At 37.3% G+C, this 144,179-nt stretch overlaps 1 protein-coding gene across 4 annotated transcripts; it reads left to right on the top strand.

Annotated features, from left to right (window-relative positions):
* The first annotated feature begins 48,315 nt into the window (after nt 1-48,315).
* Nucleotides 48,316-130,461, top strand: LOC131873650 (protein AE7). Of its 4 annotated transcripts, none has more exons than XM_059216686.1 (7): nt 48,316-48,531; nt 49,743-49,848; nt 56,288-56,422; nt 60,616-60,719; nt 60,853-60,952; nt 129,698-129,743; nt 130,064-130,461. In XM_059216686.1, exons 3-7 carry the CDS (start codon nt 56,297-56,299, stop codon nt 130,162-130,164), a joined length of 477 nt encoding a protein of 158 aa, XP_059072669.1. In that variant the 5' UTR covers nt 48,316-48,531; nt 49,743-49,848; nt 56,288-56,296; the 3' UTR covers nt 130,165-130,461. The 4 variants fall into 4 exon arrangements, with proteins under 4 accessions (XP_059072669.1, XP_059072670.1, XP_059072668.1 ...); XM_059216685.1 differs by having other exon boundaries at nt 48,318-48,531; nt 56,240-56,422; XM_059216687.1 differs by lacking the exon at nt 49,743-49,848.
* Nucleotides 130,462-144,179: the final 13,718 nt, after the last annotated feature.

Genomic DNA, 144,179 nt, shown 5'->3' with positions numbered 1-144,179 from the left:
TCTCCATATTGTTTGTCCCAGGAGGAATAGAAGAAGCTTTGAATGCCAATAGATATCCTAAATGGTCTCTAATGCAACTTCCTATCCCTGAAACCCCCAGGTTACCTCTAGATGAGCCATTAAAATTTAATTTCATGAATCCAACTAATGGGGGTTGCCACTTGACCAAAGCTCTATTAATTGGAAGTTTAGCATGTCCATTGAAGCAAGAAAGGACATGATAGATAGGCCCTTCCATTCCTTGATTATGTTACCATCCCAAGAAGAAAAATTAAAATTACTATTTGTGTTCTTTGTATAAGCATTAACCTGTTCAGATATATATTTCTCAATCCCTTCCATAATCCTTGGCAATGGAGAAGCAACCTGTCTAAAAATCCTCCTATTCCTTTCCCACTAGATTGACCATATGACTGTCATTGGAATACATTTCCATATACATGCAAAAAGAGAACTAGAAAAGAGGGTAGGTCACGATTGGAACAACTCCCATAAAGTATAAGGCAATGGCATTGACAAATTAAGTTTCCTCAAAACAAAAGACCAACATTTTTTAGCAAAAGGACACCTAAGGAGCAACTGATCAATAGTTTCAGTCTCCTCCTTGCATATTACATAATAAAATGAGTTGGCAATCTATAATTTTTCCAATTTGTCACTTGCTAAAATCCTCTTTCTTAATGCAAACCAGGCAAAACAATCATCTTTAGGTAAAATAGCACTATTCCAATAAAAAGAGAAGGCACTACTTTTAGTATGTTGAATTTCTATATACCGGACAACCGTATAACCAATTTTCATAGAATATTTTGATGAATAAATGATGAACAGTTAGTACCAAACTGGTACTGAGAGGGGGGGGGTGAATCAATACAGGCAAAAACACTTTCCCTAAATCAATTTGACTGCAAACACGACACTTGACTGGCAAGCAATAACATCGGTCTAAATCAGATTACTACCGGTAAAACACAGTGAGAATGTGAAAGACATAAACTGGTAACCCTTAGCTTTCCATACAATCTAATACATCATTTCCACTTCACCCTTATGCATAAAGAATTAATCTATCATAAAAAATATAATGACTACTAGTTCAACATATTTTACCAGTTTGACATAAAACACTAAACCATCACATGAAAGGCATCACACATGACACACTAATTTTTTTCACGTGGAAACCCAACTGGGAAAAACCACGATGGGGATGAAAACCCACAAGCTGCTCTTTGAACTCTTTTGAAGTCCACTCTGTTAGGATCCTAGCCCAGTTAAAGACTATTACAATAGGTTCTTCTAGGAATCGATCCTACTAGGGATCACCCGGTTAAGGGATGGCTAAATACCCAGTTAAAGGTTGGAACCCTGTTAAAGGTTACCTCGCAAGAGGATTTAAAGAACTCATTGAACTGAGTCACCCTGTTAAAGGATTTACACAAAAGCCTGTTAAGGCTACCCAGTTAAGGGATTTTCCAACTGCTGAAATGGTTAGAAGTCAACAGATAATACATTGATCTGATAACAGCACTCAATGCCAAGGCAGATCCACTTTAGCTCCTTTTCTTCTACAATCACACTCTGCAGGTATCAACACACTTCTTCGGTCTGGCAAGAATCAAGTATCACTCACTGGGATACACACATAACATTTGCCAACAACTTGAAAATGAAAGACATCATTGACCTTATAGGAAACAGATAGGTCGGTAGCATAAACCCTAAACATTTAGGTTTTACATTTCAATCGGTTCAATCCTGACTGTTAATCATACTACATTGAATACAACAGTCTTGAATAGATCTCAAGACGTTCTCCAACGTTCATTCGTTGCCGCTTCAGGAAGCTGATAACCCATCATGCGTTCTCCATCGTTTACAGAGACTTCGCTCATTCTCGAGGTAGATAAGATCAATCTCCATGCAAGATCCTCAAGGAAATCCTTCACGGGCACAAGGTTGACATGGCAACACTATCTGATCTTCATTATAATGCTAACTCATCACAAGATGTCATCAGTTGAGTCACACAGGCTTGGAATGTATCAACTGGAAACCCTGAAGTTGAGACTACCAACCGGTAGTCATGCCAAATGAAACCCCGATACAGAACTTCCATATACCGGTTCTCATACCAACATACTGGTTCACCTTGAACAAATATACCGCTTCACCTTTTCACATATACTGGTTAACATCACCATACCAGTTCTCTTGCTAGTTTGCTTTCTTCAATATATTGGTTCATACTTTAGCATATTGACATCAATGACAACATATAATATCATCATGTCATCATGCTCAACACATATGCCAACAATCTCCCCCTTTGGCATTGATGGCAATATACAAAGATATCTCTCTAGTTCACATCTTCTCCCCAATACTGCAGATATCTTCTCCGCTTCACATCTTCTCCCCCTTTGACAATAATGCCAAAGTGGAGGCATACACATCTATGTTCCACTACACTGCTCCCCCTAAGGAGTAGCATCCTTCAACACACCTTTAGTTCACCTCCTGAAGGGGCAACACCCCTAATTCACCTCTCAAATAGGTAAATGTGTCTGCTAACTGCTCCTTACTGGAAACATGTTCCAATACAACCTCTTTGTTTTGAACCTTCTCCCTCAAGAAATGATATTTGAGCTCGAAGTGCTTGGTTCTAGCATGTAAAGCTGCATTCTTGGAGATGTTAATTGCACTTGTGTTGTCACAAAATATGCTTACCGATTCAGATACAGGAACTTTGAAGCCATTTAATATATTCTTCATCCAAATTGTCTAGGTGCAATTCATAAATGCTTCAACATACTCCGCTTCTGCTGTAGACTGAGAGATACAACTCTGCTTCTTACTCATCCATGAGACTAGTCTACCACCAAGAAAGAATGCACCATTGGTTGTGCTCTTCCGGTCATCCATATTACCATCCCAATCAGCATCTGTAAAAACTTTCAAGTTGAAATCATTACTATATGGATACCATAATTCATAGTCAGTAGTTCCCTTTAGATATCTAAGAATCCGCTTAACTGCTACCAAGTGGGATTCTCTTGGGTTTTTCTGGAACCATGCACTAATGCCCACTACATGTGCAATGTCTGGTCTGCTATGTACTACATAGTGCAACTTACCAATCATTGATCGGTATTCCTTCTCATTTACCAACGCTGAGTCATCCTCTTCTAATAATTTACAACCGGTCACCATCGGTGTACCAACTAGTTTGCTTTCTTCCATGCCAAAGGTCTTCAACACCTCTTTGACATACTTGGATTGAGTGATAAAGATTCCATCTTTCATTTGTTGAATCTGTAGTCCAATGAAGAACTTAATCTCCCCTATAAGTGACATCTCAAATTCCTTCTTCATCTCATCTGCAAAGTCATGACTCATCTTGTCATCTCCACCAAAAATTATGGCATCAACAAATACTTCACAGATCAGAATCTGATCTCCTTCTGATTTCAAGTAGATATTGCTATCTTCACTTGTTCTTTCAAATCCAATCTTCACAAGATGGGAGTGCAAGCATTCATACCATGCTCTAGGTGTGTGCTTTAGTCCATACAAGGCTTTATGTAGCCTACACACCATGTCACTGTCTTCTGATAGGGAAAACCCATCTGGTTGCTCTATATACACCTCCTCTTCTAGTATTCCATTCGGGAATGTAGATTTTACATCCATTTGATATACTTTGAATCCCTTAAAAGCTGCATATGCAAGAAGCATACGAACTCCCTCTAATTTGGCTACTGGAGCAAAGGTTTCTCCATAGTCTTCTCCTTCTTCTTGAGCATATCCTTTACACACCAGTCTGGCTTTGTTTCTGACCACTGAGCCATCTTCATTCGGCTTATTTTTAAAAACCCATTTGGTACCAATGACACTTTTATGCTCAGGTCTGGGTACCAAAGACCATGTACCATTCTTTTCTATCTGGTCAAGTTCCTCTTCCATTTCCTTGATCTAGTCTTCATCTTTATGTGCCTCTTTGAATGTTTTAGGCTCAAATTCAAAGATCATGCAAGAGTTTTCTCTGACCTTTCTTCTTGTAAGAATTCCTGCATCCTTATCTCCTATGATCTGCTTTGGATCATGATTCAGCTTTACATACCTAGGAATGATCTTGGTTGTTTCTTCTTGCTTTTCTTCTTCATCCTCATCTTCATCAGCATCAATATCTATCAGTGTAGGAGCACAGTTACTGGTATAAGGCTATTTAGCAACCAGTTCCCAAAAGGTTACTACCGGTTCATCTACCACTTGCTCACTGTCAGTTTCCTCAGGTTTCTCAGCAGTTTCATCAACTCTAACATTGATGCTTTCAACAATTCTCTAAGTCCTATTGTTGAAACATTTGAGAGCTTTGCTCTTTGTGGAATACCCTAGGAATATTCCCTCATCACATTTTGCATCAAACTTGCTCTGATGTTCCCTCCTCTTGATATAACATTTGCTACCAAACACTCTAAAGTAGCTTACTACATGATTTTTACCGGTCCAATACTCATAAGGTGTTTTATCCTTACGCTTTTTGATTAGTACCCGGTTCATTATGTAGACTGCAGTGCTCACCGCTTCTCTCTAAAAGGTGTGAGCAACTTTTCCTTGGATCAACATTGTTTTGGCTGCTTCAACTACAGTCCGGTTGTTTCTCTCTGCTAGGCCATTCTGTTGTGGAGTTCGGGGGGTAGACAGTTGCCTCTTGATGTCATTCTCTTCACAGTACTTATTGAATTCATCGGAAGTGAATTCTCCTCCTTGATCAGTTCTTAGGCACTTAATCCTCTTACCGCTTTCTTTTTCAACCAGTGTTCTGAAGGCTTTGAACTTTCCAAAGGCTTCAGACTTGTCCTTCAAGAATGTGACCCACATCATTCTTGAGCAATCATCAGTAAGAATCATAAAATACCTATCTCCCTACACACTCCTAGTTTTCATAGGACCACACAAATCAGTATGCACAAGATCAAGAAAATTGTCTGTAGTGAAAGATTTACCTTTGAAGGTTGAGGAAGACATTTTCCCCAAATTGACACTCTCTGCACAAAGGATTTTCTGGTTTGCTCAGCACAGGCAATCCTCTAACTGCCTTGATCTTACTAGCCTTTACAATATTGTCAAAGTTTACATGGCAGAGTCTTATATGCCATATCCAGCTATCATCAAACTTAGCCACTAGACATGTACTGATATTTGCATTCAGCTGAAATAAGTTACCTTTGGTCTGCATTTCGGTGGCCATCAATTCACCATTTTTTCCTTTGAATTTGCACACTCAATCTTTGAATTCTAGAGTGAGTCCATTATCATTCAGTTGGGCAACACTCAAAAGGTTGTGTCTGAGACCTTCTACCCAAAACACATTATCAACATTGCTTTTTCCATTCAGAGAGATGGACCCTCTGCCTTTGACCATACATGGTGCATCATTACCAAAATGAACCACACCACCATCATACTTTTCCAAAGATAGAAACATACTCTGGTCACCAGTCATATGGTGAGAACAACCACTGTCAATAATCCACTCATTGGAATTATCAAAGCGGGAGACAAGAGCCTTCTTGTTTGACACATCTTCCTTGACTGCTACAAACACAATATCTTCCCTTTTTTCATTTTCTGATTCCTCATCAGTGACACCTTCATCAACTGCTACAAAATAGTTTCTCCTGTTTCCTCCTTTGAACTTCTTGAACTTCTCTGATTTGTCCTTATTATCACCATTAGGATAGTTTACAGCAATGTGTCCTATCCTATTGCAAGAAGCATTTCAAAGGGAGCTTACCTCTGTATGTACCAGTTTCCTTAGGAAGTCTCTTGGCAAGATGAGCTTCAAATTCCATCAGGATCTCCTCATCATCCATTTCTCTACTTTGTCTTGGTTCACAACTGGTACTTGCTTCTTTTCCCTTTCTAGATGGTGCAGCAGATGCTCTAAAGGTTGATTCAGTCTTCTGAATACTGCCATCATAATTATTTAGCTCATATGCGGTCAACTTTGTAATAATGGAGTCTAGGGATACCTTTGTCTTGTCTATAGACCTCAACTCTTGAATAGCAGCAACCCTTATTTCATAGACCGGTAATAAGGATCTCAAGACTTTGCTAACAATAGTGGAATCATCTATTTTACCTCTTGCACTCTTGATGTCTCCAACAATAGTTTTAATTCTTATTCCATATTGTTGAATGGTCTCTCCTTCAACCATCTACATGTCTTCAAACTTTCCCCTAAGGCTCTCTTCCTTAGCTTGTTTCACATGCTCATCACCACCATAGATATTCTCATGAGCATCTCATACTTCTTTTGGATTGTATTTATCCTGAACATCAATAAACTCAATGTCAGATAAATTGTCGATTAGGGCTTCCATGACTTGCCTATTCTCCTGAATCTCTCTCTTTTGATCATTGATGAGAGTACCGAGAGGGATAACGTAAGCATTCTCAACATAGCTCCAGTGTTGAGCACCCATGCTTCTGATGTATATTTTCATTTTGTCCTTCCATATTTTAAAGTTATCTCTGTTGAACTTTGGACCTTCCCTCTTCATCATTATAGTAGGATCTTTTCCTCAAGCGGTTAAGCTTACAACACAGAGGACCTGGAGGATGCTCTGATACCAATTGATGAATAAATGATGAACAGTTAGTACCAAACTGGTACTGAGAGGGGGGGGGGGGGGGGTGAATCAGTACAAGCAAAAACACTTTCCCTAAATCGGTTTGACTACAAACATTACACTTGACTGACAAGCAATAACACCGGTCTAAATCAAATTACTACCTTTAAAACACAGTGAGAATGTGAAAGACATAAACCGGTAACCATTAGCTTTCCATACAATCTAATACCTCATTTCCACTTCACCCTTATTCATAAACAAGTAATCTATCATAAAAAATATAATGACTGCTAGTTCAACATATTTTACCAGTTTGACATAAAACACTAAACCATCACATGAAAGGCATCACACATGACACACTGATTTTTTTCACGTGGAAACCCAATTGGGAAAAACCAGTGGGGATGAATACCCACAAGCTTCTCTTTGAACTCTTTTGAAGTTCGCTCAGTTAGGAGCCTAGTCCAGTTAAAGACTATTACAATAGTTTTTGCTAGGAACCAATCCTGCTAGGGATCACCCGGTTAAGGGATGGCTAAATACCCAGTTAAAGGTTAGAACCCTATTAAAGCTACCCAGTTAAGGGATTTTCCAACTGCTGAAATGGTTAGAAATCAACAGGTAATACACTGATTTGATAACAGCACTCAATGCCAAGGTAGATCCACTTTAGCTCATTTTCTTCTGCAATCACACTCTACAAGTATCAACGCACTTCTCTGGTCTGGCAAGAATCAAGTATCACTCACTGGGATACACACATAACATTTGCCAACAACTTGAAAATGAAAGACATCATTGACCTTATAGGAAATAGATAGGTCGTTAGCATAAACCCTAAACATTTAGGTTTTACATTTCAATCAGTTCAATCATGACCATTAATCATACTGCATTGAATACAATAGTCTTGAACAGATCTCAAGACGTTCTCCAACGTTCATTCTTTGTCGCTTCAAGAAGCTGATAACCCATCACGCATTCTCCACCGTTCACAGAGACTTTGCGTATTCCCAAGGTAGATAAGATTAATCTCCATGCAAGATCCTCAAGGAAATCCTTCACACGCACAAGGCTGACGTGCCAACACTATCTGATCTTCATTATAATGCTAACTCATCACAAGATGTCATCGGTTGAGTCACACGGGCTTGGAATGTATGAACCGAAAACCCTGAAGTTGAGACTACCAACTGGTAGTCATGCTAAATGAAACCCCGATACAAAACTTCCATATACCGGTTATCATACCAACATACCGGTTCACCTTGAACAAATATACCGCTTCACCTTTTCACATATACTGGTTAACATCATCATATTGGTTCTCTTGCCAGTTTGCTTTCTTCAATATACTGGTTCATACTTCAGCATATTGACATCAATGACAACATACAATATCATCATGTCATCATGCTCAACACATATGCCAACATATTTACCATCATGTGCAGGAGCCCAAATCAACTTATCTTTCTGATTTGTGATGTACACCCTTCTCAATAGATAATATCTCCTGAAAATAGAGTTTTTGGTCATCTCTGATGGGCAATTCTGAACGATCCTTCCAAATGACTTTACCTGAGAAGAATTCAACTCCACATACATACTCAATCAAAAAAGAACCCAACAAGCTTTAATGGTCAGAATAACTTCCAATAAAAGATATTTATGTTTCAATGGTGGGAATCCATTCCAAGAATCCTCCCAAAACTGAATTCTCTTGCCATTATGAACCTCCCAAGACACATATCTTGTAACAACCTCTCTAGAAGACATCATAAAATTCCAAACAGTTGATCCCTTCGGGTGTTCAAAGATAGTGATAACTCAAGATGAATTGAGAGAGTCCAAGTACTTTTTTTGCATAATTTTACACCACCTAGATTCTAGTTTAGAGACCATTTTCCATACAAGCTTACCCCCAAAAGCTATGTTTCTTTTTGAAAGTTCATGTAATCCTACTCCACCTTCTCCTTTGTCATGTGACATTTCCTTTAAGGATATAAGAGTCACCTTTTTCTCTTCCGACATGTTGTCCCTCCATAAGAAACCTCTGATCAACTTTTCAAGCTGATGTATGACTCTAGTAGGAGCTGTAAGGACCGACATGTAGTTGTTGGGAATGGTTGATAAGACTGATTTAATGAGGATTAATCTAACTAATAGAGACAACCATCGAGCTTTCCATGATGAGATAGAATTCTTGATTCTTTCAAAAATAACTTTCCAATAAGATACTTTGTTAGAGCCAACAAAACAGGGAATTCCTAAGTATGTAGAAGGTAAAACTTCCCGAGAGAAACCCAAAACATTAACAATTTTCCTTGTCACCATAACATTTGTATTGAAGACACAAATCTTATATTTTAGGGCATTTACCCTTTGACCCGAGACTACCATGTAAAGATCCAATGTTTTTTTTAATTTGCTTTGCCTCATGGACATTTGATTTTCCAAATAATAGTGTATCATCAACAAATAAGGAGTGTGTGACTAAAATGGAGGTTCCATCAATGTGAGCTCCCATCCAGAGCCCTTGTTCATTTCTAGCCTTAATGATTTTGTTAAAAGCTTCAGCCATGATTAAAAATAGTGAAGGGGACAAGGGTTCACCTTGTCTAACTCCTTGGAAGGCAGAAAAAAAACCAGCTGGAACACCATTAATTATGACCGAAAAGTATTCTCCTGATACACAAGCTCTAATCCACTTACACCATTTCTCAGCAAAGCCAAATTTTCTTAAGACTTTAAAGAGAAAGGACCAAATAAGTCTATCACATGCTTTCATCATGTCCAACTTTACTACAAATGTCGATGCATGAGTAGAGTTTATAGAATGCAAAACTTCATGAGCAACTAATGCACCTTCCATAGTATCTTTCCCTGACACAAAACCACCTTGTTCAGGAGATATAATTTTAGTGATCAATTTCTACAGTCTCAAATAAATGGCCTTGGTAAGAATCTTGTATATTGTGTTGCGGAGAGAAATGGGCCTAAAGTCTATAAATATTTTAGGTTCCTTAATCTTAGGAATAATAGAAATGTTTGTGGCATTACAATTTCTGAGGACAAAAGTACTTTTTCTTGACTCTTCCAAGATAGCCAGTAACTCAAGACACATAACATCCCAACATTTTTGGAAAAAAAGGGTTGTAAAGCCATTCAGCCCCAGAGCCTTATCTGGTGGGAGAGAGAACACTACTTTAAGAATATCCTCTAATGTGAAGGGGGCCAACAAATATTGATTATCTAGAGGACTTAATAAAGAGGGGATAGCATTCAACAATTCCTGCTCTTGATCTACTAGTGGAGGTGTTGAAGGTGGAGGATCCAATAAGTTCTTGAAATAACTTACTCCCTCATATTAAATCTCTTGTGCATCCGACAGAATATTACTTGATGTGGCTTCCTTAATAGAAGAAATTGTTTCGGTTGCTTGTTTTTGTTTTGCTGACATATAAAAGAACTTTGTGTTTTTATCCCCTTCTCTAAGCCATAATTCTTGAGATTTTTATCTCCAATATTCCTCCTCCCTTTTACAAAGCTCTTCCCATTCCTCTTGGAGTTGTTTTTGCTTAACATACAAGTCAGAATCTAGTCCTTTAGAGATGATCTGCTCATTTATTTGAGTTAAGTGATTTTGAACAAGTTTTTTTTGAGCAAAAATGTTCTTGAAAACTTGTTTATTCCATTCCTTGATTTGGGCTTTAACATGCTGCATTTTCTTGTGAAACTTAAACATCTTGGTACCATCATTCTAAGGAGCACTCACCCACCACTATCTAAGAAAAAACTCGAAGAGAGGATGTCGGAACCACATTTTCTCAAATGTAAAGGAGGAATTGTGCTTACCATTTGATAAAGCTGCCACTTTATTAATGCTCAATAAGATGGGAAAATGATATGAGCCTGAATAAGGTAGAATTTGAGATTGCAAGGAATAATCTTGAATCCTCCAGCGATGCGATATAATAAATCTATCTAATCTTTCCATAATTTGTAAAAAACTAGGTCACCTGTTGGTCCAAGTAAAACTACCATTCTAAGGAGCAATATCAATCAAGTTGTTATCATTTATGAATTCTTTAAAGTCTTACATGGTCCTGATAGGAGGACATATACCACCGTTCTTTTCATCTAAGGAATTTAATGCATTAAAGTCTCCTCCCAAGATCTTATTTTGGTCTACAAATTGTTGTATAATAGAGGTGAGAAAAGACCATACTTTTTTCTTGTCATGTGTAGGAGTTGGGCCATAGATATTTAGAAAGTTAAAAAATAAGTCAAAATGTTGTATACGTATTAACTAACAATCACTTTCTTATTTGACTAGTTATCCTACAACTGATTTTGGATTCCATAGTACAGTGAGACCACCTGAAGCTCCTATACCCTAACTATGAACTGATTTCCACTATGTCCATTTGGCTACTGAGTTCTGATAATTTTCATCTAACGGTTTAGTTTATTGAAGCATTAATACATCCGCTTGAGAGGAATCAAGTTGTAGCTTGATTCTCTTTCTCTTATCAGAGGCATTTATACCCCTGACATTCCATGATAAGACTTTCATTGTTGTTGTGGAGAACATTTAGTCCTCCTTGTGACTCTTTTTGATACTGTGAACTTATCCTCAATTGTGGATTGTACTCTTGCTTCTATTTCCTCTTTGGCTTTATATCACTTTTAGATTTATGCCCTCTTCTTTTGGGTGTTCTCTTTTCTTCCTTATTTGAAGAAGGAGTTTGTGAAATAGACAAGGTTTGAGAAAAATCAAAACCTCCCTTAATTTGCTCTTCTTCCAAGAGTGAGTTATAAGGAGAAGCTGCTACATTCTCTTCTTCAACCATTAACTCTTCTCAATCTGCCAATGACAGTTTTCTTGAACCCTTTAAAGATGTTGATTAAGGTTCAATGTTCTTGATATCATCCAAACTAAAACCAACTATGTTATCATAATGCAGATTATCAAAGTTGGCAAAATCCTCAAGAAATTCTTGCTCTATTGTATCATCCTGAAGATGTTGATTTCCAACTATCTAGTCTTCACATTGAGATTGTTGTAATGCTTTAGGAGCCTTCGAATGAATTATTTGAGGCTCCATAACCTCTCTATCTTGTACATTAATGTCAAATATGTTGACATAACCTAAGAGATTCACTTTGTGTGCATATTCCCCAAACATTTCTTCTTCTACTATTTCATCAAAACGTTGTGTTGTCGCAACCAAAGTTAGCTCCTCCGCCATTCTCTTTAGCTCCTCATTCAATTTATGCATACATTGGGGGAGTTGATGAGGAGGAGGGACTAAATAATTATGAATAATATCAACTGGACCACTCTAGAATATCAACTTTTGAACCATATTTTCCATTTTTTGATGAATACGAAGTCCATTGTTTGAAATAGTCAAGAAATTCTGACTGAGATTTGTTGATTGATTATGACAAAATGGAACAATCAAAGAAAGAAGAGATCGCTGAAATGATACATTGTTCCAAATCTTTTCATAACCTGAGAGTATATATTTCCTTTATGTTGTTGGGCAATAAGGTCTAATAAGAGCATGCAATAGAGAAGTGTGCACCCTCTTGAAATTGGGCACATCCATGCCTTTTTGAGTCATGGGGAAACTAGAGAGCTGCCAATCCTGTGGGGAATATTGATGTAATTCTAGGACATCATCCAAGTCATCATAGTCATACTGACCCCTGTTATCTTTCATATAAAAGGAACATTGGAGAGGATTTGTAGTGTGATCCTTTCACACAGAGATCACTGCCTGCTCAGAATCCTGAGATTGAGTATTGTAATGGCCCAAAAAACTTTGATGTTTATCAACAATACAGGCATCTTGAACTTCTATTTCCTGATCCCAAACTCTCCAATGAGAATGAATAGAAATTGAGGAAGGAAATGGCTTTGCAAGGTTAAGTAAAAGACACACTCTGACTGTCATATGAGTATGTTCAAATGGAATCAAATCATGTTTAATAAAAATGCCCAACTTATTTGCAAGAATCTCAATAATTTTAGGGTCCCTATATTCTAAAGGAAGAGATGGAAATGCAATCCAAAAAGGCATAAATTTGGATCAGGTTTAAAGTTTGGAATACAGAACAAAGTAAACAACCCTGAACCCTCACAAAAGCTTCCCTTATGTCTATGAATTGGCTCTCTATTAGCTTTAGAATTAAACAAAACAATGAAATACTTCGAAGATGAATCAATGAAAAAAACATTCTTAACTCCATTCCATGTACTTTTAGACCATTTAAAAATGTCAGAGATCTGAATCATAGGGTCCTAGAGTTTACCTATGAGAGTTGTTTCCCTTAAAAAATTGACCTAGACAGAGAGAAGTTCCTTCGGTAAAGTGATCTTGGATTTGTGGATCCCCACCCCCAAATCCTTGATGGAGGATATCTCAGAACCATGTTTACCTATCAGAAGCTCTGCAAGACTCTCCTTATCATTGTCTGAAGCCTTCTTTCTCCAAACTTTGACTGACCTATTTGGATCAAAGGGGTCTTTATCATTTCATGTGCCCTATAAATTTTCATCCGGCTAAGCCCCCTTTTGAAGAGGAATATTAATAGGATTCGAGAAGAGCTTAAAATTTTGAATAGAAATGTTGTTCGGCCATGTAGAAAAAGATGGGAAGTTCCTAGAACCTTCAACCTCTTTATGATATTCAAATCCTACCCTATTATGATCATAGGGCTCATGTATCTGCCACGACATGGCATTGGGCTGATCAACCTCAACCCTTGTGACAGATCGAGGAGATTGTGGTGGGGAACCATCACAGATGTCAAAAACAACCCATGGACCTTGTCTCTACAATCTTTGCTTGCCTTGCCAAACAAACCAGTCTTGAGGAACCTTTTTATTCCTTTGATGCTGCCAATGTCTACTTACAAAGCCTTGTTGCTTACCAACCCTATTTGCAACCTGATGACCTCTCTGCACATTTTCCCGCCTATTTCCCTGTTCAAAATTGGGGTTACATCTCCACCTCAAAAGGAACTTAGGATTAAGAATAGAAATATTGTTCGGCTAGGAAGGAATAAATGGGAAGCGCCTAAAGCCTTCGATATCCTTGTGATATTCAAATCCTGCCCTTACTTGATCACGGGACTCCTGTTTCTGCCAATGTCTACCTACGAAGTCCTGTTGCTTACCAACCCTGTTTGCAACCCAATGAACACTCTGCACATTTTCCCGCCTATTTATCGATGACCTGTACCCCTCTGTGTTCCAGTCATGGCGGACATGATTCAAATTTCTGCTAGCAATATTCTCCATTGTAATCCAACCCTTACACTAATTTTGTTTGAACTATAATAATAATTTAATCCTAACTCAATTTCTTTTAAAACTTTAATTAAACACTAATTGAATCATAGTCCTAACCTTAATTGAACCCTGCTCCTAATTAAACTCTAATACTAAACTAATTGAACATAAATCTTACACTAATTGAATTATAATCCTAGCCCTAACTATAATTATAATTAAACTATAAATATAATGAATGTATTTGATAATCTTTGTATTTTTTAAGGTAGTTCATTTAATCTTAACTATAGTATCTGTAAATATGTGCAATCTTATTGAATATTAGAGAATCCATTTTTTTAAATTAACATTCAATTAGTATTATAAATATATATAAAAGAAAGCCAAGAGATATGAGGCTTTCATTTTTTAATTTAATAAAATTATTTTATTTAAGTGGAACAATAAAAAATGAAAGCCTTGATATCTTTTGGCTTTCTTTATATATACAATTTAATATATATAAGCTAGTAGCATCCATAGACACAAGTCACGAAAATTTGAATAAAGAAACATTTATTAATTTATAAATATAATAATTTTTTTTTTTATAGATAATTAGTCATAGCTGTATAAAATATTTTATTAATTTAAAAAATGTATATTTTACATGTTCGGTTCAATGTGGGCACCAGTAGGAAAGAACCGAACTAAGAAAACCTCTGGTCTTGCCCAAGGATACTATCCTAGAAAAGTTACATCACTTCAGCCAATGGCTGGTTACAAAATAAATTGCATCTATACATTACAACCGATCCACCCAAATTGTGGATAATCCATGTGATAACCATGGTAGCAATCCAACTAAAACACGGTTCTGAAGTATGCTTACATTCTCCTACCTTGATGTGGATGGAGATTTGCGGAGGTGGCAAGAAAAGGAGCTCTGAATTAAGTGTGGTTCTATTTCTTCCATAGTAGCCTTACAACCTTGCAAAACCACTATAAAACCTTTCTCTTGCAAACTATTAATCTTGCAGCAATAGCGAATATAAGGAGTTCTTTACAAGAAATATTCATCTCCACAATTTTAAAAATTCAAAACAATATCTATGCAAAATTAATTCTAGAATAATGGCTATCCACAACCATTCTAGTTAACAATCAAACGAGGATGAACTACAAGTCTGATTATAATTGTTTCTTAAGTTTACTAATGGAAACACGATAAAGTTTACAATCATATACAAAACATTCCTAAAAAAGTCCCAAGTAGCTAAAAACTGATTAAAACGGATAAATAATCAAAAAGTAATCAAATAAATTATTTAAGTAATGCCAATTCCAGTCTAGGGCCACAACAACCGAAGATCAAGGAAAATAAGTCATGAATACAAGACACAGCATACCTCAGGGGAAGTCCATCACATAGAATGAAAATATCTATATCTATATATATCTATATATGAATATATGCAAATAAAAGAGCCACCACACTAAATATGTATGTATTTATATACATACACACACACATACATACATACATATCTATCTATCTATCTATCTATACACACACACATATATACATATGTATATACATATACATATATATATACATATGTACACACACACACACATATATATATATACGCGCGCGCACACACACACATATACGTGTGTATGTATATATACATATACATGTATATGTACATGTATGTACATACATACATACATACATACATACATACATACATACATACATGTATGTATGTACACACACACACACACACACATATATATATGTATATATATGTATATATACACATGTAAATATATGTATGTATGTATACACACACATATGTAAATATATATATGTATATATATGTATGTATATATACATATATACATATGTATATATGTGTATGTATATATACATATATACATATGTATATATACATATATACATATGTATATATATATATATACATACACATATATATATATGTGTATATGTATATATACATACACATATATGTATACACACACATGTAAATATACATATGTATATATGTATATATACATACACATATACATACACATATATATATATATATATGTGTATATATGTATATATACATATATATACATATGTATACATATGTATATATACATATGTATACATATGTATACATATGTATATACATATACATATATACATATATATATATATATATACATATGTATATATATATATACATACACACATATATACATATATCTATGTGTGTGTGTGTGTAGTGCAGAAGGCCAAGATCTGTCATCTCAAACTGCTCCATCAAGGCTCTCTGAATATCCTGAATCAAGGAGGACGAGCTACCGGTAATGATAAGATCATCAACATAGAGCACAAGGATAACTATATCATCCCCCTGATGCTGAATATATACTGTGAGATCAGAATGACAATGTGTAAAGAGTGTGGAGAGCAAGAAAGAGTCCATCTTCTCATACCAGGCCCAAGGAGCTTGTTTGAGACCATATAATGAACATCGAAGTCTACAAACCAAAGAGGAATCTTGCACAAATCCCTGAGGCTTCTCCATATAGATCTCCTCATGAAGGTCTCCATGCAAGAAAACACTCTTCACATCCATCTGAAAAACTATCCATCCTTGTGAGCTACCAGAGAAAGTACAAAGAGAATAGAATTCATCTTAGCGACAAAGCAAAGGTCTCAGAGGAATCAATACCCTCCACTTGAGAAAACCCCTTCGCAACAAGATGAGCCTTATACTTATTAATAGAATTATCTACAACATACTTGGTATGGTGCACCCACTTGCACTGAACCAACTTTCTTCCTTTTGGAAGAGTACAAAGATCCCAAGTATGATTCTTCATCAAAGAAGAATAATCTTCATCCATGGCCCTATCCCACTCTGGGTGACCTGTCGCCTCTGAAAATTTCTGAGGATCATCTGAAATGGCATGACTCAGAAGACTAGAACCAGATGTCTATGCACAAGTACGATGAGTGTCAAAAGGATCACCTGCCATAGAACCAACAACATCAACTGTAATTCGGCCCCACTTGGGCAAAGGCTGAGCTATGAGTGGTGGTGGTGGTGGGGATGGTGGACCATCATCTGCATCATCCTCAAAGAATAGGGAACCCTCAAAAGATGAAGAGGGATGAGGAGGAAGTGAGAGAGAAGCTGGTGATGGAGAATCCATCTGAGGAAGGCGCTCATCAAACTGGACATCCCACCTAAACAGGACCTCTCGGGAATCAGGATCAAATAACCTGTATGCCTTAACATCCTCATAGTAGCCAACAAAAATGAGTGGTCGACTCTTCCTCTCCATGGCTTTCCTGTAAGCATCTAGAATAAATGCCCAAGCCTCACTACCCAAAACTCAGAATGATGAAACATCAGGCTTGACATGGGACCAAGCCTCCTCAGGAGTCATCTGGCGCAATGCCTTATGAGGCATCCGATTCTAAATATAAGTGGCACAATTAACTGCCTCAACCCAAAACGTAGGTTGCATAGAATGTGACTGGAGCATACAATTGGCCATCTCCCGTAGTGTTATGTTCTTTCTCTCAGCAACACCATTCTATCGAGGAGTGTGAGGAACTGATAACTGATGTTGAAAACCATGCTCTGTGCATAAATCTGTAAAAGCCTGATTCACATATTCTCTCCCATTATTTGTGTGTATCCTCCTTATAGAAAGACCAAATTGCTTCTCTACAAATTTCTTAAAGACTCAAAATGAATCAAAGACATCACACATGTACTTAAGAAAGTACACCCATGTACGTTTGGAGAAGTCATCAATGAATGTGAGCACACACTTGGACCCTGAAAAAGATGGAGTAAAAAATGACATAAGATCACTGTGTATCAAATCCAAGGGTGCCTTAACACGCGTGGCTCTACCTGTAGGAAAAGGATCATGGTGATGCTTTCCAAGTGCACAACCTCAACATACACCATCAGTACATGATATATGAGGGAGCCCAATCACAAGTGCCTGTGTGCTCATCTATTGTAAGTATCGGTAATTGACATGGTCAAAACGCTCATGCCAAAGTCTACTCACTGAAACTGCATGTGCTACAAGAGAAACACTTGAACCATTTGGACTCTCAAAGCCATCAAACCGGTATAACCGAGAATCAGGATCAACACTTCCAGTAGCCACAACCAAATCAGGATCATGGAGCTCTCTAATAACCACATCATGTGGTGAGAACTCAACTGTTTTACCAGAGCCAAAATGACAAGCCTGATAAACAGAGAGGAGGTTCGTCGAAATGTCAGGAACCAAAAGAACATCTTGAAAACAACCACCTATCAATGGAACAAAACCTGAAACTGAAACTGATAGTTGTGTTGAGTCACCAACTGCAATCTGTAAAGTATTACTGTGAGCAAGTGAGGTAACAAATTGTTGTGAGTGTATCATGTGGTGAGAAGCCCCTAAATCAATAATCCAAGTGGATGCAGAAGGAATAGATCATGCAGAAAGAGCATGTCCTTTCCTTGTAGAAGAGGAAGATGGAGGCCAAGGAGAAGAAATATGATAATGTTGCATGGCTTCCTCCAAATCCTTTAATCATTTCCACCATTGGGAAACTGAATGACCTTCCTTGCCACAAAAACTGCAAAGCTCATCTGATTTCTTCTTAGTCTTGGAGGAAGACTCGCCAGACTTAGAAGATTGCTCTTATTTGGGACAAGACTTCGGGTTATAATCAAACTTAGGTGGTGGCTTGGAGGAACACTCACTGCCAGTTGAATCCTTCTTAGGCTTTGGTATCTACTTCTTGTTCTCTTTAGATGTCTGAGCAACCAATGCTTTGTACTTTGATCCTGTGAGAGTGTCCAACTAAGATAGGTGAGCCTACTCACGAGTCAAGCAACACAAAACATATCAAAAGTAGACATGGTGAAGTGTGTACCCAAGGCATCCATAGTAGAATAAAATTTGGAAGCAAATATCTGATAGGTACCTCAAATCTTAGAGAGAATCAGGTAGATACACTCCGTGTTTGTCTTATTTTACTACAACTATGTAGGATAGATCTGGTGGTTTTAAACTTGTTCAGAAAGTCCTCAATGTGAGAAAAGGACTCAAGTAACAAGGAAGATAGCTCTGCCTCAATCTGTAATGCTCTGAACTCATTGATAGTACCAAAGAGAGTATCAAATTTGGACCACATGGCCTAAGGAATGACAAAACCATCAAGGTGAAAGAGCAAGTTGTCTGAAACATGTCAGGAGATGACACCCATAGCCTCATCCATCTTATTCCTGTGTTGAAGAATCTCAAAAGGATGTTGCAACTGAGGCTGATCTGCATCCAAACAGTACCACAACCCTCGTGATCTAAGAAGCCTCGTCATACAATCTTTCCAGAGGTGATAATTCTAGGATGTAAGAAGCTCAATTGAAGAATCTACCATGTGTACTTGTACCTGTACCTGTACCTGGACATGCTCTTGATTTTTTTTTAATTAAGTGATCTTTCAGACTAGACAGAGGATGCAGAAAGGTTTTTTTGTTTTGTTTTAGGTGTTTTGATTTTCTGAAGTAAATTACAAAAAGTAGTAAAATAATACCCCCCACAAGATGTAAAACCAAAAAAATAGTACAATCTAAAAGCTAGAAAAGAAGACAAGAGCTAAAAAATGTGTCAGATAATATCTTGTGTACTTGGTGATTTTTCTAGAAAAATTAACCCCAAATCTGAATAGGGCTCTCCAAGACTTTTCTGACACCTATTTGTTTTCAAAAAATGGAGTCCGTTTGCCCAAGTTATGGCTCCCAGAGTGTAGAAAAGAGCTTTGACTTTGACGGCAAAAAAAGGTACTAAATGAAAAAATCAGCAAATCTCACCTCCAGATCTGAATAGAGCTCGAAAAGAGATTTTCGATGATATAATATTTTTCAAAAAACGACTCCATTTTCCCAAGTTATGGCAAAAAAACCAATACCTTGTCAAAAACTCTTCAAGGAAAAAAAAAAAAGCAAAAAAAAGCCCCCTTGCTGGTGACAGGGAGGTGGGGTTTGGGTGGCGGTCGGGCAGAGCAGGTCCGGGCGACGGGTTTCCGGGTGGTGGCAGTGGCGGGTCCCGACGGTGACGGTGACGGTTCCGGCCTGGGCAAGCCATTAAAAAAAATTTAAAAAAATCTTGAAAAACGTGCCTTGGAAGGACCAAAATAATAATAAAATCCTAGAGCCACAAATTTTATATGAAAATGGGGGGTTTTGGGTGTTCTGAGCTCAACAATGAGTTCTGTTTGAGCTCAAAGTGCTCGGAAACGAAGAGGTACCCAAATCCAAAATTAAAAAAACTTTGAAAAAAAAACTAAAACCCTTGCCTCCAAAGAAAATCTTCTGAAAAACAATCAGGAACAAGCAACATCAGATGTAGGCTCTGATACCATGAAGAAGTTGAGAAAATACAACTTTTGAGATCCCAAGAGCACTTGCAAGCAAAATACCTGTCACGAGAGAAGATTGGAGACAAAAACACAATAATGGCTCTGAAGAAAAAAGATTATCATTCAAAGAGGGGATAGAACAGAAAATTGCAACACATTCCTTATGAAAGGAGAATAAAAAACCCTAAATATGTGCAACCCGAAAGAAACCCTAAAGGGATGATGTGTATTTAATAATTAGAATTTAATGTCTAAGTTTAGCTTAAGTATAGAGTATAATAGACTAATAATTAAATAAATAATTATTAACTAATACAAGATAACTCTAACATATGTATATGTATATGTATATGTATATGTATATGTATATGTATATGTATATGTATATGTATATGTATATATGTATATGTATATATATATATGTATACATGTTGTAGACACCTAAAAATATCTCATTGATCATATACTAATTATTCCTCTAATTGATTAAATAATCTTTATTATTTAATTAATTTAATTAATCTATTTCTTCTAAATTCATATTTCCTCGTCATCTTATTAATTATTCTATTTTCCTATTCTGTCATCATTTAATCATTTTAATTATTTTTTAAATATTAATTAAATATTAATTATTTAATTAATTATGATTAATTCCCCAATTTAAATAATCTTTATTATTTAAATAAACTAATTATTCTATTTCTTATTCTTTCATCATTTAATCATTTTAATCATTTTCTAAATATTAATTAAATATTTATTATTTAATTAATTATGATTAATTCCCCTACTTAAATAATCTTTATTATTTAAATAAACTAATTATTCTATTTCTTATTCTTTCATCATTTAATCATTTTTATTATTTAATTAATTCTAATTAATTCCCCAATTTAAATAATCTTTATTATTTAAATAATCTTTATTATTTAAATAATCTTTATTATTTAAATAAATTACTAATTATTCAATTTCTATCTCTAATCATCTAATCATTCAACCCTTTTCTAAATATTAATTAAATATTTATTATTTAATTAATTGTGATTTAATCCCTTTAATTTAAATAATCTTTATTATTTAATTAAATTCCATTTCTAAAATAATTAAATAGTTTCTTTAAATTATTTAATTAACTAATTAATTTTTCTAGTTCCCCAAATTCTAATTTCATATTCTTCTAATTTCTTCCAAATTCAAATACATGTGCATGATTTCGAAAATCAAATTGAAAATCAAAGTCAAGTTTCTAAATATATTCAAATACTAAATTGAATTAAATAAATTCAATTATTTGAATAATATCTCATGCAAAGATTAAATTGAAAATCTAAATCTAAATGCAAGCACATGCTAAATTAATAAATGCAATCAATTAATTAATTAAATCATTTATCTCTTCAACTTCTATTTCCATCTTTCAGTTAGCTTTTTCTAAATTAAGCTCTCTGTGTCATCTTCTTTATTTCCACCAATCATTCTTTTTCTTCCTTTAGTCAGCTTTTTCTCAATCAGTTGACTCAATTAATCTATTCAATCTATTAAGTTTCACTCCTACAATCAGCAATTCAACTATCAACTTGCATTTGAGCTCACCTGAGCTCATACCTCTTGATCATTATGTTCCACCTTTCAATCAATCTTCTCCAATTTTCTATAAATTGAGCATCCAGTCTTCATTTTCAAAAAACTTGGAATCACAAACTTCAAATCTTTGTGTCACTTGCAGGTTATCAGCGCAATATCTGAGAGCCATCATACCACGAAGAGGAGAGGAGCAATGGAAGCGATATGCCATCTTGGGATAGGGAGTTTTATTGAATGATTTTAATTCCTATTTCTTAATTGCATCATTTCATTGGTTTTATGTTTGAATTGCTTAGATAGTTAAGGATTTCGTGATTGTCCTTATTTCCTATTTAGCAATGGTATCTTTGAGCATAGCACACACACACACACACACACACACACATATATAACATGTATATTTATGTATATACATATATACATGTACATGTATATATATATACACACACATATACATGTGTGTGTATACATGTATGTATATATAGATGTATACATGTATGTATATATAGATGTATACATATATGTATACATGTATATACATGTATGTATATGCATATACATATACATACACATATGTATACATATACATGTACATACATGTATGTTTATGTGTATGTATATGTATACATATACATATATATACATGTATATACATGTATATATACATATACATATATACATATACATAGATGTATATGTGTGTGTGTATATATATATATGTATGTATGTATTTACATGTATATGTATATGTATATGTATATGTATATACATATACATATACATACATGTGTATATATGTATATATATGTATATATATAGATAATCTACAAATATATTTTTCAGGGATGCATGCTTAATAGAAACTGAACAAATACAGAGAACTGTAACGAATATACAATACTTTGATAATGAAACAAAAAGAAACAAGGGCTTCAGACTTGAGAATGCCTGCAACTGTTTTGTGAGCAGAGGAGCAAAGATGGATAACAAAGATGTCACAGAATGCAAGATAAATCAAGAGGACAGAGTAAATATTCTAAGAGAGAGCCTAACCACCTCTTTACCCGACAAAACTTTGCTCTCGTAATAGTCTGCAATACCAAGCCAACTTAGTATAAAATAGATTTATGCATCCAACTGAAGTATAAACAACACATGTTTAACTATATACCAAAAAAACCCTATATCAAATTTTTGTCTTCAAAATTCCGTCAGTAGCAAAATTATCCTAAAAACCAAAGGAAGGGATTAAGTCTCATGATTATGAATCTAATTTGTTGGATACAACAACTTGCTCTTGCCAATTGGGACTGCATTCAAGCCCTAGGAGTCAGAGGAAGCGAGCTTCCCCTTTTTTCGAGACTTGCCTTCTTCAAATCTTGTATTAACAAAGGACTCTCTCAGGATAAATGCGGAGGCGTTAGGAATCTCCTCATCATCCGCCACAACTTCAATACCTTCCTCCTTCAAATAGTTAGCAAACCATTTCTTCCATGTCGATCATTTAATATGAAGGAGCCACACCAAAAAGTAGAAATTGCGTTGCATTATTGGTCTATTTACAGCAAAGGCGTCCTCATATTCTATCTCCAGGATTGGATATCTTGGCACCGATTTGTTTTTCCACATAAACCTATCATAGTGATTTGGCTTTGGAACAGTAAGGTCATCTATCACATTGACTACCACCCCATCCAACTCTCCCAGAAGGTCCTTCTTAAAGACAATTTGACATAATTTTTTCACCACTTCCCTATCTCATTTGAAATGCATAGCCATGACTAAAAACATGGTAGCTATGTTTGATTTTTCCCTGGTTCTATCATTATTCTTGAAATAATCTTCCCCTAATGTCTTCCTAACTGCTCTAATTACCAAGTCACGAGGAAAGGCAAGGATACCCTTCAACCTATCATCCTTGATTTCCTATGTGAAATCCATCTATCTATTCAAGGCCCTCAGCCTAAACGGTGTATCCATACTGCCAAATTAACAAGCTCGAAACCAAGACTCAATTAAGCTTAAAAATTACACTTCACTAATAGAAAAAATCCATCTACTTCTAAAATAATTCAGTATGCGAGGCAACCACCTTAACAAATGTGCGAACTAAATTCGCCATCAATAATACTACCATTTCACTGGAGAAGCTTGTGAGGATATCGTCCCAAAGTGTCAGATATATTAGAATGTAAGGTGAAAATGTTTTGGTTTATAATGATAAAATCATCCTTCAAGATCATTTCTATTAATTCTGACAGCTAAACTGCTTCCAACTAAGTTCTTAGTACAAATGATAATCATTACGACGCTACTTGTTAGATGCACACTTACCAAGGATTAAGAGTTGTAGTCACATAAATCTGTCCATCTTAATTAAATAAATATTTCGTATTTATTTGATTAAAAATCCACTAACCATCAATTAATTAAATTAATATTTAATTAATTCATCTCCAAACATTCTTCTATTAATTAAATAAATTATTCAATTTATTTTAATTAATTCATTAAATCAAATTCACAATCAATTAAATAAATAAAATCAATTTATTTAATTAAATCCCCCTATTCCTCTTTTAAATAAATTAAATAAAACATTTATTTAAATCATTATCCCCACCCCACTTGCATTTTCCTACAAATGCAACTTGCACACATTTTGAAATAAATGAATTTTTATTTTAATAAAATCCTATTTTTCCTCACCCACCAAATCCACTTGCAAAATCTAATCCCCTTCTAGATTCTTCTAAACCCTTCCTAATTAGCCTAATCCATCCCCTAATTATTGTCACATTCCTAAACAAAATGGAGTCACTTCTCAAAGCCTAAAAGTCTTTGATAACCATTAAAGGTTTTCAACCTTCAACCACTAAAACCCTTAAAGTCTTTGAAAACCATTAAAGGCTTCCAATCTTCAACCACTTAATCCCCAAAGTCTCTAATAACCATTAATGGTTAATTCAAACCCTCCTACATGGTTAAAACATTTGTTTTGACTCAACCTCTACCCAACCCAAGGGTCTCATCAGGCCTTTAATGCTTTGACCATGATTATCTCTTAATCATTTGCACAAAGGTTTTATCCTTGCATTAACTCCTAATCCAGTGGGTAATCCTAATTTAGACTTGACCCTTAGCCTTTAGATAACCATGAGGTCTCCTCAGGCATTTAATGCCTCCAACCTCTTCTCTCAACCCAATCCTGTGTTGACACTTGTCACTATTTTATTGGTGCCAATTGTGCACATGGATCCCCAACTTTCAAGCTTGACCCTTGATTAAACCTTTCAATCCTGGCCATCCATTGCTCCATTTTTCCTATAAATAGAGCCCATTTCTTCATAATCCACATCCTGAAAACTTGTATGCATCTAAGCTATAGACATTTTAGAGAGCATTTTAGCATAAACAATCTAATCTTTTGTCTTTTGGTTAAAATATATCGTTTTAGCATTAGAATTAGCTTTTTATTTCACATTTAGAGCTATATCAAATCTCAATCCTCCATAAGCATCCATAGTGCAAAAAGCTGCTGAGAGCTACACTATTTTGGAACTTGGAGAAGAGAGGAACAAGGGAGAAGAAGCTAAGGCCATGCTAAGAGGCAGTTGGAGATGTCTCATGATCTTTGTTTTACTTATTAGATATATTAGCATGTCTCTTTGTGTCTCTTTTGGTATGCCTTCATATGTTTAGTTTTAGATTGACTAACACTAATATTTTGTGTGCTTTTGTGTTATTTGATCATAGACTAACCTTGTGCCATTTAGGAGGGCATCATTTGGTGAACCCGACGTGAATCCAAGCACCAAAAACATATCATTTTTTTAACTAACATGTCTGAATGTTGAACTTGACACACAGGTCGCGCTTTAGCGCTTTTGTCACGTTTTAGCGCTATTGTTTTTTTGTCTTTTAGCGCTTTTGTTCTTACAATAGCGCTATTGTCAAAGAATTAGCGCTTTTGCCAGTATTTTAGCGCTTTTGTTCATTAAATAGCGCTTTTGTATCTATATTAGCGCTTTTGTATTGTTGTAAAAATCTTTTCTTTTAGCGCTTTTGTAATATTTTAGCGCTTTTGTGTTAAAGTAGCGCTTCTGTTTTCACACAGACTAGCGCTATTGCAACAGAATGTTATAAAAAAGGCCTTGTAACCAATAAAATTATTTCTCTTAGGCTTGTGGGAGGTAGAATATATATGGAATATAACATTTAAGTATAAGTGACATTTCCTCTTATCTTTAAGTTATATTCCATATATACTTTCAGGATGTTTGAGAGGGGTTTCAAACCTCTAGGAGTTGAAATGCAAAATCTAGTTTTTGGAAGATCCTCCAAATTTCAGACTTAGTCAAATTTCAGGGCATTTCAGGATCAGGATTTGTAAAATTTGTAACCAAAATCAGAACTTAGGCTTGTGTAAGCCCACACTAACATTTGACCATTCACCAGGTGCAGGTTCTAATCTTTTTGTGTGCAGGAGAAGGAGTTAGTAGATGCCATAAAATCTTTCTTTTTACTTTCTTTAAAAAGTTGGTTAAAAAGAATTCATTTTCCCTTCTTGCACAAGTTAAAATCAACCTCACATCTTACTTTGGAGTGCATAAAATGAACCTAAAACTTGTTTGTGGTGCTTAAAAAGAACATTCATCTTTCTTTTATTGCAAAGTAAAAAGAACAACAACTTCAAATTTTGCTTTCATTGCAAGTTAGGGATACATTTTGTTTTGGTGCTTAAAATCAACAAAACAAATTTTCTTTCTTACATCAAACTTAAAAATTTACAATCCACACTTCAAAATTTTGGTGCAAATAAAATTCACAATCAACTTGTCTCAATTTTGCAAGCAATTTTACTTCAAACAAAACGTGTTTTTTGTTAAGTTGACTAGGATTTTCGAATTCTAGATTACAAAACACATTGTCTTTGAAGTTAAAAAGAACACCATGGCTGTTGGAGCAACATCTCCAAATAGTTAGATCATCTTTGCAAATGTTGGATTAAAAAGAACAAGTGAATTTCGTGTTTGGCACGCTTGTGCACAAAATTCAGTCAAGTGGACCTACTTCTAACACACACTATCCTCTCCCTTGGCTCTCGTGGTCCTAGGTGCAAGAGAAAAGTGTTAGTAACACTCAAATTTTATCTTTTTAAGAGAGGCCTGCCAAGGGATCGATACTCTTGGGAACGACCTCGAGCAGTAAATCCTTCGAGCCGCTATAAAAATCAGGTGAGAGCGAAAGCTGTAGCCTTGGGTATAGCTGTTCCTACAGTGTAACTGGCCGAAAGGACAAATGGGCCCCACCACCAGTTACAAGGCTCTTAAGTGAGTCACTGCAGAATGAATTTATGTCCAAAGCCATCGAACATGACTAAACACCTTTAAGTAGTAGCCCACCTGTTCTATTGATTGAGGATATTTGAGGTATAATTTAGTGCAAGAGCATAGATGGTTTTGCTCCCAAGATACTCACCATACATATTTCCTTGAGTAGAAACATAGCTTTTTGAAAGGTCACTTGTGGCTTGATAAAAGTGGTGACTCCCCCATCATAGGGATCATCTATTTGTTATACTCGTGCAAGACTTAGTATATCACATCCTTACCTGCCACAGCGGGATTCATAAGGTATGTAGTACCAAAGTCGAAGAAATATCAAGATGTGGGCTAAATTTATCACAACTGGCCATTTGACCTTAGGGATAAAAAGTGTTTGAAGTGTGTTCGTTTTACAGACCTAGTGCGAATTGAGCCGACTTCAGGCTTTGGAAATACACCTTAAAATACATCTAAAGGAAGGGTCAAAAACAAGTCCAAGAATTGGGTTGATCTAGACCCATACTCATTTGTGCCTTTGAGGCAACATTCTTGTGTTTGTGTGCTTGCTTTGTTTTCTTGTCAAAGAAAAATCAGAAAATCACTTTCAAAAACAAAGTACTCATCCAACATCTGTCAACACAACCAAAAATACCAAAAACAAAGTGCAAACAACAAAGAGACAAAATTTATGACCATTCTTCACATCTTGCGAAAGAAGAAGTGTCATCAGAATATTACCTTGAAAAGAAGACCATTAAGCTCAAAGGCTTTGATCAAAAGAAGGAAATTCTTCTATCTCAATAGACAAATCTTTGTCTCACATAGAGTCTTTCTACATCGCATGCATCTCTATCTTCAAGGTAAAACAAACGAGTTTGATTCCGAATCATTGAACCGTAGAGCTTTTATGCAATATAGAGCTCTGAGTTATCACAAAAATCAAGGAGGAAAGATTAATCCCAAATTCTTCCCAAACATCTGTATCACCTACAACACAGCTCGAGAAGTGCCACCAACGCCTGAAAGGGAAGAAGAAGAGTTTGTCCCCTTTATGACACAAAGTTTTTATTGAAAGTTGAAAAACAAAAACATCCATCATCTCATTCATACATCATCAGTTCATCATCAATTCATCCCAAAAATCTCAAAACATTAAGAGGTTCTTGTCCCAAGTTCTCTTTTAGATATTGCTTGAAATCAAACACATCACATCACTTTTTAGATTGTTTCTACATCTAGGATAAGCTCATCCTAAGAGACACATCTACGCAGGTTAAAACTAGTTCATGAGTGAATCCTCTCATTGCTAGGTAGTTAAATCTGTAACACATCTCAGATTTCTCTGCACCTTATCACATCAAATCTTATCAAAACAAACAAGCAATTCAAAGGAGGAATTTTGGTTACATCTACCTTAGAGTGCTAGAGATCCCCATACAACACAAATCACCAACCATCAATCGTTCATTTCATTGACAATTCATCATCATCCTCAATCAACTTCAAACAAAACTTGTAAACAAAATGGCTCAAACCCAATCGCGATCAAGGCAACGAGAAATAGAAATTGAGGAAGAAGAGGACAACCTCAATGAATTTCAAGAAGCACTTGGAGGAAATGTGAATGACGAAAACCCAAGTACTCCTACTCCTTCAACAATCGAAAGGGTTCAACATAACCCTCATTTTAACAGACTATTTGATGAAATACTAAGGAGCAATGCGGATGCTCACTTCTTAAAACTCGCTCAAGAAGGAGCCAAACTCCCCTCAGACTTTGATCTTGCCCAATTAAGACAAGCATCAGAAAGACAAAGTCGCCATGAAGAGGAAAGGCGTAGAGATCCCATCAGATATAACATTCCTCGAGGTAACCCACCACCTCCTCCTCCCAATGAAATGGAGATGTTGCAGCAACAAGTCGAGACTCTCGCCCAACAGCTTCATAGTGGTGTCAAGATTAACCAATTCTCACTCAATGATATCTGTCCCTATCCGTTTGATAGGAATCTTTATATGCCACCCTTTCCACGCGGGTTCGAAACACCCAAATTTGAAAAATATAGAGGAAAGGGGGATCCCCGTGATCATGTCCGAGAATTTCATTCTACTTGTCTTGAAGTGGCTTATGAGGACACATACCTAATGCGCCTCTTTCCCCAAAGCTTGGGAGGAACAACTACATCATGGTTTTCCCGACTACCAGGTGGCATTAGAACATTTGAGGAACTCATCCAGAAGTTCCTATCTCATTACTCTTATAACATTGAACACGACATCACCATGGCTGATCTATGCAATACCAAACAAAAACCAGGTGAATTATTCTCAGTATTCCTGCAACGATGGCACCAAATGTCTAGCAGACGTTCTCTTCAGTTACCTGAACGAGAACTAGTGGAAATTTTCATTTCCAACTTAAACGAAGAAATGGAATTTCACTTGGATGTCAAAGACACAGATTCTTTTAACGATATGATCACCAAAGGTATAAAATGTGAAAGGGCACTCATCAAAAAAGGACTCATCAAAATCTTTAATGAACCCAAAGATGGTCCTCGCCCGCGCTTCAATAGTGATAAACCGAACTTCTGGAACAAGAATAAGAATATCGTCAACGATGGAGTTGTGGATGCTCGGACTGTCCAAAATGCACAACCTGTGGTTCGATTTGCAGGACAAAATCCTCCACCTCAGAATCACACAAATGTTCCTTCCAATCAAGGTCGCATCATGTCTCATGATGAACCAAGACCTCGTCAGCAAAAACAGAAACGCACATACACTCCCTTAGGGGAACCCATTGAAACAGTGTTGCGACAACTCCTCTCTCAAAATTTGGTCACTCTACCTAAGCTATCAAACTATGAGCCTCAGGTCAAACCGGCATGGTGGAGAGATACTGAACACTGTGAATTCCATCAAGGAAGAGGACACAAGACAAGTAATTGTCACCGATTGAAAGATCTCATTCAGGATCTTATTGATCGAGGAGAAATTGAAATTGAAGGACATGACCCAAAAACAACCAATAATGATCATCTGATGTTCAAAAATCCACTTCCATCACAAGATCAAAGGGATCCTTCCACTTCCAGATGAGGCACTGATACCACTGATTATACGCAGGCTGCGTATAAATACACTGTAAATCACCTGTATGATGCCAGTGAACAAGTTGCAACTATCACCTTCAAAAATCCCACCTCAAATTGCAATGTTGTTACACGTCGTGGCAAGGTCACCATCAAGGCAGCTCCACAAGGCACCACCTCTGTCCCAAAGCAGTACAATCTTGTGGAACAATTAGACAAAACCCCTGCGCTTATATCCATTTTGGAGCTTTTGCGTCTGTCACCCTCTCATAAAACTATCTTGGATCAAGCACTCCAAGAGGCGTCAGTCCCTGCAAACCTAAATATAGACCAATTTCAAGCCATGGTTGGAAATCTAAAGTCATCACCTTGTCTCACTTTTTCTGAAAGTGACAACTCTTCGTTCCAGCAACCTCATAACGCCTCACTCCACATTGAAGGCTTTGTCAACCAACACAGGATCAAGCGAGTCTTGATCGATAATGGAGCAGGCCTAAACATTTGCACACTTCAGTTGGTCACGGCATTGGGATATGCAATAGAATCAGTGGATCCTCGTAAGAAGATCACCATCAAGGCCTATGATGATGCAGAGCGTTCATCCAAAGGAGCTGTGGTACTACCAATCCGAGTGGGCCCTGTGGTAAAGCACATCATCTGTCAGGTTCTGGACCTTCCTCTGCCATACAATCTATTATTAGGGAGACCTTGGATACATGCCATGCAAGTCGTTCCATCTACCTACCATCAATGTATCAAGTTCCCACATAATGGTGCAGAGATCACAATCCTGGGTGATGCAAATCCTTTTGCGTATTGCCATAATATCAACCATCAACCAGAAATTACTGTTCCTAATAATAGGGAAGCCATTTCCTCCACATCATATGTAAGTCCCGCCTCTCTTGCCAGTTCGAACACCCCTATACCCAAGCAAGAAAAGCTTAAGATGAAAGTAGCAGAGGAAGGTCCTGGAGAATACAACTTGAGTCAGCTCTTTTGTGTGGGACAAATGCCCACTTCTCCTAGAACACATGGTAAGCCACAGCAGTTGCTCCAGCAACCACTAAACATACCAGCATGTGCTTTGACACCTTTCGTTCTTGGAAAGAGTCAAGAGGAAGAAACACAAGATGAGGACCTAGCGGAATGGATCTATAAGGATCCCATCACCACTGACATACCGCGAGTTACACTTCCTACGGAACAATATGGCAAAGGCCTCCTCATTATGCAAATAATGGGATATGATGGTCAGAGTGCTTTGGGATACTACAAACAAGGACGACACGAACCTCTGCTACCAGAATTCAAGCCCAAAGGTAATACAGGCCTAGGCTTTGAAAAAGAGATCCTTCCTAAACTCAGATTCAAAGGAAAACCCAGCAAACCATTTTGCCCACCTACTGCAAAGAGGACACCTTTCATAATCAAAGCACCATCAAGCACTATCCCCACTGCCCCATCGAGGCTCACAACTCCACCAGCACCAATGTCACTCATCCCACCAAACGAACCAGTAATCCCATCAATAACACCAACAGCAGCAGCAACTGTATCAGAACCCGCAGCAACATCTATGGCATCAGTAGTTCCAGCAGAAGTCACTGAGTCAACACTGCCGATACTTCCAGTAACAAATCCTTTCATCCCTATCAAACTTCCTGCCACATCGATTACTACAAAGATACATAAACCAATCACACCTGCCGTGTTTAACTCCAAAGACATCCCAGTATGGTATAGCAATCGGATGCTGGAAAGTGATTCAGAGACCGACTCACATGAGTGGGAATTTGATTCTGTACAACTTAACACTTCAGATGAGGAAGACACATCACCACCTCCGCCACGCAAAGACATCCCTGTTTACAGAGAAGCACAGATAAAGACCACTTGGGTACCTGAGCTGGAAACATCTTCCACAGACCCTATGTCTCATCCTACGCCTGATTCTGACAAGGAGAGTACCATTAACGACCTTCACCATAACGTCTTAACCCTCACTGATACATCTCCCGCACTTAACCTAATCGATGAAGTAATGCCCATTATCCACCCTGAACTCATCGAATGGAACCAATCAAATCCTCCATGTCTTGACCTCTTCCAAAACGATGAGGCTATCATTGACTTTTTGGAATTACGGGATAATCTACCAAGCGGGGATCACAAAGCTAGATTCGCCATTGAACTTAATAGCGCAACATACTTCGGGGCGGATGCCAAACCTTTCAGCTGCAAAAATATAACAATGAAACATGGATCTTCCAGTGAAAACCACACTGTGGCACTGTTTGATCCCACAAAAGTAAAAAGAAAGAGCGTATCCAACGGTGAAAACCTCTTTGAGGCACCTGAGGATGAAGGGTTTGACATTCTCCCTGCTAATGCACAACAGGAACGATCAACGATTCTCATCGAGGAAACCAAAGAATACAATGTAGGGACTCCTGAAAATCCTCATATCATACATCTGGCATCTCTTCTCACTCCAGAGGAACAGCCTAAATTTATAGAGTTCTTCCAGAAGTGTCAGATCAACTTCGCATGGTCATATGTAGACATGCCTGGGCTTGATCCTGATTTAGTCATGCATCACCTCATCGTAGCAGAAGGAGCCAAACCTGTCAAGCAGAAGCTTCGTAAGATGCATCCCCAGATTGCAGTGCTAGTCAAAACAGAACTCAAGAAACTCCTAGATGTTGGTTTCATTAGACCAATTGATTATGTAGAATGGATCTCCAATATTGTGCCAGTTGGCAAACCAAAAGGGGGCATCCGCATTTGTACTGACTTCAGAGATCTAAATAAGGCCTGTCCTAAGGATGACTTCCCCCTACCAAATATCGACATCATAGTGGATCTAACAGCAGGACATGCGATGCTTTCACTCATGGATGGCTTTTCCGGCTACAATCAGATAAAGATCGCACCAGAGGACCAACATAAGACAGCCTTCACATGTCCATGGGGCACATATTGCTGGAATGTAATGCCTTTCGGTCTAAAGAATGCAGGGGCGACCTATCAAAGAGCAATGACCACCATCTTCCATGACATGATGCATACCATAATGGAAGATTATGTGGATGATTTACTAGCAAAATCACTTACTAGAGAAGGACATCTTCACATCTTAGATAAAATCTTTGATAGACTGGAACAATACCATGTTCGACTCAACCCAAAGAAATGTGTCTTTGGAGTGACCTCCGGGAAGCTTCTAGGATACATTGTCTCAAGCAAAGGCATTGAGGTCGATCCAGCAAAAGTTAAGGCAATCATGGACATGCCACCACCACGGAATATCAGTCAGCTAAGGACACTACAAGGACGGCTTCAATCCATCCGCAGATTCATTGCACAATTGGCTGATAAGTGTCACCCATTCACACACCTGCTACACAAGAACATCCGCTTTCAATGGGATGACAGATGCCAGCAAGCATTTCAGGCACTTAAAGACTATCTCATGAATCCACCATTGTTGATGCCACCAGATCCAAGTAGACCGTTGTTACTTTATATCTCAGTGACAAGTACAGCATTAGGTGTATTACTGGCACAACATAATGCAGAAGGCAAAGAGTGTGTTGTTTACTACATTTCTCGCACATTGGTGGGCTATGAACTCAATTACACACCTATTGAGCGAGCTTGCCTAGCAGTAATCTTAGCAGCCACTAAATTGCGGCACTATTTGTTGACGCACAAGGTACAACTCATTGCAAAGATTGATCCACTCAAGTATTTACTCAACAAAGCAGCATTGACAGGCCGCTTGGCCAAATGGGTGATGATTCTAAGTGAATTTGACATTGAGTACATGGACTGTAAAGCTATCAAAGGTCAAGTTATTGCAGATCAGTTGGCCGATGCACCACTCACAGGCGATCATCCTCTTATTTCCAATTTTCCAGATGAAGAGATATTCATGATCACAACAGCACAACCATGGAAACTATATTTTGATGGGTCATACACTAGGCACGGCTCGGGGGCAGGCATTCTGTTTATCACACCTCAAGGTGATAGCATCCCGAAGTCTTACAGGCTCACATTTCCATGCACCAACAATATAGCAGAATATGAGGCCTTGATCACAGGACTCAAGTTAGCCGTACAGTGGAAATTACAAGAACTACAAGTATATGGCGACTCCCAACTAGTCATTCGACAAGCAACTGATGAATATCAGACCAAAGATGATAAACTCGTGCCATACAAGCAAATGGTGGACAATCTAAAGACATCATTTACTACTATCACTTTTGAGCAGATACCCAGAGATCAGAATCGAGCTGCTGACGCTATGGCTACTATCGCATCTCTCCTAGATCTTCCACAAAATTCAACACGCTACGAGTTCTTGGTCGAACAGCTTTGGATCCCCGCTTATAATATCCCTGAATCCGAGATGATATGTCGCCTTGTCGGTTCCGAATCCCCATGGTACGGTGAGTTCTACACCTATCTCCGTGATCACACCCTTCCTCCCCACCAATCGAATAACCAACGTAAAACCTTCATTCGCCAAACTGCTCGATATACCATTATTGCCGAAACCCTATACTGACGCGGTCTTGATGGTACTCTCCTTCGATGTCTGGAACAAGATGAGATAACAAAGGCTTTGGAAGAAGTACATGAAGGAATTTGCGGGACTCACTCAAGTGGTCCGTCACTAGCCAAGAAACTCATGCGAGCTGGATACTATTGGCCATCTATGGAAAAGGATTCCTACTACTTTGTCAGAAAATGCAAGAAATGTCAAGTTCACGGTGACCTGATACATGCACCAGCACAGGAACTACAACCAATCACAACACCATGGCCTTTTTGTCAATGGGGCCTTGACCTTGTGGGTAAGATTCATCCATCTTCATCCAATGGCCATAAATTCATTATTACCGCCACCGAATATTTCACCAAGTGGATCGAAGCTGTTCCACTTACCCAAGTCACCGGCAAGCAGATCGCCTCATTCATCCTCAACTACATCATCTGTCGGTATGGTGTGCCCATGTCCATTGTCACAGATAACGGTCTTCCTTTTAAAAATCAGGATGTCCGTGAGCTTTGTGAGAAATTTCATATCCAACACCGCTTTTCCACTCCCTATTACCCACAAGGCAATGGTCAGGCCGAAGCATCCAATAAAAACATATTGAGAATCCTAAAGAAGACAGTCAATGATGCCGGTCGTGATTGGCATGTTCAATTGAATCCAGCGTTATGGGCATATCGAACTAGCATTCGAACCCCTACAGGTGCAACTCCTTATTCATTGGTCTATGGTGCTGAAGCTATCTTACCTATTGAGGTCGAGATCCCATCACTACGGGTTTCCTTGCACAATCTCATCGATGATGAAGCCTACAGAGTATCCCGTCTTCAGGACTTAGAGTTACTTGATGAGAAGCGACAAGCTGCATACAATCACCTCAAAGCCTATCAGCAGCGCATGAGTAGAAGCTACAATCACCGAGTTAGATCTCGTACATTTGAGGTAGGTGATCTTGTTCTACGAGAGAATCCTCGCAACCAACCAAACAGAGAACATCAAGGCAAGTTTGAATCAAATTGGCTCGGCCCATATGTTGTCACTGCTGTGTTCGGGTCCGGGGCATATCAGTTGGCTACATCAGAAGGAGAACCGCTTGCAGATCCAATCAACAGCATGCACCTCAAACGGTTTTATACCTAAGGTGTATAGAGCATCAGGATCCCCTGCATATCAGAAAATACCAAAAACATTCAGAAAAATGTCCTGAAGAAAATACAAAAACATTCAAAAAAAGTAAAGAAAAATCATGCATCCAAACGGTGAACAACCACTACGGTGGCACCTTGGGTAAGTGCGATGGTGAAAACCTGGCAAACAGGAGCCACTCGTAAAGGCAATGGCTCTAGTATCTTTCAGGCTCGTTGCGATCACATTCACATTCATACATACACACATCCATCCATCTAACCATGGCTTGTTATTTGATCTGTAATCCAAGAAAGTACTTCATGCGTGTGGCATCCCGCTTTTTCATAAATCATGTCCAACTTGGGGGCAATGCCCTTACAATCTAGATGATGGAAGTGGATTCTACATTACTGGTGATTCATTGGCAAAAACATTCAAACATGTCTCGCAAAATCCAAAAACATTCAAAAACTATTACACAAAATCCAAAAACATCGAAAAACCCATTGAAAATCACACAAAAACATGGCAACACCTTGTACATATTCATTCAAGCAGATGCAAAACCAACATTAACACAGTACTCACACAATGACCATTTATCAATCGACCAACACAATCAACATCAACAATCAAACTGTCTTCAACAAGGATGCATCCTTCCTTACCAAAACAAAGACAAGATGACGTTTTCTTTGACAAGAAAATTCTGTTAAGCTATCAAATACTTGGTTGGTTTGTGAGTACAATCGTTCGTTTATCTGTATCAGAATCTTGCAGCATTATTTTGTATCGTTTGCGCATTATTTCCGATGAAGTTCTGGGGCATGTACTAATGGTGTCTACGTGGGAAGTTCACCAAGCTACGTGATCTTATGCAAAATACAGTCATCGATCACTATGGCTTGCTGACTACAGCGTATACCTCGACCATATGGGCATGAACCATTACCAAGGATCCTTATTCTTTATTCTTTATGTATATACTGTTTGTTTGCAGGTACAATGCTCTTCCTTTGGTTCCTCCTACCTCATCCAAACTGGATAAAGGTTTTATCTCTTACTACGGTATGCACTTGTCTCGGGATATGATCAGCCTAAGATCAAGGAGGACGATCCAAGTCATGCATGAACAGAGATAATCCTTGTCTGTTCCGCAAGCAATACTCAGGTCAACTTGATCCATTATATCAAGTTGCTTGTATTAACTTGCTATATAAAATCCACGAAAGGAATACTCAGGTCATCTTGAATCATTATGTCAAGCTGCTTGTATTCTCTTCCAACATTTTAAAGCTCAATGATGAAAATCGAGCACTATGGATCCTCATTCCATCTCATCTGTATATACTGCATTTCGTTGCATTCCATCCATCCATACATTCATAAATAGCTGCATATCATTCATACATAGTCATAATAATGCATACTCTATTTTCCTCTTCTTCCATAGGAATGAGTCATAGGTTCTCCATTTCTTCTATCTAACATTGAACCCCCCCCCTCACCCTCCCCATCTCGATAATCAACATCACATACCCTACATCATTTCTCAATCAACCCAATCAAGCCACGTTCATCACCATCCATCTCTAAATAGGAGGGATTGTGTTTCCTATGCTAAGTCATCCAATAAGCCAAGCAAGTTACTCTGTCTACACAGGTACATTGACTCACACACACCTAGACTATCAACAGATACTCTGATCACGTATCTTCGGGTCTCAACAGGTAATCGATTATGGTAATCCTAGACTACATCAGGCATTTATCATAATGACCTAGTCTCAACGGGGCTGCCATGATTCCCCACAACCATCCATCACACGCACATACTATCAATTGATCAACCAATCAAACACAATCCAACGGACAATTACATCAATTGTCTACGTCTCAACGAGTATTTTGCTTCATATACCTTGACTTCATCAGGCAATTACATCAATTGTCTAAGTCACATCAGGTCACTTTGATTCACTTACTCAGACTTTATCTTGTCCAAGCAAACAACTGGCAACAACTGTCATGCTTTGACTTGACCGGGGCAATTAAACCGATTGCACCAGATTGTTCAACCAATTTTGATCAATTGTATAGCATCAATCCAAACCCCACACTACATCTGCTATGTATCTCTTGCATGACCTCAGGGTACTCGCTGGCTTGTTGTTTCTCCGTATTCACTCTATTTTTCTTCCATTCTTTCACTGTTGTTGCTAATTTCTTCTATTCTACCTCCCCTCCACTTCTCATTCTTTTTCGAGAGATTGCCCGATTTTTTTGAAATTTTTCGGCCCATCTCTCGAGGGGGCATACCACCCATTAAATTTACATTTTATGGGGCAATTTCTTCACACCTATTATTTTTCTTTCTTTGAAACGACGCGATAAACCGCACCGTCTCAAAGAGGGGCAAATGTAGTCACATAAATCTGTCCATCTTAATTAAATAAATATTTCGTATTTATTTGATTAAAAATCCACTAACCATCAATTAATTAAATTAATATTTAATTAATTCATCTCCAAACATTCTTCTATTAATTAAATAAATTATTCAATTTATTTTAATTAATTCATTAAATCAAATTCACAATCAGTTAAATAAATAAAATCAATTTATTTAATTAAATCCCCCTATTCCTCTTTTAAATAAATTAAATAAAACATTTATTTAAATCATTATCCCCACCCCACTTGCATTTTCCTACAAATGCAACTTGCACACATTTTGAAATAAATGAATTTTTATTTTAATAAAATCCTATTTTTCCTCACCCACCAAATCCACTTGCAAAATCTAATCCCCTTCTAGATTCTTCTAAACCCTTCCTAATTAGCCTAATCCATCCCCTAATTATTGTCACATTCCTAAACAAAATGGAGTCACTTCTCAAAGCCTAAAAGTCTTTGATAACCATTAAAGGTTTTCAACCTTCAACCACTAAAACCCTTAAAGTCTTTGAAAACCATTAAAGGCTTCCAATCTTCAACCACTTAATCCCCAAAGTCTCCAATAACCATTAATGGTTAATTCAAACCCTCCTACATGGTTAAAACATTTGTTTTGACTCAACCTCTACCCAACCCAAGGGTCTCATCAGGCCTTTAATGCTTTGACCATGATTATCTCTTAATCATTTGCACAAAGGTTTTATCCTTGCATTAACTCCTAATCCAGTGGGTAATCCTAATTTAGACTTGACCCTTAGCCTTTAGATAACCATGAGGTCTCCTCAGGCATTTAATGCCTCCAACCTCTTCTCTCAACCCAATCCTGTGTTGACACTTGTCACTATTTTATTGGTGCCAATTGTGCACATGGATCCCCAACTTTCAAGCTTGACCCTTGATTAAACCTTTCAATCCTGGCCATCCATTGCTCCATTTTTCCTATAAATAGAGCCCATTTCTTCATAATCCACATCCTGAAAACTTGTATGCATCTAAGCTATAGACATTTTAGAGAGCATTTTAGCATAAACAATCTAATCTTTTGTCTTTTGGTTAAAATATATCGTTTTAGCATTAGAATTAGCTTTTTATTTCACATTTAGAGCTATATCAAATCTCAATCCTCCATAAGCATCCATAGTGCAAAAAGCTGCTGAGAGCTACACTATTTTGGAACTTGGAGAGGAGAGGAACAAGGGAGAAGAAGCTAAGGCCATGCTAAGAGGCAGTTGGAGATGTCTCATGATCTTTGTTTTACTTATTAGATATATTAGCATGTCTCTTTGTGTCTCTTTTGGTATGCCTTCATATGTTTAGTTTTAGATTGACTAACACTAACATTTTGTGTGCTTTTGTGTTATTTGATCATAGACTAACCTTGTGCCATTTAGGAGGGCATCAAGAGTAATCAAGAAAAATTAATCTCATGGTTAGATAAAGAATTTAAACTAGAGGCAAGCGAATGAGCTCAGGCTGAGTCCGAACCCTCAGGCATGAATTTCATGATAAGCAAGGTTTAATAAGGCATAAATCTACTAGAGATAACAAAGCCAGGAAGTTGGGGATCATTAATGCTTGTGATTGTATATCTGTATTTGTTTATAAAGATAAAGATTATTTTATATATCTAAACTTATATATATGACCCTAAGACTATATCTATATATATATTTTAATTTGTATATACAATTTTACAAACAAGTGTATATCGATATAGTACGAGGCCAAGGAAAAGAAACCGTTCGTATTTAAGGCCGTCAAAACCTCAAATACTTAGGGGATAATGGCTACATATATAACAACTTAATATATATCTTTATATTTTGGAATACAGGACAAAGAGTGCACCTCCATATAACTAATTATGGACATATATTAAAATGTAAATGTGTATATTTGTATAAGGTGGTCAAAACGTATAAATATATATCTATATATATAATTGAAGGTGAGCATGGTAGAGAATTAAGTGCTAGGGTTAAGTACTACACAGACCGAGGAAGAGATGAAACATAGGTTTAAAGGGTTCCATTAACTAAAATTAAGCTATAGGATTAAAGTAAAGAGGAATCAAAACTATAAGATTGTCCTTGCTAAATTTTCCTAAGGGCTACTAGGATAAACCTACCAAAGGGAATGACGGTTAACCAACACCAACTCTTTCTTCCCAAATACCATTAGCTCCTTGGTTAGCCAAGGAATTTGCAATCATGTTCCCTTCCCTGTAGATGTGATTAATTGTATTATACTTTAAATGCTTAAGCAGTTTAGTGGCTCTAAACACTAGATTATTCAATTTCCAGTTCGGGGTCTTACCTGTTCTAATGGCATTGATAATTATTGCCGAGTCACCTTCAATCTCCAATCTTTTGATAAACTAGGTCTTTACAAAGTGGGAGACCTTCAATAAGTGCTTCTAATTCTACCTCGTTATTTGTGGAAGTCCCTATAGGTTTTGAAAACCTTGCTACAATTAATCCATCCCATAAATGAATCACTCCCCCTATTCCTACAATACCTGGATTGCCTCTTGAGGCTTCATCAAAGTTGAGTTTAGACCAACCAACTGCTGAAGGAGACCATTTGCAAATTTTCCTCATTAGTTCTGATTTGCTACCTCCTATACCGAAATAGGGGGAATGATGAGTCCAACCCAATTTTTCCTAATGTTTTCATCCTTGATAGTAAATGGGGAATTATTGAAGTGTCCACTATTTAAATTTTCATTAGCTACTTCAATAATAGATGCTTCAATTTTATTCTAGAGTCGTTCAGGGGACATGACCTTCTCTTTGAAGATCCTTCTATTCCTTTCCTTCCATATTTCCCATGGGAGGATCGAAGGAGAGATGATCCATAGAAGTCCATCATGACTAGACCTAAAATAGATTGGCCAACTTAACTTGAGCTCTACCAAATTATTGGGAAGAGTTGTGGCCCAATTTAATTTTCTAGTCAAATTCAACCAACATATATTAGTGTAATTACAACTGAGTAGTAGATGATCCATTATTTCTTCAACACTGAAGCATAGGGGGCACCTGCTAGGGCCAACATAACCCAACTTCTTAAACCAATCTGAAGTCAAAATTCTCCTCTGCATTGTTATCCATAAGAAAAGACCTGCCTTCAGGAGACATAGCTCATCCCAACATAATGAGATAGTTAGCTTTGTCTTGTGGGATAAGAGTTTATTACAGAGAGATCTATATCCCTCCTTGACCTTGTACTCTCCAGTAGTAGAGATAGACCAAATAAGGATATCATCTCTTTTGCTAATTTTTATTTTCCTCTAGTCTAAGATCTCTGTAAGTTTGTTACCATCCTCGGCTGATAGGCCTGAGTCTATAGGTGATTTCCATTTCCATTCTACTGTTGGATCCATCGGGTGACTGATGATGTAATTAACCACAATTTTACCAACTTTTATCTCTAAAATATCTTTTAAATTTTGATCATTTAGAACCTTCTGAATTGGTGGATAACCACCCCACGAGTCCTCCCAAAATAATGCATGATCTCCTTTCCTTGAATTCCACGTCAGATCATGGATGAGGATAGCCCTATAGTTGACTAGGAAGTTCCAAATTCTTAAACTTTTAGGTGGGTTTAGAGTTCTGAAAATGCTCATGGGATCCTGAGAGTCTAAATATTTGTTTGAAATGAGGTTCCTTATACATTTTCCAGACTAGTTTGGCCCCTAGAGCCCTGTTTTGTAGTTCCAGGTTTCTAAGCCCTAGTCCTCCCTTCTCTTTGGGATGACAAAGCTTATCCTGGGCTATTAGCACAAATTTCTTCTTATCTACCAGTCCTTGCCAAAAAAAAAGTTATGAGCTTTTGATCAAGTTTCTGTTTAACACCAACATGCAAAGGGAGACAAGTCATCTGGTATTCAGGGAGGACAGAGAGTACCGTTCATAACATGATTACTCTACCAACCATTGACAACTAATTACCCTTCCAATTTTGGAGTTTTTGATCAAGCTTGGTTAATATATGCCCCCAGAGATTGGAGGATCTTTGTCCCTTTTCCACTGGGAGGCCTAAATACTTACAAGGTAACGAGCCTAATTGAAAGCCTAACATGTTGGAAATAGTTTTACGTACCTTTGCATCTATGTTAAAGAAGAAGAGGTTTGATTTCTCCTTATTGACTACTTACCCTGATGCTCTAGAGTACTAGTCTAGAATTAGTTTGAAGTTTCTATCTTCTACCAAACTGCTTTCCCCAAATAGTAAGGTATCATCAGCGAATTGCTAGTATGTGACAGGGGGAAGACAACTAGTGATTTTTAAACCCGAGATATTACCCAATGCCTGGGATTTTTGAATGGTCCTTCCTAAAGCTTCTGCCATGCTAATGAAATGAAAGGGAGAAAGAGGGTCACCTTGCCTCAAACCGCACGTGATTTCAAAGAAGCCTTCTGGTATTCCATTGACTAAGATTGAAACCTTGGGGCTTGAAATACATTCAAAGATTAGATTAATCCAAGCTCTACTAAAGCCAAAAGCTTCTAAACATTTATAGAGGAATCTCCAGTTTACCATATCATATGCTTTCCTTATGTCTAATATTATGAACATACAGGCTTGTCGATTGTGCTGAACAAAGTGTATAGCCTCTTGTGCAATGATGACTCCATCAAAGATTGACCTACCTAGGACAAACCCTGACTGCTCCTCAGAAATAATGCTTGGGAGCAAAGGCTTTAAACGATTGGCCAAAGCTTTTGAGATCTTGTAGATAGTGTTTTAAAGTGAAATAGGTCTAAAGTCATTCATTCCATTTGCATTCTCCTTTTTGGGAATGAGGGCTAAGAAGGTGTGGTTAATTTATTTAAGGAACTAGCCAGATCATCTTGCTCCTTCCAAGGCTTCTACCAAATCATCCCCTAGAATGTGCCAACAAATATGAAAGAAGCATGCAGAGAATCCATCTGGACCAGGGGCCTTGTTCAGATGAAGTTGAAACAAGGCCTTTTCAATCTCCTGCTTGGAGAAATTCCTATTTAGGAGAAGGTGTTGATAATTTTGGGAATGTTGTTAAATAGGTTGGTTTGGGCTGTCAAATCGGAGAGAATTTCTAAATTCAACAAGTTTTGAAAGAAAGACACCGCTTATGTTGCTATGTTTTCGGGGTCATTTAGAAGCACCCTAGATTTGCTCCTAATATGTGTTATTTTATTAATCCTATTTCTATATTTTGCTATAACATGGAAGAATTTAGTATTTTGATCTCCCTAAAAAATCCAAGTCACCCTAGACTTTTGCCTCCAGAAGGTTTCCTCCTTTGTCAAAATATCTTCATACTTTCGGAGTAATTCTTTTTCTAGTAAGAAGCTATTATGGTCCATAACTTCCTTAATGAATTTATCATTTAGTTGGGCCAAGGTGGTTTCTATGTCCATCTTAGTTGCAAATATATCTCCAAACCAATCCTTATTCCATCGGAGAAGTTTTCTCTTAATATGTTTGATTCTAGTAACAAAACAATAAAGCTTTGACCCCATCACATCCACCTATTTCCACAATTTCTCCACATTTTCCAAGAAGGATTCATTTTTTATCCACATTTTCTCAAATTTAAAAGGACATTTCTTGGGTTTATTGTCCTCCTTAATGGTTAGTTGGTTCGAAAAGTGATCTAAGCCTAAGATGAGAAGAATGGTGGCCTTGAAAAGATAGTTGAAAACCAAGATATTACCTCTGAATAGAAACCTATTTAATCTTTCTGTGATATTGCTGAAGCCCTGGCTTCTATTATTCCATGTAAAGGTGCCACTATGAGTTCTAATATCTATCATGTTATGGAAGTTGATCCAATTTTTGTAATCTAATAGTGCTTGTGGTTCTCTTCTCAGACCTCCTGATTTTTTTTAGGGATCAGAAATGGCATTGAAATCCCCCCCTAAAAATCAAATCTAGTTTGGGTGGGAAGTTAATATCCGTCCCACTTCATGCCACACTAATAAATTCTCATATGTGGGTGTAGGGCCATAAATATTGAAGAGGATGAAATTAATGTTACAACTAAGATGTTTTACAAAGACACACATCCAAAACTTATTGCTAGCGATATGTTTTATTGAAATCCTTCTAGGGTCCCATTTGATGCCCATTCTAGGCAACCTAATTTCTTTTGGAAAATTCCACTGTCATATTGATTAAGCTTGGTCTCCTAGATTAAGATTAATTCTACCTTTGAGGTGAGGATGCAACACTTTAATATGCATTGCTTATTAGGGGCATTTAGGCCCTTAATATTCCACGTTAGGACCTTCATGGCTGGGTGGGAAGGTACTTCCCCTTCCTTGCATTCATAATCGAGGTTATTTTAGCCTGCCCAACGGCTTCCCCATCCAAATTTCTAAGCTCAATTATAGATATCCTACCTCTCTTCTTCTAGATTGAGCGTCAATCTGGTTTAGACTTCTTACCTAGACAAAAACCTAGCCCCAACATGCTCTTGCTTAAGACTCCACCTTCAGTCTCAAGAGGTTGATTTCCTACCAAAACTACTTCTCCTTTTTCCAAATCCGCAAATTGTTCAAAGAGACCTTCTGCCCCAGCACCAAGATCTTCCAACTCATCAAAAGTTGGGCTATTACCTATTTCTCTATCTAGCACTTTCTGTTGTTCCAATAAATCCAACTGCTCCTATACATCCGCTTTGAATTCCTCAACACCAATTAACAAATTTGGCAATTCTGCTCAACAATCTAAATTTACTAACCTTTCATCCCTATTCCTAGAAGAATTGACACTTCTACTTGTGCTACAAACCCCTGCACCGGAGTTTTCATGAACCAAAACCTCACCTATTAAGGGAAGTGGTTTAACTAGTGTTGGAGAGAAGATATCAACAAGATCCTCAGATGAAACTTTATTAGTCTGTGAACTTCTTGAGTTTCTATTTTTTGATCGAGACTTTCTTTGACTCACAACTGTCCTATTGACCTTTGAGGGAGCCCTATGAGAGGAATTTTTGTCGACATAATTCTTAGAATTTCCCTGATTGTTTGGGATATCCGAGTTTAGGATAGAGACTTCGTTATCAGAGACCTATTCACACTCAAGGGGATTGCATAGGAAAATATTGGAGGCATTGATTTGACCCTCATAAAAGGAAGGATTTAGCATCCAACTACCTGTCTCTATAATTAGCTCAATTGGGTCCAAATGTGGAGTTTGTGTGTCGAATTGTATGAGAAGCTTAATGTCTTTAGCAAGGTCCTTATATAGGCCTTCGACCCCTATAAAAACTCCTAATTGCAAATCTAAAATTTCCATAATTCTAGGGCAATGAAATTATACTGGCAGGGGACCTATGTTAACCCATTTAGTGGTTTTCTTGGGCTGAAAGGTTTTAGGGTTGAATTTTGGCATCCAATCAAAACACTAGAATACATATCCTTCTATTAGTTTAACTTCATTTCCTAATTTTTTTTTTATATCATTGTCTGCGCAGGTAATGAGGAAATAGTTTGAACCTAAGTTAGTAATGCATATCTGATTAGAGAATTCATCTTTCCACCATTTTTTCATGCCATAAAAGATCCATTGTTGTCCATTCTAGTGTGCGATTATGCCCTTATTGTACAAATAATCACAGTATTCGAGCAAGGGGTCCGCAGGTATCTTGATGCTCTTCTTGTCTTGCTGCTTTTCGTAAAAAACTCCTTGGCATGAATGATTGCTGTCGAAGGTGATGAATAATTAATATGTTTAGTAGATTGGACGAAGAGAATTCCTGCCAGGGTTGGAGAAAACCCTAAAGCTACCACGTTTGCCTTGAGAGAGTCTATTCACCTGCTAATGAGGGTTTGACCGATGTGGAAGAGAACCTATATATTTTGACCTTAACCACCTATCATTCAAGATCTTCCTCTAATTACGAGTGTTCCTCACAGAGTTGTTGGCGGTGCCAGATGAGTTGGGGAGAGCTGACGAGAAAGACGCACATTTGGTTCCATATAAAAGAGGGCCGCTCATATTTGCAGAAGCAACTAAACAATTCCTCTGAGCATACAATCTCCTCTTGGATTTTTTCCCCAATACCACCCGCCACTCTCCTTCCTCATCGCTCTGCGTCAGAGCGTCTTTGATAGCAGGAAAAGTAGAAATTCGCATGATCGCAAATTCACTATAAACTTAGATTATATTTTGAAAATTAAATTAACCAAGTTTTTAAATTCAATTGTATTTTATAAATATAATAATTTATTTTCAAAAAAATATTGAAAAAAATTCTTTTAAAAAATGAAATTAAATATTAGAATTAGAATGTATAGTAATTAAAATAGCCTTTTAATAAATCAAATAAATTAAATTAAACTAAACCAAATTGAACCTTAATAACAAAGCAAGTTGAACCCTTATACAATTTTGCATTCAAGATTAAGGGTTAGAGTTTTTAAAGAACACTATTAAGTAATTAAGATTAGAATTCAACTATGGTTAGGGTTAAAGTTACAATTTTGGTTATGGTTTGATTTGATTTAGTGTTAGATCTAGAGTTCAATTTCATTTAAAGTTACAATTCAATTCGGTTTATTGTTATGGTTAGGATTTCATATAAAATTAGAGTTAGGCTTGGTATTGAAACATTAATCCTACTTTAATAATGGTTACAATTGAATTAGGTTTAGTGTTTAATTATGTTTAGAGATGTAAAATTTGGTTTAGTGTTTAACTATATTTCACGTTGGGATTCAATTTTGTATAGTATTAAGGTTAGGATTATCGATAAATTTCATTATGAGTTAATTTTATTTTGGATTAGGGTTAAATTTAATTATTGGTCAGTATTAAGATTTAGTTTGGTTTTGTGTTAGTTTTTAGTTTTGTTTAGTTTTAACTTAGGTTAAGGGTTAGTGTTCAATTATGTTTAAAGTTAGCTTTCAATTTTGTATAGTTTTAGGATTTTGGTTAATTTTGGTTTAGTGTTAGTGTTAAAATTTGTTATGGGTTAGGGTTCAGGTTAAAATTTAGTTTTAGTTTTAGTGTTTAGTTTGGTTTAATCTTAAAGTTAGGATTCAATTTTGTATTGTCTTAGGGTTACACTTCAATTTGATTTAGTGCAAGGTTTAGGTTCAATAAGCATTAGTGTTAGGGACAAGATTATATAACTTAGTTTTAAATTATTTTTTAAGTTAGTTCATTTAATCTTAACTATAATATATCTAAATATGTGTAATATTATTGGATATTAAATTAAAATTCAATTAGTATTTTAATAAACATTCAATCAAAAGTTAATATTCAATTAAATTTATAATTAATATTCATCAATTAATTTTATAATTAACATTCAATTAGTATTATAATTAGTTTTATAGTTTCAATAATAAAGACAAAATTTATTTAACATATATCACATTTATGAAATTTTTATATTATCAAATTGAACGAGGAAAACTAAAATGCAAATTATTTGAGTCAATTAGATTGAAGAAAAATAATTTTTGTAATTTGAAAACTTAAAAAACATACATTTAATAATTTAAAAATTAAAAATAAACATGAAAAGAAAAAAATTATAAATATAATTGATAAAAAAACAATTAAATAATAATAACGAACTGATGATGAAAATTGAATGCAACCTAGTGTGATAGTAGCCTAACAGAAAGTAATTAAAAAAACCTTGATAATGGTTAATTTTTGGAAGGCAATACAAGGTCGGTCAGTAAGCCTCAATTACAATTATGTACAATGTTTGACTTATATTCGGGGGAAGCAGCATATTAAACAAATACCAGAACTTAATTACATGCCCATAAACTGTATTTTGCTTCGTCTAATTTAAGAGACTAATTTTTCTTCCCTTGTGACAACATATTTTTATTGGCGGGCATTTGAAGTTTGTCGTCTCACAATTTCTTTCCTTTCCTTCAAATTGCGCAGGCTTCGGTTATTCTAGATTCTTTTGTTCCGAGCTCTCATTGCTAAAGATTTCAACAGACGAAAATAAAAGTTAGTAAATATGAGTACTCCTGCAATTCGTTCTCGTTCCTTCAATTTTTGCGTTTTAAAACCCTGATACTTTTTTTTCAGGGTTATGCTTAATTGAATCTCGTTTTTAATTAGAAAATGGATTATTTGCATAAAACACAGCCTATATGTCTATCTCTAGAACTAGCAAAGAATCCAATTAAACAGCTTATATGCCAGGAAATGTTACTCACCGTATGAAGCCAAACGAAGGTTTTTTTATTAAAACCCTGTGAAAAGCTGAGGAAAGAAACGTTCTTTGAAGGTCGACCATGTCTGCTGTCTTATGCACCTAACTATGCTTAGTTTACAGGGTAATTTTTACAGTTTATGTAACTATATTATTAGTTCCTGCCTGTCGGCTGCCTGTCGGCAGGATACTAATGCATCCGTTGGATGCATTTTATTAGTTCCTCCAAACCAATCAGCACTAAATATTTTTTTTCATCTTCTCACATTTTCTAATGTTTAGTTATTTCAATAGAAATATTAATTGAAATAAAATTATTTTTTTCTATCATCATTGGCTGTTGCCGTTAATTTTTTTTTTTTTTCAAAACTATGACTAATTTCACCATACCTGTCAACAGATTAATTAATAATTAATAATAAATTAATTGATTCTAGAAATTTAGTGGCCCTGTTTCTGTTTTATTGGAGAATGTTCGGCGTCATGTGCAATTAACTCTAGACCGATCTGTTGCTTCATCTCTAAACTTTGCTGGGGCTTTTTCTTTTTTTTTTCATGGATAATTCTCTATCATAAAATGAAATGCCATAGTTTTCTTATTCTATTCTTGACAACAATTAAGTTATTGAATTTTGATAATAAAATCAGAAATAGAGAAACTCTCAAAGATGCAACCACAGATCTACGATTTGATTTTCCCCACATTAGTATATTAAATGCCGACTGCAAAAAAAACCATCACAAATTCAGGTAATTGTATTAAATGAATTTATTACATAGTTAATGTATCTCTGTGTGCAACATTTAGTACTCTGCGCTGGTTTTATTTCTCCATTGTTGCTTCTAGTTGCTTCTGCTCTGATCCGAGGGACTCTGAGTTTTGTGTATTCCCATTGTGAGTCTTGTGTATTCCCAGTTTCAATTTATTTTCTATTAGCTTAGAATGTATGTAAATTTCCATTTTGTGTTCTTATATTGTTGTCACTTTTTGTCACTTTTGCAGCTTGTCTATCTGAAAGTAGATTCGGCTGTTTAACGTTTTAAGGGATTGCAGTCTATCTAAACATACAAACTAAACAGGGGTTTTACTATGCCGCAAACAGAAATAGGTATGCTTGCATAACCAATCCTCTGGAACCTTAGTTCCTTAAAGAACTAAATCGTCTGAAATTTTGGTAGTGCTGCAGGCTTAGATTCTAGGGTTTCAACCTAAAACACATATATGTAACCAGTCCCGATTAGCTAAACTAGGACCTATAAACACTGTTGTGCTGCATGCAATGGTACCATGTTGTCTTGACTTTGCTCTACACATGGAATGGTAGTCCCTATATTTTCTATTTGGTAAAGGGTAGATTTGAAAAGTAAGATTTCATATATAAGGGTCATCTTTACCCAAGATGACTATGCGAGTCTTCCTCTTTTGAGCTTCGATGGGCCAGTTAGGTTTCTTTTATTTTTATTTTGTGCAGGGTGAACCCAGGACTTTTCCAACAGTTGGGAAAATGCTAAATTACAAATATGTTTTACTGAATGCTCCATCTTTATGTGCATTTCGCGTTAGTCTTCTTCCATGGCAAGTGCCTGAAATGATTAAAAAGGTTCCTTATCACTGCAAAATAGTTAACGCTTGACAGACAAGCGATAGGAGCTGAGAAGAAGGCTATGTAGACCCCTATAAAGTCGGAAAAATCCTTGATCATGAAGAAACTCCAACGGGATGTGCTGCTGTTGCCAAAGTTGGGGGTGACGCAGGTATTACAACTAACTGGAAAAGGGATAGCCCCAGCCAAACTGGAGTGCTAAAAGTACTGCCAGATAGAACACATTTACATTGTAAGAAAACACAATTCAAGGTTAAACACACACACACTCCTTGAGCACCAATCTCACGAAAAATACAGGTTAGAAGAGGCCAACACTTGAGCAACTACTTCCACTGGAAAGTATGGGATTCCACTGACAGAGATCCTAGATCTTACAGCTACATTTCTCAAACCTCCCTTTTCTTGACCTACAGAAATTGAGTTCAATGTTTCTTATTTTCAATTTAGATTTAAGGTACAGAGAAAAACTGGCTCAATCTCCCATGCGCAACATGTTTTGGTTATATCCTTCAGCATTAGTGTTTTGGGTACATGCAAAAGTCGCCTCAATAAGGTATAAACTTTAGCTTGCACTAATCGTGATTAAAGTTGGGAAGCAAACTCACTACATTTAGAAACCTCACCAAATCAGCAACCAGATACATATAAATAACAAAATAGCTATATTCTGATTTGATTTAGATATTAGTTTTACTGAAAACAACGTGAACACATCCCAGAGGGTTTAAAAAACATTGGATATAATTTTGTACTAACAGAGGGTACAGTACATTAATGTTACCACAGACCTGGACGCTGGAAAACAGGAATACCAAATTCAGAAATTTTTTCATATATTCCTTGTTTAAACTCTGATGTACAGAAATAATGATTTAAAAATGCATAAAATCATAATTTGGGGGTTAAGATAGGCTATAAGCAGAACTGCACACACTATAAAAATGTCAATATTTGATTTACTTTATAATTTCAAATTCGCAGCTTTGTCAGACCCCTGTATTCTCTTATTCATCTACACTTCTTTGCTCTCTGCTCTGCACAACCCCACAAAGGCAAATCCAACAAAATTATTGGTACATTTCTTCACAAGTTTTTCCAATTTTCGTTTGAAATATTTATTTCATTTTTTTTCATACCCGTCTTACGAAACTTAAAGCAAAAATCATGTACAAAAAATTATATTTGTAATCACTGGCTATAATCCCAAACAAAACATATACCACTGAATCCAAAAGTCCTGAGAATAAAATCAATTAAATAGAGCAGAAATTGGAGACAAAACTCAAGTGCTCCTCAACCTCAAAACTTTGCTTAATATACAAACTGTAATCAAATAAAAATATATACAAAGTATGGAAATATAATCTTACAGAGATGGTATTCTTTGAAAGGCTGAATTGGTGAAAGATTTGAGCTTATCCCAGGTGCATGAGACTTTGCCGTTCATGCATTCCAGGGTCTATTTTCCATCGGCCTCTTTCTTTTCCACAATTTGCTCAAAAGTATTCTTTACATTTTCTTCTTTAGACATCACAACCAAAATTGTAACCGCCATGAAAACTATGATTGACACTTTTACCTGCCATGACGTTCCCAAATACACCATTTTCACAGGGTTTCTGTTCTGAACGTTTTCTCTTCTGTTTGTGGAATTTGGTTTTCCCATAGTGGATATATTCTCAATTAAACAACCTTAGGGCAGATGTAAAATCGATAAGGATTTTTATGGAAATGTAGAATAAATTGCTAGGATAGCTATTGGTAAGAACATGCACTAATATTGTGACAACAAAAATAGTGGCAAAGGTCGGAAAGATACAAACATTGGGAGAAAATTGTAGAGGGCCGAGGGCTCCTCCCTCTGCTTCTTAATCAGCTTGAACATCTTCAACCACTACAATTCTCCACTCAATCGAAACTAATTATTCTTTCCATCAATGTTGAAAGTGTAATTGACAGTCGCTAAAATTATAAACCCTATTTAAATGTTCTGAAAGCTTGGTTACAGTCATTTGAAAGTTTTATTTGAAACCAAAAAAAACTCACATTTTAACTTCACGTTACACTGCACATTTGTTTCATTGAGAAGAACATCTGTATGCATTCTTTGCTCTGGAGGACACTTGTCTTTGAAAACGTTCGAAAAAATATAATAAAATCTACAGCGTCCTGCCCAACACCCCTGTTTTACAGCCTTATCTGTAATTGTGCATTCTCTTGCATTGAGAACTGAGCACGCCTCTGTCTCGACCAATCAGCAACTCCCAAAATAAACTTATAATATTCTAACGTTAAAATTTGATTTCTTTGTTGTTTTAAACATTACATTAGAGTTTAGCAAGAGTTTATCACAAAAATTTGATTGGCTGAAAAACAGAAGATGGCAAAGCTCTCTCAACAAGTATGCCAGATGTCAAAACACTGTCAAGCAAGTACGCAAGATGGCAAAGCACTGTCAAGGCTTATTAACAAATTCCATCCGGTCTTTGAATACCTCATATCCTTGCAACGCACTGACAGAGCTATAGTTCCCTGGCAGGAAAATTTAATGTTGTATAGTGATTGGTATTATATTTAAAAGTAGAAATAATATTAAACATTATTTATATTAGTCAAATTTATTTTTTAGAAAGCAATGAAATTTATTGACCCAATTACATAGTTTCCATACAAATATAAACTTAGTAGGTATACATGTTTGATAGAGGGATAAATTAAAATATGAAACTGTTCTTCAAAAATGATATAAACATTGAAATAGTGTGCTACCTAGTATTTTTCGATTGAGAATGTCATTATTAAATGTATGAAGTGGGAAAGAAAGAAACTTGGGCTTTACGAGCATATTGTGCTTTGTATGTTAAACACAATGTTATTGACAATTATTGTAAACCTATAATTTATCATATATTCATAATATATATGAAATTGTACTATAATATAAATTTGAGTGAATTTATAATTGCTTTATTTTTTACATTTAATATTTACATGTGAAAAAGTACTCGTTTTTGAAAGTGAATAGATTTATGCAAATTTATTAAATCTTAACTTTTTTGTTCCTTTTCATTTCTAAACAATTGTTTAGTAAAATAGAATGTTTTATTATAGTTAAACAAATAATCTTCTATTTTAAGTTCATTTTTTAGGACTTGGATTTACTTAAATTGCTTTCGACGTTACTGATATTTAATCAGAATAGGATAGGTTTATGTTTTATACTTCTATTATTTTGTCTCCACACACACCATACATTAAATTCATATAAGTTTACATTTAATCAATAAGGTGCTACGCGTTTTCCTTTAGTAGAATTTTGATTTTTTATTTTCCATCGACAAGCTGTACAACTATCTCAGGTCATTTTACCAACCTGTTGCAATTGGAGCACAAGACTAAGTTGCACGAATAGTTGACTTATCTGGCTTCGTACTAAGGAGTGAGCATTATACATTCTGCCAAGCTCATCTAGTGCAAAATCCAGACCTCATCCCTCAGCAATTGTACTAAACCAATTGAATTACAATCCTTTGGTAGTAGAACTAATTTTTGGGTGATATGCTTCATAATTCAAGTCTGAAGCAAACACTCTGACATAACAAACACAAAATGCCTATTGGCTGTGCTTTCCTATGTAGTAAAATTTCTGCTCATGTCAATCTACATTTACATCCACCTCTACCTTCCTCCTCAACTTGCTCATATTTACCAGATTCGGCTTCTACTTCTTCTCCACCTTTTCCTTTCCTCCTCAAACTTACACATTCTTCACTCTCGGCAGGAACATGATGCTTTGCGTTTCTTGTTGAGACTCCGACTTGGCAGGCCCATTTTGGTATTCAACTATACCAATAATATTGAGAATAATTTGGTAAAATTCAGCAAATTAAATTGGCCAAATCGCTATCAAAATTATCAAAACATTGATCATTAAAAATGATATCTCTATTGTTGCAATTCCTATTTTTGTATTGTGGATGATGCAAGACAGAAACTTAGATATTGATACGAGGGAGAGAAGGGCAGTGTGTTAGATTCAAAATTTTTTCCCTTTAATTTTGTGTGGTTTAGTATTGAGTTACGAGTCTCCTTTGTGGTATCAGCTAGCTGGCTAGGGTTTACTTGGCTTAGTGAGTTTTACCATAACTCAGAATCTCACAAATATATATTAGACCATCCCATACACCTGCCTGTACTTAGACTGAAGGGTGCACGCACCTTGCTTCCTCCTGATTTGAACAATGTTCTTCCACCATTGAAGCACAACATCTACACCATCAGGTCCACTTATGTATACAGGAGCCAATGGATCTGGACTTGAAGGAGCCAAAATTGGCAAAGAAAGAAACGATATGTTGTGATCTACATGCTACTAAGCAATGCGAGTAGCAGAGAAGAGGCAGTGGCTAACACAAGAATTTATGAACTTGCACAGAGAGTGTTGATTCTGAATTGACAAATTTTTGCTTGTGGAATATTGTCTATGATATAATTGTTACAAATTACAATTGTTATGATTTTTATTTTGATTGGTAAAATGAGGGATCTATTTGGGGTCTTCACCCATATATAGAAATACAAAAAACTACACCAAAAGTAGCATAAAAAATTGCTCTACAAAACTTTTCGAAGGAAATGTACAATTGAGAATATACAAAAGGACACAGTCCACTAAGGGTAGGAAGCATTTGACACTGCAGAACTGAAGATCGCTAAGGATAGGAAACATTTTAACATCCAATAAAAAGCCTCCACATGTCCTTTGCTCTATTAACTGCCAATCCATGCCAAAACAAGTAGTAGCCAACAAACACCCAACCTGGGCAGGGTTCCTCTAACAGCTGCCCTAGAAGCCTTAAGGGCAAATGAATCTACCATGTTCATTGTGGTTGGACCAGATTCCCACCTAGAATCAATTTCTTTCACTCCCTCACCAATCTTAGCAACTACCCTGCCAACGCACCTCTTTTCCGGTAGGGTGAATAATAATCCTTGGTTCAACTTTTGGCCACCTTAGGGCTTGCCAAAAGTGACATTGCATGTAACACCTAATCTTTCATCCCAATGTGCTACTCTGAACCCCTGTACATATTTGAGAAAGTCTTTGTAATATTGCTTAAGCATGACAATATGATTCTGCAACGTTGTACTCTTGTGCTCAACATGGGGATGCTGAGATTCACCTGTCCCTTCTTTGACTGTTCAGATCTGAACTGCTTAGCTTCTTTCAATTGATCCTATGCATCCTTCTGAGATTGACCCACATCCTCTTGTAAAACCATATATAGAATCCATTCAAAATTCTCCTCGCTTTTTACCAAACCCACATGCATAATTTGAAGAGATAAGTTTGCCTTTTTGTTTTAAATTATTCTTTTCTTTTCGACATTTAATACTTCTCAACATCACATACCCATATTTTAGTCCTTTATGATCTGCATAACATTTTCTATCTTGTGGGCTATTATATTGAGCTGTAGGGATTTTAACATGTGACACTCATATAAATACACTCCTTTACCATTACATCTTAACCCTTTGGATCATTGATGTAATTTTTGCATAGTATGATTTTTCTCTAATTGAAATCTACAAAGTAGTATGTTACCTCTGAGTTGCTTTTTGAGGAACTTATATTTTTGGCTTTCTTGTTACTGAATGAGTTTTTTGAAACTGCTTGATTGCTTCAGGAAACCTTCCCTTTAGTTCTTAGGATGAAAAACATAGTCATTATTTTCTGTTGAAGATTTTTTCTCATTGCTTGTGTTAAACAATATAAAGAATTGGTGTTTAAATAATATTTATTTACACATTCTTTTTACTAAAACTGTGAAAGAAGTGCTTGTTTAGTGGTCTCCCTCTGTCTTGAATTACTTTTCTTGTATTTGTACAGGACTGGAAGCACCAAAGCGTGAGTGATATATATTAACTTCCACTGCAGGTGGCAGCAATGGTTGTAGGCTTAATTAATGCTAATCCGGTAGTCTATGAGAGGAAAGAACGACCTGCCAGGAATGACGTAGTGACTGATGATGAATTTGCTGTTGAGCCCATTGATCAACAAGAGATATTTGATATCCTTTGAAATTTTCAATATCTGTTTAGAATTATTTCTACAAGTTTTTAATGTTGACACATAGCCAACAAAGTCAATGGGGAGATATACTAAATGTATTGACATCATTGGCTAGATTTATATGTTTTTTGTATTAAGTTATGAGTATTTAGTTTGATGGATACTTCAGTAATGACAAGGAATTAAGAAGGGAATGGCCAATGAATAAAACTTTTGCTTCTTTTGAGGTGATATATAAAGGGCTTATGTGTGTATACTCATCTTAAGATAATAATTAAATTTCAATACAACGTAACAATTGTATAGTCAATAAGACGTTAGAACTAGCTATAATGTAGTGGACATCATTTCAGTCTTCGTGAGCAATTGTAAATGTGTTCTTTTGTAGAATTATGTCCTCAATTCTATCTTATTAGACAGATGGGTAATTCTTGAAATTTTGTAAGAAATCCGTTTCATATAATGTCCATGTTCTCTTCTTAAAACTGGCTTTAGTAATATTGGCACAATAGAGAGAAATTCATTTAGAATTAGAATTCTCAAAGTTCCGTTCTCTTCCCCATATCTCTGTAGTACAGGATGCAATTTCTCTAGCCTGTAGGATAAGATATTGAAGATTGAAAATACACCCAAGTTGGGGGCATCTAGATATGTTTATTACCGCATCCTGTTTTTGCATTATGATGATTATGTAAGCTTCATTTCCCATTGTTTTATTTTTGTTTAATAGTTGTAATTTGTACTCTTGATTTATGAGTAAAACAACTATGTAGCTGGGTTTGACTTTTTTCATGCTGTAAATGTTAGATGGTTAGATTGAGTTCAAACTGAGGATATGCCAGATGTTGATGTAGATATTTAACAGAGTCTAGGTTTGTTAGACTGCTGCTGTTTGTTAGGTTTGGTTTAATGGGTGCTGGCGCATATATAAAGAGTATAATATGGTTGCATCCCAGGTTCTGTACACATTCTTTACCTTATGTATCCTAGTCATAATTAATACTTGTCAATCTGACTAAATAATGTCTGCTTTTAGATTTTGCTGTTTGGATGGCAAAATAATGTAGTAGTTTGGAACTTTGGAGTAAGATTTCAGCAGCTAACCCATATTGAAAAGTTGTTTCAACTATTTCCTTTTATATCCCCACGTGCAGCAAGAGTATGGAGTTGCATCTTTTCAGCTTCTACATTAAGGGGGTTACAATGGCTTACACATGTTTTATAGTTTTTGTGTTTGCTTGGGATTCCAAATTCATTGTCACATTGCTCAACAATGAACGTCTTTATGGTGCTTGTTAAGTGCTCTCTATTGCTTTGCATGTAGATTGCTAATAATTATTTCTTTATAGCTTTTTTCATGTTCAAACCTACTAGTGGACTGTAGTTTTTTCTGTGTCTGCATTGCAAATGCAGTCCATTGTACAAAACATTATTCTGTGTTTGCATGCTAAATACAGTCCATCATATGACATATGAACCAAATGACTTGAGTGGCTCTACTCTTGGAATTTCTCATTGCCATTTTTAGTTGCTTGCATCTTATATCAAATACATTGTAACAATCACTAAATCTAACTTAACAGTGAACTATCTAAACTATTTATATTTAGAGCTTTCAAATAAACTTAACTACCTGAGCTGAAAATGAAAATAACTAATTAACTAACTCCTTTTCATCAAATTAAGAATCTAACTAATTCAACTGAAAAGTAGTTAAACTTTTATTGAGCTGTAAAATGTAACAAACTTCTATTGCTATTTAATAAGAAAGAGAGTTCAATACAATAAACTTTTTTTTCAAAGGGAAAAGATAAAAGTTCAGAGATTACAATCATTAAGCTTTCCATCAAGATTCTTTTTTATCAAGCCTCGGCATAGTTTAGAAGAGGGAGAGCATCATCAAGGGCTTTTCCACCCAACCATAGACCTGGTAGTCTCCCGCACACCTTCCAACTGGAACTGGCCCTACCCTTTGTGAGGGTGCAGACTAAAGACTAGACCTAGTTGCCATCAAGCCATCTGAGCCTGGTGTTTAGAACCTACATGTTTCTAGTCGGTCACACACTATAGGTACCCCCTAACTAGTATGACCATTTGACTAGTAGCTGTATCTGGTTCTTGTGAATTGATGGTCGCTTGCTTAAAGCAGTGCCACCTTGGCCAATGTTTCATTTAACATGCACACCAATGTGCTGTCAGAATTCACCACCCTTACTCAACTTGCATATATTAGAGTTCAATCCAACTCATTGGTTTCTCATCTTTAGGTACTACTGATCCACTGGATTACTGACAAGTAATTACCCTTTATTTTCTTATCAACTGATATTAACGGTCTCTAATGACCTTCATAGGAATGTGACACATACAGTTCAACCAACTGCTGTAATACCGACTCTAACTGACCCAACTATCTACAAAGGTTCCGTTATTTTACATCTTCAATTTCCTGAACAGTGGAATTGGTTTTCTATTGAGTTTTAACAGTAGAACAACTTAGATAACATTCAAATTAACCAGTTTTCATAATTATACATTACGGGTCTGCATCTACATAATGATGAGATTCCTTTTTTTAGGTCTTACGACCTTAATGCTGAGGTAGTCCAGTTACCTGATTGCATTGCTTTACATAATGATCTATTTTGGATTATTACAGTACAATATGTATTGATACTAATGCATACAAGTTGATGTGCCAAGAGGCTTAAATTCTCTGTCTTGATTAACTTTATTAACAAAGGAGAGCTTCGAATATACTACACTGTTATACCATGAAGAGGTTATACGGGCAATTCTGTATTCTGTTCTCAGATCCTCTTTAATGATAGACAGATTATCTCTAAGTAATGCGCTATCTATGTATAAGCTTGCTTGAAAATTCAAAGCATAACAAATAATTAAGCTGAAACACTATCAACTCCATGACAACCGTTATGTTCAGAAAGGAAGAACATGCCTGAGTTACAGTGATGCTGACAATGAATCGCCTCCTCTTAATGGACAATCCACCTCTACACTTTACGTTTTTACACAGTGAGCAATGCAGAGTTTCTCCAAGACTAAATGCTGTGATACTATTAGTTCCGTGCTCAAGAACAGAAAGACTATGAAAATTTGCAAAGAATGCCGATGTTTCTTGTTTGTTCTTAACATGCAATGATATGAGAGTGAGAAACGGGAGTCTCTGCCCTTTTTCCTTGAAATGAATTCCCTTAATGAATGCAAAGATACAAAGAAAACCGCCCACAATGAAATGTCAACCATATTGTTCGATGGTTTCATGCTGGGGAGAGAAGTAACACGTCTCCACCCCACTACTAATATAACTAATAAGCAAGGCTTCAGCTTACTAGCCAATAACATATTTCCTATAATGCGTAAGACTATGCATCTATATATGTAAACATATTTCCACGTATGAGTTATATCTCATTCATACATTTATATGTATATACGTACATCATTTCATGATGTTATCCAATTGATGATAAATTATGACTCAATTTATATTTTTATTAAAATTTTCAAGTTTAGGAAAAACAACACACATACAACTCAAAAAGATGATAAAAGGAAAAGAGTGACCGCCTACTGATTGGCAAGACAAGACGACCACCCAAATAGCCAAGGCGACAGCCAACTTCTAAGACAACTTATCTCAAGTCTCAAGGCTTGATGGCAAGTTTGGTCTCTTCCACAGTCTGCAATCCTTTCCTTGATGACACTCTCCCTCCCTCCTGAGGGCGTTGCTTATCCTGCATCAACTTGGTTATATGAAAATGATTAGACTAATCTTATCTTCTCATTAACCATAAATATTAAATATATATATATAAATTAAATATTGTCGATATTAATGGTTCATGTCCATAAACCAGTTTATTAAAGATTATTGAAAAGAGGGATGTAACATTTGTCATTTCCAATTAACATTTAATTACTGAGATTGTCAAGGAAACATCATGAATTGTTATGATGTTTCTATCTTGTATGTTTCTGTACTTCTTGACATTTTTGTTTATAAAGTTTTTAGCATTGTTCCCTTCTTGTTTTATTGTGCCTTTCAGAGAGGAGGTGATCTTTCTCCTTTTGGTGTTGAATTTTTATTTTTATTCTCATTGATCTATTTTGGTTGTTCATGGGCATCAATATAATTTCTTTCTTTGAACCTTAACTTCGGTGGCATACATCATGTAAGAGACATAAAAGATCCAGAGCATCCTTATTCTCTTGAACAACTTAAAGTTATATCAGAAGATGCAATTGAGGTTGATGACGTACACAGTCATGTTACGTGAGTAGATTTTAGTTCTGCTTCATCAGAGTTTAATATGCCATTTCTTTTTAGCTGAAATATTCTTTTGTTGGTTGCATTTGTTATGAAACATGGAACATATTCCTAATGTCCTTTTATTTATTAATTTCAGGATTACGTTTACTCCTACAGTTGAACATTGCAGTATGGCAACAGTCATTGGGCTTTGCTTGCGTGTGAAACTCATGCGTTGCTTACCTTCTCGTTTCAAGGTACAAGACTCTCATCTGCTAACTTTTTGGCATGAATAAAAAAATCAAATGAAAGAAAAATTAGATCATCATCCATAAATAACCGAAAATGATCACTGCCACTTAGGGCCATAAATATGTTACATGCAGCTAAGGAAGTCCCTGAAGCATTCATCCATGTATAGAACTAAAAAGGATAATGCAGCTAATACCAGTGAAGAGAAATAGAGAGGATAGGTGTTATGGTCCTAAATCGGATTACACTTTTTTATAAAGTATGAAGCCATGGAGACCCACATTAGAAACGTTCAGGCAAATCTCTGGAAAGGGTAATAAAGAGAAGCCACAGTAAAAGGCTTTTTTAAGGATCCATAACATCACCTTTTGAGTTATTACATTACTATTATGAATACAATGTATTTTATTAAACCATGGTTATCAACGATAACATTTTGAAAATTCAATGCTTTCAAAATTTCTAATCCTTTTTTCCTACTGTAGGTCTGCAAGCTGTAAATCAGAAAGAGAACTATTCTACACAATAAACAATACAGACTAGATGAACAAATCATAATCATAAATGAGATATGATATCTAGGAATGACATTATTTATGAGCATTGATAATGTACGATATCCCCAAAAATACTTGGCAATACAATATTTGGAGAATTGGAGAGTTCCCTCCGTAAGCAACCCAAAAAATTCATATAGAATTGACTAAGACAGTTGTGTCAGCTGGAGACAACTGCTCATACCCAGTCACTAATAATAACTCGGAAATTAGTCAAGCCTGCACTTATTCTTAGCAATCAGTTATTCCCATAAAGCATAATTTCATCATGTCACCTCTAAAAACTGTCTGATTCCCTGCCTACATTTATCTCTGATCTTTAAAGTCCTCTCTAATTCTACTTGTTAATAAATAAAGCAGATCTTATTTTACCCAGGCTGCTTTTAATTTACTTGATTTCAACATTTCAGTTGTTTTAGAGTGTGAAGACTCAAGAGTACTAGAATCAAGAATGTGGATCAGAATGAGTAATTTGGCTTGTAAGCTCTATTCAGCTAGAAGAATTGAAACAAGTTGTATGACAAAGGATATTTAACTTGGAAATCTCTATGTGGGAAGATCAGCTGGAAGTGGCAAATACGCAACTATCTTTCCTACCTATAGGAAAGGGGCCAATAAAAATTACAAAGAGCTCCAAGGAGCATACATCTCACACTCTTTGTTGTCTCCTATCGTCCTTATGCTGGTACGGAAATATTACACAATGAGCATCAAGCAGACACTAACTATGAACAACTAACTACTCACTCGTACTCAGTGATTCCTAGACTTATCTCTTTTTTTTTGCTAAATAGCTTAGCCCATGGTTCCTCTTATGCATTGCTGGAGATGCCCCTTCAGACCAAGAATCCTAATAGTTGAAGATGGAAAGAGATGCCAAATATTGTTTTTACTAGGTTTCTGTTTGAAGTGATTGAAACTGCCATAGACATCAAAGATAAAAGTGCCACAGCACATGCCATTTGTGAAACTGCCATGGCATTTCCAAATCTGCTGTGTTAATAATCTGGTTGCTGCTGTGATGTATCGGGAAATTTTGTCACTGTATAAAACACACTCTAATTCTTTGTAATTTCTGTTGTGTTCTTGAGTTCTTATAGAGTTTAAATGCTTTTTTGAATTTTATGGATCATACCCACCCTTTCAAGTTGATTTTGGTCCCTCTAAAGCTTAGTGAATTACAAGATGTGGAAGGACCAAGTTTCATATCTTTTTAGATATTTCTGTGCAGTTTGTATTTTGACCTTTATCTTAACCTGTCAATCACTTGGGCCTTTACTTTTGTTTCTGTGCGTGTCTCCTACAAAACCATTTCTTTCTCACACCTTCTATTGTAATGAACAATCAGTCAGCCAACTGTGAATCAACTTCATTTCCCTAAAATCAAGGGTAGTTTGTACTGAATTAGAAGTTCAGTTAGGATCTGTGAACATAGTTAAACAAACAGATTGAGTTCCTAAAAGAAAGGAACACTTAGCACATGGGTAGGAGTTCCTAAAATAAAGGACAGTTAGCACCTAGTTAGAAGTATGGTTAGGATTTGTTGCACAGTGTCAACTAAATAGATTGAGGATGGTTAATCATTCAGACATTGATTGAGGCTGATTTCTCAGCCAAGGAGGATTACTGCCAGCAGACTTCCTCTTTATTACCTACCCTTTCCATTATAAGAAGATGTATAACCATTTCTAAAGGGTTTTTTTGAATGAAGAAGGTATCCCATGGAAATGTAAGGGAGGAGTTGGTGGCTCACTGAAGAGCTTGGGCTGTCCTATATATTGGTGATACTAGAAAACATTTAGTTTCTTTTGTTTCTACAAGTACTCTCAAAAATTTATTTTTGCAGATTTATATTCCAGTTCTATATTAATAGTCCATATTTGTGTGGTAGTTGTAGTTAACATTTCCAGGTTCAGGTTCACAACGGTGGTATCTGAGCACTGATACTACCAACATGAATTGATCTGATTAGCAGAATGCAGGAGATTAAGAGCAAGCAAATGCACAGCAACTATTTGGTGAGGGTACATGAAGGCATAAAACCAATGGTGGAGAGTCCAAGGGAGATGTTCCAAGCAATTCAGGAACTCATTGCAGTAAGCAGTCACGTTTCTTGTGGAGCTGAATCATGTCATAAGTCTTGAATGATATCTCCTTCTCTCCCTCAATCAAACCTGCAAAGGCCAGCCATGATGTGTCTCCTCTACGATGTCAGAACCCTCGACAGGAAGTTTGAGACTTAAATGATGATCCCATTAGAATGCTCTGGAGAGCATATATGACCAATTACGCACACTTAATGCAGAATATGATTTTCATGCTTAAAAGTGTATTTTCAAATGTAACTCATTTTTAATATGGAATCAAATTAATTTGCTTCACTTCATTTTGAAGGGGAAGCCTATGAATGTTGGCATCACTATGACTTGGATGTGCAGGATGAACATGATGATTTATTCACTTGGAAACTTACTGAGCTAATTATAAATGTTTTCAGCAATAAGGAAATGAATGAGAAGTTTTTGGAATTTCATAATCTGCATCAAGGACAGCAGGAATTTATGCATGAATACAGCAAAATATTCCAAAGATTACACATGCTAGTTCAAGCTGTTTTCACCACATGACAAGTACAAGCTTCCTTATCTATCGATGGACTACAATAGAAACTAAAAGGCCATGTAGAATCTCTTAGACCCAAGGACCTTATTGAAGCCACTTCACTGGCAAGGTCTCATGAAAAAATGTTTAAAGGATGTAGCAAAGGGAAGGCCACCCCTGCTGCTCCAACAAGACAACATAATTTTCATAAGGCATTCCTCCAAATCAGGTTAAATGTTCTACAAGTAGTAGCACAATCCAAATGAAGCTACTCAAGAAAGCTGCACAGGCCAGGATGTTGCTATTCAACATGAATGTAAGAAGCCATGGTCATGTGACCATGAGTGTCCTAATAAAGGTTAAATCGGCTAGTTGAGGTGGTTGGTGACTCCCCACTCTCTGCAGATGAGGAAGAATTGATGGGCCCTGGTATGCCCTTGTTAGAAGGTGTAACAGAAAGGGACAATCTTGAGCAGCTCACCACATTGTTAGCATCCATGAGAGCTGTATCCATTCACTTTACATTATGAATGGTGGGCTTTAACAAAGGAAGAAAAGTTAGTAGTTCTGATTGACTCTGGAAGTACTCATAACTTCTTGGATTTAAAGTTATACCTCGCACATGGCTTATCAAGTACAGTGTCATCCCTTTGACATTAGTACTACTAATGGGTCCCGCCTACCCTCTCATACGAGCATTAAAGGTTCATCCTACTCATGGGGACTTAATGTGTGAAATCTGTTTTTTGTATTGTGCCATTAGGTTTTGCTGATGCAATTTTAGGCATCTCATGGTTAAGACTACTTGGTGATACTAATATGAATTTTCAGGAGCTTTCTATGAAGTTTATGTGGGTTCAGAACAACACCAAATTCATGGGTTCAGACCTCTTGAAAATAAATTGGTTTGGGCACTTAAATGATGAAAGAGCAATTTGCTTGGAGTGAAGCTGCTAGAATAGCTTTGAGGGGGGTTCAAAGAGGTAATGTGCTCTTGTCCAATTCATGCTGTACCCGATTTTCAGTCCCCTTTATCATCGAATATGATGCTTCAGGCCTAGGAGTTGGTGCAGATTTAATTCAGCATGGAAGGTCAATAGCCTTCGAGCATAGGAAATTGATTGAGAAGAAGAGGCTATTCTCCATCTACGACAAGGAAATGCATGCCTTGTTGAAATTTAAACAATATTTAAATTTTAGTCTGGAGGAGATTGCTATAAGAGCTGCTTATAACAGCTTGAGATGTTACCTTTCCCAATGTGATCTTAATGGACAGCAAGCAAAATGGGTAAGCAAGCTTCAAGCATTTGATTTGATATCTGGTATTGCAAAGGACAACATAATGTAGTAGCTGATGCCTTTGCCCAAGTTCCAGCCCTTAATGGTATCTCAGTGGTCTTACCTGCTTGGCATTATCAGATTGAAGCAGAGCATGCAGACGATGATGAATTGGCTGCATTTTAGAAGATCTACAGGCAACACACAACATGAACAATAGGTATATGCAGAGTATGCAGAGGATGATGAATTGGCTGCATTTCAGAAGATCCACAGGCAGCACGCAACATGAACAATAGGTATACTTTCCGCAATGGACTGATTTTCTAATGAAAATAGAGTGGTGCTTTGCTTCAGCTTGAAATTCAAATCGAAAGTCATGACTGAAAATTACTCTACACCATCAACAAGACACAGGATTCTTCAAACCTATGCAAGTGTCAGAAAGACATACAAATGGAAAGGGGGCTATTCCAAGTGAAAAGTGGAGTCCATCAGGATGGATTTCATTACTTTTTAACCAAAAGTCAATGGTAAGGATTGTTCTTATGTTGTAGTCAATAGACTGATCAAATACTCTCACTTCATTGGCACCATTGATTCTACTGACAAGGCATGTCAGTTAGCAGTTATTTTTATGGAGAGTATTTACAAACTGCATGGGTTATCAAGAACCATTTTTAGTGAACGTGATCCAAATTTTATTAGCAATTTCTGGGGGGGAATTATTTAAGCTCATAGGTGCCACATCATCCTTCTGCAGCAATTACCATCTTCAAACTAATGGTCAGGTAGAGATTTTCAAGAAGATTCTTGAGGGTTATCTTCATAATGTAGCTGATTTTCAATTTTAATTCATCATTCCAACTAAAACTTGTTGCTATATTGGAAAATTATGCGATGCATTGCATTGTCAATGCTATCAATATTTGCGTGCACCACTATTCTTGTACAAAAAAAGATGAAACCTGTGAAAATCATGTCCATTGTGCATATGAGAACTCAAGTATACATGCTTTACCCAGTCATATGTCCTGTGGCTCCTTTATATCTATTTTATACATGCTATGTACATGCTGAATGTCGTGCCCCCGCCAATCTTACACAAGTTGTAGCCTTATAAATTATCACTGCCTTTATAATACAAATTGCAGACCTTATAAATAAGCCTAGGCAAGGAACTTAATAAAAGGCTGACCAAGATTAAAAATAAAAAATTACTAGCAAGGGGCGGACTGAGAGTATTCCCAAATAAACTAGACAGTAAAACCAAGGATAATAACAATTCTTCCTAAAAAGAGCCGACTAAAGATAATAACAATTATTCATAAAAAGGGCCGGCCCAGTAAATAGTTACCAGTGATTAATTAAGAATATCAAACAGCACGGTATGAAGAGTTGCATCCCTTGCTAGTTGAAGAGTTGTGACTCCCTCCAATGAAAGATATAAAAGGGCAGATAGGACTCAATCATGAGGGCATTACTGAATGAATGAATTCAGCAGAGATCAGAATAAATATCAAACAACTGAAATCTGGAAAAAGAAAATGGAAATTGAATTATAAAAGGTAGAAATAAATATTGTCTTCTGCAATAATAATATTGTGAGATAAGTTAAGAATGATTTTAGATTACAAATAGATAGGTGCATAAATATAATTTACAGAAATTAAGCAATTGCTTATTGTAAGTAATTTAATTGCATTTCCCCTTTAAAGTATTAAATAGCAAATTCATATAGCTAGTCAATTTTGAATTCATTAGAAATGGATTGCAAATAGGAAGGATATCTAGCCTTTTGAGTTCATGAGAGGCTAAGTCCCGACCTATCCTTCATCAAGCATGCCACTCTGAGATGGAGCGCTTGTAGTTCGGGAGGCGTATGAGTGCTCCTGGGCTTGGTGAGGAAGGCGGACTTCATGCTCTTATCAAGCACGTCTTCTCGAGATGTAGCACTCATTTGCTGGAGGTGTATGAGTGCTCCTGGGCTTGATCAAGGAGGATGGAGTGCCTTTAAGCTGGATTGAGGGACTTTCAAGTACACTACCTCGAGATGCAGCACTCGTGGGTTGAGAGGCGTATGAGTGCGAAAATGAACTACTTTCGATCAACACATAATAGAATGTCGAGTGTATCCTTTTCTCTCTTGAATAAGGAAATCCCTAGTGCTGTTCTGGATGATCAAAGGGGATAACCTCAAGGTTCCAACTGTCAGGTCTTGACTTGCTCAGGATAACTCAGCGGTTGATGTGTATTGCTGGTAAACACAAGGGGACTTGTGCATGTTGCAGGTTGGCCTGCATTTGGTGGTGCCATGATTCTCAAACTGGGGCAAATACAAGCAAAAGGACAGGGTTTAGAAATCCTAAGGACAATGACCATAATGGTTCCTGCTTAGCCAAAGATATACCCACAACTCCATAGGAATAGTGCAACCTCCAAAGGAATAAAAGGATTTTCAAACTATGGATATTCATTTAGACACCCATTTTTGGTGCAGTCTGAGACAAACACCCATAGTTAAACTACGCACAATAATGGGTTCAGACTAACCATGCACAAAGACCTACAGTCAACAAGCCTCCAATGGTATGAACCTGAAATCAAATCAAATACCCTCACACTTCACCATTAAGATCTTGAACATTAACTAACTAGATAAAGAGAAACCATGCAAACAAATTAGGGCAAATGACAAAATACCATGGTTCAATGCTCCATTTATTTGTTCTAACTACAATTACAACAATTTTTGTCCAACAATCCAATTATATTCTACTTCTAACTGTTGTTAATTCTAACTGCTAGCTTCTAAAATCTAACTCTTCTTAACTCTAAAATTCTAACCTTCTACAATGAGAGAGTCATTGACCTCTTATAGATGTTACATTTTGGATCAATGGCCAGGATTTAACCCATCCAATGGCTGTGATCTACCTTCTAGAAGCTCTGACAACTTTTTGGTTAATGATTTGAAGAACCTCCAACTACCTTTTCAGCTACTTGCAATTGTTTTCAATTAATCTTACTAAAAGACAAAGTTTCACTGGGCTCGAGGCACAAAAAGTTTAAATTGGTAGCTGGGAAATAACTAACGCGAGGGCCCCCTTTTGGATCGCATTAAATTGGACCCACAAGTAGTCACCTTACAATAAATAAATTGCTGTTACAAATGAATTCATTTTTTTCTGTTTCCAGTTGTTCATTTTCTATTGATAAGTAGGAGGTATTTTCCACAGCAAGTCAAACTATGATATTGCTATCAGGGTTCAACTGTGTAGTTTTTGAGTCAAACTCATTGACCCATGTTTCATGAGTGGTGGTTCACAAGATTCCATCTCTCATGAGAATGAATGGTCCACTTAGCACTCATTGCAACTAGGTGATGCTCATAGGGGTGAAGCATTGGGACTTCCCGAGAGGTTACCCATCCCAATACTACTCCAACTCAAGCACACTTAACCACAGAGTTCCCTCCAAGGTTAAATCCACTTAGCTTGCAATCCCATTTGCAAAACCTTCAACAAGTGTTGTGCCTTATGAACCATTCATTATAGAGCCCCCTTTAGCTCATCAATTGATAAGTAGGAGATATTTTCCACAACAAATCAAACTATGATATTGCTATCAGGGTTCAACTGTGTAGTGTTGCCGAGAATAATCATTATAGGTGGTCGTATTATGTTATGTTATGTTATTGTGTGTAATAATGGGTTACAACAGTTAGTTAGTTGTCTCGAAGGGCAGTTGGACGCGACGGTTGGTCACACCCCTTTGAGTATCATATATTGCATACCTGTCCTTCTTAGTATCATCATGATAGTCATATCTGGGTGTGATGTTATAAGCACTTGATGTACATGGACTGGTTCTTTACTATATTCTCATTATGTTTTGTGTATTTACTTTCTGCATTTAATCGTTTACCCGTATGTGGCAAACATGTAGTTTTTGAGTCAAACTCATTGACCCATGTCTCATGAGTAGTGGTTCACAAGAACCCATCTCTCATGAGAATGAATGGTCCACTTAGCACTCATTGCATTTAGGTAATGCTCACCAGGGTGAAGCATTGAGACTTCCTGGGAGGTTACCCATCCTAGTACTACTTCAACTCAAGCGTGCTTAACCACAGAGTTCCCTCCAAGGTTAAACCCACTTTCCTTGCAACCCCATTTTCAAAACCTTCAGCAAGTGTTGTGCCTTATGAACCATTCATTATAGAGCCCCCTTTAGCTCATCAATTGATAAGTAGGAGGTATTTTCCACAGCGAGTCGAACTATGATATTGCTATTAGGATTCAACTGTGTAGTTTCTGAGTCAAACTCATTGACCCATGTTTCATGAGTAGTGGTTCATAAGGCACAATACTCGTTGAAGGTTTTGCAAATGGGGTTGCAAGATAAGTGGGTTTAACCTTGGAGAGAACTCTGTGGTTAAGCACGCTTGAGTTGGAGTAGTATTGGGATGGGCGACCTCCCAGGAAGTCCCAATGCTTCACCCTTGTGAGCATCACCTAGATGAAATGAGTGCTAAGTGGACCATTCATTCTCATGAGAGATGGGTTCTTGTGAACCACTACTCATGAAACATGGGTCAATGAGTTTGACTCAAAAACTACACAGTTGAACCCTGATAGCAATATCATGTTCATTTTCTATTTTTGGATAGTCCTTTAGCGTTTTGTGCTCTGTCAATGCCTTCCAGAATTCTGGAAACAACACCAATCAGCACATTGCTTTGTGATTCTTCCTTCAATCCCTCGCCCTGGCTTTCAACTTGTTGCCATGCTGATGGTGGCAAGGTTTTGCTTGTCGACACCCTCAAGGTGCTGATATGGAATTCTTCAAAATATGATCTTCTACTTCCTCCTTTCGTTCGGGCAACTTCCTAGCATACTTGGGAAATGCTATTCGAGGATATCCAAATTATTGGCTCCTCTGGCGATCTTTGTCATGCCTACAAGAAAACTGATTTTCATTATCACTATATGTATCAAGATTTTATAATATGCAAATAGAAGATTGTTATAATTAACATGATGGTAATCTTAAAAAAAAATCATGAACACTGATACTCAAAGATCCCTTTGACTAGAATGGACGGGCAACGTCATAATTAGAATCTTCATATTTTACTTACAAAACCTCATTTGATACCCATATTTTGATGAGTTTTACCTAATCTTGCATTGTGAAACGTCATCACCGATTATATCTTCTCCGGTTTTACTTCTTCTTTGTCTTTTCCAAAAAAAATTAGCCATGAATAGCCTTTCTCGCCTCTTTTTAGGCATGGTTTACTACTTCTCAATGCCTATGGTGCAACTTTCTTTTTCAATGGCATTCTGATCTCCTGAATTTCCTTTTGGTTCAATTGGGCTTGACCCCCATTCATTCAACATGGATTTAAAAATAAGCCTTGGCATAAAGCTTGGTTAAAAAAAAACGCGAAGAGGAATGAGTTTCTTCAACCTACTTTGGAGGCCTTCTTTAGCTTGCAATGCTTAGTGAAACTTCGACCAAGAGATTTTCTGTATTTTCATCGGTGTTGGGAGGAGAAATAGAACATGCGATCTATCTTCAACGACTTGCCACTGAAGCTTGTGAGTGTCATGTTTTCCTATTTCGTTGCCTAGACACCGAATTTTTGGGAGTTTATTTTGCTCTAAACTTTGACGTTTGATATGAATTCGGGCCTTTTATCGGCTTAGGCAAAGGCAAAAGCATGTGACCTTGCAAAGAAAATGCCAATTCTTTTCATGTTTTTTAAAATGCCATCACTATTTTCAGTGTTTTTCTCGACCTCTACAAAGTTGATAATGAAAGATGTCTAAGCTGCACTTCTAGTTTGCCCCTCAATTAAGTATGTTGATGCTCTAAAAAGGAGTTCGGGCTTTTGTCAAGAAACATAAGGGTGCCGAATATGTTTTTTGCTCTTAAAATTTTGATCTTCATGCCATTTTAAAACACACCTTGGGGTGCTTTTGGGATTATCATTTGTTTGAGAAAGGTCGAAATCCACTTGCTTTGAGTCATTCTTTGTTTGGAATAGGCTGACTTTACCTAGTGCTTTTCTTATTTTTAAGTGTTTGGTGGTTTTGGAGAATTCGAGCCTTTTTACATACTCATAATTTGGTCAACTTTGAATTTGACTAAAAATGCTGAAACATGTTCTTACTAAAATCAGGTAGAAAGAAGACTCTTAGGAACATGACCATTTCATCTAAAAAAATTGCCGAACTTGGAGTTTACATTTTGAAACGCCACTAAAAAAAGTTTGACTTAAAAACTCGGTCAAAATACATTAGTTTGGTGAAAATCTTGGCATTCTTATTGGACTTTTCAAGGGTGATAGCAAGTGCTTGGTTCTGATAATACCAAATTTGGTTAAGTTCGGCATTTAGTTTGGGTTTGGCAAGCAATTTGAGATGTCCAAGGCTTTAAAAGGTTCGAAATTTCTTAGGAAAAGGGCAAGGCTTAAGGCTTTTGCAGGTGTTAACTCACCACCAAGTAAAGCATACACCCTAAAAGCAACAACCGCAACAAGTATTGGAATAATCCAGAATGAAACTATTGTGCAATCCCAGTAACTGTGCCTTCTGAAACCGGCTGTTCTCATAATTCCTAATTTGCTGGACTTTTCATGAGAACTATTTTCCCATGCATAGCATCATGTCCATTACAGCTAATACTTCATTCATTAGACCAATCCTCTTATCCATGCGTTGTAACCCTTGGTTCATGATCATGCTTGAGGATAGCTCTAATAGACCCTTAGGCGTTTCTAAACCTAATTTCGATACCCATACTCCAAAGCTCTCTCTCTCTCTCTCTCTCTCTCTCTCTCAGATAGCAGGTTAACGGCGGTCCTTGTCAGAGATGGGGAATGTGGGGCAGAGCACAGCAGGACCCACCCATGCTTTTGCAATACAAGGACAACCATCCTTGAGATTGCAGTTTGCCAACGTTGCCAACGAATTCCAAATATGGTTGCTATAGGAATATGCCTGGGAATGATTATTAATGATATTGAGGTATTTGATTTTAATAGAATTGATGATTATACAAATTTGAATGTTATCATGGATTATTAATACTTAATGATTTTAATGTCAGTTTCTAGTGATTAATATTGTTTGCAGGACCTAAACCAGGATTACCTTATAAAGGGCATTTCAAATGGGTCATTTTATGTTCATAAATGTATTGTATTTCTTATCTTAATTTGGAATTGTTGTTTTAGGGTAAAAAACAGTAATATCCCAAAAGGGGACATTACAATTGGTATTAGAGCATTGAACCTGCCAGCCTGCAGGGAAAAAGATATAAACTTCAGAGTGATGAAAAGTAACAATTTGGAACAGGCCAATGTTGATCACAGTGATATGAAAATTGCCACGCATGAAGTCCATATTAGACATCAGGACAATCATGTCTTTTGTAGTGTTGTGGAATTTTAATCTTCTCAGTCGTGGACTAGATGACAAAGAGCCACTATCAGCAACAATGAAATTGTGACTTATCTATAGAAGTCAGCAGGTTCCCTCTATTAACCTTGGAACACATCTTTAGGTCTTTCAAGCCAAATAAACCAAAGAATTTAGAAGAGAAAAAAAAAAACTATGGTTCAGATAAAAATTTAGGCAAATGCTTATCACATTGTATGACACCAAACAATATACTTCATCTACCAAGTTCTTTACAAATCACTTACACCAAGTTCAAAGAGTCAATATTTCAGACCAGAATTCATTTTTTTCAGAAGAATTTAATCACCAGATTATTCACAAAAATCAATATGATCACAATATCTACTGTCTCTTATCAAGCTGGACAAAATCCTATAATGAATTTTGATTCATGAACAAACTCCAAAATATGACCTTGTAAAAATCATAATTCTGTCAACTTTTACCATATATGTCAAGGGTAGAGGAAAAGAAATTCAACTTTTGACTCTTAATAAAATCATCCATTGTGCAGTGAACTTTACAAATCATCCAAATAAAATCAATTACAATGGTCAAACTTTTCACAACAATTTTCGAATTTCCTTGCCAGATTTATTTTGAATACCTGGATTATTTTAGGGCAAATGCAAATATAAGAAAAAGAAAAAGCATTTTTAAACCCTATTCACTATGAGCAGATATCTAATAAATGTCAAAGACTTAAAAGAGTTATATATCCCACTATACTACTTTCAGACTGCATTAAAGTTAAATCTTATACTTCATATCTCCATACAAATATTTAAAAATATCATTTAGATAGAAATGCTGCAAAAAAGTGGATTTGACAATAATTGCTTACTTCTAGGGGTGAAACCTATCAAAATTGCTCTTCATCCAGTTCAAGGGCAGTAGAGCCTAAGGGGAAATGTAAGATGAATAGTCCTGCATCTTTACAACCATTGAAAGATTTATTCAACGTTCAAGCAAAGGATGAGGCAGATGATGCCATTGGCAAAAATTCTTCTTTGCCAATGGCATTCCATTCCATGTGGCTCACTCTCCATATTATAAGGAAGCTGTGGGAAAGATAATAATGGTGGGACCATCATATGTGGCACTAGGGGAGACTAAATTGAGGACAACAATCTTGGATAAGAACTATTCTAAGATTAATATAAGATGAAGAGTACTTGGGTCACAAGTGGATGCAACATAGTCATGGATGGGTGGAAAAACATTAGGCATTGTCCACTCATCAATATCATGGTTACATCTACAACAGGCTTTTATTTCCTTAGGGCTATTGATTGTTCAGGGCATTGCAAAGATGCTCATTTTTAGTTCTAGATCTTCAAAGATGCTATAGAGGAGGTTGGGCCACAAAATTGGTGCAGCTGGTGATAGATGTGGCCCATGTGTGCAAAGCTCCAAGGAATTTAATTGAGGCAATCTATAGACATATTTGGTGGAGTCCTTATTGTGTGCATGCCATGAATAGTGCACTCAAGGAAATGGGTAAAACCAACTAGATCAAAACAATTGTTAGTGATGCTAGAGATGTGCAAAAATTTATTTGCAACCACCACACTTCACATGCACTTTTTAGGTCCTCCAAGAAGAAATTCTTGAGACCCATAGAGGCTTAGTATACATCATACTTTATTCTCTTGCAGAGAATGCTTGAGTGGCAAGAGGCATTGCAAATAATGGTTATGACAGCATAATGGAATCGGCGGCTTGAGTCGAAGAAACAACAGGGGTTGAGGGTGAAGGAGGTAGTGAAGAATGATGTCTTTTGGGCTGATGCCAATTATATTGTCTCCATCTTGTTGTGACCATTTCACACATCGCCCCATCGCAAATGGGGACCCCCTCTTTTTGCTTGTTTTTCGCTCGCTTTTGCTTTCGTTTTTAGGATTTTGTTAGTTAGTTGGATGTCTGGATTTAGGGTCAAGCCTTAGGGTTTTAAATTTTGTCTTTTCAGGCCAAAATCCAGTCGTTTTTGAGAGCTTTCGAGCTTCCTTTTCTAGGATGCCAATTTTGAATGCAATGAGTTCGCCAAAATGGTCTAATTCTCAATTGGAATGTTGATGCAGGGCTTAAATTTGTCTAAGTGTTGACAGTGAAATGTGAATTTTTGTCTGATTGAATATTTTGACCAAATTTTACCCTTTTTTTGATTTTGATCCTGGGCATTGGAATTGATTTGTTTTCGCCTCGTGAAGTGTTAAAATGTGAAAAATCATGTTATTTTGGCCTGTAGGAGCAAAATCGCTCCTGTCCCTCAGTGAAGGACGGGAGCTCATTTTCAAATATTTCATCATCCCTGCAGAGTCCAGACAAATTTCAAGTTGGAAGTGATGGAGAACGGCGATATGTTTCCATTGAATATAAATTGAAGATTTTCATGAGCACAGACTCCAGGAGGAAAATCGCTCCTGTCCCTCAGTGAAGGACCGGAGCTACAAATCAAATTTCGCCTTGTCCTCGCAAGATTTTGATGACTTAACAATTTGAAAGGGTCCGAAAGAAGATGCTTTGCCAAATGAATATAATTTGAGATGCTGAAACGAAGGAAAATGACCTATATTGACCAAATCGCTCCTGTCCCTCTCCAAGGGACCAGGGCGAAATACCTTATAGCTCCTGTCCCTCAGGAAGGGACCAGAGCGATTTCCTTCATTATGCAAAATCCAGATAAAGGTCAAGGTAAGTTTACGTTCAAAAACAAGGAAAAACATGAGATAAATGCATTGAATATAAATTGAAGATTTTTGGGACGTCCATAACAGTGCTAAATGCCTAGTTCGCTCCTGTCCCTCAGGAAGGGACCAGGGCGATACGATGGTGATGTTACTTCTTATGCAAGTTCAAGGTCGATACAGGTCAAGACAAGGTGGCGAGGGACACTTCAAGACGTCTTTAGCAAGCACAAACATTCAAGGGTCGTCGCAATGATGAAATTCGCACCCTATAGCCTAGATCGCTCCTGTCCCTCAGGAAGGGACCAGGGCGATGTTGAATGCATTGGTCATTTCATGCAAAATTTACGTAAGGACAAGATGTTGCAATGTTTTAGAAGGTCCATGGTATGATAAAAAGATGATATACAAGGGTTTTGAACGTAAAATGATCATCATTTTGAGCATGGAGACTATATCGCTCCTGTCCCTCTCCAAGGGACCAGGGCGATTTGCTTTGGATTCCTCGTTTTGCTTCAAGTTCGAGCTAAGTCAAGATGTCATAAGATAGCATATGGTCCAAGGCATCGTTTGAAGATAATTCGCAAGAGTGTTGAACGTCCAAACATCGCCAAATAATGTAAAAGCCTCACAACGTTCCTGTCCTTTGGACAAGGACCAAGGCGATACTATCAAAAACACTCACGTTCCTTCAAGATCAAAGCGAAGCGAGGTTAGGAAGAGTGAAGGACGACGTTTGAAGGACATTGCAAAGGAGATCAAAGTGTAAAGTTGCCAAGGTCAAGGAGAAAACGTGGATTGCTCCTGTCCCTCTCCAAGGGACAAGGGCGATGGTCCCTTTAATACGTCCAAACACATAATGAAGACAAATGGAATAAGCGCAAAAGGAATGAGCATAGATGTTATTCGCTAACAATGAAAGATTCAGGAACAAAGATGCATATTGAACATGGAAATTTGGAGATCGCTCCTGTCCCTCTCCAAGGGACAAGGGCGATGAACACTCAAAAGGTATTTAAGTACGCATGCAAGATGATCAAATGCGAAGAACCTATCAAGATGATCGATTTTTAACGTGGATATGAAGAAGTTGATCGTGAAGAAATGCAAAATCAAGACCAAAATCATGGATCGCTCCTGTCCCTCTCCAAGGGACCAGAGCGATGAGGTACGTCCCTTCCTTTTTTCCAATTTTGGCGCCAAGCGAGCAATTCGAATTTTCCTCAAATGCTAAATCAATTTAAAAAATTGAATATCCATTTTATTTAGCATTTAATATGGCGTTATCTTTTATTAATTATTTTTTGCCTTTATTTAAAAATCGAAATTCACATTTAAAAAACGCAAGGCATTTATAATTAATTAATTAATTAATAAAAATCGATTTGGAGCGCTCAATTAAGCAAGTCGGCCTTGTTATTTTATTGCAAATCATTTAAAAAAAAATGGTTTTATTAAGCGAGTCGGCCTAAGGGGTGAAAGGATGAGCGCGCTATATATGAAGGGTGAAAGATTTCATTTTACATAATCATTTTTTCATGCGAATTGAGGAGAAGTGAAGATAGTGCGAATATTATCGAAGGTGGCGTAGACACTCCAAGGGTGGTGCGAATTCAAACCAAGGGTGGCGCTTAGTTATCAAGGGTGGTGCGAATTTGAAGACCACACCAAATGCGAACTTGAGGAGACATTAAGGCGAATTTGCTAAAGACTTGGAGGATTTGTTTGAGCGATTTGTCAAGGACAAATTTGAAGATCATTTGGGACCACGTCTAGGGCGATACTTGAAGATCACGTTCACTCCAAAGGTGGCAAAGTCAATTTTGAGGAGACCACATTGAAGACTATTTTATACTTCAATTTTTGCCTAGGCGAATTTTGTTTTTGTATTCTAGAGTTAGCTCTCTATCGAGGTATGGTGATTTTAATTATTATTGCTTTATTCATTCATCGTCATATTTCAAGTTTTGAAATTTTGAATTTTGAATCTCTTAGCTCAATCGTTGTTTTTTTTTTTAGGAAATGATAACTCTAGAGACTTATCATGATGTTTCCTAAAAAAATTTTTATCTCTCTTATTTACGTTATTTATTGCAAAATCTATTTCTTATAATGAAATGTTGTGTAGGTATGGCGACCCCGAAGACGGGAGCATCCACCAGTCGCTCGGCTCTCATGAAAGAAGATCAGAAGACCGAAGAAGTGGAGACCAAGATCGTGTCGAAGTGGAGCAACATTGGAGATACCAACTTGGGGAACTTTAGCACGAAGAAGTTTCGAGAGGTCCCTTACATTGGCAAACCATCACCTGTCGCCCGGAGAGTAATAGAGAGTGGCATCATCAAGGCGGCCGGTTTTTCTCCAGCTATTCAGTGCCACGAGTTGATGATCGAGTGTGCCCGTCACTACAATCCACAGTCCAGGACAATTGTGTCCAATGAAGGAAACACTTTGGCGTACCTCTCAGAGGAAGCCATAAGTGAAGCCTTCCATCTTCCAGAGCACAGGGACATGATATACAAGAGCATTGAAGGAGCCAGATCAGTGTACGATGATGATCCAGATGCTTGCCTAAGCATAATTAACAAGAACTGGCTACTCAAGAGTCGTCCCCGTCTAAGCAAGGTACCGAACACACCGCATCGGATTGATTTCCAGGAGGAGTACAGAGATTTGATTACCATGCTCAACAGAGTTACAGGAGCACCTCATGCCTTCTATTTTGAGAAGTGGATGTTTTACTTCATCCAGGTGATTGTTCAAGGAAAGGGTACAATACATTGGGCTAGAATAATTAGTCATTGCTTAGACGTACAGTTGAGAAGACTCAGGGCTACTAAGTCCTTCCACATGAGTTCATACGTCATCTATGCCTTAATCAGGAGCGTTGAGTATGCAGGACTACCTCACAGAGGAGTGATTGGAAGAGGACCCGGCGAGGTCAGAGCTTGTGAATCCTATACCTACTTGCATCATCCGCCAGGAAAGAACTACAAGTTAGTCAATGATACTTTCACGATGAACATCACAAGGACGTTGCAAGGAGGGATTCACAACAGATTATCTCAGGATGCCCAGGAGTTCATCAAGAGGTACGGTGCTTGGTTCATTCAGTTTCCCAAGTTCACTTACATTAGAGTGCATGGATGTCCTTTACCTCCATACATGTTGCCAAGATATCCGACAGACAGAATTGTGTTACTTGAAGTAACAAGGCAGTTGGCAGCATATGTGAAGGCATTCAGACACAGACATCAGAATGGAGTTCAGGTACCTATTATTTTGGGTAATTCAGTTGAGGTATGTCCTAATGTCTTAGCCATGGATGACGCAGAGAAGGAGTTAGCCTTGTATTCTTTTTCATCTTTTGCTTGGAGGAATAGTTTTGATCCCCATGGACATTTAGAGGAGACAGTCGGTAGAAGATTTAGACATGAGCACCAAATTGAAGATTTTATGATGAACCTCCTAGATGATCTTGAAGTGAAACGTAAGATACATTCTAGATTGCCTTTGGATTTCATCAGGAAATGCAGGATTTACAGAGTGGCCGACCAAGCTCAGGACAATGGCAGGCACATCCAGTCTTCATATGATAGAGAAAGCAAAACAATAAGTTTGAATTGGAATGAGCCCGAGGTCGTGGATTTAGATGATTTGATGGCACCAGTCTTGTCTTGTACTCGCAGATGGGTAGACGTTCAGCATCAGAAGTTGAGAGAACAAGGCATAGCTATGTCTTTCACTTTGGAAGATAAACCAGCCGAAGGTGGAGCAAGTGTTAGTGAAGGCAATCCTAATCCTAGGAATTCAGGTGAAGGTAACCTTCGATGTGCTAGTGAGGGCAATCTCCATTCGAGAGGTTCAAAGAGAAAGGAAAGATCAGAAAAGAAAGAGTCTTCCAAGAAAAAGCAAGGTGCTAACAAAGATCAAACACCAGGAACTTCTTCCAGACCGGAAAATAGAACAGTTCGAGTGGAAGAGTCCATGGAGTCGATGGTACAAAATGACAGGCAGGAGGAAGGACAGGCACAGCATGTTTCGTCAGATGGATCTCTCCAAGACTATGATTTAGATAATGATAATGAAGTAACATCTCCTCCCAGACAAGAAGAAATAGTACATAAAGAAATTCAAGTTCAAGAGACAAGATCGAATATCCCAGATTGGTTGAAGGAAAGATTGACTAGGGTGATCGTAATTGAGGACGAGGACAGTGCAATTGATTTAGAGAGCCTTGTTGGACGTTCACATATGACAACAGAGAAGAAGAAGGCTACAAAGATGTCCAAGATGATTCGAGATGAGACTGGATCCCGAAAACTATAGATAGCTACACCGGCAGCAGATAAATATGAGGGTGAGATCCTAGCAGAGGATTATGATATACAGACTTTTGAGTTAGGACCATCCACAACAGAGCAGACTTTAGATGATGCCACCGACACATTTGAGGCATTGAAGGACAAGTTTAGAGAAGAGGTGGAAAAGAATAGAAAGCTTGAGAGAGAGGTCGGTGCATGGAGGACATATTTCAGTCACATCAATGAACCTTTGGGACGTCAGGATCCAGTTAGATCACCAGTGCAGGCATTGCCCCTTCAATCGATCAATGAAGCAGAAAGATTCAGGAACCTGGTCCAGCGTACATGCAGTTGGATGGATAGATCTCATACAGTGGCTATAGAATTTGTTACAAGGATGTCAAAGATCATTCATCAGGCTATCCAAGTTCTTGAGATAATCCACAGATTGATGGCAACAGTAGCTGCATTTGCCCATACCAAGGACGTTGTCATCCCTGTCTTGAAAGTAATAAGACACACATCCAGAAGAATTTTAACGCAGGAGAGGATCTTAGAAGGTGATTCTCACAGTTTGTTTCAGTGGTCAACCTTACTCCATATAAAGAGTGTTCTCTTCGAGGACATCAGTGTTAGATGTGGTCAAGTTGAGGAGGTGATCAATCCGATCCAGGACAGAGTATTTGAGGTACTTCGTACCATTCTTGGCAGAAGGATCGAGGTCGAGACAGATGTGGATATCCAGGAATTTGAGGATAGAATCAAGATCATCTTTCGCAAGGACGCAGATGTTACAGATGAGCAGTATGATCAGATGTATGCCACCATGCTCCTGATTGATAGAACAAAGGAACTTGAACCTACTTGGGACGCAGCTCTTCTAGATGCATTCGATCAGGTCATCCACTTAGAAGAGAGTATCAAGAATCTTCCCGAGATTCCAATCACAGAAATCGAAGGAATCGTGACAAAATTCATTGCATATGCTAAGAAAGAGAATTGGAAAGGGAATAAGATTCTAGATGAAAGGTTGTTACAGATGACATGACATCTTATTTCTCATTGGTTGATACCTCCTAGATTTTTGTGCCGAATTTAATATTTGGCTATGTATTTAATATTGTTCAGTAAAAGGGAGGTCATTTGTAACAAACCCTAATTAGGGTTTAGGTGTCATAATCTTGTCCATTGATTTACTTTCAATCTGGACCTTTCATTGTAACTGGGGATGCTATTTATACCCCCATTTTTCATTTCATATAATAATAGTGAATAGTTAATAGTCGAATAGTCAGATAAGAGTGAAATAGAGAGATTAGAATTAGAAGTAATTTCATTTTGTAGCAAGATTGAGTCTTGAAGAGAGAAATTCAAGCAATTGTTGTATATGATGACTTGGAAATCAATAAAATATTGAAGTTATGGTGTTTTGTTGCAAATTTCTTGAGTTATCTTCATGGTTGTTGGATGTACTTGAATCACGCTCAATCAAGGTAGTTTGTTAATTTGAAAGACTAAGTGTGAGATTTGATATTTGGTAGGATTCGCTATCCAAACCACTAGCTTCTTGCTGATTGTAGGAACGCCTTGCGTGGTCGACTGGAGAACATTTTGAGTCCTTAACCTTCAAGCATTTTCGTATCTAGGATATGTACCTTCGTAGTAGTGTCCTTGGTCTTTGATGCATTGAACATCATTATTACCTTAGAAGATCGCACTAATTTCAATTGAGTTGTTATCTTATGGCAAAATTGAAGTTGGTTGAGTCTTGCCAAATCTCATTCATGCTAAGTCATTCATAGGGTTAGGCTAGATTAGACCTCTCAAACCCTATCTTTTTCTTTTTTTTTCGAAAGTTCCTTTAGTTTAGTAAAATCTTCGAGCTTTGAATACGTAAGACCCCTTGGAGGAAACAGCAAATCACATCATACCACTAAAAAGCTTGTCCACACGTGGAGACCCCACTAAAAGAACCTTGGAGTCCATCTAACTGATCCTTTTTGCAGATCTTCAGCAGTTAGAGACTATTTTCTCAAGAGAGGATAAGATACCTATTGGTATTTTATTCTGTGTATGATTGTGTATAAAATACACGTCAACACATCTTTACTCCACTCTTCAGAGTTATTAGATACATGGATTCTAATGCACCTTCCCTTGGAGAGGTGTATGAGTGTATTGATTCTATGCTTGATCAAATATAGGCTATTGTGCGAGAGGACTCCACATTGCAATTCTACACAAAGCATATTCAACTGATTATTCATTGCGGATGGGAGAAGCTCAACACTCTCTTACACATGGATGCCTATGCATTGAACCTGTAGTGGTGAAGTGAACAGGAGATGTAAAGAAAGGAAGAAGGTACAAATTCCTTTTCCTATTGGACTAGTTCACTATCAATGTGAAACATTGTATGGTGCACTAAATATTGAAGATATAGTGAAATACACAATGCATTTCTTCGTCATGAGATTCCCATTTGATTTTAAAAATTATATCAAAAACAACTAACATCTTGGACTTGGTTTCCACCATTTTTCTTGGAATTGAAGATTATTGGATTAACTATGATAGGGAATATGAGGTTTAAAGAAGATATTGGATGAGATTATCTTTACTACTAATTAAAGTTTTCAAATTAAAGCAGTATATCCAAGGTTTGGAAGATGATGAATCTAATTTAGTGGATCCCATCTATTTTGATCACATCCAAACATAGCCCATATTGCCTATCAATTGGGGCATTAAAGAGGTGAAAACTTTAGAAGAAAGCATGCTAATGGTGCTCAAAAGGACACGAGGGTGATGAAGAAGACTGTTGAAAAATCAATTGCAAAGCCTTTAGAGGCAAATGAAACTGTGGAGCAAAGAGAAGAAAGGCAAGCAAAACCTTCTGCCTCCCATCCTTCATCATCGATCAGCTCTCAATCTGCCAATGGAGAGGGAGGTGGTGATGAGCATCCTCCAAAGAGGAGAAACTCATTGAGATCGCGTGAAGATAGCTTGAAGGGAAAGATAGAAAGAGAAGGAGAAAGAAAAATCAGAGGCCATTCAGGAGGAATCAAGAGAAGATGCTATTTATATTGCCTCCTCTCCATCTCAGGTAAATACTTCATCACCCTCTCCAGCTCACTCATTGCTAGCTTCCTCACCACCACATTCACTTCAAAACCCAATCCTTCACCTCCATCTTCACCTGATCTTTCATCATCTAATAAAGTTGGACCTTCATTTTCTACACCTTTGCCTATGAGTTCATTACAATTCTCCCCCAGTATCATTGTTATCTCCTTTGATACTCCATCCAATGCACCATCCTCCTAGCTACAAGAAAACCCTCTCAAGTAAAGGGAATGCAGCTCAACTGAAGTACAGTTTGATGTTTTTGCCAATTTGCTCCAAAGGTCACCCCAATCTGAAAAGGCCAAGACTACTCTAGGATGTTGAAAGACCCCACTTCTGGTCATATGTTTATGGAGCAGCTCATCCTTATCCTAAAAGGATGTAAGTAAAGCAACAGAGAAGGATCTCAACTTTACACAGATCAATCTTGATCTTGCATTGCATGATGGAAATATTTACAATTTTCAAGTGTTAGCAGCTAGGCTGGTGGAAAGGACAAAAAAGAATAAACAATCCAAAGATGAACTCAAGCAACAGATGAGAACTTTAACTACTTGCCCATCATTGACGCTTCAACTTAGCCATTAGATAAAATTGATGCCTCTTTTGATCCAAGCTCAGGAAGTGGGAAAAAAGTCACTGAAAAGATATGTAGGTATCAATCTTATGGCAAAATATGTAATGTCCCCATTTTTACGCCATCCTATTCTATGGTGCTAGCCAGTTTTCAGGGTTTTCTGTAGGTTTCCAAATACTCTATGAGGGTTCCAATGTTCTTTGATGAAAATGAAAATGTATGAGTTTTTTTTGATTTGGGTATTCAGTTTTTGGTGTCTTTATTATCTTTTTGGAGTGCTGTTCGAGTTTGGTAAGATTTGGTTTTATTCTCAGTACTGGCTGTACAAATTTCAATGCACAAACTCACATTTATGCTCATAACACTTGGAGGAAATTTTTAATGGTTCTGGATATTGGCTAAAAGGGTTTCTTGTGGCTTGGCGATTAAGATTCATATGTCACATGTGGGTTTTGGTTTAGTATTATTTTTCCAGCACAAAATCACTCTAGAAGGAAGTGCTTAGCTTGAGCAAGGGTTTGTGAGAAGTCGTAAGGTTGTTTCAGACTTCAGTGTTTTTGAGGCTGCAAGACATCCTATTGGTATTGGAGGTGGCTGAAGGTTCTATTCAGATCTGAACCAGTTTGAAGAGTTGAAGAAGTGTCTGGAATTTCTTATGTGAATTGCCCCTGTGCTTTTCCTTGCACTTAGTTGCTGGAGCAAATTTCTGAGTTCATTTTATGAGTATAAAAAGGCTTGGTTATATTGAATCTGGGTTGTGGTATGACTGAAATATCACGATAGACCTGTAGTATTCTTTTATGAGCGTTTGATGGTGATTTTGAAGGCATTTCAGACCTGTAACAGCAAGAAACATGTTTTTGAACATACTCATGTTTGGTTTATTTGTCAAGTTCATACTTGAATGTAATGTCCCAAGTTGAATGTCAAAACGTCTTGATTGTGTGAACAGCAGTTTGTATGGTACATGTATTTCCATTTGAGGATATGTTAATGTTGCTTTTCCATAGACATGTATTTTCTATGAATGAATGACAAAAATCAGATCAGTTATTGCAAGCATTTTTGTATTGGGAAGCATTTCTGTATCAAATTTCTATATCAGAAAAAACAAAAAAAAAAATCAGGGTTTCACATTGCAAAATAACTGAAGATTGGGTGAATGAAATTATAACCGAAGGGTAAAAGTTTGTTGAGGAAGCAAATAAATAATACGATAAAATTGAGTCTAGGAGAAAGGAAGTTGATGAGGAGATTAATGTCCAATCAGGAAAAGATAGTTTGGAATCTTGGATAATACTAGATAAAAATCTGAGGAGATGATTGAGATGGATAATGATAAACTTGTTATAGAGAAGATCTTTCAAAGTTCCAATGAAAATGGGTTTATCCTTTGGATAAAAGTACTGAATGAAAAATGGTTGTCATCAGACAAAATATCCAATAGCAGACTAGGTTACTAAAGGAGTTTGATCAATTAAAGTTGGATATTCAAATTGATTTCTTATCCATCAACTCATTCATTCATATGAAGGATGATTCTCAGATCCTTGACATTCAGTCTATCAAGGACAACGTCAAAGCAATGATTGAAAAACTCTTCAATAAACAGACGTTTGATGCGGAAGCAATGAAGAAACTGAGCAATATTGATATCACCCTAATACAAAGTGTTGGCCATCTCACGATGTTCCAAAAGAAATTAGAAAATATTTGGAACAACAGGGCAATCTGGAAACTCAGGATCGATAATGTGATCATCTCAAGGCACAATGAACTTGCTCCTGCCATCAAGGCATTTCATGCTTTCAAAACCAAGGTTTTTGCCTAGGTGCTGCAATCGTCAGTCCTAGGTTCATCCCTCATAAGAGACAAATAAGATACAAAGGAGATATTGTGCCACCTTAGCATAATGTTTTGTGAGATTATGCGTGAAGCAACCAAGATCAAAGAGACCAAAAGATAGCACAATAACAAGAGAGATAAAATTTGACAAGAATAAACTGTATTCCTATCAAGATGCAAAAGAGATCAATTGGATCATTCAGAATCACATACAATGTATGATAAGCTTGCTTATAAAGGCAAGGCTAAGAGACGAGAGCACACAATGATGACATGTGGCTCAATGAGATGCAAGGGTAGGTAGGAGAAATAGTAAAATATTCCACAGGAGGTGGATCACCCACCGAAGGTGGAATTATCATCCCACAATAAGTGGATATGATAAAGTAACAACAAGATCACACCATAAAAGGTGGAAATTCTCCTACATACACTCCCAATGTATGCACATCTCCCTAAGTGTCTCATATGCAAACTACAATGATATGCATGTACTTAAGTAAACTTAAGTAAAGTGTGATTATATCCAAGATAAATAAATAATTACACCAATATGTTTATTTGTTTTGTCAATTTTTTTTAAAGACTCAAGGTTTTAAGGTGTTTTAAGTTTCCAAAATTCTAAGGAAATTTTTAATCTTTATTTAATATTTGATTTAAAGAACTGGTTACATATACATATACATACACACACACATACATACATACACACGTATGTACGTACGTACATACATATACACATACATACATACACACATACATATACACATACACACACATACATACATACATACATACATACATACTATCTATATATTGCAAGTGAGAAATCTTTTTTATCTTTTTTTGTGGTAATGTTTTAATTTGAGTATAGAGCTGTTGAAAGACTATATTTTTTGATATGGAAGTTGTAAGTCTGAGCTTTGCAATTTTGAACATTTTTTTTTATATTTAATTAGTTTGAAAACAGATATACGAAATATCAAGTTTCAGATCAGCCCATAGGGCTGCACAAAAAAATAGAGGAGACCACTAGGGTCTCAGTTCAACTTAAACCAGCTAAAGTATAGAGTCTGCAAGTACCTATGAAGATACTGTTGCTATACAGAAACAAATTGCAGCTATACAAAACCATACAACTTTTAAGTTTAAACAGTTGATATACAAAACATCGATACAGTCATATATGAATCTATAGATATTCATATTGCTAAATATAATAGACTGCCTTATTAGTAGTTTCTGCTTTCACTGCAGATGTCCAAGTCCCTCCAATCAATTAGAGGAGCTATGGCTGATAGTGATACCTCCTCATTAGATCTGACTACTTCAATAGCGGAGTCATTCCCAGCATTGATATGAAATCTTGCACTGTGTTTTTGTGGTTTTCTTTGGTTCACAGTTGCATTGTCATTGTAATTCTTCTAGAAGTCCATGAGTTCGTTTAGGAAGTATGTGTTGTCAAACTGGTTATAAAGCCATGTGCGTCCATATCTCACTTCTTCCTTGTTGACTTGTACAATACCATCACTTAGCAATTTGACTAATTTGAATATGAAAATTTCCATTGTCACTGTAACCTGCAAGGCAACATTGAAGAATACGAGTCTTTTTGCAAACTTAGTAAGTGTCCTCTTAAACCCTTTAAACTTTTCCTCATTTCTTGCCTTCTATATATTCCATAATATTTCTGTTGAAAAACAATTTCAAAACAAGTTATATTCTTTATCTAATTTATTCACAGTCCCAGTAAGTATCTCTTTCCAATTTATCTCCCTAGTATCCCCTCGATTCTTTAATGCATCACAAAACACTTTCCATATTTCCTTAGCATAAAAGCACTAAAAAAAATGTGCCTAACTGATTCAGGCTTTCTACATATGGTATAGAGTTCAATGTTAGAAGAATTCAATTTATAAGATAACCTTTGCAATATAAACCACCACCTGGAAAAAGCCTTTTTGGGCTCAAGAATGTTTGACCATAATAATTTAAAAATTCCTTGCCACTATTTTTTTCTGAATTAACATTCCAGCATTTGTTAAGATATTCATTAATGGAGACAGAGTTAGACAAGGATTTATATATCATTCTAGTTTTAACATTAAACAAAAGTGTACCATCCTGCCATTTAAGTTCCTTATAATGGTCAACATCCTGAAAATAGTCAATAGGAAAATGAAACCCCTTACAAACTTCTCTCGAAATTGTAGAAGTCCTTCAGTTTGATGGAGGTAAGACAAATTCACAGCTTAAGGAAGCCCAATCCTTAAGTTGACCATCAAGAATAATATTAAAACATTTATTCCTTTTTGAGACTAGCTTTTGGCTAAGCATCCTTGCAATAATGCAAGGGGTTTACCCTTATGCTCTAAATTACACCAAATGGATCCATGAGCAAGAATTTGACTATTTTTATTTTTAATGTATTGACAATTACTAACTTTATCTTTAATAAGTTCCTAAGCTTTCCACGTACTTCTAAAAATATAAGATTCTACAAGAGTTATTGAGTGTTTGCTAATAAGAAGATCACAAAATGGCAGAAGCTTCCAGGTTTTAGTTTGCTTGGGAACAAGCTGAATGTTGTTTCTCACCAGTACTTTCCATGGTTTGTCACCATCTAGAGCCCTAATGATCCATTTAACTACAAGAGCAATGCCATGTTTCCTTAGGTCTTTAAGGCATAAGCCCCCCTGGCCTTTATCTAGACAAAATCAGTCCTATTTGAAAAAGTGCTTTTTTCTGTTCCCATAGGAAATTTCTGATTTTTTTTGTATCTCATTAACTTGGTAATAACTAAAAAGCCAAATAGAAGAATAGTATAAGCTATAGGAAGATAGTATCTTTTGACAAATTTGTATTTTGCCTCCTAAGGATTGGAATTTTTTATTCCAACCATCAATTTTCTTGTCAATTTTAGTTTTAATTTATAGGCACATATCCTTTAGATTAGGGCTAATTGCAAAGGGTATTCCCAGGTATCTGACTTGCTTATGACCCTCCACCCAGCCACCCCCCCAAACTGAAAGTCATTCTATTTAAGCTACTCGGGAGAGGTATCAATCTATCCAAGCATGATGGATCTTGCATTGGAGATCTTTGCTTTTGAATCCTTGCAGATGAAATCTAGTTTTTGGATCAGATTGTCCACATTTCTTTCTTCAAGCTCAACAAAAATTGCAGTGTCATCAACAAATTGAATATATAGCAAATCCTTGTTGTCAAGAAGCGAGAGGCCCCTAATCCTAGGGGTAAGACATGATCGTCTCAATAGGTAGTGCACAACATCCGAGGCTATTACAAAGAGAACATGTGGGCAAAGGGGCAACCTTGTCTGATTGATCTTTCCAGTGTAAACACCTTAGAGAGAGATATCCATTCACTTCCACTTGAGCAACAACATCTCTTAACAAAGCGTTAATCATGTTGCAAAAGAAATTAGGGAAGCCAAACGCCTCAAGGGTCATTCTCAAGGATGACCATTCAACCCTGTCACATGCCTTTTCAAAGTCTAAGAGGAGCATAGTAGAGTTTTGTTTAGAGTGCCTTGCACATTCCATGGCTTCCCAACTAGTAAGTAAGTTTTCCAAGATATATCTGGCTTTGATAAAACCAGTTTGAGTACTATTGATAAATGTGGGAATGATATCAGCCAAACATATATCTACGATCTTGGTTAAAATCTTGTATGACACATTCAACATGGTGATTGGTCTCCAATTCTTTATCAATGCTTTATCTCCATCTTTGGGGAGTAATTTAATAAATCCTTTGTTGATGTTTTTACCCAAGGATCATTTATTGAGAGCCTCCTTATAAACTTGAAACACGTCATCAAACACCCAATCAATATATGTTTTATAAAACTCTGAAGGCAATCCATCAGCCCCAGGGGACTTGTCATTATTCATAGTCATAATATCTTTTCTAATTTCTTTTTTCAGAAATTTCTTCACTTAATCTAACCGCATCCTCAAATATTTTCTTTGGAATAATTTGTTTGATGTATGCTTTAGCATTGCGGATAGCAACATTGTCCCTTTCAGATGTAAAGAGGTTCTTATAAAAGAGGGAAAATTGTCTTTTGATATCTTCTTGATTAGTGAGAAAATTATCTTCATTTTAAATTTTGTCAATTTGTTCCTTAATGCTGTTATCCTTAATGTATCTAAAAAAGAATTTGGTGCCTTCATCACCATTGTTTAACCCATTCAGTTTAGGTATCACTTTAAGGACTTGAATTTTGTTTACTTGCAATTTCCTTAATGAGTTCTAGGTTATGGTGAGCTCTTAGCAGTCTTTCTTGAAGATTATTTTCCTCCTTTCTTCTATCCATGGCTCTCTTTTTACCAATGGTTTGGAATCACTTTCCACCCATTTACATTATGTTCCCATTTCTCTATAGCATTCATATCACGAAGCATCCATTTGTTAATCTCCCCAAGGGTAAATATAGCTTCATTACAATCCTCATCTTTTAAAAGGTTTGTATTGAGAATGAAGCAGCCATCCTTCCTGTTTTCCTCTAAACTTTCTCTTCCTGATAAAATCCTTGCCCTAGTAGGGTGATGCTTAGATAATGAGTAGGGGTATACACTAACTTTACATCCATCACTATTTGGGTCAAAATTGAAGTTGTCGCTATTAGCATAAAATCTGTCTAACCTACAATAAATTCTCCTTCCTCCTTTCTGAACATTGTACCAAGTTTACTATATGTTGATATTATCTTTCTTCATTCCTTCAAGAGGGTCAAACGAATTGAGTTTATCTTTCAATCTTTGCCAAAAGTGTTTTTCATTGCCCTTCCAATCCCTAGCTATGATCCCCTTTTGTCTTCATTATTTTCAATCATATTGAAGTTACCCCCTAGGATCCAAGGTAGATTCCACTGATTGCAAAGTCAATTCTCTAAGTCAATCCTATCCTTGTAACCATTGGGTGCATAGATGGAACATATGCCAAATTTAATCTCTCCCTTCTCAATAGTGACCCATACAACTTGGTTGCATGGGGAGGTACCAAATGTAGTTACATTCTGGACCCAAGTCTTTGAAAGAAAGATAGCTTCATCTCTTCTCCCTTTTTCATGTTTGGTGACAAAGTGAGATGAATTTTTCCTAATGAAGCTAAGATTGGTCTCAAGTGTAAAACCAATGGCTTTGACTTCCTGAAGGAGGACATCTTTATTCTTATCCAAGATAAGAAACCTTCTAACAATGTATTTTCTATCGGGGGACTCAAGTCCTTTGACATATCATGATGTACAGTTAAGATTCATGACAATCAGTAGTTGGGGGTGCCTCTATTGCATTCCTAAAGCTATCAAAGCATTTACGGATTTTTTGTCTTCTGTTTCTAACCTTTTAGAAGTAGGTTTTAAGTTCACCAAACGTTTTTTCCTTCATTTTGTGTTTAGTGAAGTTTAATCTGCCCCTGCCGATTGGGACGATTTTCCCCTTTTTAGGCCCTTTAGGGGCAGTGGGGAGCCAAAATTAGAGATCAACTGTCTATCCGTGGTCTTCTCATTAGCTAAATACTCACTAACTCTTGCAGGAATCTTTGTGTTGTTTGCAATTAGATCGATTTCCTTATCATAATCATTTCCACATTGAACTATCCCAGATTTGCAGAAGTTAATGTTATCATTTGCTTCTCCCGCTATGCCTGTATCCATCTTCGGGACATCATTGTCACTATGGCTGGGTATAGACACAGAGTGGACATGAAAAATTTGTTTTTTGTTTTCATTATTCAGATCATTAGTAACCTCCAAGGTACTAGTAGTTTGCTGATTCACAACATCCTCTTGGTCCAAGATAACCTAATTTCAGATAACATTGTCATTTGTTAACTCTTGTTACCATCAATTACCTAACCCTCCATTTGCTTGCTCAGAGACATAGGCAATGCATCTCTACATAAGTTTTGATTATTCTCCACATTAGAGATGAAGGGATCTAAATTCCTACTGGAACCATGTAGGTTACTAGTAATTTGATTATTTGATTCAAATTTAGTAACAATATTTTTTACCATAGAAGGTACTTTATTAATAATGTGTTGGTTTGGATCATTTGTAATCACCACATTTGTGGTTTTCCCACTGTTACTATTGTTAATTTCCTTAATTGTGGAACTTGTTTCTACCTCGTTGGCCTCAATTGAGTCCCCACTATCACTGTTAGTTTTCTTGTTCTTATTCAAGGCAATTTTATGCCTAATATTATCCATGACAAGATGCTGGGCATGTTTTTGACCTTTAATGCATTGAGCTCCACCATCAATGTGGAGCAATGTAGATTTGGGGGGTCTAGTGATATCAGAGAAGGATTATTCACTAAAAAGTAAAATTTTTGTGTGCTTAGGGTTGAGTTTAGACTTTTCCATACCATCAGTCAAGAGATTGAAAGTGTATGACAACTTGATATTAGGAAAAATTTCCAGAGATTTACTGTACTCAATGGAGAGGTAGGACCCTAAACATCCCTTTGTTGTTCATCGGTAGTAAGGTTTAGATTAAGACTTGGCCTAACAAGGAGTTGTACTCTTTAGGACTACTGGGAGCACTAGGTTTATTAGGTAATTCTTTCGAATTGGGTGCCCCTATGCTATCATTAGAGTTTAGATTAGCATTTAAGCTTTTTGTTCTACTAGAAATGGTTTCAAGACCACCATCATCAACATGGGTCCTTGGTTTTTCAGAGTTTCCTTTAGATTTATTTACATTATCATCTTTGTTCAATTTAGCCTTGGCATTGCTATTTTGATTAAGAATGAGCGGGCGATTTTTCCTAATATGCCCCTCTTTCCTACATAATTAACAAATATTAATGTGAACCAAGATTTCAATATTGCAAGAATGTGTTAGAGTCTTTAAGTTAAATTTCCAAAACTTCAAGGATTTCCACCCTTGGAGATAAGGACACTGGAGCCCTAGTGTCCATATGTGGGAGAAAATTTTTGCCTTCATCAACCTTAAGAACATTCCCTAGTGGTGCCAACACTTGCAGCAGAAAGGTCCACGAAATTGGAGGGATAATTTTATTTGTTAACCATCTTTGGCGTGACAAAGCCAAAATTTCATCGTTTAGGGCTTTTGGTGACCATGCTAGGGCACAAAATAAGGAATTCCCAGTATTCCAGTAATGTTTTTGCACAACTAATTCTTACATCTTATGTTGAACTAAGTAAAACTATAAATAACCCGCACCAAATCATTTTGCAAAAGGAAATGTGAATGCCCAACTTTTTGGTCCAAACATTCAAAATCCATTCATCTAACTATTTTCTTGTAGGGAGTTTAGTGGTATCCACGATCGCCATGAAAATGACAATGTTTTTTAATCTATTTTTTCATTAGATATTGTATTATTCATCTTTGCATTAGGAGAAATGGGAAACATTTTAGGGTTTACAGGAGGACACTTACCTTGTCATCTACCATCGAAACCGACTTCATTGCCCTCATCATTGGGATGCACAATGAATTTGGCAGTAGAAGAAAGCTTTGTTTTTCTTCTACAATGATGTCATGGAAGGATCTAGATTGGTCCTTAATATCATTCTCCCCTTCCAACCATTTTGTAGAGTGAGAAGGGTTGTTCATATCCCCGTCCATAGAAATTCAAATACTTTGGTGATAAACAGTACCACAACATAAAAGCACGGAAAATGACATAACAAACCAAACACATGAAGCAACCACACCCAAAATCTCCAATAATAAAATGGAAGAGATAGGCAATAAATGAGGAAATAGTTGAAAGGGGAGAAAAGGACACCCAGGGGATAGAGCCAAACCTTTCTGGAGGAGGGCTATGTCTCTTCCACAAAATTGCCCATAGAAACCCTAGGTTGCTGTCAGTCATCGATTAGAGTCTCCAAGCTCTCCTCGACCCCCATTTTGAACATTTGAAATAAAGGAATTTGTTTTAAATTTGTTTATTGGTGTAATGTCCCCTTTTCTACTCTAGTTTGTTTTGGGGACTGTTGGCCAATCCCGAGACCCGTTCGTCAATTGGAGGCAAAATAAGGGTTTCCTATTTTCTAGGAGGATGTTTTGACAATTTTGGTGGCTTGCATGTTGGAGTTTTACAGTTTTGATTCTAGATTCCTTTTGGGTTTTCAGAAAGCTTTGCAATGATGGTACATGTGTAGCAACCAATGGAGTTTGGTAAACTTACTATTTTTAGTATGTGGGGGCAAGAACAACTTATTTTTTTGAGTTTTCAAAGAGCCTCGTGATGGTGTGACGTGCAAACGAATCTGAAGACTTTTCCGGACTTTCTATTTTTAGCAAGTTGTGACAACTGCTCAGAATGTGGTTAAAATGCATTTGGACACTATTTTTAGCAGCATGCTATTTTTTGGCAATACTATTTTTGGCAAGTTTCAGTGGTCTAGTTTAGAGGCTATTTCTGGCAGTTCAGTTTTCAGTACTTTTGGCCTTCAGTTTACTATGGCAGTTGTTCAGCACATGGGAAAAGTGTTTTTTAATATTTTTTAATGCCCCCCTTGGCCTAGGCGTATGACATATATTTTTGGTTATGATTTAAGGGGACGACTTGAGGATGACTTGAGGTGATAAAGTATTATTTTAAGTCATAAGGTTGGGCGATTTAATGTTGAGGAAAAATATTTTATAAAGTGAAATATAAATAAGGCAAGATGGATGCCTTATGGGAAATAAGCTAATTTTATAATATATTTCACTTATCTACTTTGGACGCCACATTATTATTTTATTGTCATTTTTATACAGTATATTTGCTTCTATGTGAAGGTCGACTTCGAAAGGAGGGGAAATGAAATGCAATTTTCAAATAAAGGTGAATTTAGTGTGCATTTGGGTTTGCCGTCCATTTAGAGGGAATGTGAATTTGAATTTGGAGACACCAAGGTTATAAATAAGAGTGTTGGGCTCTTGTTTGGGTATCCATGAGTATTATGTAACGAAGTGTTGCCGAATTTGTGCTAGACTTGTGCTTCGATGTTGAGAGCTTCCTAGCCTTGTGAGAGTTTCGTGCTTGAGAGATAGCACCTAGCTGATTAGAGTGACTATTTCTCATTCAGAGGGATAGATTGAGCTATATTGAGATGGATTTTATTGTTGCAGTTTTAGTTTTCTAAGTGTTGGAGTGTTTTTCATATTCTTGGAGTGTTTTTCACATTGTTGGATTGTGTCATGGCTGTAGCAGTTATTCATTCATATCTCTTTGCCTGTTTGTTTGATCATTCGGGGTAATGGCTCATTGGATTCCTTTGTGCTAGGCATCATTTCTTGTTGAGTTTCATGATTTATAGTGAAGAACATGATTTTAAGGCAGATCACCCCTCTCCAGGCAGGTCGTACCTTGATGAAGTGACATTGGGAAGTGTGCATTAAAATTTCAAGGCTGTTTGGCTTAGTTTGTTGGTTGGAGCTTGGGCGTCCCCTTCCTAGCTCTCATTCGCCATTGACTTGGAGCCATTTAGAGGTGTTTTGAAGGAGATATGGACTTCATAGTGCTGCTGGTCTGATTTTTGATAATGCTGATATGCTATATCAGATTTGGTAAAGTGTTCATTTTGGCTTGTATCTTCTAGTTTTCTTGTTTGTAGCTTCTTGGAGTATCTTCTTATATCTATTAGAGATTGGAGTTTTAGTGTACTGACAGTATCTTGCAGAGTTGCTCATTGTAAGACTGTATTCAGTAGTACTGAAACAATCAATTTCATATTGCATTATACTTTCTTGTATTGCCCATTGCACAAGTGGAAGAGCTTGGCTTCGCCGCTTATCTCTATTTCATTTTGTACTTCTGTCCTCCCACTGAATAAGTGGTTGAGTGATAGTTTTGTTATTCTTGTCCTCCGGTTGAATAAGTGGTTGAGTGATAATCTTGTCATTCTTAGTCCGCTTGCTGAAAAGTGGTAGAGTGATTGTCTTTTGCTTAATCTCATTCTTCTTGGCTTTGTTATTGGCTGGTTATATTGCCAAGTAGTTGTTTAATTTTCAGTATTTCATTATCCCGCTGAAAAGTGGAAGTGGCTGGTCTAACCGCCAACATGTATTGCTCTCAATATTTCATCTTGTTAACGCTAATGGATGAAATTATTGTCTTTAAAAATTGAAAAACAAACTAAGGGGGACATTTCAGTGCTATTAGAGATGGTTTTCCCTGTCAGGCTGTGAGTTCTGTTGATTAATATCTCCATGAGTGATAGAGAAATCAGTTATTCTTGCCATTGTGTGCTTTCAGTAGAAATTCAGAATTTAATGATGGGTTCATATGAGTAGAAGATTAGAGAAGAAATTCTTGGCATGTTTGAGGAATATGATACACTTCCTCAAGTTATTAGAGAAGAATTACCTTTCAATTGTTTCATGAACCACTATTCAAAATTATGCTACAAGACCGAGTTTGCAAAGAAAAAATATTATATGATAGCTCTTACTCCGTTTAATCGAGAAGAGGAATGAAAAACCTCTAAGTGAGGAGTTTGAGAATGTTGATGATGATTCCTATGACATGCATGCACCTACCATTGATTAGTTTGTCATTCAAGAAGAAGAAAAAATAGTAGATGAGGTTGTGCATGATGAGTTCCTTAATGTTTCTTATGGAGCTAGTGACGGTGTTGAATGCACTCATATGCTTCTAGAGGAAGAGCAGATGAAGATTGAAGAAGATACTGTCATTGAGATTATAGAGCCAGCTATGATAGATCATCCACAAGGAGGTATGAATTCACTGGGTTCTCCTCTAATTGAGTCTAGTATCGCTTCATCACCTTCACCTCATCTTGGCAAAGAATCGAACCTTAGTTTGGGATTTATTGAGTATAATGATGATGAGACAAGCTTCGAAGAAGAGGTACACGAGACTTGGGGCAGCCATGGAGTCACTGCTAAAAGGTATGACAGATTCTAATTTTGGTATTCATCATAGCAGCTTGGAAAATCAGTTTGTGGTTTCCAATGATACCCCATTGTTTGAGATGGGTATAGAGAAGACATATGACAATCCACTTTTTGAGTGGGAAGACGGAACATCACTTGGTTCTAGCATTGCTCTTGGTGGGAATAGCAATGTGTGGAAACTGGGCAACGATTCAAGATCTAAGTTGGAGTTTGGTTTTCAGCCCATTGATGATCTATGTTCACATTATGAAATAATTGGTCCCCCTCATGGTAGAGCACCAGATTTGGATAATACTTGGAGCTATGGTGAACACTTTTTAACTGAACAAAGTAATCAGCCTTTTATCATTTGGGATCTAGGTGTGAAGGCAGGTAAGGACAACGAGGAAACCCTGTGGGATGAATTTCCCTTTGATCTTGATGAGGCTCAACAAACAAATTGTGTTGTAAGCTATGAAGAGGCCATTGGAGGAGAAGGTGTCTTTGGGAAAAGAGTTTGCTTGGCAAAAGTCCATAATGACCCCTTTGAGATGGTTGCAACCACTAAAGAAGAATATGTTTTTACATAAACTTTCATAACAGTGATCAGCAATGACTCATTGATCAAGTTGGGGGCTACCACATCCTTTGATCAAGAGGACATTGAGGAGGATGTAGAACTAGAGGACCATATGGTTCTTGATGACGGAAAGTTTAAAGAGGTTCTAAAACACAAATCTGATTTACCTATTCATGAAGTTGGTGGTAAGCAAAAACTTGAAGATTTAGTAGAATCTGATCCTGTTTATGATATTGAGCCATTGTAGCTAGTGGGTGGTGAAGAAAAGGAGTCTTGGAGCAGCTTTGAGGGCAGCGAAGACAAGAAACAAAGTTCTGATTTTGAGTTATAGACAATCACCAGTACACCAACTTTGCATGTTCACGAGTGGAAGAATAAATTCATGAGGTCCTTTGAGAATGAGGTGCGAGTTCTATTTGGGTTTGACTGTACACATAGTTTGATAGAAGAACTCTATTGGAAGGCTCAAATTGAAGAGAGATGGAAAGGAGTTAAGGATGAAGTTGCTCTCCCTAATCTACATCTAATCAAAGACTCTTTGGAGACATTGAAATCAGAGTGCATACAATTGATCACAGATCGTGATTATGCCATCGAATCTACAAAGAAGATCCTTAGTGCTTTCCAAGGAAAGGAGAGGAAAGTTGAAGAGCTTACTCTTGGGTTTGAGTCAACAAAGGACATGTTAGAAAATACTCAGTTGGTTCTAATGGAGGTAGAAGATCAGTTTGTTGATTTCAAACTTTTCAACGAGCAAGAAAATGCACAAAAAGAGCTGAAGAAATTGAGCAAGTAATTGGTGAGCTTGATAGTCTTCGAGAAGAGTTTGATCTTGAGAACTCTACAAGAAAAACAAAAGTTGCATGTGCAAATTCAGATCAGCAAGATGGAAGTGAGCAAGAGGAAAGGGATGGCTTCGAGGTTCTTAATAACCTTGTCATTGAAGTGGGTATCGAGGAAAGTTATGAAAACCCTCTCTTCGTGATGGATGATAAAACATGTGGTGAAGTGATCAAACATGAGATTGAGTATGGTTTCCAGTGTATGGATGATGTGATGTCAAACCATGAGGATGTGCCATGTTTTGTGAATAGTAATCTTCCGAGGCTGCTTGATACTGAATGCATAAGTGGGGTTGAGGATGAAGACTCCACTTGGGAAGTGTTGAATCAGGATGATTTCAACATCTTTGGCATCAAGGTGTTGTCTAAACACAGTTTAGTAGCTGTCCAAGGCTTCATTGCAGCAGCAAGGAGTGAAGATTTCAGACTTGTTACTCATGAAGTAGGGGAGAAAGAAGGACCAGAACGTGGTGATTGCATGCTTGATAACTTATTCCCTGGGTTGAATAATAATAAGGCTCATACTAGTCCATTTTGGGAGTTGGATTTGAGGACAACATTTGTTCCACACTCCAATGTTGTTGAAGCTTTCTTGGTTAGGCTCCAAGGGTTCACTAGAGGAGACATGAATTTCTTAAGTATGCACTTGGTCTTTACTAGCACTTGGGGATGTGTTGAGTTTTCTTTTCAGTGTGTTCAAAAACACTTTCGATTGGGTATCTAGGCTCGAGATCGTCAACATGGTTTGATGGAGCTTATCGTCAACATGGTTTGATGGAGCTTATTACATGTGGAAAGAAGGATCTTTGGAGGGATAAGGAACAAATTTACAGTCTTGATGGTGCTGTTCCCTTCTTTACCAGCGATTTGATGGTTCCTTTTGCTCATCAACTAGTGGATTGGGAAGATATTTTGAGCAAAGGATGGTTCCATGTGGAGTTGGAGTCACTAGAGAGGATATTTCCAGCATTGGACGTGAGCATATGTGTTGTTTTGGATGACTTGGTGGGCTGCCGGTGTACACTTTTTCAGACTTCCCAGTCTCTTGGCAAGACGGGTTTATGGTCTCAGATGAGAGGTATGGCGAGTTGGGGCATTCAGTATCCATGTATGGGAAGTGTTCAAGCTCTAACTAGTGGTTATCCTTATGCCCTCTCATCTACTTACGATTGGGACAGTGAACCTTTGCTTTCTATGGTTCATCATTTTGAGGTGCTTGGAGTGGGAACTATAAGAGTTTTCAGAAGTCTTCATGGTTGTATCAAAATAATTCAATTAAGGTCTAGTAGATTCATGTGGAGTTATGGGGATGAGTTTGTTGAGCTCTTGCAAATGATTGTTTTCCTCTTTGCAGGGAGATTTGGAGAAGTCACATTTACAGTCGTGGCTCTGCTTGATACCTTGGGGAGATATGTTGTGGAGTTTGATTGTGAGTTGAGTAGACTTTATTTCCTATTGCCCAAGCTTGTGATAGACAGTGGCATTGTTGATATTGATTAATCAGAGCTTTATGGGCATGAGATGCTACATGATATTGATTTCAGTGCTTCAAGATTTTTCAGTTTGAGTATCATGGATGGTAACATTTTGGAGTTACAAGGGAGATTAGTGCAGTTTTGGCGTGATGTTTTCACTGATGTGATCAGAGTGGTGCAACATCGGCATGGTGGGTTCTTCCCGAGACGGACATGGGACCTTGGGGATCGTACTTGATTGGTGTGGATCTGTTTAAATTTTTTTGGGGTTGCGGTGGCATTGCTTAAGGACAAACAATTTTGGGAAGGGTGGATTGTAATGTCCCCTTTTTCACTCTAGTTTGTTTTGGGGACTTTTGGCCAATCCTAAGACCCGTTGGTCAATCAGATGCATAATTAGGGTTTCCTATTTTCTAGGAGGATGTTTTGGCAATTTTCATGACTTGCATGTTGGACTTTTACAATTTTAATTCTAGATTCCTTTTGGGTTTTTAGAAAGCTTTGCAATGATGGTACATGCGTAGCAATCAGTGGAGTTTGGTAAATGTACCATTTTTAGTAAATGGGGGCAAGGACAGCTTATTTTTCTGGGTTTTCAAAGAGCCTCGCGATGGTGTGACATGCAAATGAATCTGAAGACTTTTCCGGACTTATTATTTTTAGTAAGTTGCGACGGCTGCTCAAAATGTGCTTAAAATGCGTTTGGACACTTATTATTTTTAGCAACACGCTATTTTTAGCAAGTGCTATTTTGGCAGGTTTTAGTGGTCCAATTCAGAGGCTATTTCTTGTAGTGCAGTTTTCAGTACTTTTGGCCTTTAGTTCACTATGGCAGCTGTTCAACACATGGGAAAAGTATTTTTAATGCCCCCCTTGGCCTAGACGTATGATTTATGTATTTTTGGTTATGACTTAAGGGGACAACTTGAGGTGATAAAGTATTATTCTATGTTATAAGATTGGGCAATTTATTGTTGAGGAAAAACATTTTATAAAGTGAAATATAAATAAGGCAAGATGGACGCCTTATGGGAAATAAGTTAATTTTATAATATATTTCACTTAGCTACTTGGGATGCCACATTATTATTTTATTGTCATTTTTATAAATTATATTTGCTTCTATGTGAAGGTCGACTTGGGAAGGAGGGGAAATGAAATGCAAATTTCAAATTAAGGTGAAATTAGTGTGCATTTGGGTTTGGCGTCCATTTAGAGGGAATGTGAATTTGAATTTGGAGACACCAAGGTTATAAATAAGAGTGTTGGGCTCTTGTTTGGGTATCCATGAGTATTATGTAACGAGGTGTTGCCAAATTTGTGCTAGACTTGTGCTTCGATGTTGAGAGCTTCCTAGCCTTGTGACAGTTTCATGCTTGAGAGATAGCACCTCGCTGATTGGAGTGACTATTTCTCATTCAGAGGGATAGATTGAGCTATACCGAGATGGATTTTATTGTTGCATTTTCAGTTTTCTGAGTGTTGGAGTGTTTTTCATGTTGTTGGATTGTGTCATGGCTGTAGCAGTTATTCATTCATATCTCGTTGCCTGTTTGTTTGATCATTTGGGGTAATGGCTCATTGGATTCCTCTGTGCTAGGCATCATTTCTTGTTGAGTTTCATGATTTATAGTGAAGAACATGATTTTTAAGGTAGATCGCCCCTCTCTAGGCAGGCCGTACCTTGCTGAAGTGACATTGGGAAGTGTGCATTAAAATTTCAAGGCTGTTTGGCTTAGTTGTTGGTTGGAGCTTGGGCGTCCCCTTCCTCTCATTCGCCACTGATTTGGAGCCATTTAGAGGTGTTTTGAAGGAGATATGGACTTCATAGTGCAGCTGGTCTGATTTTTGGTAATGCTGATATGCTATATCAGATTTGGTAAAGTGTTCATTTTGGCTTGTATCTTCCAGTTTTCTTGTTTGTAGCTTCTTGGAGTACCTTCTTATATCTATTAGAGATTGGAGTTTTAATGTACTGGCAATATCTTGCAGAGTTGCTCATTGTAAGGCTATATTTAGTAGTACTGAAATAGTCCATTTCATACTGCATTATACTTTCTTGTATTGCCCACTGCACAAGTGGAAGAGGTTGGCTTCGCAGCCTATCTCTATTTCATTTTGTACTCCTGTCCTCCCGTTGAATATGTGGTTGAGTGATAGTTTTGTTATTCCTGTCCTCCCGCTGAATAAGTAATTGAGTGATAATCTTGTCATTCCTAGTCCTCCCGCTGAATAAGTAATGAGTGATAATCTTGTCATTCCTAGTCCTCCTGCTGAAAATTGGTAGAGTGATTGTCTTTTGCCTAATCTCAGTCTTCTTGTCTTTGTTATTTGTTGGTTATACCACCAAGTAGTTGCTTAATTTTCAGTATTTCATTACCCCGTTGAAAAGTGGAAGTGGCTGGTCTAACCTCCAACATGTATTGCTCTCAGTATTTCATCTTGCTAACGCTAATGGGTGAAATTATTGTGTTTAAAAATTGAAAAAAAACTGAGGGGGACATTTCAGTTGGTAACACATTTATGTGTTATTATTCTTGTGATGTGTAATAACTCTTTTAATTGTATAATTTTTCCGTATTTACTTGTGTTATGAATTCTTCTTTAGATTTTGGATTCTAGTTTAGTTTGAAGATAATTCTATTGGTCAGTGAGCTTGATACTATCTAATAACTTATTCCTAGTTGCATGTTGTACATTTGTGATTTAATAAGCACACAGATTTATTGTTTGTTCTTGCTTGCAAAAATAAAATAAAATTTAGAATCTTTATTTAATATTTGCTTTCTTAATAAATTTCAATCTTTGTCTTTCTTGTCTTTTGGCTAAAAGAAAACTATTGAAAATCTAAGATTTACTTTCAAAGGGAACTGTAACTCTAAAATTTAGAGGGAAGTTGTTGAAATACACAACTTCTCCAACTATTGGATCGATTATCATTACAAATGGGCATCTCAAAGTCATTTATATAAATTCATTGGTAACAAATTTGGTAATCAATAGTTCAATTCACAAAAGCTCAAATTTGAGTAGAGTTTGCAACTTTTACTTCTATGAGTATTGAGATTTGGGGAGAATCATTTACTAGAAGGATCCCATTATGATTATGTGACAAACATATTATACCCACTAACTTATGCTAACGAACAAATGAAACATCTTATAAGTCCAAGACCAATTTAGTTTCAGAGAGATTTCATCTCTAATACCAAGGTCCACTCATAAAAACACGTTATATGATGTAAGAGCATTCAAAAGGAATAGAAGTCATATCAGTTGACTAGTATTATTTGTTGTCATTGGGTGTCATGTTTTAGGTTATTAGAGGGTGTCATTGAGGTTTATTGCATTCCACCTTAGTTATTTGTCTAGACCCACACATTGGAGGATAGGTGGAGATAGTCAAGAGGTATGTTAGATCCATGTTTTAGGAGATTTAGGTTACTGCAAAGATAGTTGGAGGCATCATAGTGAAGACTAAGTTATTGATTTGCATTGAGGATTGTAGAAAAGTTCGAGAGTTTTCTCTAGCAAGAAGAAGCATGTGAAGGTGAATTGGGTTTGGTAGAGCTTATGATGTAAATCACATGGTGTTATTTCATTCTGACATTATTGCAAATGATTTGGGGCCAAGGTGTGTGTTTGGTCGACTACATGTTAATTGTGTTCCACAACTTTAGTTTGACCTAGGCTGGCGTAGATTGTCTTGGAGAGTTGTAGATGGTATATAAGCACGACTTGGGATTGTTTCAAGGTAGAGAAAAGAGGAGATGTAGGAGATTGGAGAAGTACCAAAAGGGGAGTAGTAGATTGGTAGTAGAGAAAGAGAGTGTACTAAGGAAGAGAGAAGAAAGAGTTAGGTGGATAGAGATGAGAGCAGTAGTGGAATAAGAAGGTGAAGGAATTCAATGTAGAGGTCAAGGTCATATTATGCAGAGGTGAGTTGCATTTTGTTCTCTTTGTACAAACTTATTGTAACCCTAGGTTGTGACCTAGCAAATGAGAAGCCCTAGTGGTAGATGTAAGGAGTTTTGGAAATCTAATATAATGACAAATCTTGATAGCTGAGTTTTTCCCTTTTAGGATTTTCCCAGGATAAATCTTGTGCCTTGTGGTTGTTGTTTTGGATTGTTAAAGTTACACGGTTGGAAAATCCTCTCTTAGGACCCTCCATCCATGACTGCATCAAGTGGTATTAGAGTAGGTTGATTGAGTAGGAGATCGAGGGTGAGATGGCCATTTGAGTTGATTGTACTTGCAAAAGCTTGAAGAAGAAAGATCCGAGGACATTGCAAAAGGAGCGGAATCGCCATATAAGCAAGGAGAGTTGGATCATTGTAGCAAATCTTGGTACGGGTAAGACCATCTCAAATATTGGAAGTTTGCTAACCTTTTTCAATGGGGAAGATTGGAAAAGAGTGAAGGAAAATGAAAATTTAATGTGTGAAAAAGATATTTTGGAAGAAGAATTAAGGAAAGTTAAAAAGTGTAATTCAGAATTGATAGAAGAGTTAAAAGAGTTAGAAAAGGATAATGATATTAGAATTGGAGAATGTTAAAAAAAAAGGGCTTAGAGGTAGAGTTGAAGTTGTTTGAAAATGTCAAAAGAGTTTTGAAGAACTAGAAGGGAATTGGGAATTGTTTGACAAGGTTAGAAGGAGGAACGATGATTTAGAAGAAAAATCGAAGAAGTTGAAAAAGGAAAACAATTTGCAAAAGGATGAGATATTAAGGTTGAAATTACAAATTAATCAATTAGATTAGTTGCTTGACATATGACAAAAGGAAAATGAGTGTTTGAAATTAAAGCCTTTAGTATGTGATGTTTCATGTGATATAGAAGATTTGTGTTGTTCACCTGATGATACATTTAATAGATGTGATTTAATCAATGATAAGAGATTTCCACAATATAGATATAAAGCTGTTTCTGGATTCAATTGTGTACAACTTTTTGTATCAACGTTTCGGATCACACTCCGTCATCCATCATCAAGGTAATGAGAGCAAAAAGAATCAAAATGATTTAATTGAAGCTGTCTGTGATAAAGAGTGTAAGGATGAGGATTGTAATGTGCTCGAATATGTAGATCATGTTAGATGTGATGAGAATAACCATAGATGGTTTGAAAAGAATATTGGTTTAAAATCATTAAAAGAATGGGATATGAAGGAAGAGGATTAAGAAAACATGGGCAAGGAATTAGAGAACCCATTGAGTCAATAGTGAGGCCAAATTAAGGCCTTCGATATGTCATGTGTAAAGTAAATGATGTTGCAGGCAATCCAGTTCCAAACAAATCAATTCAAGGATTGCAATGTATTCAATGTTCTTATTGTCATAGGAAAGGATATAGAAAGGAAATGTGTTGGGAGTCTGGGACCTATACCCTTGTAGAATTTGTGGGTTAAGGAATTGCTCTGAAAAGTTGTGTTGGAATAGAATGTGGATGAAGTAATCTATGACAGGTGGCATTCAAATGAATTCTGGATAGGATGATGAATCAAGTTGGCAACATGTTACAAGTATGATTAAAGGGTTGTATAGACATATGTATTGATGTGTTGAAGAGGATGGAATGAAATGCAACAAGGACACATGCAGAGCATAAGAATAAAGATGTTCATATCGCAGTGAAAGAAGGGATGACAAGGAATTCTATCACAAAAAGGAGAAGTAATAAATCATACTACGATAAAGGAAGTGCTGATAAAGAAACAAAGATAAGTGTAAGGGCAATATTTGTCGAGGAAGGTACAGATCTATGTTGTCATCAAAAGGTAAGGTGACAAGACATTTTAAGGTTGACATTTAAAACATTTGTTTTGGGTATGCAGAATGAGTTGCAATCAGATCTGAGCGTCTGGAAGCATTATAGAGAGCATTCAAGGATGTATTCAATGAATGAGTGCTATATTGAGGCAGCTTGCAAAGAAGGCCTTCACAAATTGTTGACTATCGAGGTAGTACAGGGGTTTGTGTATAGACCGTGAAACCTGTCCTGAGGTAGCTTGCAAAGAAGACTTGTATGGATTGCTGACTATTGAGGTAGTACAGTGATTTGTGAGTAGACCGCCAAACCCGTCTTGAGGCAGCTTGCAGAGGAGACCTGTACAGATTACCGATCATTGAGGCAATATAGTGATATGTGAACAGATTTTTGAACTTATTAAAACGATGTGAAAATAGACCTATGGCTGAGAGACAATTGAGGATGGATAGCTAGGCAAGTGAGAGGCTCACTTTTTAATTAACTCTAAGAGTTAGATGCAAGAGCACTCAGAAGGAATGTAAGTCATATTAGACTCTAGTTGATTTGGATTACTTGTTACTGGGTGTTGTGTTGTAGGTTACTAGGGGGTGTCATTAGAGTTTACTGTATTCTACCACAATTAGTTGTTTGGACCTATGGTTTGGAGGATAGGTAGAGGTAGTCAAGAGGTATGCTAGATCTGAGTTTTAAGAGATTTTGGTTATCACAAAGATAGTTTGAGGCATCAAAGTGAAGACTACTTTATTGGTTTGCATGAAGGAGGACCGTACAGAAGTTTGGGAGTTTGTGCTAGCAAGAGGAAGTGTGTGAAGGTCAATTGGGACAAGTAGAGCTTATGATCTAAAGCACATTGTGTTCTTTTATTCTTAAATTACCGTATGTGATTTGGGACCAATGTGTGTGTTTGGCCGACTACACATTACATGCGAACTAGAGCTTCAGGCTGACCTATGGTCGACATAGATTGTCTTGGAGAGATGTGGATGGTATATAAGCCTGACTTGGGATTGTTTTAAGGTAGAGAAAAGAGGAGATGAAGGCAGGAGATTGAGGATGTAGCAGAAGGGGCATAGTAGATCAGTAGCAAAGAAAGAGAGTGTAGTGAGGAAGAGAGAAGGAAGAGTTGGTGGACAGAGATGAGAGCAGCAATGAAATAAGTAGGCAAAGGGATTTAATGTAGAGGTCAAGGTCATATTATGGAAAGGTAATGTTGTGTTTTGTTCTCTTTGTCCATACTTATTGTAACCCTGGGCTTTGGCCTAGCAAATGAGAAGCCTTAGTGGCAGATGCAATGAATTTTGGAAATCTAATATAGTAAGGGCAAATCTGGATGGCTGGATTTTTCCCTTTTTGGGTTTTCTGAGGATAAATATTGTGTTTTGTGGCTGTGCTATGTTGGATGTTCTTATGATCTTTTGTTCTCTGTGATTCTATTATATTTTCTTGATGGCTGTGGTTTTTGATTGTTAAGGCTGCAAGGTTGGACAGTCCTTTCTTAGGACCCTCCATCTGTGACTGCATCATTTTAACTTATAATTATAACTCCAACAAGAAATATCATTCTGAAAATTTAAGGGATTTCAATAATCAAACAAACCACTTATATATTATGGTCATATTCCTCCTATGTTTTTGTTGTTAATTTACTTTAAAATTGAAAAAGCTTTGACTAGAAGGAGCTGTCTTATGCTCCTTTTCCTCCAGCTTCTCTCATATGCTAGTAAAGAAACAAATATGTATTGTACGTGACTATTACCACGACTAGAGGCAATTTTTACATCTTAGAAGCCAGGGAAGCTGCTGGAAAATGTTTGTCTTCTGTATAGAATCTGTCAGAACTGTTGCAAATAACTTCTAAATATGGTTGCTCGCTGACTGAACTATGACTCCTGTACTCCACACTTGACAGGGAATTTGAAATTTTCTGGGTTCTAAAGAAAATATAATACCAGATTCTAGGTGTCTGGCCAAATCATAGTCTCTGTTTTAAAAATAATCTGTCAGGAAGTCTTATATTGTTCTGCCATCTTGTTTTTGTCATTAAAAATCTCAGTTAGCTGATTCTCTGCAATTAGGAATGAATTGTGTGAAAACAGTGTTAAAACAACACAGCACCTTAGCACCTGAGATTTTGTTTAGCGCCATTTTAGATGTTTGAGAATGCATGCCTTGTCAACCTGCCTGACCTTGAGTAAAATGCTGTCCACTTCCTGCAAATGCTTCCTTCGGTGACCTGTTCTAACTTTTAATCAATGATGTCTGGTGTCTTCAGCAGGCATTTGCTATTGTCTGAAATCAAGTGTCTGTGGATTCTATCAGGACAATTGAAGAAAACTTAAATTAAAAAGAATATAAAGTAAATTAAAGAGAAAACGTGCTATAAGTCCAGATTAAAGGATTTTAATTCAGAAATTACCTGGGTGAAGTTTTGGTTCTTCTGGCTGTCGTAGCTATAAATACCCCTTAGCCCTCTTATAGATCAGGATTTCTGTTTGTATTTGTTTCTGTCATGCCCCCTCCATAAGACCAATTTCATGATCCATTCCTAAGAAAAAAATAAAAGAAAAAAATAAAACAAAACATATACAAAGATCGGCGATCTGTTTTCATACAAATCATAAGCAGCAGCGATTCCATGATTTGATGAAGGGGCAGCAGTTAGTCAAGAAGAGACACTTCATTTAGAAAGATGGTGTTCTTAGTAAGAGATATGACTTTTCGTCTTCTCTTGAGGACTATATGAGAAAGGTCCTCACTTGGAGAAAGGCATCAATCAGATAAGAATTCTGAGATCTGAAATTGAATTCAGAAAAAGGTAGCCATTTGTATTCAGCAAAGTGATTGGTATGCAATATGGTTGAATCTATTGTCTATTATGAAATCTCTTATGAATCTTTAATTTACTTATTGAATTAAATTGCCAATCCATCAAGAATCATTAATATAATTATTCATTTAATTCTCCTACATGCAATCATATCTGGATCAGTGCGGAAATGTGGTAGGGAGGTGCAACAGTACCGGCCTTTTCCCAATTACGTAGCCCACCTTAAGTTGGTTAGCTTGTCAGCCAAGGGGTCGAATTGACCTGGTTGGTCGTTCCGCACTCTTGGGCTTAGTTGTGAAGAATCAGTATCCAGGCATCTTTCAATTAAGTAGCCCACCCCAAGTTGGTTAGCTTGTGAGCGAAGGGGTTGAATTGACTTGGTTGGTCGCTCTGCAATCTTAGACTTAATTGTGAGGAACAGTCTCTGGGCATCTACTAGGCCTTCCCATTAAATTCCTAATATGGTTGGCTGTTGGAAATATGCTAAAAAAATTGGATTCACTGCATGTAGGACAGAGTTACAAGACTCTATGAGTCTGGCCCGGACTCTGCGAGTCCAAAGCCGGGTCAACTCTGTAGAGTCCAGACGACCCTGGACTCGGGCTCGACTGACTCGCTGACTCCCAAGCTTGAGACTCTGCTGCGCCCAGCATAACATAAAAGGAAAAAATAATAAAAAATACTTTGTTTTAACTTGGACAAAAGGATGGAAAAAAAAGCACAACCCCAAAATCAGCTACCACAAGTAGAAAACTCAGTCACCAATCATTGCTTGACATCTACATTGCTAAAAGCAATGAATAGTGTGAGAAATAAACTTGACTCTTCTTTCATAGATGAGCAAAAGGCATAAAGCTGCAAGCACCTTAAATGATATAGTTGGCAGCTGGTAGAATAAGGAGATGCAAATATATTGTTTTTACATTATTTTGTTGCATATTATAACAATAATCTTTATCTAATCAATGCTAATATAAGTAACTCTACATTAATACTAGACGTAGCCCTTTATATCATTCCTATTGCCACCTAACACTAAGGTATAAACACTTTAGAATACACAGTCATCCTGTAGCTGAATACACAATCTGCTTGTAGCTGGATTACACAGCCCCTGTAACAATAATTTAATACATAGACCCTGTAGCAATTTTTGAAGCATTTCAAACAAAACTATCTGGTAACAACAAATGTAAATCTTGTAGCGACTTGTGAGAATCTGGTAACAATTTATAAATATATTGTAGCACAACTATGAGCGTGTATCATCTAATGAACCCTGCAACCTTGTAATATTTTTTGAGAATCAAGTTGAAGGAAGCTAAAAACACACCCAAAGGAATTAGAATACTCAAAACAAAAATAGCAAATATTTTTGGTGATGAGGATTGCTTGTGGAACTGGATGCTCCTACATCAAGAAGTCAAGTAATAAAAAGATCTATGTTAACCGTGTCCTTGATTCTTGAATGTACAAAGTAGCTTTGAGTGTTTTGTAGTGATTAATTGTCTTAATTCTTTTTCTACTAGTTGTTATTTCAAGTATTATTTTCTCTTCAATCCAAATCTAATGTTGATGTGATTCCAATGATCTTTGTTTTAATCATTGAATAACATTGTTGTTCAATTCTAATGTGTTATTTAGTTTAATTTATTTCCTTAAGCTCAAACCTAAAATTTGCATTTATACTTATGTGATCAATGTTAACTTGTGTATGTGTTCAAACTTCAAAGATTCTTTTGATGAAACAAGTTTAAATTGTTAAAAGTCTTTGAATTTCTTGGGTTTATCAATTTGTCGAGTTTTTGCTGAGTCTGGGCGTCGAGTCCGAGTCAAAAATCAGCTTGCCGAGTCCAAGCCGAGTCCGAGTCTTGTAACTATGATGTAGGATACTATGTTTTCAATAGGAATTCTTTGTATATGATCATAGATTCTTGATATTAATGTTTAATATTAATTGATTACAATTTTCTCTAACTGAATTGCAATTATGTACTAGAATACTACTTTTAAATAAATTGTATCATGGGAATTGTTATTTTGGGCAAAATCAAGTATATCCCCAAAAGGGGACATCAAAATTGGTATTAGAGCATTGTTCTGTCCAGCCTGTGGGACAAAAGATAGTTCATGCAACTAAACCAAAGAGCTCAAAGGGCATTGGAAAGGAGAAGAAGATGACTTGTAGCAAGTAAAAACTCTACTCAAAGAAATAAAATGGGTGAACAATTGGGAGATGAATTGAGAGCCTTTATGGAACACAATGAGAGGACAACTCAAGCACTCCTCCAAACCTTACAAAATATGAACAATCTATGTTACTCGGGGATGCGTCCCTGATATTTTTTTTCAGGCATCCCCATCCCGGGGATAGGGGACTCCTAGGGGACATCCCCATAAATTTTGCATATTGACAGTGAATTTTGACAATGAATTCTATAAGCAATTTGACTTTGACTCTCAATTTAACACAAATTTGGCATAAGAACTCTGCTAGTTCTTATATGTTAAGGTTCTATAATGTATATGTGCATGCTTTATCCATGTTTTCATATGAATATATTAAATTTCTCTATATATTTTAATTTTCCCTAATTTTATATAGCCATCCCCTAGCTGTCCCCAAAATTGGCAAAAAAATCACCGTCCTAGAAACGCGTACCCCCATACCCTGTTGTCCTCGTCCCAAAAACTTGGGGTAACATAGTGAATAATACAATCAATACCCTTAGCCCCAACCAAGCAAATGGAAGGGATGTAAACTCTAATCACTCGGAAAATTACAACATAACACCAATGGGATCAACCCCTAGATTAACAAGACCTTCATTCCTACATAGGGAAGAAGCAACAATGGAAGAAGAAGAAAACAATCCAACCATTAATAACGTTGATGAAATTGCTAAAGCCTACTCAAGGTTGGCCCCAAAATTAGGAGAAATATTTCCTTCGGGGAATATTGTGATATAGAACATGGAATGCCCCTAGAAGGGAAATAAGACATCCTAGCAGAAATTTACAACAAAGGGTGAGTAAAATGACTCTCCCCAACTTTGATGGATCAGAAAGGGTCCCATGATGGAAGAGAAAATGTCAAATTTGCCGTCCTATATTTGGAAATGATTGCCCATGATTAGTAGCATCATGGCCTTATTACCCAAGGACACCAAAACATAACAACCTACGACGAATCCAAACAAAGGCTTATTAAACGATTTGATCAGAAACATCTTGAAAGATATTTCAAAGAACTAACACAATTGAAGCAACAAGGAACCTGTTGATGTGTATTTCATGCACATGCGAACACAAAATAAAATACCAAGGTATCTTATCCTCTCTTGAACAAAGTTATTTGAATGCTGAAGATTTGCCTAAGGATCAATCGAAATAACTCCAAGGTTCATATATGTAGGGTCTTGTTGACGTGTATTTTGTACAGTATCAAACACAGAATAAAATACCTAAGGGTACCTTATCCTCTCTTGAATAAAGCCTCTGATTGCTGAAGATATCGCGAAAAATGATCAATCAGGATGACTCCAAGGTTCTTGTATGTAGGGTCTCTACGTGTGGATAAGCTCTCTGTGGTATGATGTGATTTGCTGGAATCACAAGGGGACTTACATTTGATGATTGAATGTCTGATCTGCTTTGAATATTTGCGGAACACAGGATTTTACTAACTTAGATTTGAAAAAAGGAAAAAAGATGAGGGCGAGGAAAGGATCTAATCCTAACACTAAGAATGTAAGAGCAATGAATGATCTTTGATGGAATTCTAACTAAGTCTTGTTTTGACATCCCAGGACCATCTCCACAAGGTTAGTGTGATCTTCGAAGGAAAACTTTATGATGTTCAAATCATCACTGCAGGCATAGACACCATCAGGTTGATGCATATCGATGAAGAAGCGACAATTGAAGTTAAGCTTAAGCTGAATGATTCCAGTTGACTACGCAAGGCAAGTCTGCAATCAACAAACTGCTAGTAGTATGGATATACGAATTCCACCATCAATCAAGCACATTTCTTCCACTCATCTAATAACATGAAATCAAATATGAGAAGTATAAAGACCATGCAAATTGTCGAATCGACCCATAAATTTCACCATTTCTTCAATGAAGTTACAAGTCTTTTACAACAACATCTTGGCAACAATCTTTGCCTTCTCTCTCTACTCTACTCTAATTGCTATTCTAATCACCTTCTAACTACTCTGTACCTAATTTCTAACTGCTTCCAACTATATCTCCTCTATCTATATCCTTTACAAAATGAAATGCCAGGGCTTATATAGTGCCCTCAATACAATTTGATGGCTTAGATCAATTCGAGATCAATGGCCAAGATTCAACAATGAAAACCCTAATTAGGGTTTGTTATGACCATTACATAACATTTAATGCTTGACCAATGATAAAATTGTATTGCTTGGACACATGTCCTCTCTAGAAAATTCCACCAATGGATAGCTGGGGTAGGTACATCGGAGTTTGTGCCACCTTCCATGAGTTAGGTACATTGAATCTAGAAATACTGAGGTGGACCACACTGACTGGAGAAGTGATGACTAGGATGCCACCTCATCTGACACTTGTAACTTGGTAAATATTCAACTTGATGTTGTTGAGAAGCTAGCTTTAATTAATTCACCTGGAACTATCTGCTTCTTCAACGAACCCTTTGCTCTGACTTCTTGTGTCCTTGATGTGCAGGATGATTAATGTACCTCGCCTTGGAATACTGGATTGGAGAAGTCGCCCTTGATGACGTTAGTCCAAAGAAGGCCGTCCTTGTCGATGCTAGGCTGGAGGAGGTCGCCCTTGTCCTTGCTTGATCGTCTTTGATGAGAACCTGGTGACTTGTAGATCTTTCGAGCTTGGGAGTCGCCATCTTGACACCTACACAACATTTCACAATTAATAATATATCTTGAAATCTAAAAATTAAACTTTAAAAGGAAGATTCAAGATTTTAATTAGGAAACTTCATGATAAATCTTGAGTTATCATTTCCTAACTAACCATGTAATACTTAGATTTTTCCAAAAAATGTCTAAAAAATAAAACCTTGAATAAGGGTGTCAAGATGATTTCGCCATACCTCCTCTTGAGTTTTAAACTCTAAGAAATGATGAAAAAATAGATGAATTTTGCTAGGCAAAGTGTAGATCAAAGCCTTCTCTTGAACAAATTGCACCTCCTTTAGCTTGGAAAAGAACTCCACCTTCCACTAGCTTCTTCAAGATCTGGAAATTCATCTTCAAATATCTTCAAAAATCTGGAAATTATCCTCCAATCTAGCGAGAAATTCTCCTCTCCAATAGCCTTCAAGATGAATTTCGTCCTCCTCAAATTGCTCTTCAAGTTCGCATGAGAGATAATGCAAGAATGATTTGAATTGTGAAAAAACACCTCCAATATATAGAGCGCTCACCTTCCACTTACCCATGAGGCCGACCTTGCAAGTAAAGGCAAAAAAAAAAAATAAAATTAAAAAAAAGAAGAGGCCGACTTGATAAAATGAATAAAAATAATACCTCAAGCGCTTCATCTTTTAATTTTAATTTCACAAAAATTAATTTAAAATGCCTTTATAATTAAAATTTCGATTTTCTAAGGCTCAAAATTAATTTATTAAATGCCATGCGCCTTTACTAAATGCCAATTTAATTTAAATTTTTCAAATATTTCGAAGTGGATGATTTTGGCATCTAATGCGATTTGGAGGATATTAACGCCCAAGCATGGTAAAAAATAACGAATGTTGATAACTTTGCTCTGGTCCCTTGGAGAGGGACAGGAGCGCCTTGGCAATTATGAGCTCACTTATGTTTTGCTAATTTTCAAAATTATCTTCAATGGAGCGATTATGCCTTCCTTCACTCATCTCAAACGTAAAACTTGCTTTTCCTTTGCCAAAAACTTGTCTCTTGAGAAAATCGCTCTGGTCCCTTGGAGAGGGACAGGAGCGCCTATTGCCATTTGGGTTGATTCTCTTCTTTGTAGCCTACTCAAGTTATATTCAACGGGCAAAACATACTTCCCTTGACCTCTTCAAATCGCGAAATCACTTAAATCTTGCAAGGATAATGCAAATTTGGAATTCAAGCTCCGGTCCTTCAGTGAGGGACAGGAGCGAATTTTGTCCTCTAGGCCAAAATGCTTCACTTTTCACCATGAAATGTCTTGGCTAGGGAAGATTTCACCTTACTTCATGCTATGAATAAAAGTTAATGTCCAAAAAAGGTCTAAAAATTGTGTATATAAAGAAAATCGCTCTGGTCCCTTGGTGAGGGACAGGAGCGCTTTTACCTTTGTAGACAAAAACTCCATCATTTCATTGTCTTTGATCAAGTCTGGATGCTCTATCATGCTCATTTCGTCCTTCACCATGTCTTTGATGTTTCAATTTGACCAAACAAGGCTGGGAATGACTCAAATAAGTCTTTTCACCCTGGACCCTTGGTGAGGGACAGGAGCGCTTTGCCTTGGTCCCTTGGAGAGGGACAGGAGCGAAATTCGCTCTGGATCCTCAGTGAAGGACAGGAGTGAAATTTGACTTTTTGAACTCTCTATCAGGATAATTTTTATGGAATATAACATTTAAGTATAAGTGACATTTCCTTCTATCTTTCTTCTTTCTTATACTTTAAGAAAGATAGAAGGAAATGTCACTTATACTTTAAGTTATATTCCATATATACTTTCAGGATGTTTGAGAGTGGTTTCAGACCTCCAAGAGTTATATTGCAAAATCTAGTTTTTTGAGGTTTTTCAGTTTCCAGACTTAGTCAAATTCAGGATCAGGACATTCCAGACTTAGCCAAATTTCAGGATCAGGACTTTCAGACTTAGCCAAATTTTCAGGATCTGGACTTCAGACTTAGCCAAATTTTTAGGATTTGGACTTCACTCCAGCAGGACCTGCTATCCTATTGATCTCCCCGACAGCACTCAAAATGCAAAGGCTAACTAACAAAACCCTAAAAGACCAAAAAAAAAACCCTAAAAAGCAAAAAAGCAAGGGTCCCCATTTGCAATGGGGCGATGTGTGAAAACGTCACAACAGGTCTCTACGTGTGGATAAGCTCAATTTGGTCTGATGTGATTATGTTGGATTCACAAGGGGACATACATTTGAATGCCTGAACACTTAATTAGCTGGAACTTGAGTCCTAACCATAGTTTAAAAACTCGTGGACTTGCCATGGACTCGCGGGAGCCATGAGTTGACTCGCCAAGGACTCGTGAGTCTTTCAGATGGACTCGCGCGACCCAGAAAAACCATCAGGCAAGCTTTAAAAATGAGTTTTTTTCGTTTTTTTTTGCCTTCATTTGGCGCTGCCCCTTGACCCCAACTTGGGGGCGCTGCCCCCAAACCCCCATCAAAAAATATAGGGGGAAACTGCGTTGATGGAAGTAGGGAAAATTCAACCTCCGAGTCTGATTAGGCTCCATATAACAACATAATTAGCATTGAAGAAATCTTGGTATTATACATTTTAGAGTTGAAAGTTTGAAACTATGAGTATGAATGATGAAATTTCAAATATTGCGCGTTTGTTGATCATATGACATGTGTAATGTTTCAATTATGGCTCTTATGTTCTCTAAATGCATTAATTTCTTTATTTTTTTTGTAAAACTATGATTTTTTTTTTGCCGAGTCCTTGCCGAGTCTTTCACGAGTCTTACACGAGTCTGAGTCCGAGTCCAAATTTTTGGTTTGTCGAGTCTGTGGCGAGTTCGAGTTTTTGAACTTTGGTCCTAACCACTCATTGGGAGATAAAGAAAAATATCAAAAGCATAGGGTTTAGAGAATCTATTCTAGGACCTCGAATGTAAGAATATAGATGAACGACTAGGTGGAGTCCTACTAGGTTGGGTCTCACCATCAGGTTGAACAATCTGACACCAACTCAGTGCAATCTTTTAAGGAACGTTTTGGGTATGTTCAAATCATTACCATCGGACATTGATCACCATTCAAGTTAATGCATGAACAATAGACGCATAACAATTTGAAGTTAAGCTCATTGAATGCCAATCGACCACGCAGGGCGCACTTACAATCAGTAAGAGGCTAGTGGTATGGACTAGGCGGATTCCACATGAGTGCATTCAACAATTTTCTCCATTCAATCTAATTATTTACCATCTAATATGAAGACCCAACAAGAAACCATGCATATTGCAAGAAACAACACATTTCACCATAACTTCAATGAAAAATGAGGTTTATTTACAATTTTGGGCAACAATCTCTTGCCTTCTCTTCCTACTCTATTCTAATTACTATCTAAGCTTCTATTCTTCTATCTTATTCACAAACTATTCACTATTAGCTATTCTCTAACTATTCACTATTAACCCTTACAAATGAAGAGCCTGAGCTTTATATAGAGAGCTCTTTACATTTCAATGGCTCTGATTGATTTACAACCAATGGCTAGGATTACAAGATGGAAACCCTAATTAGGGTTTGTTACAACAAACTCTCTTAGCCAATGAGAAAATTACATTCAATGTTTGTTAACCAATAGGAAACCGGGGTAGGTACATCGGAGTTTGTGCCTTCATGTATAAGCGTGATTCATTGAATCTGGACATTTTGATTGTGGAGACTTCTGATTGGAGGAATAGTGACTGGGATGCCACCTTGTCTGGTACTTGCTTTGTGATGACCTTGGTCGATCCTCTATTGTCCTTGATGTACTTGATGAATAGCGTACCTTTCCTTGAATCTCTTGTGTTTGATGAGGCATCTTCATGGTTGAGTCATTCCTTCATCTCTAATAGCTTATCTCGCCTTGAAGTGTTTGCATGATCTCCTTCTTCTGATATCTTGTGATCTTGATTTTTCTTCCATGCATTTGAGGCATCCTTAATGAAGATGAAGCTTGAAGAAGTCCTCCTCGTCCTGGCCTAATCTCCCTCCAACTGGATCTTATTGACCTGCAAACAAACAAAAGATAGCGTTAGGTGCACATAATATATTCATTCTAGCATGGAGTTTCCCTCTTCAAACCATCAATAAGAAAACACTTGAATCAATTTTAGCTTGAAGTTGAGAGGAAGGACACCCCTTTCAAAGAGATTTGCTCTGGTCCCTCAGAGAGGTACATGAGCGCAAATGGTAAATAAGGCTTAAGTTTTGATAAGGTTTCCACTTAGCTTGCTTGTTTAAATCATTTAAGCTTCAAATCATGTTAGGAAAAGATCTTGTGGGCAATTTGCTTGAAATTGGGGGTAAAGGACATGCTTCTGAGAAATTCGCTCCTGTACCTTTGGAAGGGTCAGGAGCGAATTTGAAGCATACACCTTAGGTCTTGGTGAAAACCTCAATGCTCTCACTTCATTGCCTTGGCTTTAAACTTCAACTTCCTCTCACATGAAGACATCACTAAATTGATCCCAAAGAAGGTCTAAGACTAACTTCGCTTTGGACCCTCTGCAAGGTACAAGGCCCTCAAAGAAATTCGCTCTTGTACCTTTGGAAGGGTCAGGAGCGAATTTGGCACTTATGCTCAAATTCTTTGTCCTTTCTCACTTTCATTTGCTCAAATCATGATCCAAAGTGTGGACAAGGTTTTATTTCCTTAGGCAAAGCCTTTAGAGCAGGGATTCTACCCAAACTAGAGGTAGGGTATAAATTTTGAAAGAATTCACTCCTGTACCTTTGGAAGGTTCAGGAGCGAATTTAGCATTTTGCTCAATTCTTCCTTCATCTCTCAACTTTTTCCTCAACAAAATTAAGTCATTTGCCTTCGAAATTACTTAGGAATAGGTTTCGGTCACTAGCTAAGGCAAGATTCAAGACCTCCTAGGAATTTCGCTTCTGTACCTTTGTAAGGGTCAGGAGCGAAATCTCTCCTTTGGCTTAGTTCATCTCTTATTTCTTATCACTTTGTCTTGGTCTTGACCTTTGATCCTTTCTAACCATGCTCAAGTCATTTGCCCTCAATTTGGCTCAAAATGAGATCGATTCAATGCCCTAGGTGAGATAGGAGGTCCCTTTAAGGATTTCGCTTCTGTACCCTTGGAAGGGTCAGGAGTGAAATTGAGGCATTAGGCTTGGATGTTACTCAAATGCTCATTCTTTCACCTTTATCCATGTTGCCTTGGCCTTAGCTCATGCTAAGAAGTCACCTTTAGGGGTCTCCTTACTCAAATTTGGGATCAAAGCACAATCAATAACAAGCTTGCTTGAGTACCTTGGAGAGGTACATGACCTCCTAAGCAAATTCGCTCCTGTACCTTTGGAAGGGTCAAGAGCGAATTTGTCAAGTTTGCACAAATTCTTCATATTTCATCACTCAATTTTGAACTCACTTACTTCAAGGGCATGTACACATCAATCCTCTCTCAATCACGCCATAGGAACAAAGATTTTGATCCAACAAGGAGCAAATATGTGTTTTAAGAAAATTCGCTCCTGTACCTTTGGAAGGGTCAAGAGCGAATTTGATCTTTTAGCTCAAATTCCCCTCTTCCTCATCAAATCTTCAAGTTTAAGAGTCTTCAAATTCACCTTTAAGGGCAAGTTCAAGTGGATTTCTCTCCAAGCCAAACCTTAGGGTGAGAGTTTCGTTCCAAATAGGAGCCAAGAGGGAGCTCTAGAAGAATTCGCTCCTGTACCCTTGGAAGGGTCAGGAGCGAATTTGACAATTATGCTCAAATCCCTCACATTTTCATCACTTCACTTTGTTACAACTCACTTCAAAGGTATGTACAAATCGATTACCCTCCAGTCAAGGCCTAGAAGTGTGAGTTTGGATCCAAGTAAAGAGCAAGAAGGTGTTTCAAGAAAATTCGCTCTTGTACCTTTCGAAGGGTCAGGAGCAAATTAGGTGTTTATGCTCAAATTCTTGACTTCTTAAGATGATCAAAATTCATTTATTGTATGTTTAAGGTGCATTCAAGTTCATTCGATCTCACTCAATGCCTTGGAGTCTAGATTTGATGCAAATTAGGAGCAGAAAGGAGGCTTCAAGAGAATTTGCTCTTGTACCTTTGGAAGGGTCAGGAGCGAATTTGGCTTCATGGCTCAAATTCCTCACATTTCTTCAATCATATTATGATCATAACAAGGATTCATTTCAAATTTGCTTGCAAATTAAAGACCCTACTAAGTTCGCTCCTGTCCCTTGGCAAGGTACATGAGCTTAGAAAAATTCGCTCCTGTCCCTTTGGAAGGGTCAGGAGCGAATTTGGCTTGTTCACCCAAATTCTTAATTTCTCCCTCAAATTTTAAGTCCATATTTGCTCAAATTCATCCCTTAAGGCGAGTTCAAGTTAGTCCTTCTCCCATCAACGCTCTAGAGTGAGATTTTTATCCAAAATATGAGCAAAAAGGGAGTCTAAGAAGAATTCACTCCTGTACCCTTGGAAGGGTCAGGAGCGAATTTGATGTTCTAGCTCAAATTCTCCAATCTTGCTCAAGTTTCATGTTCAAATTTCATAGATATGCATCTCTAAGGGAAAAATGGCTGACTCTATCATCAATCAAGACCTTAAAACGAAGTTTCCTATCCAAATGAGGACAATGATCTCTCTCTCAAGAAATTCGCTCTTGTACCTTTGGAAGGGTCAGGAGCGAATTTGGTGTTTGCACCCAAATTTTCATTGCATATGACCAAAATTCGTTCAAATTCAATCTCTAAGTGCACTTCTAGATCAATTTCGCCCTAGTCAAGGGTTTGGAATAGGAGTTTATCTTGATTTGAAGGCGAAAGACAGACTCTTTAAGGAATTCTCTCCTGTACCTTTGGAAGGGTCAGGAGCGAATTTGGCCTTTTAGCACAAATTTCTCTTCATCTCGTCAAACTTTCAAGCTTAGACTTGACCATGGATGCCTTCAAAGGATAAATATGTCTACCTCACATCAATCAAAAGCCTAAGAGCACAAAACTTCATCAAATTAAGGCAAGAAATATCTCAAGGGTAGGTCCTCATAAAGGAACCCGAATGCACCTGACCTGGGACACTAACTCATCTTAATCTAATGAGCTCCCTAGAAACTCTCCAATGCAAAGATTGATAGCCAAGATAAAAAAGACAAAGCTAAGAAAACCTACGTAGAAAGCAAAAAGCAGGGGTCCCCATTTGCAATGGGGCGATGTGTGAATACATCACAACAGAACCATAGAAAATTATGTAAGGGAATTCCAAAAAAATTCAATCATGGTACTAGGGGTTCCCGAAAGTAGACTTACCTACCTATTTATAGAAAGATTAAAAGAATCAATCCGTGATTTGGTAAGTGCTCTTGATCCTATGACACTTGAAGACGTGATTCAAAAAGTGACAAGGTTGGAAGTCTTATCATCAAAAGACAAACCCTTCTATAAGAAAGATTGGCATCAAAACAATTTCCCTCCTTGAGCTTTGAAGAAAAAATCTAACCTCAAAACCTATCTATAAGAAAGATGGGCATCAAAATTTTTTTCCTCCTAAAGTTGTCCAAGAAGAGATTTGAAGAAAAAGTTTGTTTTCGGTGTAAGGAGAAATGGGAGCTCGGACATAATTGTGATTGAGAAGAGCTTCGAAGGAAAAAGCTATGTTACCAATGTAAGAAGTGGGAGCCGGGACATAATTGTGGAAAAAAGGCCAAGCATGCAACATAGAGGCATTATCCAACGAAGAAGTATGTGGAAGAAGAAAGGGAAAAGCCAAGCAAAAGAAGAAGGTTTGATGAAAAAGACTATGGAACAGTAGCTGCAATCTCAAAAGCATTCAAATACCACCCCTTTTGAATTCGTAGTGTTCTAAGGGACAAAAGGTAACCGCCTTTATGGGGCAATACACAACTTTATTGACCAAGGTTTGGTTACAAGAATAAATTTGGAAGCTATAGATTTTGAGGGCTTTAAGGTAGCCATGGCTGATGGGTTTACTACCCTGTGTACAAGAAGGATTCCACAACTAAGCATCACCTTGGGAAGGCACCCAATCAAAGAAGAATTCTACATTGTAAATATGGGGGACACCGATGTAGTCGTGGGCGTCTAATGGTTGCACTCTTTAGGACGTTTCTACTTAGACTTCCAAAAATGGAACTTAGTTTTTAACATAATAGACAAGAAGTCATCTCACGTGGATTATCTGATGGATCCCCAAGAGTAATTTCGTCCAAAAGGATGGAAAGAACCCTAGACATGGGCGGGTGGAATGGGCTGCTCAAAGTATGACACTTGACTCGTCTTCCTCCAAAGGCAAAGCCATACACATTGGCATTTAATACATCCTGAAGAAACACAAAAAAGGTATTTGCCAACATCCCATTGGGACTTCCTCCCAAAAGAGGTTTGAACACACCATAGAATTTGAAGAAGGGGATAAACCCATATTCACAACAGCCTATAGGCACCCCCAAAAATTTAAAAAAGAAATAGAAGAAACCATTAAGAAGCTTCTTGAAATGGGACACATTCAACCTAGTTCTAGTCCTTTTGCCTCCTCCGTAGTGTTGTGACATTTTTCACACATCGCCCCATTGCAAATGGGGGACCCTCCCTTTTTCCTACTTTCTAGGGTTTTTTGTTAGTGTCTCGTGGCCTTCTGCTTCAGTTTTGCTCAGTTTTGTCAAGTTTTGAACAGTTTGAGTCCGAAGGATTGAAAGTCATTTTTTGCAAACCAAGTGATAAAAGAGTAGACACCGTCAAAGTGCCCAGAAACGCCAAAGGACGAAGAAAGCAATTGATTTGAATGAATTACAACTTTCTATTTTTAGAAAGTTTGCTTTCTGCTTTTTCCTATTTTTAGGAAGTTTCGTTTTTGACATTTTTAGCCCGATCCCTAGTATGGCTATTTTTAGAAAGTTTTCCCTATTTTTTAGGGGTGTCTGCTTTTTGCTTTTTCGGAGTGGGGACCTAGGGTTTACACTGGTACCATCGACCTGCATTGATTGTGATCAAAGATTTTCAAGTTTTGACCCAAAAAGCTAAGTTCCTATATTTTAGGGGTCATGATGCGTCAGATGGGTTACCTGAGCATGGATTTCAAATATCACATTAATCTGGCTAAAATTGAAGAAGTTATTAAATTTTAAAGTTTTCCAAATCTGTCTCTAAGTCTGGGTAATAGTGTTGTCACAGGAACTCCAAAAGTCCGCCCTCCAAAGGATCAAGCTCTATAAACTCCGCCCTATGGATGATGGAGAAGGTCATGAACTTGAAAAGGTCCGCCCAAGGTGATGGAAAGGGAGTCCAAAGAAGTCCGCCTTGTCAAAGTTGAAGGTGTTTGGGGGAAGCAAAAGTCTGCCCTCCTAAGATCATAGCCAGCTCAAAGTCCGCCTTGCAATGAAAGGAAAGTGGCCAAAGTCCTCCTGAGGGGAGGCATAAGTGGTGCCTAAGACTTGTGAACTCCAAAGTCTGCCTTGAAGCATGGTCATGGTCTCCAAAAAGTCCACCCAAGCAAGTGTTATGAACTCCAAAAAGTCTGCCCTAAGGTAGGAAGCAAGTGAAAAGTGCACGAGTTTGAAAAAGTCCACCTAAGGAGATAGTGAATGGTAAGTGGTCATGAGAAAGTCCGCCCTCCCACTTGAGAAGAGAATAAGTCATTCAAAGTCCGCCCTCAAGGTGCACAACCCATTCAAAGTCCGCCATGTGCAAGAAGGAGAGAAGCCATTCAAGTCCGCCCTTGGTCAAGGAATATGGTGCATAAGAGGAACAAAGTCCGCCTTGAAGGTGATGGCAATAGAGATGAACAAAGTCTGCCCTCCTTGGTTCTTGGAGTTAAGAAAGTCCGCCTAACCTGCATAAAGTTCCTAAACATCATAAAGTCCGCCTTCATGGAGCTCACGATCAGTAAAGTTCGCCCTCCAAAGTCCGCCCAAGCAATGTGGCATGAAGCTGATGAAGTCCGCTCTCCAAGGTTTCTAAAACCTTCTCAAAGTCCGCCCTTGGAAGTATTAATGAAGATGATTATGTGGTGCCACAAATTCTCTAAACTCCGCCCTAAAAGATGAACAAATGTGGTGTCATGAGTTGGTTGAAGTCCGCCCCACTGATGAAAGATCAAACAAACTCCAAAGTACGCCTGGAAAATGATCAGATCATGGTAAGATCAGGTTTGAAGATGAGATGTTAAGCTGAAGAGGAGTTCAAGTTCAAGATGAAATGATCAGATTTTGGTTAAGTATGAATGAATATGAAGTATGGTACCTTGTCTTGCTCCACCAATCTTCTAAAGTCTGCCCTATGCTGGAGTGTGGTGCCTTGTTTAGTTCCCCAACTTGAAATAAGTCCGCCCAAGTAAGATATTTGCTAAAATGGAAGACAAGAAGATGATGTCAGCAGAATCTATCATCCAAGTTTGAACTGAGTGCAGATTTGGAAAGTTTTGAAAAGAAGAATATGGAAGATTGAGTTCAATTTGCAAACTAAAGACAAAATTAGAAACATTCTCTGCAGATTCAAAAGACTAGGGAGGGATTGGAAACAAGTTTTGAAGAGATTTTCTGAGTTTCTAATTATAAAATTGAACCCTCATACAAATATTTCATTCACTTTCTCATTTTTACACACGAGGTTCGAATTTCTTGAGGAAGTTGAGAGCAATTAAGAGACGTTTTCTGCAGGTAAAGAACATTTTGAGAGAAGTTTTTAGAGTTTTGCAGGTTGAAAGAAGATTTTAAGGGCGATTCCAAGTATAAGTTTGAGATTTTCAACCATTTACCACAAGTTTACACGCAGATTGATGGAGATTCTTGATTGGTTTGAAGAGCAAATTTACATATTTTTTGAGATTCTGAAGGTGACAGGGGTATTCAAGGAAGATTTATTGAGTTTTCAACCTGGTTTCCAAATTTTGGATGGAGTTTTCAGGGACTTAGTCTGATTTTCACACATTTTCCAGGATTCGAATCTGATTTCAACATTCATTTCACAGATTTTGGGACTAAGTTCATTTTTAGAGTAATCAAAGACAAATTTCACTCCCAAACCTTCAAATCATAATGAGTTTTCAAGGGTTTCTAAAATTTTTAAGTGTTCGCAGCTTGTTGAAAGCTAAAAGTGTTGAGGAAGTGGAGAATCATAGCACACTTTGCCATCAAACCTTAAAAGTTTACACTCAAAATGAGGATTCTAATTTTTTTTTTTTGGTTTTGGAGGTTTTGAATGTTGGCTGAACGTGGAGAATTGTCGGAACAATGAAACTTTCGATCATGTCAATTCATATTTGTGAGTTATCCAAAGCTTTTTACCCTCCTGCGCAACATAAATTGGCAGCTAAAGGCAGGATCATCGCAGAAAACACAAATGGAGTTTCAAGCCAAATTCAGAGTTGAAGATAGGTCCACAAGCGAGGTTCGTCTGAGCATAAAGATGGCCAAAATTTGGCTGAGTATGGGAAGAGCTATTATGATGAAGGCCTAGAGGAATTCTTCTCCGAATTCAAGGCACTTGAAAGAATCTCAAGGCATCAAGAAAGAAAAGTTCTTAGACTTGGTGAAAATATTCAAAAGAATTTCCAACTTTTGAAGAATTAAAGACAAGCTCCCAATCAGAACCAGATGGTGACAAGAAGAATCAAATTTCCATACTTAGACAATTTCTTGACACAAATTGGAGAATTCAAGTAAGATATCCAACATGCTGAGGTGGCGCCTCGTCATCTTCCAACCAATCAGATTGTTCCAAGTCAGCATGTCCAGATTCAATGAACCTGACTTATCCAGAAGCTTCTAGGAGGGCACACTTCACAATGCAACAACCTTCTATTTTCATTGATGGTTCATATTTAGCAAGAAGGACAAGTGTCCCCAAATGTAATTTTCTGATTGGCCGAAGGGTAGTTAGTTTTGAGAAACCCTAAATAGGGTTTGTAGCTTTCAATCTGGGCCCTTGATCACTGTTTGATCTTGGCCATTCATTGTTTTCTGAAAAACTATATAAGGCTACCTCCTCTCATTTGGAGGGTGTGTGAGGTTTTTGATATATTGTTGCGTGCAGGTTATTTTTCAAATAATACATTGCATGTGTGCTTTCTCTTAAGGGTTTGTAATCTCTGTTATTTGAGTGATTGACATGGTTTCAATATCCTCAACACATTAGTTAGAAGTTAATTTAGATTTGCTTTCAAAGTTGTTAAAATTGAGTGAAGGATTTGATTAACGGTGTATCTCTGCTCATACTTCTGGTGAATGGATGATTTCCATTTCGCCTTGCAAAGTTAGTCTAAGCCTATCCCCTGTGTATGCCAAAACTTCGATCATAAGCACAAACCATTGAAGATTGCACCCGCTTTGTGTAGTTGTTCTTAGTGGGGCGAAGCAAAATGTGGTTTTCCGAGAACACCTAGTTAATACCGTCTCCAGAATTTGTAGGTTTAGATCAGCTTTCTTAAACCCTATCCCCTTTTCCCCTGTTTTTGAAAGTCGAAGTTCTGGAAAATCCAAAAAAAGAGAGCCTGAAATTGACAAATTTATCTAAGTCCAGAAGCTTGAAAGGCATTTGTAAACGTAAGTCCCCCTTGAAATTTTCAGCATACACTACCCAAGTAGCTATCCCACTAAAGTCGCCTGTTCGCACATATAGACCTTGGAATCAGCAGTGATTTATCAGGAGAGGATAGAATACCTTTGGGTATCTTATTGTAATGTTTGGTAGATGATAAAACGCACACAAACACGTAGTAGTTAGTACTAGTAAAAAAGAAGGACGACACTATGAAGATGTGTATACATTATAGAGTCTTGAACAAGAAGACTAAAAAATCATTATCCTATTCCTAAAGTCAACGAACTAATTGATGAACTACATGGAGCAAAATAATTTTCTAAGATTGACTTATGATCTGGTTACCACCAAATTAGAATTAGGAAGATATCCCTAAGGCCGCCTTTAGATGTCACTATGGACACTTTGGATTCTTGGTCCTACCCTTTGGTTTAACCAACACCCCCACAACATTCCAATATGAATCACTTATTCAAGAAACAACTAAGGAAGTTCCTATTGGTATTCTTTGATGACATTTTGATTTATAGTAAAACATGGGAAGAACACCTTGAGTATTTTGATGAAATCCTAGGATTCTTGATCAAGAATCAAAATATGCTAAAGTCTCCAAATGTGAATTTGGGTTCGAAGAAATCCTATATATAGGACATAAAATCAATGCACAAAGGGTGAGTGTGGATGAGGAAAAGATAAAGGATATAAGGGAATGGCCGAAACCAAGAGTCCTAACCCATCTAAGGGGATTCTTGGTTTGATGTAGCTACTATCAACGATTTGTCAAAGGTTTTTCTAAAATTGCTGCTCCATTCTCTGACTTAACAAAAAGCAGAGCCTTTGCATGGAATGAAGTAGGCCAACAAGCTTTTGAAAGACTTAAAGAGGTTACGAGTTCTTGTCCCATTCTAGCCATTCCTGACTTTACATTACCCTTAGGATTAGAGTGTAATGCTTTTGGAGAAGGCATTGGAGCAGTACTCATGCAAAACAAAAATCCAATTGCATTTGAAAGTCTCAAACATACAAAAGCTGAAAAATATTACTCCATTGATGACAAAGAAATGTTAGCCATTATGCATGCACTAGCCAAATTCATACAATATTTGGTTTGTGGAAAGTTCATTGTAAAAACTGACCAGAACAGCCTAAGGTTTTTCTTGAATCAAAAGGATTTAAATGACTAAAAACAAAAATGGGTCAGCAAGCCGCAAGCTTATACTTTTGACATATAATATACAAAAGGGAAAAACAACATTCTAGTTGATGCCCTATCCTGCAAACCCTACTTATGCTCCATAACAATCATTTTCATAGATTGGAAGAACTAGGTTATTGCTGGATATGATAAAGATCCATGGGCAAATGGCATCCTAGAAGGAAATCTACAAAATGAAGAATATAAAGTGGTGGAAGAACTCATTCTATACAAAGATAGGATATATCTTGTACTAGGCTCAAAGATAAAGGTGAAAATCATCCGAGAATACCATGACATCCCCTTAGTTAGACACCAAGGATATTATAAAGTCTATAAGCAAGAGAGAAATACTCTTGGAAGGGTCTCAAGAAGGACATCCTAAACACATTCAAGAATGCCTAACGTGCCAAAGGAACAAAGCAAAACAAACCTTTCCAGCAGGCCTCTTTCAACCCCTATCCATACCTAGCCAAAAATGGGAAAATATTTCCATGGATTTCATAATAGGGCTTCCCAAGGTGCAAAGCAAAGATTGTATACGTTGTGGTGGGCCACCTTACCAAGTATGCACATTTTATTGTAATATCCACAAACTATAGAGCTCCTTAGATAGCCGATATTTTCTTCAAGGAAATTTTTAAACGTCATGGTTTACTTAGAAACATCGTGAGCGACAAAGACCTTTAGTTTGTTTTGGCAAGAACGTTTTCAATTAGTAGGAATAGAACTCACGCCAAGTACAAGTTACCATCCACAAAACAATGGGCAGACAGAAATTGTTAACAAATAATTAGAAGGATACCTAAGAAACTATGCTACGGGGCAACAAAATGCATGGATCAAGTGGTTACACCTCGGGGAATATTGTTATAGCACCAGACATTACATGTCAATAGGAATGAGTCCTTTCAAGGTCTTCTATGGTTATGAGGCAACTTCATTTGGAGACTTAATCCTTCCAGGAAGTCGCGTACCAAGGGCCAAAGACTCTGTGCAACAAAATGTAGACATTATGAATACACTTAAAATAATTTGCTTCAAGTACAAAATCAACAAAAGATATATGCTGATTGAAGAAGGATTGAAAGGACATTTGAAGTCGGGCTCTTAGTTTTCCCAAGGTTTTAACCCTATAAGCAATCATCAATCAAAGTAAGTGGAGCCGAGAAACTCAAACCTAGATTCTATGGGCCACACAAGATTTTAAGAAGAATAGGAGAGATTGCATACAAGTTGGAACTAACGGCAAATAGCATAATCCATAATATCATCCATGTGTCCCACTGTAAAAATGTACTGGGACAGCATATTACTCTATGTTCAGAATTGTCCCCGCTTGATGATGAAGGCAAGTTAATCTTGGAGCCCGAAGCCATTCGTGATATGCGAGAAAAGAGGTTAAGGAATAAGACAATTCCTGATATATTTGGTTAAATGAAAGGATCTACCTATAGAAGACGCCCCTTGGGAAAGAGCATCTTTGATCATCCAAATTTAAAATTGCTTGAGGACGAGCAATCTTGGGAAGGGCAGACTGTCATGCTCCTGCCATAAGACCAATTTCATGATCCATCCATAAGTAAGAAAAAAATAAAATAAAACATATTTGAAAATCTTCCTCTTAATGAATAATCGAACAAAGTACCTCTTCACATGATCTGTGATCTGTTTTTAAACAAATCATTAGAAGCAGTGATTCCAAGAAGCCACAATTTGATGAAGGGGCAGTGGTTAGTTAAGAAGAGACGCCTCATTTGGAAAGATGGTGTTCTTAGTAAGAGATCCAACTTTTCATCCTCTCGAGGACTATATAAGGAAGGTCCTCTCTTGGAAAAAGACATTGACCAGATAAGAATTCTGAGATCTGAAATTGAATTCAGAAAAGGCAGCCATTTGCATTCAGCAAAGTGATTGGTATGCAATATGGTTGAATCTATTGTCTATTATGAAATCTCCTATGAATCTTTAATTTACTTATTGATTTAAATTGCCAATCCACTAAGAAACATTAATATAATTATTCATTTAATTTTCCTACATGCAATCATATCTGGTTTAGTGCAGAAACATGGTAGGGAGGTGCAGCAGTACTGGCCTTTTTCCAATGAAGTAGCCCACCCCAAGCTGGTTAGCTTGTGGAGGGTCTAATTGACTTGGTTGGTCCTCCCATACTCTTGGTCTTAGTTGTGAAGAATCAGTATCCAGGCGTCCTTCAATTAAGTAGCCCACCCCAAGTTGGTTAGCTTGTGGTCTAAGGGGTCGAATTGACTTGGTTGGTTGTTTCACGCTCTTGGGCCTAATTGTGAGGAACAGTCCCCGGGCATCCTACTAGGCCTTACCATTATTCTTCTAATCTGGTTGTCTGTTGGAAATATGCTAAAATAAACTGGATTCAATGCTTGTAGGATGCTATGTTTTCACTAGGAATTATTTGTATGTGATCTTAGATCATTGATATTAATGTTTAATAGTAATTGATTACAATTTTTCTGTAAATTGAATTTCAATTATGTACTATAATACTATATGTAAATAAATTGTATTGTGGGAATTGTTATTTTGGGCAAAATCAGGTATATCTCCGAAAGGGGACATTACAGTTTCACTTGTATTATCATCAAGCACTATCCTCTATGCATTTGCAGAGGTCTCCCGTAAGCTCATTAACATTAAATTATTCATCAAAATAGATTCTGCAGTTCAAGAAATACCCGATTGCATGTAATGGCCTATGGTCTTGATGGTGCTACCTATTGTCTGTAATCGCTGATACAAGATGGTAGTTGCTCTCCTTATTCCTAGAGAATTATTTGTTGTTGTTCTTGGCTTTCTCCACAATATGTCTAATAACACTCATTTTGTCCTCTAGCATAAGATCAAAGCAATGGGCTGCATGAGAAGTCCAAAAAGTAAAAGTATTTCTCCACAACAAGTCTTCCTGCAGCTACATGATTCACAACATTGTCCATGATTAGTTAGACAGCATTTTGGAAGGCCCACCTTGGCTACGGCAGCCTCCAATAGGTTGTGTGTTTGGATATTCTTTGAAATCAAGAGGACGGAATCTCCAAATGCATTGTCCTCGCTTCATACTTCCCAAGATTGACTGAATTTAGTTAGCATAAAGGAAATTACACATGTTTGAAAGGGATCTTTCTATTTGTTTTCATTCTTCATGAATATATGTTTAATGATGCTTGTATTTGTCTGTATGATTCTTTCTCATCTTCTTTTACCTTTTTGAGTAGGTGGATATTAGAGTGGCACCTGGAACTCATGCAACAGAGGCTGCAGGTTGTCTTTTAACCCTTTCTTTGGCATTTGTGGAATGTTTTTATATTTGCAAGCACATTTGTGTCATAGAATGTAATAAGCTTTCTTCTTCATTTTCTTCCTCAAATTATACTTTGGCTATGCTTATTCCTATCGCCTTGGTTATCTATCTTTTCAGGTTATCTGTCCGGAGTTTTAAAATATATTTTTGTAGATATTTGATTATGATGTGTCTGTAAAAGCTTTGAAATGTAAAATTCCGAGTCTAGTGAATGAGCACTGAACGCTGATTTGCCTATGCAATAAAGTTCAAGAGCATGACATTATTGATTGTGCTGCAGTAAACAAGCAACTTAATGACAAGGAACGTGTTGCAGCTGCGCTAGAGAATCCAAATCTCTTGGGGATGGTAGATGAGTGCCTGGCGTCAACAGATGACTAATTATTGCTCCTAATTAGTGTACATTAGTACCATAAAAACAGACGATGTGCGAGTCTATTTGAGTTAGAATCCTTTCAGAAGACCTCCATTCCCCTGAAGGAGAGCTTTTGAAATTAGTTGCTACTGTATGTAACTTTTGATCTTTATTATTCAAAGGATATAGCTGCTAATATTTTACATCGTTGCCCCCATTAATAGCATTCTTTGGAAGCAAACTGCATAAAAAATGGAGGTTAAAATCGATGTCATATAAATAAATTGAGTTATTTTTTAATGTAAATTATAAATTATAATGCCTTTTGTTAGCATATTCTGTGGGTTAAAGTAGCAGGTTTTATTATGATATTTGGCATAGAAAAGTGGACTATTCTCCGTTATGAAATGGTGTGGCCAAAACATTGTCTCTAGTATCTGTTTAAATGTGAAAAATAGAGGGGTTTCTATACTTTGGTATCCTGCTATATATACAGAAACAATCCAACAGAACTTCTGTTGTTTCTATCATCAGCCGTCTAACATTGATAAAACACCAAAGTCCTATTGATCTGTAAACTAACCAATACTAAGCTTAATTGAAATAAAGGAAACATAAAACAATTGTATTGACAATAAACATTAGCCAGACATTATAACGTGTTTATAATTAACTTTGTATCTTAACATACTAGCATTACGCTTAAAACTTATTAATCACGAGCTACTGCATTTGTTGTGCCGTTTGCTGAGTTTAAAAAAAGTATATATATAATGAGACCAATCGATAACAACGGCAAACTGAACCTTCTTGGTACAGGATTACAGTTATCGGGTATTTATTTGTTTAGTTTTCTTATAAAAGTTAAATTTTAAACAATGAAGGATTTATTTTAATTTATATTCTTATGCGAGTTTAGGCTAAAAAATAACATAGGGTTGCCCCAAACATAGTAGGCCACGCTTCATGGCAGAATGGAAACTGGATTTTGCTCAACTCTCCTAGGTGGAAGTACTACAGATTTCTTAAAACCTCTATCAAATTATTTATAATGCTAATTATTATAATGTTATTTATACTGTGCTATATTTGACATGAAATAATATATTCGATATTTTTTATTATTATTTTTTTAACAATTATAACCATTTTCAACCATGTTTTCTTATTTCAATTCTAAATAATTGAGCTCTATTTATACTTTTAGATATTATTTAAATGAAATATTGCTATAATCTTATATATTAACCTAGGAGTGTCAAACCTAGGAAGATCATCATAAGCTTGTCTTTAAGCTGGGAAGCTTACGATCAATCGTCAAAATGAACAAGACTTTATTTGTTTCTAGATGTAAAAGATCAATTGATGATTGAAAGTATAAATGAGAACTTCCTATCAAACTTTACACACTACACAATATATTTCAAATGGATGTCACAATATACATATGTGCTAGATCCTACATGCAAGGCTTGAACACCTTACTAAATAGATGATCTTCCACATAAACATATGAGAATGTGTTTTATGATAACCCCTTATGTTGTTATATACATTTAGACGTGGTAGTAGAACACACAAACTTCTAAAACCAAGAAGATGTTTTAGTTAATATACATTTTAATAGTCTATTGAGTGCCTTCTTGTAACTCTTATTGCATTCTTTCAACATTAAAAAAAAAATTGATATATTTTTGAGAGTGTTGAGGGCAATGGGAGAAAACACCAATCAAAGACAAACGCTTTTATCCATTAAGAAAGATTGATATATAGATTTAATAATTTGTTTGGAACAAATAAAAACAAGGTAATCCCTTAATCAAGACACCACAAAGGGATAGGCCTTTCAAAATGCATAGGTAAGCTCGTCTCTTTATATGCATTAAAAAAATAGTTGCAAAATATTAAGAAAGTCTACTTAGTAATCCATGAATATGCTGGTGCAGGGGCACTTAGCAATTTTTGTTGAGTTTGTTTTTAGGATGTTGGAATCATGTTTTTAGTTTTGTCATAAGGCCAAGAGGTCATTGAGTGTGTGCTCAAATGATTGTAAGGGCCCTAACAGTCTTTGTTTGGCCAATGCTGGCATGCGAGCTCTTAAGGGTGCTAGGTAAAACACTTAATAGGATAAGTTGTTTTTGGGTTAATGTAGGTTGGTTGATGTTGTTGAGGTCATATGAGTCATTTGGAGGTGACCAAGTTTGGGTTTGAGCAAAGTTGCTCACCTATGCAACAAATTGCAAAAGTTGCAAAAATTGCTCATAGCAACTTTGCAACATTTTCATACACCAACAGCTAGTTGGTCGACACAATCGGTTGTGAGCATATGTAATTACTCCAAGGCCAGTATAAGGCTTGGAAAGATCGACGATAATCGGTTGTTGAAGATTTGAAGCAAATAAACAATTTTGGTTTCTCCATTTGGTGTGTTCTATAGAGTTTTTGCCTGTTCTTTGCAAGTTTGTACGACCTGTACGGATTGAGAATTCCAAACAAGGTCATCGATTGTTAGATTGGTGTCTTACCTTCATTTTGTTTTTGGTTTGGAGTCTTGAAGTGTTGTAGTTTGTGAATAATCTTCATTTTGTTGGAGGCAGGTTCAAAAGTCCTAAAAACCATGGTTTTGAGAGCAAAATGGCTCCAACCTAGCATTCCATGGTGGATACCCACTTTGAAACCTTGTGGAATGGTAGGTTGCATTGTATACTATGTTTTCTTTTTGGTTTTGAGTCAGGGGAAGCTAAAACAAAGATTTACCACCATACCCTAGGCTTGGCACGTTGAGTTGACAAGCATTAGGTAACATGGATAAAAGAACCTAATTGGGTGAATCCGGTGGATGGAGGTGACGAATGGTTGGATTGAAAATCTTGATGGAAGCACATACCCAAAACTATCATCAATTCACTCAGGCAATAGGACTGGTGAAGGTGTTTGAGCAAATCCCTACTTTTTAGCCCTATAAGGGTTAGATATGTTAAAGACAAAACCCACCTCTGGTTTTTAGATATTGTATGTAAACCCCAAAAGGGTATATGGAATGCCAAATAGTTCATAGGGTTGTTAGGGAATATTGTCAAATAATTGCGCAATGCCTAGCTGACAGGGCTACTAGAATTAGGTCTCCTATTTAAGCCTAAAAGTGCAGTTTGCTTGTGAAGCTTGGAATTGGTAAATGTCAAAGTTCTTGAGGAAGGAGTAGGGTTGGGAATCCATACAAAACCATCCATCCTTATGTGTGTAGTGTGGAGAATGAAGATCCTATGGAAGAGGGGTTGAACTCTTAGGTTGAGTGTGAAAGGGAGTGGGAAAACAAAGTCTCCTAAGCAAGAGAATGGAACACACAAATCAACAAGTGCTTATCCTAGCCTAAGGACATTGAGAAGGTCAAAGAGGGTAAGTATTGCAGACCCTTGGAGGGTGTGAGGTGTAGAATCATTGGATGGTTCTTGTGTAGCTTGAAGGAGATACCTAGACAAGGTAGTACAAGTAGGTGAGAGTCAGCTCACTATACATCATATGCACATACACTTCTTTATTATGTTGAAAAGATATTTTACAAAGGCTTTGCAAGGATTTTATAGACTTGGTTAAAAAACTAAGCAACATATATGTAGAAATGCATACCATAAAAAAGGAGAGATTCAACAAAGGTTTATTCTTCCTTTGTTCATTTGATCGTCAATGTATACAAGATGTTATTATAAGTTTGGGATAAACTTATATCACTATAATATGAAAAACAACTACCTGTGATACTAAAAATCAAAACCCTAGAATTGCTTGTGAATATCTCTATTCTATTGTTTATGTGACTACTCTATTGAATTTTTTTTAATCCCGACTCTCCTATAGAAGAAATTTTAGCATTCATGAGGCTAAACTTTGATAGCTTATGGTATAGTTAGCCTTGCAATCATTGACTTCTGCGTTTCAACCCCCTCATTGAAAAGACTGTGCCAAGGACAAGCTATCAAAATATTATCGTAATTGTCCCTAATGTCTCTATATTCATCACACCCCAAAATGAAGTGTCTTTTAGATTTAGTTGCCCCGAAAGTGCAAAAAATACACACCCTTTCTAAAATAGATATATCAATGACAAGGAGCAGAAGGCCATACTGTTAGACACAATGCACCACTGAGAGGGGGGTGAATCAGTGGTTCTCAAACTTTTCTCTTTAGTTACCCTATGTGAGCATACTAGTTAATAGATCTAACTCAATGCAGACTTACCGGTTAGTGGGGAGACCTACACAAGTGCAATCAGACAAGGGACATCACATAACACCAATATATACGAGGACAACTCAAGATGGGAAAAACCTCTGTGAGCAATGCTGCTGGAGTCTACTGCTCCAATCCAGCCTCACAATAAACTATTACAATGTTTAGGGCACCAACCCAAGGAGCACCAACCTCTGATTTAGGGCACCAACCCAAGGTGCACCAACACCTACTTGTTTTATGGGCTACAACCCAAAGGAGCTACAACCCAAAGGAGCTACAACCCAAAGGAGCTACAACCCCTGCACCGAGCTACAACTCAATGCTCACAATTAAAACATCAATTACAAGAGCTACAACCCCTGCACCGAGCTACAACTCAATGCTCACAATTAAAACATCAACTACAAAAGTAGTTATCTTCTCTCTCTGCTCTTCACCGATACTACACTCTGCCGGTTCTATGTCTGCCTTCTATGCAACTTCCTTCACTTTTGCTCTGTCGGTATGGACACTACCAGTTCTGCTCTTTTACCGGTTGAACACTTCAACTAGGTTCTCCCTCTCACTCAGCCTCTTCTCAGATATGCTTTGTGCACTTGATTGATTTGCTCTTGCATGCAAAAGTAATACACTTCGCAAAACACTTCCTTCTTCTATTAGCAACAACATCAACACTTAACAATGTCTTTTGCTTGCATATTTATAGACTGGGTTTCTCGCCAAAAGACAATTCAAATTCTAGGCGATTAGGGTTTCCTCATCATCATCGAGGTAAACCAAATCCAATCAGATCTTGTCTGATCTGATCTTCCAGACATCCAACTGTACAACTCCGCCAATAATGCGCCTTCTTGATCACGCCTTCCATCTTTGGTGATCTGCTTTTTACCCTATCGGCTGGTTTCTTGGTCAAACACCAAGGTCAATTCTGCCGTTTCTTTCATCCGCCTCGATCTCTTCAATCACTCTTAGCTGGCTCTAAGTTGTCCTCCAGACCTCGAGCCGCAAACCCCCGCAACAACTTTGTAACACGTCCCGTGATTAGTGGGATCTTCCATTAATATTGACCAACTCTGCAACTACCCCGTTGATGTACATTCCTTCTTCATCTGAATGTAGGTCTGCCACCTTGACTCCATGTGGCATCCATGTCAACTAGCTGCCAGCTTGGTTCTTCATGTCGGTCCATATAAGATCACCAACCAAACACTCTACTGGTTCCTCTTTCCTGCCGGTTTACTAACCCTGCCAGTATCTCACATTCTATCGGCTCACTCATCATGTCTGCACTTGCTGAACTGCCGGTGAACACCTTGACCGGTCGCTAGACATGTCTATCCAAGCATGCACATTCCCACAAGGTGCGAAGACATTTGTATCTGCACCTTGTCCATATTACCGGTGAACTTACATACCGGTAAAACCCTCTTGATGACACCATGTCATCAACCTTCAACCGACTCCATCTTCAATTCGACCATTCTCCTTTGTTTGCATCTACTTTGGCTTGCCTTATCCCTAATCAGCTCGTACCATATCTCTGCTGACATAACATAGTGATAAACCAATCACTCTCCAACTTTACCGACACCTCAATATGCCTTCTTAGACAGTCCAGTGCATATTCCTGATTACATGCACTCAAGGTATTCCTTTTTACTCACAGTAGATCCGGTGTGAGCCTTCAAACACCTACCTTTGCCTCATCTACTTTGTCTTATGGAACTATGATTTATATTATGCATACTAGTAGATAAGTTCCACTTACCGGTGAGAGTGAGTCTTTGCAATCTACATCCTGCAGTGCACTCATATGGCTTCTCATGATGACTGCATCTTCATCCGGTGGGAGTCCTGCTGTTCTGCAACCTTATAGCATACTGATGACTTGTTCATCCTTCTCCTCCTGTGTTGATGTGATTTTGGTAGTATTTCATCTCTTCATCACAAAACAACCGCTCAAGCACCTTGCCCATCCTTCTTGTGCATTGGTCATCATCTTGCCGGTTGACAACCACTCACTTGGTTGATCTGACTACTTTATGCCAACTCATCACTTACTAGTTGACATCCTTTCCTTACCGGTCATACACTATACCGTTAACCGACTCATCTCATCTACACAAGTTAGGTACTAACTTGTGTACTGGTAACCTTAGTGAACATTCCCCTGAATGGGATGCTGTCTTACCTTACTGGTGTCCTACAACACATAAAGATACCAAGGATATCTCATCCCGCTCTGTACTCCTTCTTGACAGTGTTACACACAACCTGTTCCTATCATACCAGTAGTCATCCCATACCGGTTGACATCAATGACAACCCAATGCCAACAATCTCCCCCTTTGGCATTGATGTCAACACATGTAGTATCCAACATACTACATAAACCTTCTCTCCCTTTCTCGAATCCATGGATTCTTAACACATGTAGTATGCTGTATACTACTGAATCCTTCTCCCCCTTTGACAACAATGACAAAGGGCACTCTTAGGGTATCATTCCTCTTTGTGTATATATCGGTTACTGACAAAACCTTTCTCCCCTTTTTCTTCATTGGATGCATCTCCTCATTAGATACCAATTGTTACAAATTGTTACAAGTTATTACATCTTCTCAAGTCACAACACTTGAGATGGAGGACTCAACCATCAACTGACACCAATTGAGCAAGCAAATTTTATACCATTTGTTAAAATACTCAATTGTAGAGGGATGTGTCAGCGAACACTACTCACTTACTGGTCAAACTGCATCACCTCCCGTTTGATCCCAAATTTCTTTAGGAATCAAATGCGATTGTACCTTTCAAGTTCAAGCATACTGGCTCTGCATCAAGAGCACTTGAAATCCCCTTGAGTCATACATCTCAGGTTCTCAACTCCATTCATCTTCATGTACCGATTTAGCTATGCATTTGTGATCATCTGATGATCCTTCAATTCCATTGTATCCACCACAACCTATGACATGATCCTAAAACCACACATTGCCATATAATGATATCACCATGCCATCCAATAAGCCAATTAGCCCAAAGACATGCATGCCCGCATGATCAACAACCGGGCCAACATATGTCGTTCAGGTCTTTTCCAATACCACCTGAGACATAGCTCCTCATACCATGCTACCGGGGTTATTGCAATGATCTTCAACTTCATTGTTTTACATAACCTGTAAGCGCCCGTTAGCATTCATACTGGTAGCATCCAACACATATCGGTTTCCAACACTGGTCCACCATCATTACCAGAGCACCTTCCTGTGACTCCTGACATTTTGTGTCACTTGGCCATTGATTCCAATTGTTGACCTCCATTTATTGACACATGCAGTAGTGATCCAACACTGATCTGTAGGTGTGTAGTCAAGGCAACTTCTACACACACTTATCTTCTCATTTTATCTCTTCACACCGGCAACAACATGTTCTTCTATGTTGCCTTCTTCACTGAGGGGGTGAATGATAAATTCAATGTGTTGCTCCCCCTGAGATCCCACATCTCCTTTAGGCCTTAGGAGATATTACCTGTGCATTGAATGCATAGTGCTGATCCATGGTCTTCTTCCTCCATACCTTCTTGGTCTCATTCCCCTTCCCATTTTTCAGGCTTGGGAGCAGGTCTTACCAACTTCTGCTGATGAGTCCTTCCTTTCCCGGACTCTGTATTACACATAGAAGCAGTGCTATAGTAGCACACAACATTCATCCCAACTTCATGATATGGGAACTTCTTAGTATACCGGTTTGACCAACTTCTACTGGTCATGTTGCTGTGACTGGCAACCGAAACCGGTGAACCTCTTGCTCCTGTAGGGACATTTCTCCTTTGATTCTATGCAGGGCTCTGACTTCCATATGCTCTGTATTCACCTTTCTGCAAAGCATAGTTATGTCGGCCTCCTTGTGATTGTAGGTTCCTTTTCCTGCATTCAAACATTCTATGGCCAGATCCATTGCAGTTATAACATATAACATTTACATTATCAACAACAACAAATGGATTCTTCCTAGCATAACCAAGAGAGGGGTCATGCATGTATCTACTCTTGGATACATTTTGCTCATATTCATGATTTCTGTGAGATCCTAGATTATTCCTTCTAGATCTCTTTCTGCATTCCTCTACCCTATGGCCATAATCATTACATGCAAAGCAATAACCGGTAAATGATGGCATATGACTTACAAATTTATTTTGCCATGCATGAGAAGATCTTACTGGTTTAGCATCTACATTTCTTCTTCTTTGAGAATGGATCCTTGGTTGTCCATTCTGTGCGGCTCTTCCATGTGGTCTCTTCTTCTCCCACACTTGCTTTGCCTTGTGGGTGGTAGAATTTCTTTGTACTCTGTTGGTAGGAGGTCTTCTTTGTTGTCTTCTCATATTTCTACTTCTAGTGAAGCTGTCTTCTCCCATCTTCCCCTTATGTTTGGGATCTGCATGATTCTTCCTTCTTGCAGCACTGGTCTTCATTCTTGTCTGCAAGTCCTCACTAGTTGTGGTCAGGTCAACGTTCTTCCGAGGAGCATTTCTAACTGGGAAGGTCTGGCCTTTGTTTTCTCCATTTGAGGAGATAAACAAAATTTCATTACAGGGGACATTCTTGTTGGTAGAACATTCACTGACGACACTTCCTAAACCTTCAGTGTCCTTGGCATGCTTTTGCTTCTTTAGCATTTTTTCCAAGGCTTCACTGCTGCCATCAACCCAGATTCTTACCTTGAGCTCATCCTGATTTTTCTCAAGGTTATTTCGAAGAACCTCCATTTCTCCAAGCAGTTGTTGATATTCTTCATTTTTAACTTTTAGCCTAGATGCTAGATCTTCACACCAGCACTCCTTGGTGTTTTCTGCTTGAGACATCAACTCCGAGAGGCATTTCTCAGAATCTTCAAGGCATTTTGTGAGCCAGTTTTGCTCTACTATAGCAACATTCTTGAATAGCTTGTATTCCCTTCTAACTCTGCTGAGTTCTTTAAGTGCATTTACAAGCTCTCCTTCAAGATCAACTTCTGCTTCATCCTCTTCTTCACCTTCACTCTCAAATAGATCTTGATGGCTAGATCTATTTGCCTTGTCCTCTTCTTCTTCATCGTCACTGCCAAACACATCTTGCCGGTGGGATCTATTTGCCCTAACACTTTCATATATGTGCTCCTATTCTTTAGATTCTTGAGCCATGAAGAGGTGGGTTCCTTCTTCATTAATGTTGCGACTGCTAGCAGATCTATCTTCATCATCCTCATAAACATGAGATGCATTTCTCATTTTTCCTTCACATACCGATTTTGCAGTAGTGGGCTCATTTCCATAGAGCTTCTTCAATCTTTCCTATAAGATTTTTGCCGATTTGCATCTGTCCACCCGTGAGGAGACATCACTGGTGAGTCCACTGAATATAGCCTTCATGTCTTCTTCATTGCACATGCATCTTCTTTCTTCTACTGATTCGGTAGGAGGACTGACATTCGTAGGGAGACCATTAACTACTGACATCAATACATCAAACCCTAGAGAGGATAGGAAGACTTCCATTCTGCAACTCCAAATAGAAAAGTTTGAACCATCAAATACAAGAGTAGGGATTGACACTAAACAAACCATTGTGTCCTTAGGCCAGAATCTACCCAAGCTGGAGAAAGCTCGTCTGACTGGGAACCTATGCTCTGATACCAATTGTTAGACACAATGTGCCACTGAGAGGGGGGTGAATCAGTGGTTCTCAAACTTTTCTCTTTAGTTACCCTATGTGAGCATACCGGTTAATAGATCTAACTCAATGCAGACTTACCGGTTAGTGGGGAGACCTACACAAGTGCAATCACACAAGGGACATCACATAACACCAATATATATGAGGAAAACCCAAGATGGGAAAAATATCGATGAGCATTGCTGCTAGAGTCTACTGCTCCAATCCAGCCTCACAATAAAAAAATATTACAATGTTTAGGGCACCAACCCAAGGACCACCAACCCCTGATTTAGGGCACCAACCCCTACCTGTTTTATGGGCTACAACCCAAAGGAGCTACAACCCCTGCACTGAGCTACAACTTAGTGTTCATAATGAAAACATCAATTACAAAAGTAGTTATCTTGTTGCAAAGTGAATCTTGCAACCATTTCATATACCTTACTCTACCGATGAGATACCTTCTCTGCTACACCGACTCACCTCTCATGTTGCTCTCAACTGCTTCCTTACTACCGCTAAACTCTACCGGTAGACCTCTCTTCTTCTTCTTCTTCTTCTCTCCTGGATCTCCTCTCTCTCTTTTCTCTTCATCGGTACTACACTCTGCCGGTATGGACACTACCGGTTCTTCTCTTCTACCGATTGAACACTTCAACCAAGTTCTCCCTCTCACTCAGTCTCTTCTTAGATATGTTTTGTGTACTTGACTGATTTGCTCTCGCATGCAGAAGTAATACACCTCGCAGCAACACTTCCTTCTTCTATTAGCAACAACATCAGCACTTAACAATGTCTTTTTCTTTCATATTTATAGCTCGGGTTTCCCGCCAAAAGACAATTCAAATTCTAGGCGGTTAGGGTTTCCTCATCATCATCGAGGTAAACCAAATCCAATCAAATCCTGTCCGATCTGATCTTCCAGACAACCAACTGTACAACTCCGCCATTAATGTGCCTTCTTGATCATGCCTTCCATCTCTGGGGATCTTCTTTTTACCCTATCGGCTGGTCTCTTGGTCAATCACCAAGATCAGTTCTGTTGTTTCTTTCATCTGCCTCGATCTCCTCAATCACTCTTAGTTGGCTCTAAGTTGTCCTCCAAACCTCGAGCTGCAAACCCCTGCAACAACTTTGCAACACGTCCTATGATTTGTGGGATCTTCCATTAATATTGATGACCTCTGCAACTACCCCGTCGATGTACATTCCTTCTTCATCCGAATGCAGGTCCGCCACCTTGATTCATGTGGCATCCATGTCGACCAACTGCCAACTTGGTTCTTCTTGTCGATCCAGATAAGATCACCAACCAAACACTCTACCGGTTCCTCTTTCCTGCCGGTTTACTAATCCTACCGGTATCTCACATTCTATCGGTTCACTCATCATGTCTGCACTTGTTGAACTGCCGGTGGACACCTTGACCGATCGCTAGACATGTCTATCCAAGCATGCACATTCCCACAAGGTGGGAAGACATCTGTATCTGCACCTTGTCCATATTACGGGTGAACTTGCATACCGGTAAAACCCTCTTGATGACACCATGTCATCAACCTTCAACTGACTCCATCTTCAATTCGGCCATTCTCCTCTGTTTGCATCTACTTTGGCTTGCCTTCTCCTTGATCAGCTCGTACCATATCTCTGCTGACATAAACGAGTGGTAAACCAATCATTCTTCAACTTTACCGACACCTCAATATACCTTCTCAGACAGTCCAGTGCATATTCCTGATTACATGCACTCAAGGCATTCCTTTTGACTCACAGTAGATCCAGTGTGAGCCTTCAAACACCTGCCTTTGCCTCATCTAATTTTTCTTATGGAACTATGATGCATATTATGCATACTAGTAGATAAGTTCCACTTATCGGTGAGAGTGAGTCTTTGCAATCTACATCCTGTAGTGCACTCATGTGGCTTTTCATGATGACTGCATCTTCATCCGGTGGGAGTCCTACTGCTCTGCAACCTTACAACATACTGATGACCTGTTCATCCTTGTCCTGCCGTGTTGATGTGATTTTGGTAGCATTCTGTCTCTTCATCACAAAACAACCACTTAAGCACCTTGCCCATCCTTCTTGTGCACTGGTCATCATCTTGCCGATTGACAACCACTCACTTGGCTGATCTGACTACTCTATGTCAACTCATCACTTACCAATTGACATCCTTTCCTTACCGGTGATACACTATACCGGTAACCGGTTCATCTCATCTACACAATACCTAACTTGTGTACCGGTAACCTTAGTGAACATTCCCGTGAATGGGATGCTCTGTCTTACCTTACCGATGTCCTACAACACATGAAGATATCACAGATATCTCATCCTGCTCTCTACTCCTCCTTGACAGTGTTGCACATAACCTGTTCCTATCATACCCGTACTCATCCCATACCAGTTGACATCAATGACAACCCAATGCCAATACATACCACACAACTCTAGTTGCGAGCATATCCAACACAATGTTCTTTACCAATGCAATATGATCATTATGAAGAATTAAAGAACATTCCTCATACCTAAGCTAAATGTTTTCATTGAGGATTCATGGGTCTGCATGCAATTGAGTGAAGTCAACCATAAAATTTGTTAAAATCATGTCCAAGAAGCACCATTATAACGAAGGGGGATTGCAGATCATAAATGAGATGTGGGAATCACTTTTCTTCCTTGAATCTACACCAACCAACATTAGAATATTCTTATATAGATCAATGGATAATAGATAGGGTAGATACATATGTGAATGCATGTCAATGGGTGCAAATTTGGATGTTGCTAAGTTCAACCATTAATGTGGATGCATGTAAATGGCAATTACTAATTTATATGATTCTTATGAGTACATGCTTAGTTTAAATTTGTATTTCATGTAAATGCTTAGTCTAAATTCATATTTCATGTTCTATCTTTGCCTCTTCCACTTTCATGCATCCTAGGATTGAATAATATATGCACATGAAAAGGAAAGTGAACTTTCACTATTCATCCTCCTATATAGGGGAGAGTAGCCAATACGTGCATGAGGTCCAAAACATGCGATGGTGCTGGGGCAATTAGGAGCCCACAGGGATGCACTTGTTCACCCATTACGTGTCAGGTTAATGTTAAAAAGTTACACATTTTCAAATCAATTAAATAATAGATATTAATTGCACACATTTAAAAAGTTACACATTTTCAAATCAATTTTGTTGTTGTGACCTCATTGATGTTTGTACTCTTTCCCATTTTAATTTCGAATGTCCATTGATTTTTCAATGCCAATTTATTTTTGCCATTTATTTATGAGTTGATTGCTCTTCAATGAAAAATGGTGGCCTTAGATGTTTTTTGTGGTGGATGCAGGTGGGAGTGGTTGTGATATGACTAGTACGTGTGTGATGAAGTGACCACTACCTGTGTGGTTGAGCTGGATAGATGGGACAAAGGGTGCAACAATGTGTTAAGTTGGTCATGTCTTAGTAGGCACACGTGGTCTAACCAGTTGTATTACATAACCTATGGTGATGTTGTTTCGAGTCCATGGACTTTCGCATGGCAGTCAAGTGTTGTTATGGTGGTTTATTAGTGGGGTGGCGAGGCTCTATAAATTGTTGTTGTTTTGGTTGTTTATGGTTTATGTGGACATGTATATTTTGAACATGCAACCCAGTAATGGGCACGATAGAATGTATTAGTGATATGGACAGGTGTAGATTGATCTAGTCCAACTTGTTTGACTGCTTACTTGTTTGACTTCTTACTTGTTTGATTGATCTAGAATGTATCAATGATATGGACAGGTCTAGATTGATGGTAGAAAACACCACGTTAGTAAGGGATGCATAAAAGAAATAGCACGTCCCAACAATCACACTCTCAAAATGGTTGGGTGGTCTCATAACCACATCTAAGAAAGGACCCCCAATATTCCTCACCGGTGAGGAAGAAGATCTGATTGTTGAATGGTGCAAAGAGATGGTATCAATTGGTCATGGACTCAAGATTGTCAACTTGGAAGGTAGAGGTTTCTCATAGTTTCCAAACTAGACCCAAGCCTTTCAAGAACAACTTGCTTGGGAAGTCTTGGTGGTCGGGTT

The sequence above is a fragment of the Cryptomeria japonica genome, chromosome 2 (assembly GCF_030272615.1).
Source record: "Cryptomeria japonica chromosome 2, Sugi_1.0, whole genome shotgun sequence".
In the NCBI taxonomy this organism is placed as follows: Eukaryota; Viridiplantae; Streptophyta; class Pinopsida; order Cupressales; family Cupressaceae; genus Cryptomeria; species Cryptomeria japonica.
This window is presented reverse-complemented; position numbering and strand designations above follow the sequence as displayed.

Coding starts and splice junctions, on each gene's coding strand:
- LOC131873650 (XM_059216687.1), top strand. CDS start 56,297: ATGGTTGTAGGCTTAATTAATGCTAATCCGGTAGTCTATGAGAGGAAA. Junction 60,953..129,697: donor GCTTACCTTCTCGTTTCAAG/GTACAAGACTCT, acceptor CTTTTTGAGTAG/GTGGATATTAGAGTGGCACC. Junction 129,744..130,063: donor TCATGCAACAGAGGCTGCAG/GTTGTCTTTTAA, acceptor ATTGTGCTGCAG/TAAACAAGCAACTTAATGAC.